Genomic DNA, 144,179 nt, shown 5'->3' with positions numbered 1-144,179 from the left:
AGAGCCAAGGTTGCCGTCCCGACGAGGTCGGACCCACCTAGCAAATGGCCTCTTGATAAACCCCTATAGAAGGGAAAGGTGTTTGGGGGAAGGTGTTGCTTTGGGGGTTATTTTTTATTTTGTGTTTTTAGTGGACTCGCCTAGTGAAAAAGGCCAAGGATCAATGCCAGGGCACTGGTGTTCGTTAGCTGCCTTTTGACCTCAGTCGAGTTACACACCTTCTCACAGAATCAATTGGTTAATGGAGAACATGGAAGGTAAAAGCATCAAGCAAATCAGAAAATCATAAATATTGGATCTTCCCCTCTCAGTTCCTTAAATGATGGCTTTTTCCATCTTGTCCCCTTCTCCTGGCCAGCCTCAAGGGGCTACAGTTTAATAGCTGTCTTCCGAGATGCTAATAGGAGAGTTAGAGAACACAAGCTCAGTTTATTGATATAAATTCAGTTTACTGTGGCATGTCTACCTTAAACATATCCCATGGGCCATTTTTTAAAAATGTCTTACTATAGCAGAAAAGGGAAAAAGTCAACTTTGTGATTGAAATAACCAAATTCTTTTACCTGATTTGAAAGAAAGCAATTTTCGTTATGTGCACTGCAGAGAGATCTGTAGAATGTGGTTCACTTTTCTGTATTCACTCTTCAGCCATTTTGTACCTGAATTTGAGAAATTTTTACTATTCTGTAAATTTTCCTGTTACAATAGTATTTTCCTAAACTTCACCCCAAACACATTAAAAAGAACCTTTTTATTTATCCCCAATACTATCTACTCTATTTATACTTGTATCAGAGCATCCAGTACTACTTGACTACCTCACCGCAGAGGAATTCAAGGAAGTCAGGGTTTTATGACATTAGGAGAGTCAATTAGAGTCTCCTCAGAAGATACTGAACTTTATTTCCCACACAAACGATGACTTGGTCCATTAAGGCTGCTACAAGAGAATGACGTATACTAGGTGTCCTATAGACAGATTTATTCCTGATAGTTCTGAAGCCTAGGAAGTCCAAAATGAAGGCACCGGTAGACTGTGTTTGGTGAGAGCCTGCTTGCTGCTTCAAACACCTGAGTCTTCCCATTGCATCCTCATCTGGTGGGAAAAGTGGTCTCTGAGGTCTTTTTTGAGTAAGGTCCTAGTCACCCCCACAAAGGTCTCACTCTTAGTACTGTCACTCTGGAATTAGAATTTCAACTTATGAATTTGAGGAGGACACGAACATTCAGTTTTATAGCAATAACCAAAACCAGTTTCTCTTTTGGGGTAAATTATGTGGGTTTTTTTGAAGGGTAATTATTCTTTTTTTCTATTCCATTAAAGTTTATTACAAGATATTGAATGTAGTTTCCTAGGCTATACAGTGAGTCCTTGTTGTTTATCTGTTTCATATATAGTAGTTTGTATCTGCTGATCCTAAACTCTTAATTTACCCCTCCCTCTTTCTCCCTTGATAACCATGTTTGTTCTTTATGTCTGTAAGCCTGTTTCTGTTTTGTAAATAAGTCCATTTGTATAATATTTTAGATTCCACATGTAAGTAATGTCATACCATTTGTCTTTCTTTGACTTCACTTAGTGTGATCATGTCTAGCTCCATCCATATTGCTGCAAATGACATTATTTCATTATTTCTTTGGCTGAGTAGTATTCCATTGCATACTATGTCTTCTTTATCCATTCATTCAGGTTGCTTCCATGTCTTTACTATTGTAAATAGTGCCGCTATGAATATTGAGGTGCGTGTATCTTTTCAAATTGGAGTTTTCTCCGTATATATGTCCAGGGGTAGGATTGCTGGATCATGTGGTGGTTCTAGCTTTACCTTTTTAAGGAACCTCCAAACTGCTCTCCATACTGGCTGCACCAGTTTGTATTACCACCAACAGTGTAGGAGGGGGTACCATTTCTCCACATCTTGAGCGTAATGATACTTAATGTAGTGAGATATAGCATTAATAATCTATCGCTTGTAACAGTCAAAGGACTGAAAATTGTAGATCATTTAGTTTTTAAATCCCTTAAAACTGCCTCACTAATATTGGTTCAGTCATGTTGCTGTCAAAATACAATAAAAGGCAAGGTCAGTTGTAGAGCTGAAAAATTAGAAAATTAATTTTTCCTGTAGTCATGTATGGATGTGACAGTTGGGCCATAAAGAAGGCTAAGCACCAAAGAACTAGTGCTTTCAAATTGTGGTGCTGGAGAAGCCTTTTTTGAGAGTCCTTTTGGACTGCAAGGAGATCAAAGAAGTCAATCCTAAAGGAAATCAACTCTGAATATTCGTTGGAAGGACTGATGTTGAACTGAAACTCCAATACTTTGGCCACCTGATGCGAAGAGCTGACACATCAGAAAAGATCCTGATGCTGGGAAAGATTGAAGGCAAAAAGAGAAAGGAATCGCAGAGGATGAGTTGGTTAGATAGCATCACTGACTCAATAGACATGAATTTGAGCAAACTCCAGGAGATAGTAAAGGACGAGGAAGCATGACATGCTGTAATCCATGGGGTCACAAAGAGTCAGACATGAGTTAGCAACTGAACAACAACAAACAGAAAAATATTGAGAAATTAGCCTTGTTTGTTGGTCTTAGAATGAAAGCTGCTCATTTTCTCCAGTCATTATCATCTTCTAAAGAATTCCTAACAGTCCTCAATTTGAAGTCTACTAGTAGAATAAAGCCCAGTGGGACTTCCTTGGTGGCCCAGTGGTTAAGAATCTGCCTTGCAATGCAGAGGACCTGGGTTTGATCCCTGGTGGGAGAACTAAGATCTGACATGCCATGGGGCAACTAATCCCATGCACAGCAACTAAAGAAGTCCCTGCAACCTACAACTAGAGAAATAAGCCCATGCACCACAACAAAGACTTAGCACAGCCAAAATTTAAACAATAATTTTGAAAAAGAGTATATTGGAGGACAGGAAACCAGTAATTATCTCACTAATTTTTTTCTCCATGAATGTGCATTTTTTATATCATTTTAATAATTTGGAGGTAGTAAAAATAAGCATACATACCACCCAGAGACATTTGTGTATTTTGTTAATCCATTGCTTTTCCTAAAAATAGGAGTAAACAAAAATTATGTTTAGTAACCAGTGGTTTTTCATTCTGCTTTTTACTTAGAAATTGTCCAGGCATCAAAAGATTAGTTATTAATTAATTTAATTCTGTGTCTCATGTCTTAAAGTTAGTTAAGGATCTGGAATTTATGATTTTTAGCTAACACATTAATTCCTCATTATTTGTAGCATTCTAAGAATTTATTGAAAAAGATATCTCTTATTACCATTTCATTTAGTTAAATACAATTAATTACATATATTTTATTTTTATATATGTATTTATATATGCACACATGTATGAATATAATTTTAACCATGGTGTAGAAACAATGATAATTCATTTAACTCATAAAACCAACTTTGTAAATTTAAGAAATTTAAATTTAGAGAAGTTTAACCCTAGTCCTGTATAAAACAAAATATTGTGTTGACATTATTTTTATATAGTAATTAAAATGTAAAATACGTACTATAATGTCTTCTTTTCTTTTGGAATTAAGTTAAGCTTTGTATTCTTATAAGTATATAACTAGGGCTATTCAGTATAAACACTTCTCAGGGTTCACAAACGCTAAGAGTTTTACAATTTTTTTTTAATATTTTGACTGTTTATCTGGACTAGATTTTCCTAACTATGCCAGTTAGAAAGCTAAGCATACAAGTTAATATTGTGGTGTGAAACATGAAGGAAGAAGGTTTGGGACATGGAAGTGGCAGTTTTCGATTGCAAGAAACCCACGAGAACTGCAGTGTTCCCCAAAGATATGCTTGTGCAACGCTGCATCTCTGGAAGTTGGCCAAAGGCTCAGCATCACCAAACACAAGTTGGACAAACCTCTTGCTCTGAAGCAGGTGGAATTATAATTTTAAAACAGAGACTTGAGGCAAAGTTGGTTCAGAAACACTGGTCCGAGGAGACTATGCTCATCAGCCCAGGACCAGCTCAAGCATAGATTTATGAGGTCTCTGCCTGTCCTCTTCCCATAGACTTTCCCTCTAATAGACAACAAAAGAAGCAGACAGGCTTCAGGAAAAAAAATGTTAGAAAGCTAGAAAACAGTTTTACTAAGGAGCAGTTCAGATAACAGATATCTGATAACAGATACTCTTCTGATCAGATAACAGAAGGATCCCCTGACACTTTATTCCGAAGAAAAGAAAGTTAAAACCCAAGACGAAGGCCCTCAACAAAATACTAGAGCTCAATTAAACATCAGTTTACCTCCCCATTGCAGGAATGAGGGCTTTAATCAGGAGACTATGGAAGAGATTTCAGCTGTCCAACCTAGAAAGTTGTGGGTCCTGTTTGTAGCCATAACGATCTGAACTCAGTCTTGGTGGAAATTTCACTTCTGTCAGTGATCTTCACAGAGTGACCACCGGGAGCCCACTGTAGGGGAGCGGCAGTCCACCAAGACCCCTGGGTGCCCCTGTGTGTTCTTTCTGAGGGTGCCAGACTGCAAGTCTCACCCATCTTCTGATTCTAAATAGTTTCTGTGTAAAGTAATAGAGGCAACTAAATGTCAAGGTAACTGCAACCTCACTTCTGTTCAGCCGGCAGGCAAAGAGACTGGTTTAATGGCATCTTGTTATAACCTTTGCTATTGCTCAAAAAGTGCTGGATGCTTAGCCCTGGGTTCTTTTCCTGTAAAGCAACACCCTGAATATACTGGTGTAATCTGGCCCTCCACATCTCCCTGTTAGAACCGAGGCTCAGGAAACCAGTGTAAACATGCTGACAGTCTAGCCACTGCTTCCAGAAATAAAGTCCTTCTCTGATCCAGGAATCTTGTGTCTTTTGTCATCATCTATGAAGCTGATGCAAATTAGCTTGGCAGCTTGTAAGTACAATAAAATCTCAGACCCTTCACAGTTCTTGACCAGGAGTTGGCAAATTTTTCTTGAAGGGTCAGATAAGAGATATTTTAGCATTTGTGAGACATATATAGTCTCTGTTACATATACTTCCTCATATGTTTGTTTAATTTGAAACAATCCTTTGATTTACAAAAAATCACTCATAGCTTTCAAGTCATAGGAAAACAGCCCACAGAGAGGATTTGGCTTGGGTTTGCTGGCTGTTGTTCTTGATACATTTATTAGTCAAAGGAAGTTGGGCATATTGACTGTTTGCTCTAAGAAAGACTACACATTATGTGTATCTGCACAGTATCTCTGTAACAGGATGTTAGGATTACTGTAGGCTTTGGGGCCTGACTTAGGTAATTGGGGGAAGTATTTATGGATGTGGAGCTTTCCTCAGCTATGACTAGATATCTTAATTTTCTCCAACACAAACTTTTTCTGTAAATGGCCAGATGGAAAAAACATTTTAGGCTTTGCAGGTTACCTGTGGTCTCTTTCACATATTATTCTCTGTTTTAATTTTTTTACCTTTAAAAAATGTTAAAACCCACCCTTCACTCAAAGGCTATATGGAAACAGTCAAGGTCCAGATCTGGTCTTATCTTGAAGGCGAGAGGAATGAAGTGAGACCTAAGCTGTAACTGGCAAAGGAGCCCCAATAGTGCTCATGTTTTGATGTGTGCTCAGATCTGATTCCTGAGTGATCTTGTTTTGTCTTGATCCATCGTGGTCACAGAGTGATCTCATTTGAAGTTGGTTCTCTGTAAAATTCTCTGTATTTAGCAGGAGAGCATCATGGCCTCGCTGTTGGTGCAGACCCAGACCCTAGATGGCAAGGACAACTTTTCTCTTTGTAAATGGACAGAGGGCCAGACTGACTTCTCTCACTGTTGGCCTAGCTGGGCCCACCTCAGGTGCCCACTAAGATTTACACTTTACAGCAAACAATTTAATGGGCCTTTTTTTCTGTGCTTGATCCTCATAGCATACTGGAATGTTGGTGAGATTTGACTTAGAGAAACCTGAGATCAAATTTCAATTCTGTCAGCAGTTAAGTATAGCCTTGGTCCTGTTACTTGCCCTTCCTGTTTTCATTACCGGTTAGAGATAGAAATATTTCATCATGGGGTTTGGTTTCAGACTACTTGGATTAAAAACCCAATCTATCAGCTGTGTAACTCTAGACAAGTTACTTAATCTCGTGGTGCTTTGGGTTCTTTATATGTAAAATGGAGATAAGAACAAACCTGTTTCATAGAGTGGCTAAGAATAGTCAATGAAAAAACATGTCAAATACACGTGATCCTTGAACAACAGATTTGGAATTAATGTGTCCACTCATACATGGATTTTTTTTCAACAGTAGATACTACAGTCCTGCACAATCTGAGGTAGGCTGGACTCCCAGATGCAGAACCTTAAATATAGAGAAATCGAGGATACAGAAGACCAACTAGGAATTACATGTGGGGATTTCTGACTGTGCAGTGCCCTTAACCCAAGTAAGCTGTTGTTTGCCATGTGAGTTTCTATACTGGAATCACTCAAATGCAGCATCTGACATATCATTAAGTGTGAGTTATTTTCCCCTCTCCATGGTGCTGATAACCTCCTTTTCATCTGAGCAAGGGTCTGGCATTTTGATCTTTGTTACCTAGTAGGAGGATGGGGTGAAGACACCAGTGCTCTTCTACAGGCTCCAGGTCCCTTCCTTCCAGCTCAGACCTGGAACATTGCTGAGAGGTTCTCTGTGTGCCTTGGACCTGCCCCTTTACCTTTTTTTTTTCTCCTTCCTTCACTTCAGCTGTCCAGACCACCTGGGCCTGCTTCATCCACAGCTTCACAATCAATCCCTTTGTCAGTCACTTCTAATCTGACTTCTGCTACCACCATGACTATTCATGAGAATTTGGTCCCTTGAAAGATAACAGTATCTTTCCTCTTACAAATCTAAGAATCTGTGTAAGTTCTCACTCCCTCACTCCCATCAATGTCCTTTTTTTTTTTTTTTTGCTACTATAGACTCGCCTCTCTTTTCGGAAAACTTTTTCCCTTCATAATTCTGCCTACATTGTCTTGTGTGGATTTCCAGAAAGGATAAAAGATAAAATTCAAGGAAAAAGAAACGGGTTACTAAAGTCCCTCTATGTCCCTTGCCGCTTTTTTTTATTATTACTATCATTTTAATATTTCCTTGGCTGTGCCATCCAGCATGTGGGATCTTAGTTCTCCAACCAGAGACAGATCTCACACCCCTTGCAGTGGAAGTGGAGTCTTAACCAGTGGATCACCAGGAAATTCCTCTCCGCACCTCCCCCACCCAGAACTGTGCCATCTCTTGTTTGTAGAAAAGCTGAAGTCTCCCAGGCTTCCCAAAGTCACAGAGAAGCATTCTCGAGCAGCTGATGATTAGGACAATAGAGTCAGAGACTCAGTGTCTGATGCACATCGCTGAGTTGTTTTACAGATGCTGTGACTGCCACCAGAGGACATGACATAGCGATTCCAACCTGAGCAGCACTGAGTCTGTAGCTGGTGCGATTCTGAGAACTGGCCTCAAGAGCATGGGATTAACATGATTGCTCACAGTAACCTATATCTTTATGGGCATCAAAATAATTGTGACCTGCTCTGCCCATTTATGTAAGGGGGCAAATAAAATTGTCACCAAAGAGATGCTACAGACCCGTGTTGATATCTTCCCCTCGGAGGAGATGGCGCCCTATGTCAGCATGAGAAAATTACAGAAGATAAACCTTGGCCCCCAGCCCCACAGAAACGAAATGATGTCTGACACTGGGGCATTGAAAGCAGCTCTTCTGACCAACCTAGACAGCATATTGAAAAGCAGAGACATTCCTTTGTCAACAAAGGTCTGTCTAGTCAAGGCTATGGTTTTTCCAGTGGTCATGTATGGATGTGAGAGTTGGACTATAAAGAAAGCTGAGCACCGAAGAGTTGATGCTTTTGAACTGTGGTGTTGGAGAAGACCCTTGAGAGTCCCTTGGACTGCAAGGAGATCCAACTAGTCCATTCTAAAGGAGATCAGTCCTGGGTGTTCATTGGTAGGACTGATGTTGAAGCTGAAACTCCAATACATTAGCCACCTGATGCAAAGAGCTGACTCATTTGAAAAGACCCTAATTCTGGGAAAGATTGAGGGCAGAAGGAGAAGGGGACGACAGAGGATGAGATGGTTGAATGGCATCACCGAGTTAATGGACATGGGTTTGGGTGGACTCTGGGAGTTGGTGATGGACAGGGAGGCCTGGCGTGCTGTGTGGTTCATGGGGTTGCAAAGAGTCGGACACAACTGAGCAACTGAACTGAACTTCTGCCCCTTTCCTGTTTACCCATTTCTGTCCCCTCTGACCTTCAAAGAACCTAAGAATAAGATCACTAGGCGATATAACCTAACTCCAGACTTATGCTGTCCTGAATGCACTCCATGCCTTGTCTAATCTGTCAGTTCTTTTCCTAGATAAAAAGTAAGAATTAAGAATTAAATAATTGAAGAATGATTAACTCTTCCTCCCCAAAGACCTCCTAAGGACCTGCAGGCAGATCCTGCAGGTAAGATAACATCTGAAGAAAGAATCAGCCAGTCTGCTGTCAGCTCATAAGGGACACTGATGCAGAACCCAATCACCTGCCTCCATGGTTCACTGAGATTCTTCCCTTCACCCCACTTTTCCCTTTAAAAATCATCGTGGTTGAGCAGGATCTTTGGGGTTGGTCTCTGGATATGAGTCCAGAGTGTCAACTTTTCTGGTTAAATCACCTTTCTTTTCTACTGGTACTTGCCCTCAGATTACTGGCTTTTGAGCAGCAAACAGCTGAACCTGAGTTCTGTAACAAGTCCAGCCTCCTCTTAAGAAAACAGATAGGACAGCACAAAGCAATATTGACCTCCATGGAGACAGAGAGAAGAGATAAAACTTTGAAATGCAAAGGTTGCTGCTGCTGCTGCTGCTGCTAAGTCGCTTCAGTCGTGTCTGACACTGTGCGACCCCCTGTCCACGGGATTCTCTAGGCAAGAACTACTGGAGTGGGTTTACATTTCCTTCTCCAATGCAAAGGTTAGGAAACATTTATCACAGATACTGTTTGTTCAACACCAGATGGCACTCTGGTTATTAATTTGTCTAGTGCAAAGCTTAAAGACTACCCAAGATCTTTTTTTAATGTGAGGTATGGCTGATTTATAATATTATAGAAGTTGCAGGTATGCAATATAGTGATTCACAACTTTTAAAGGTTGTACTCCATGTATAGTTATTATAAAATATTGGTTCTATTCTCTGTGCTGTATAACATACCGTTAAAGTGAAAGTGAAGTCGCTCAGTCATGTCTGACTCTGCAACCCCATGGACTGTAGCCTACCAGGGCCCTCTGTCCATGAAAATTTCCAGGCTGGAGTGGGTTGCCATTTCCTTCTCTCTGTAGCTTATCTATTTATGCACAGTAGTTTGTACCTCTTCATCCCTAACACCTGTCTTGCTCCTCCTCTCTTCCCTCTCCCACTGGTAAGCACTAGTTTGCTCTCTGCATCTGTGTGTTCACCCAAGATTTAAAAAAACAATTTGCTCACACTTCAAAACATAACATTTTCTGGTCTTGTCAGTCTATTGACCAAAGACTTAAGGACACACATATTAGGAATGTAGAAATGACACGAAGTTAAGAAGTTCTTGATAAAAAATAAAAGCTAAATAAATATTTTCATTAGAGCATGTGTGTGTGTGTGTGTGTGTGTGTTGCTCAGTTGTGTCTGACTCTTTATGACCTCATGGACTGTAGCCTGCCAGGCTCCTTTGTCCATGGAATTCTCCAGGCAAGAATCCTGGAATGGGTTGCCATGGCCTCCTCCAGGGGATCTTCCTGAACCAGGAATCAAACCTATGTCTCATGTCTCCTACACTGGTAGGTGGGTTCTTTACCACTAGCACCACCTAGGAAACTCTTCATTAGAGCCTACTGGATGCTAAATCTTCAGTGACTTAAAGTAGTAGAGCTACTTTTTTAAAAGTTCCCCTAATTCATGATTTATCTTTCATTTCCTTCTTAAGTATGTCCAGGGCATACTTGGTTGAGGAATTCCAAGTCTTCCATATAGGCATAAAATACTCCCTATCTGTTTTTCTGTCCCCTGTTCTCCAGGCTCAGAGCATTTAAATATCTCTCAGTTTGACACGTAAAGATTCTGAGTAACTTTTGACATAATCCTTTCCCTTCTTGCTATGCTGGCTGATATTCTAATCTACCTATCAAAGATATTTTCTTATTCATTTCATTCTTGAATTAGAACCTTAGCTATATGCCTTCTGAGTATAAGAACTTAAATAATGTTTGACATGCCCATTCATTATGGCTTACCCTGGGTTTCTACAAAAAGATCAGATAGGTCCTTGTGGTGTAATAAAAATATATATATTTGAGTTTTGCTTCTGGTTTGGTTCCCAGCACAGAGCTCCTAAAACTCTTGCAATTTCCTGAGTGATTGAAGTGTCTTGTTATCCATAACGAATCTCTTTCTCTCATACTGAGTTTATGTTAATGAAGTTATTATTATTTTTTTATTATTAATTTATTTTTGGCCGTGCTAGGTCTTCTTTGCTACTCGGGCTTTCTCTAGTTGCATGAGCAGGGGCCACTCTTCGTCACGACGCGCAGGCCATGGCTTTTCCTGTTGCCGAGCACGGGCTCTAAGACACATGAGCTTCAGCAGTTGCAGCTCATAGGCTCAGCAGTTGTGGCACATGGACTTAGTTGCCTTGCAGCAAGTGGGATCTTCCCAGACCGAAGATCTTCCCAGATCAAACCCGTGTCCCTTGCAGTGACAGGAGAATTCTTAAACCCTGAACCACCAGGGAAGTCCCTGTGAAATTATTCTTGATGGCCCCATATTTAGTTTTCAAGGGAAGTGCTGCTGCTGCTGCTGCTGCTAAGTCGCTTCAGTCATATCCAACTCTGTGCGACCCCATAGACAGCAGCCCACCAGGCTCCCCCATCCCTGGGATTCTCCAGGCAAGAACAACAGTGGGTTGCCATTTCCTTCTCCAATGTATGAACGTGGAAAGTGAAAATGAAGTCGCTCAGACGTGTCTGACTCTTAGCGACCCCATGGACTGTAGCCTACCAGGCTCCTCCATTCATGGGATTTTCCAGGCAAGAGTACTGGAGTGGGTTGCCATTGCCTTCTCTGAAGGGAAGCACTAACTCTGCTTAAAAGATGGACTTTTGATGCCTCTTGCCCCTTCCCCAAACACACATCTCAAAGGAAGGGACTATTTCAAGTACCACCAAGTCAGTGATCCAATCTGTGTCACCCACCCAATGGTACTTTAATACAACTCTGGAGTAACAAGGTTTCAGGGGGCTTCCAGGTTGGTGAACAGGGTGATTTGCTGGGAGGGTGCTGCTCCTGGAGAGGGTGCTGGACTTTGGAACCCAACCTCCTCCCAGCTGCACCCCAAGCATTGCTTCCATTTGCCTGTTCTTGTATTGTATCCTACATAATAAAACTGTAATTGTAAATACAGTTTTGTTTGTTTTGTCAATTATTGAACCTGAAGTGAGGTCATAGTAACTTGTAAGTTTATAGCTGGCTAGGCAGAAGTGTGGGCAGCCTGGACACCCCATTAGTGGCTCATGTTTGAAGTGGAGGCAGTGTTGTAGGACTGAGCCCTTGATCTTTGGGGTCTGTGTCAATTCTGGGTAGTTAGTGTCAGAATTAAATAGAATTGTAGAACACCCAGTTGATGTCAGAGCACTGGAAAACTGGATGCTGTTTGAAAAACCGGAGTCCTTATAAAGCTTTCCTATGAAATAATGTGTTGTAATTTTTGTACTTGTTGAATGAGAAACTCTGTAATCCCAAAAAGCTTGTAATGAATTTCAGGCATAGTTGTAAACTGCTGCTGCTGCTGCTAAGTTGCTTCAGTCGTGTCCGACTCTGTGCGACCCCGTAGACGGCAGCCCATCAGGCTCCCGTGTCCCTGGGATTCTTCAGGCAAGAACACTGGAGTGGATTGCCATTTCCTTTTCCAATGTATGAAAGTGAAAAGTGAAAGTGAAGTCGCACAGATGTGTCCAACTCTTCTCGACCCCATGGACTGCAGCCTACCAGGCTCCTCCACCCATGGGATTTTCCAGGCAAGAGTACTGGAGTAGGGTGCTATTGCCTTCTCCAAGTTTTAAACTAATGTGCTTTTAATGGGGTCACACAGAGTTGGACACGACTTAAGTGACTTAGCAGCAGCAGCAGCAGTTTTTAATTTAGAGTTGGAGTCTATTTGGGAGGAAAACACAAGGGGGAGACATTGTTCAGAATCAGACAGTGCATGGGCACACATAAGTTTGTTTTTACCTTTTCAGATGGGGGTGTTTTTAACAGCGACGTCAAAGTAAAAATATGACACTTCTTTGTAAACAATGAAGTTGACACTGAACTTTTTATTGAATGAAAATAAAAACAACAAAAAACAAATGGGATCTAATTAAACTTAAAAGTTTTTGTACAGCAAAGGAAAAGAAACCATGAATAAAACAAGCAGACAACTCTCAGAATGGAAGGAAATATTTGCAAATGAAGCAACCAACAAGGCATTAATTTCCAAAGTATACAAGTAGCTCATGCAGCTCAATGTAAAAAACAGACAACCCATCAAAACTAGGCAGAAGATCTAAATAGACATTACTCCAAAGAAGATGTACAAGTGGCCAAAAAGTACATGAAAACATCAACAGCACTAATTATTGGAGAAATGCTAATCAAAACTACAATGAGGTATTGTCTCACACTGGTCAGTACAACCACCATCAAAAACCTACAAACAATAAATGCTGGAGAGAGTATGAAGAAAAGGGAATGATCCTACACTATTAGTGGGAATTTAAATTGGCACAACCACTATGGAAAACAGTATGCTGGTTTTATTAAAAAAAAACTAAAAATAGAGCTACTATATGACTTAGCAACCCCACTCCGGGTATATACGTGAAGAAAACCAGAATTCAAAAAGATACATGCACCCCAGTGTTCTCTGCAGCACTTTACAATAGCCAGGACACAGAACCAACCTAAATGTCCATCAATGGAGGAATGGATAAAGAAGATATAGTACATGTATACAATGGAATGTTACTCAACCGTAAAAAAGAACAAAATAATACCATTCATAGCAACATGGATAAACCTAGAGACTGTCACATTGAGTGAAGTAAGTATGGTACAGAAAGACAAATATCATATCAATTATATGTGGAATCTAAAAATAAAAGGTACAAATGAGCTTATTTACCAACAGAAGTAGAGTTACAGATGTAGAAAACAAAATTATGGTTACCAGGGGATAAAGGAGGAGAGGGATAAACTGGGAGATTGGGATTGACATGTACACACTACCATACATAAAATATAATAGTGTATATATGTCAATTCCCTGGTGGCTCAGATAGTGAAGAATCAGCCTGCAATGCGGGGGACCTGGGTTCAATCCCTGCGTTGGGAAGATCCCCTGGAGAAGGGCATGGCAACCCACTCCAGTTTACTTGCCTGGAGAATCCTATGGACAGAAGAGCCTGGCAGGCTACACTCCACGGGGTGGCAAAGAGTAGTCAGATATGACAGCGGCTAACACTTTCACAGTACTCTGTAATGGCCTATATCAGAAAAGAATCTAAAAAAAAAGAATATATGTGTGTATGTATGTGTGTGTGTGCTTAGTTGCCCAGTTATGTGCAACTCTTTGCAACCCTTTGAACTGTAGCCTTTCCTCTGTCCATGGAATTTTTTGGCTAAGAATACTGAAACGGGTTGTCATTTCCTCCTCCATGGGATCTTCTCAGCCCAGGGATTGAACCCTGTGTCTCCTGCATTGCTAGCAGATTCTTTACCTGCTGAGTCATAGGGAAGCCCATATATATAAATACACACACACATACATACTACATACATACATAAAAGAGATTCACTTTGCTACACACCTGAAACTAACACAACATTGTAAATCAACCACACTCTAATAAAAATTAAATAAAAACTGTTGAAAAGATAGTGTTATTTCTTATTAGTTCCTCATTATGAGGGATACCTTTTTGTATTCTATGTCTAGAACAGAGGCTGACATAATAAAAGATGAAGTAATACAGTAAAACAAACCTAGAAAATGAATATAATGTGAAATCCACAGGATGTTAACAAAACACACAGGACTTCAATGAAATATCAGGATTTCTCTAGGCTGTGTTATGTGTGGTAGACTGCAAAATGGTCCTTCACTCACCACGTGGAGGTCAAACCCCTGAAACCTGGGAATGCTACCTTATGTAGAAAACTGAGTCTGCAGAGGCAATTTAGTGAAGGGCCTAGAGGCGAAACCATCCAGGATTATCCCGCTGAGCCCTCAGTCTATTCACAGTGTCCTTGTAAGAGACTAACAGATGAAAAGGGGATATGAAGACAGAGGCAGAGATTGAAGAGGTGTGGCTACAAGTCAAGGAACATTTGGAGCTACCAGAGGTGGAAAAGGAAGGAAATGAATTCTCTATAGCTGCCTCTAGAAGGAACACAGCCCTGCCATAATTTGGACTTTGGGTTTCCAGAACTGTGAAAGAATAGATTTCTGATCTTTTAAGTTTGTGGTAGTTTTTTTTTTTACAATAGCCCTAAGGAAACAACAGCAATACAATAGCTGATCCTTGAGGACTCATGATCACATTCTATTTAAAGGAAGAGTTTTGGAGGAAGAATTTTCAAATGTTCCTAGATGGCTAAGGTCCACAGGTTGGACCCACTCTAGAGAAACTCCCTTAAGGTTCTTTCAAGGCAATCTCTTTTACTGATCTGAGTGACTTTCAATGCTAGGAAGGGGAAAACACTGCTTTTAATGTAAACACAATGTGTGAGCTTTAATTGAAAATTAAAATATAAAAAACAAATTTGAAAAAACATTGAAAGATATGTTAATTCTTTTAATGAATAACACATTGAATCATGAAAAAAATTATAGAATGCCTAAAACTGTGTTTGGAGCTTCCCAGTTGGCTCAAGTGGTAAAGACCCCACCTGCCAATGCAGGAGACGTAAGAGATGTGGGTTCAATCCCTTGGTTGGGAAGATCCTCTGAAGGAGGGCATGGCAACTCACTCGAGTATTCTTGCCTAGAGAATCTCATGGGCAGAGGAATCTGACAGATCTATGATCCACATGGCTGCAAAGAGTCGGACACAACTGAAGCTACTTAGCAGGCATACTCACAGGTTGTAATTAACAATGTATCCTTGATCTACCTATACTGGCTATCCCGTCTTATAGCCACAGCTTTCATGTAAATAAACAGCTGGCATATTTCTTCTTGTGTCATTGTAGAATTCAAAATTTTGCCTCCAAAACACCATTTCTGTAGCTACTCAGAGTTCAACTCAGTTCAGTCACTCAGTCGTGTCCAACTCTTGTGACACCTTGGACTAGAGCACGACAAGCCTCCCTGTCCATCACCAACTCCCGGATCTTACTCAAATTCATGTCCATCGCATCAGTGATGCCATCTAACCATCTTATCCTCTGTCATCCCCGTCTCCTGCCGTCAATCTTTCTCAACATCAGGGTCTTTTCAAATGAGTCAATTTTTCGAATCAGGTGGCCAATGTATTCGAGCTTCACCTTCAGCATCAGTCCTTCCAATGAATATTCAGGACTGATTTCCTTTAGGATGGACTGGTTTTATCTCCATGAAGTCCAAGGGACTCTCAAGAGTCTTTTCTAACTCCACAGTTCAAAAGCATCAATTCTTTGGCACTCAGCTTGCTTTATAGTCCAACTTTCACATCCATACACGACTACTGGTAAAACCATAGCTTTGAGTAAATGCACCTTTGTTGGCAAAGTAATGTCTCTGCTTTTTAATATGACATCTAGGTTGGTAATACCTTTTCTCCCAAGGAGCAAGCATCTTTTAATTTTATGGCTGCAGTCACCATCTGCAGTGATTTTGGAACCCCCAAAATAAGGCCTCACATTGTTTCCATTGTTTCCCCATCTATTTGCCATGAAATGATGGGACTGGATGCCATAATCTCAGTTTTCTGAATGTTGAGTTTTAAGCCAGCTTTTTCACTTTCCTCTTCACTTTCATTAAGAAGCTCTTTGGTTCTTCTTCACTTTCTGCCATAACTGTGGTGTCATCTGTATATCTGAGGTTATTGATATTTCTCCGGGCAATCTTGATTCCAGCTTATGCTTCATCCAGCCCAGCATTTCTCATGATGTACTCTGCATATAAGTTAAATAAGCAGGGTGACAATATATAGCCTTGATGTACTCCTTTCCCAATTTGGAACCAGTTTGTTGTTCCATGTTCAGTTCTAATTGTTGCTTCTTGACCTGCATACAGATTGTCAGGAAGCAGGTCAGGTGGTCTTTCAGAATTTTCCAGTTTGTGGTAATCCACACAATCAAGGCTTTGGCATAGTCAACAAAGCAGAAGTAGATGTTTTCTGGAACTCTCTTGCTTTTTCAATCATCCAACCAATGTTGGCAATTTGATCTCTGGTTCCTCTGCCTTTTCTAAATCCATCTTGAACATCTGGAAGTTCACAGTTACGTACTGTTAAAACCTGGCTTGGAGAATTTTGAGCATTACTTTGCTAGCATGTGAGATGAGTGCAATTGTGTGGTAGTTTGAGCATTATTTGACATTGTCTTTCTTTGAGATTGGAATGAAAAGTGACCTTTTCCAGTCCTGTGGCCATTGGTGAGTTTTCCAAATTTGCTCACATATTGAGTGCAGCACTTTCACAGCATCATCTTATAGGATTTGAAATACTCACCTGGAATTCCATCACTTCCACTAGCTTTGTTCATACTGATGTTTCCTAAGGCTGACTTGACTTCGCATTCCAAGATGTCTGGCTCTAGGTGATCATACTATCATGATTATCTGGGTCATGAAGATCTTTTTTGTATAGTTCTGTGTATCCTTGCTACCTCTTCTTAATATCTTCTGCTTTTGTTACGTCTTTACCGTTTCTGTCCTTTATTGTGCCCATCTTTGCATGGAATGTTCTCTTGGTATCTCTAATTTTCTTGAAGAGATCTCTGGTCTTTTCCATTCTATTGTTTTCCTCTATTTTTTTGCATTGATCACTGAAGAAGGCTTTCTTATCTCTCCTTGCTATTCTTTGGAACTCTGCATTCAAATGGGTATAACTTTCCTTTTCTCCTTTGCCTTTTACTTCTTTTCACAGCTATTTGTAAGGCTTCCTCAGGCAACCATTTTGCCTTTTTGCATTTTTCTTGGGGATGGTCTTGATCACTGCCTCCTGTAAAATGTCATGAACCTCCATCCATAGTTCTTCAGGCACTCTGTCTATGAGATATAATCCCTTGAATCTATTTGTCACTTCCACTGCATAATTGTAAGGGATTTGATTCTGTCTAGTCAAGGCTATGGTTTTTCCTATGGTCAGGTAGGGATATGAGAGTTGGACTGTGAAGAAAGCTGAGCGCTGAAGAACTGATGCGTTTGAACTGTGGTGTTGGAGAAGACTCTTGAGAGTCCCTTGGACTGCAAGGAGATCCAACCAGTTCATTCTGAAGAGATCAGCCCTGGGATTTCTTTGGAAGGAATGATGCTAAAGCTGAAACTCCAATACTTTGGCCACCTCATGCGAAGAGTTGACTCATTGGAAAAGACTCCGATACTGGGAGGCATTGGGGGCAGGAGGAGAAGGGGACAACAGAGGATGAGATGGCTGGATGGTATCACTGACTCGATGGCCATGAGTCAGAGTGAACTCCGGGAGTTGGTGATGGACAGGGAGGCCTGGCATGCTGCGATTCATGGGGAAAGAGTCAGACACGACTGAGTGACTGAACTGAACTGATTTAGGTCATACCTGAATGGTCTAATGGTTTTCCCTGCTTTCTTCAATTTAAGTCTGAATTTGGCAATAAGGAGTTCATGATCTGAGCCACAGTCAGCTCCCAGTCTTGATTTTGCTGAATGTATAGAGCTTCTCCATCTTTGGCTGCAAAGAATATAATCAATCTGATTTGGGTATTGACCATCTGGTGATGTCCATGTGTTGAGCCTTCTCTTGTGTTGTTGGAAGAGGGTGTTTGCTATGACCAGTGTGTTCTCTTGGCAAAACTCTATTACCCTTTGCCCTGCTTCCTTCTGTACTCCAAGGCCAAATTTGCCTGTTACTCCAGGTGTCTCTTGACTTCCTACTTTTCCATTCCAGTCCCCTATAATGAAAAGGACATCTTTTTGGGTGTTAGTTCTAAAAGGTCTTTTAGTCTTCATTGAACCATTCAACTTCAGCTTCTTCAGCGTTACTGGTTGGGGCATAGACTTGGATTACTGTGATTTGAATGGTTTTCCTTGGAAACGAACAGAGATCATTCTGTCGTTTTTCAGATTGCACCCAAATACTGGATTTTGGACTCTCTTATTGACCATGATGGCTACTCCATTTCTTCTAAGGGATTCTTGCCCACAGTAGTAGATATAATGGTCATCTGAGTTAAATTCACCCATTCCAGTCTATTTTAGCTCGCTGATTCCTAAAATGTCAGTGTTCACTCTTGCCATCTGTTTAACCACTTCAAATTTATCTTGATTCATGGACCTAACATTCCAGGTTCCTACGCAATATTGCTCCTTACAGCATCAGACTTTACTTCCATCACCAGTCACATTCACAACTGTGTGCTGTTTTTGCTTTGGCTCCATCTCTTCATTCCTTCTGAAGTTATTTCTCCACTGATCTCCAGTAGCATATTGGGGTTCATCCTTCAGTGTCCTATCTTTTTGCCTTTTCATACTCTTCATGGGGTTCTCAAGGCAAGAATGCTGAAGTGTTTTGCCATTCCCTTCTCCAGTGGACCACATTTTGCCAGAACTCTCCAGCATGACCCATCCGTTTTGGGTGGCCCTACATGGCATGGTTCATAGTTTCATTGAGTTAGACAAGGCTGTAGTCCATGTGATTAGTTTGATTAGTTTTCTGTGATTATGGTTTTCAGTCTGTCTGCCCTCTGTTGGAGAAGGATAAGAGGCTTATCGCTTCAGGAAGCTTCCAAAAGCTTCCTGATGGAGAGACTGACTGAGGGGGAAACTAGGTCTTGTTCTGATGGGTGGGGCCATGCTCAGTAAATCTTTAATTTAATTTTGTTTTCTAACACCATACACAAAAATAAACTCAAAATGGATTAAAGATCTAAATGTAAGACCAGAAACTATAAAACTCCTAGAGGAAAACATAGGCAAAACACTCTCTGATATAAATCACAGTAAGATCCTCTATGACTCACCTCCCAGAGTAATTGAAATAAAAGGAAAAAATAAACAAATGGGACCTAATTAAACTTAAAAGCTTTTGCACAATGAAAGAAACTATAAGCAAGATGAAAAGACAGCCTTCAGAATGGGAGAAAATAATAGCAAATGAAGCAACTGGCAAAGAATTAATCTCCACAATATACAAGCAGTTCATGCAACTCAACACCAGCGAAATAAACGACTCAATAAAAAAATGGGCCAAAGAACTAAACAGACATTTCTCCAAAGAAGACGTATAGATGGCTAACAAACACATGAGAAGATGCTAAACATCACTCATTATCAGAGAAATGCAAATCAAAACCACAATGAGGAACCATCTCATGCCAGTCAGAATGGCTGCCATCAAAAAGTCCTACAAACAATAAATGCTGGAGAGGGTGTGAAGAAAAGGGAGCCCTCTTACACTGTTGGTGGGAGTGCAAACTAGTAGACCCACTATGGAGAACAGTGTGGAGATTCCTTAAAAAACTGGAAATGGAACTGCCACATGACCCAGCAATCTCACTGCTGGGCATACACATCGAGGAAACCAGAATTGAAAGAGACACATGTACCCAATGTTCATTACAGCACTGTTTACAATAGCCAGGACATGGAAGCAACCTAGATGTCCATCAGCTTATGAATGGATAAGAAAGTTGTGATACATATACACAATAGAATATTACTCAGCTATTAAAAGGAATGCATTTGAATCAGTTCTAATGAGGTGGATGAAAACAGAGCCTATTATACAGAGTGAAGTAAGTCAGAAAGAAAAATGCCAATACAGTATATTAACACATGTATATATGGAATTTAGAAAGACGGTAATGATGGCCCTATACAAGAGACACCAAAAGAGACACAGATATTAAGAACAGCCTTTTGGACTCTGTGGGAGAAGTAAGGGTGGGATGATTTGAGAGAATAGCATTGAAACAAGTATATTCAGTTCAGTTCAGTTCAGTCGCTCAGTCATGTCCCACTCTTTGCGACCCCATGAATCACAGCATGCTAGGCCTCCCTGTCCATCACCAACTCTTGGAGTTACTCAGACTCACGTCCATCAAGTCAGTGATGCCATCCAGCCATCACATCCTCTGTCGTCCCCTTCTCCTCCTGACCCCAATCCCTCCCAGCATCAGAGGCTTTTCCAATGAATCAACTCTTTGTATGAGGTGGCCAAAGAACTGGAGTTTCAGCTTCAGCATCATTCCCTCCAAAGAAATCCCAGGGCTGATCTCCTTCAGAATGGACTGGTTAGATCTCCTTGCAGTCCAAGGGACTCTCAAGAGTCTCCTCCAACACCACAGTTCAAACGCATCAGTTCTTTAGTACTCAGCCTTCTTCACAGTCCAACTCTCACATCCATAGACGTCTGGACCTTTGTTGGCAAAGTAATGTCTCTGCTTTTGAATATACTGTCTAGGTTGGTCATAACTTTTCTTCCAAGCAGTAAGGGTCTTTTAATTTCATGGCTGCAGTCACCATCTGCAGTGATTTTGGAGCCTAAAAAATAAAGTCTGACACTATTTCCACTGTTTCCCCGTCTATTTCCCATGAAGTGATGGGACCGGATGTCATGATCTTCGTTTTCTGAATGTTGAGCTTTAGGCCAACTTTTTCACTCTCCACTTTCACTTTCATTAAGAGGCTTTTTAGTTCTTCTTCACTTTCTGCCATAAGGGTGGTGTCATCTGCATATCTGAGGTTATTGATATTTCTCCTGGCAATCTTGATTCCAGCTTGTGTTTCATCCAGTCCAGCGTTTCTCATGATGTACTCTGCGAAATAGATGACCACTCCAAGCTTGATGCATGAAACAGGGCACTCAAAGCTGGTGCACCAGGACAACCCAGAGGGATGGGATGGGGAGGGAGGTGGGAGGGGTTTTCAGAATAGGGGACACATGTACACCTGTGGCTGATTCATGTCAATGTATGGCAAAACCCACTACAATATTGTAAAGTAATTAGCCTCCAATTAAAATAAATAAATTAATTAAAACTAAGATCATGGCATCTAGTCACTTCATGGGAAATAGATGGAGAAACAATGGAAACAGTGACAGATTTTATTTTTTCGGCTCCAAAATCACTGCAGATGGTCACTGTAGCCATGAAATTAAAAGACGCTTGCTCCTTCGAAGAAAAGCTATGACAAACTTAGAAAGCATATTAAAAAACAGAGACATTACTTTGCCAAGAATGTTCTGTCTCGTCAAAGCTATGTTTTTTTCAGTAGTCATGTGTGGATGTGAGATTTGGACTATAAGGAAGGCGAAGGGCTGAAGAATTGATGCTTTTGCACTGTGGTGTTGGAGAAGACTCTTGAGAGTCCCTTGGACTGCAAGGAGATCCAACCAGTCCATCCTAAAGGAAATCAGTCCTGAATATTCATTGGAAGGACTGATGCTGAAGCTGAAACTCCAATACTTTGGCCACTTGATGTGAAGAGCCGACTCATTAGAAAAGACCATGATGCTGGGAAAGATTGAAGGCAGCAGGAGAAGGGGATGACAGAGGACGAGATGGTTGTATGGCATCATCAACTCAATGGACTTGAGTTTTGGCAAACTCCGAGAGATAGTGAAGGACAGGGAAGGGGTGGGCTGCAGTCCATGGGGTTGCAAAGAGTAGACAAGAGTGAGGGACTGAACGGTAACAACTCTCATTTGGGACTCCCTTGAAAAAAATCTGTCCATAGTTTTGCCCTTAATCTAGGCCATCTATACTATATTAAAATCAAATTGTGACATAATTGTTTTAACCTCACAATACACAATTTGAGACAATAAGGTAAAATTCTACATCAAAACAAAAAAGTCATAGTAAATTTCCTGAATAGCTAGTTGTTTGATTAAACACACACACAGACAATATGCCAAGACATTGTAGATAACATATCTTTATTTTTAAAGTTAATTTTGGATTTATAAAGAAAGCTTTACACCTTTTGGGATATTTGATTTTGCAACAAATCTTCATCCTTTTATGAAGTAATGAAACATGGTAGGAAAAGAACTATTAGAAACAGAAGTTCTCATTCTGAAACTTGGTAGCATGAATCTTAAATTTAGCTAATTGAGAATGAACCATCAAAAAAAGGTCTGGTTTGTTCTAACAATTGCCTAGAATTTTAGACACACTATTTGACCTTTGACCTTAAATAGATCTCAATGGCAGTAAATAAAGGACGACACGCCTCTTTTTTACCTAGCTATGCATAAAGGGCTATTATTACCATAACTCAATGACACAGTCCTGTCATTAACAGCTCTCAAAGCCAGAGTGAACACTCGTGGGTTTCTTTAAGTTTTATTTTCTAATTTTATGTTTAAAATACAATTTTGTTTTCTTTGGAATGCACGTTCTACATTGGATCACTTTCTTCTAAAATCCAATATTCCTGATTTATGAGTTCTCGATCAATGGCCTAATTTTGAGATGACATCTTTAGGCTCTGATTTCATCAACACAAAGACCAGTCCGACAGGAAGTTGCGCTGACGCTACCATCCTATGTAAACATCCCAGGCATTTTGATTCCGTGTCTGACACTCACTGTTTTTTGTTTTCCGTTTCGTCAGAAGGTTGGCCACAGTGCCCAGGCAGTGCCTGCACGTGTCTGTAAGCCTTTATGAGCGTTCTCGATCCGAAAAAGCATAGGGGCGGGACCTGGAAGAACTCTGGACAAGGGCAGGTGAGGGCATCAGCTGGGACTCCGACAGCGGCCCCCTAGTAGGCGGGACTCGCCGAGACCCAGCGCCCGGGCTGCGTGAGGGACAACCGGCAGCCGCGTAGAATAGACCGGCGCCTCAAGGGCAGCCCGGAGGGGGCGTGACGGGTAGCGGAGGCCGGGCCGGCGGGCGGAGGCGGGCTCTTCGAGGGCAAGGCGGAGGTGGGGCCGGAAGACAAAGGCGGGGCTGGGAAGAAGAGGGCGGAACCGGGTGAGGAAGCGGGATCGGCGGGTGGAGGCGGGGCCGGCTGTAGAGAGAGGGCCGCGGGCGGGGCGGGGCTGGGAGGAAGGGGGCGGAACCAAGTGAAGAGACGAGATCCGAGGGTGGAGGCGGGGCCGGCTAAAGGGGCGGGGCCACCGGTGGAGGTGTGGCAGCCCGGTGGGGCGGGGCCACTGGCGTGGGCGGGGGCAGCCGGGTAGGGCAGAGCCGGCGGGCGGAGTTCGCATCTCCCGGGCCGCGGTTGCTGGTCCTTCTGCTCGCTGAGGCCCCGCACTAAGACCATGTACTGGCGCCGCGCAGCGCTGGTGGGGACTCGGCTCGTCCCGGTCAGGAGCAGCTCAGCGGGTCGGTTTGAAGGGCCAGCGGGAATTTCGGGCTCCGGGTAAGCGGCTCTGCGAGCTGCACGAGCTGGACGTGGCTGTGCGGCCTCGCTGGGGTCTGGACCTACCGGTGGGCAGAGGCTGCTTCTTCTCGGGCGCCCGGTACGCCCCGAGTCGATCGAACCGCTGAGGCGCCTCGGAGAGCGGGAGGCCGGGAAGGGACCGAGAGAGAAGGTGCCTTAAGCGCTCTTGGCGATTTCGGGACCACGTGATCTTCAGATTGCGCAAGCTTAAGTCTTGCTGACTTGAACCTCCCCTTCTCCTCGGTTACTAGATAAAATACAAGATGCCCTAATAAATTAGTATTTCAAATAAACAGCGAATAATGGTTTGGCTTCAGTATATTCCAGATATTGAACGGAACATACGTAGGCTAAACAGTTACTCGCTGTTTATCTGAAATTCTAATTTAACCGAGCGATCTGCATTCTCATTTGCTAAATCTGGCTCCTGCGGCAGGAAGTGGAAGTGGCGCTTTCTACCAAATGGCCAGGTCTTCGAGGTAGGACGGTGTCGCCTCTGGCTCGAGCGAGGTTGGTGAATACCCGCGGCCCCCAGGCCTGCGTTGCGAGACCGCTTCCTCTCTGCCCGCCTCACTCCCCTGCGGCCGGTCGGGGCTGTCCTACCAGCTCGCCTGTCTGTACATCCATCCCTCTGTCTGGGACGTTATTCCTAACTCCTCGATCTGTTAACTTCTGCCAGTTTTGCAAGACTCGAGGAGCCCCTTGATTAACCTTCTCTGCTAAACTAGAAACCCCCTCCAGAAGGTGCCAATCACATAGTGTAACTATTTGACAAGTCCTGGAGGTTCAGTGGTGTTTTTACAGTGATACTATCCCTTCGGCATTTCAGCCGTTTAGCACATAGTACGGAGAAGGCAATGGCACCCCACTCCAGTACTCTTGCCTGGAAAATCCCATGAATGGAGGAGCCTGGTAGGCTGCGGTCCATGGGGTCGCTAGGAGTCGGACACGACTGAGCGACTTCACTTTCACTTTTCACTTTCATGCATTGGAGAAGGAAATGGCAACCCACTCCAGTGTTCTCGCCTGGAGAATCCCAGGGATGGGGGAGCCTGGTGGGCTGCCGTCTATGGGGTCACACAGAGTCGGACACGACTGAAGTGACTTAGCAGCAGCAGCAGCACACAGTAGGTGTTCCATAAACGTGGCATGGCTAGTGGCTACTTCATTAATGGAGAAGAGAAACTTGTATTGAACAACTTACTTTCTTTTTCTTTTTTTTTTACAACTTACTTTCTTGACTGGAATTGGAGAAAAGTGCCTTCCAGCAGCTTTCTCTTTTCTTTGGCAGGGGTGACGTTTCAGAATACACCTTCCACTTCCTCTTAGTACGTAAGGAAATATGGTCTTAGAAGGTCTACTAGAATTCCTGCTTCTAGAGTAGATGCAAATAGTAGGTGCTTTGGGAATGCTAATTAAGTGTTGGAACTGAGATGAAAAGGATGTGTTCTCTTAGTTGATAAGACAAATAGATTGATGTGTTATTCCACCTAAGCTCCTACTTAGGTCCACACCTTCATCCTTTAACCTCCATCTTCTTTCCTGAAAGCTAGATAGTAAAGGATGCAGGCCTTTGTGATATTAATAAACAAATACTTTGACAATGCTATTTTGTACTGATAGCAAGTAAAACTTTTCTCTTTCATATGTTTGGCTATATATTTGCATATTGGGTTGCTCTGAATGGATCTCATCTGCTCTTTAAAATTCATTTTAGGATGGGGAACAGCACATCGTCATCTTTGGGAAACGCAGCAACTGCTCCTGTGAATCAGATCCAAGTGAGTGATGGGGGACATGTAGGAAAAAACTCCCCTTGTTGGAAATAGAATTGTCATACATATTTAATATGCTTATCCAAACTTGATATAGTCTAATAAATTAATTACTAAGTTAATATATTTTTAAATTTGCTATCAAAATCATGCATGATACAAAGAAATTCTGGATCGTTTTCTTAGTTTTTTTTTTTTTTTTCATAAATAAATTTATGAGATTTATTCTTTTTTCGGCTGTGCCAAATTGCCTGTGGGATTTTAGTTCCCCGACCTGGGATTGAACGTGTGCCGTCTGCAGTGGAAGCACAGAATCCTCACCACTGAACTTCCAGGGAAGTCCCTATGAGATTTATTCTTAAGGTGCCTTTGCTCCTCTAAGTTGGGTCTGTGAGGTTGACTGTTCTTTCCGTCTCCCCCACCTCAGGTTTCCTGTTGTTACCAGTCAGGGTGCCTTAGCCAGGCATACTGTTCGTTTCTGCCCTGAGAAGCTGTTTCTCTAAAACATAGAACCTAGTTTGCAGTAGTTACTCTGTGACTGATCCTCTCAAGGATACTGTGCACTGCTGTGTTCTCTTGTGTTTCTCTTGCTTGAACTGCAAAGCCCAGTTAAGTCTGCCTCAGGAAATTCCTCTTGTGTGTATGTTTTTCTACCCCTGTAGCCTACTGCTGCTGCTGCTAAGTCGCTTCAGTCATGTCCGACTCTGTGCGAACCCATAGACGGCGGCCTACAGGACATACGTATTTCTCTGTCCCTCACCACCAAACACCACTACACACAAACAATTTCTGCCTTTGGTTTATTTGACTACAAAAATATTCACTCACAGCTGCTGAATATAACAGTAATGTTGGAGACCTGTTGTGACGGATTGCTTCTTTTAAAATAAGAATAGGAAACCATGAGGAACTTCCCTGGCATTTCGGTGGTTAAGATTCCATGCTTCCACTGCAGGGGGCACAGGTTCAATCTCTGGTCACGGAACTAACACCTCGCAATTTGGCCAAAAACAAACAAACAAAAAGAATATGAAACCATGAAATATTTAGTAAGGACAGGGTTGAGAAAATGTGAGAAGGAAGGTTCAAGAAACTGTGACACTATCATCCTGAGTTTCTGCTCAGTTTGGAATCTCTCAGTTCAGTTCAGTCGCTCAGTTGTGTCTGACTCTTTGCAACCTCATGGATTGCAGCACGCCAGGCCTCCCTGTCCATAACCAACCCCCAGAGTTTGCTCAAACTCATGTCCATTGAGTCGGTGATGCCATCCAACCATCTCATCCTCTGTCATCCCCTTCTTCCTTTCCCAGCCTTCAATCTTTCCCAGCATCAGGGTCTTTTCAAATGAGTCAGTTCTTTGAATCAGCTGGCCAAAGTATTGGAATTTCAGCTTCAGCATCAGTCCTTCCAATGAATATTTAGGACTGATCTCCTTTAGGATGGACTGGTTGGATCTCCTTGCCGTCCAAGGGACTCTCAAGAGTCTTCTCCAACACCACAGTTCAAAAGCATCAATTCTTCGGTGCTCAGCTTTCTTTATAGTCCAACTCGCACATCCATATATGACTACTTGGAAAAATCATAGCATTGACTAGATGGACCTTTGTTGGCAAAGTAATGTCTGCTTTTTAATATACTATCTAGGTGGGTCATAACTTTTCTTCCAAGGAGTAAGCTTCTTTTAATTTCATGGCTGCAGTCACCATCTGCAGTGATTTTAGAGCCCCCCAAAATAAAGTCTATCACTGTTTCCATTGTTTCCCCATCTATTTGCCATAAAGTGATGGGACCAGATGCCATGATCTTAGTTTTCTGAATGTTGAGCTTTAAGCCAACTTTTTCACTGTCCTCTTTCACTTTCATCAAGAGGCTGTTTAGTTCTTTTTCACTTTCACCATAAGGGTGGTGTCATCTGCATATCTGAGGTTATTGATATTTCTCCCGGCAATCTTGATTCCAGCTTGTGCTTCATCCAGCCCAGTGTTTCTCATGATGTACTCTGCATATAAGTTAGATAAGCAGGGTGACAATATATAGCCTTGATGTACTCCTTTTCCTATTTGGAACCAGTCTGCTGTTTCATGTCCAGTTCTAAATGTTCCTTCTTGACCTGCATACAGATTTCTCAAGAGGCAGGTCAGGTGGTCTGATATTCCCATCTGTTTCAGAATTTTCCACAGTTTGTTGTGACCCACACAGTCAAAGGCTTTGGTGGAGTCAATAAAGCAGAAGTTGATGTTTTTCTGGAACTCTTTGCTTTTTCTATGATCCAACAGATGTTGGCAATTTGATATCTGGTTCCTCTGCCTTTTCTAAAACCAGCTTGAACATCTGGAAGTTCACGGTTCACATACTGTTGAAGCTTGGCTTGGAGAATTTTGAGCATTACTTTGCTAGCACGTGAGATGAGTGCAATTGTGTGGTAGTTTCCGCATTCTTTGGCATTGCCTTTCTTTGGGATTGGAATGAAAAGTGACCTTTTCCAGTCCTGTGGCCACTGGTGTTTTCCAAATTTGCTGGCATATTGAGTGCAGCATTTTCACAGCATCATCTTACAGGATTTGAAATAGCTCAACTGGAATTCCATCACCTCCACTAGCTTTGTTCATAGTGATGCTTCTTAAGGCCTACTTGACTTTGCATTCTAGGATATCTGGCTCTAGGTGAGTCATCACACCATCATGGTAATCTGGGTCACGAAGATCTTTTTTGTATAGTTCTGTGTATTCTTGCCACCTCTTCTTCATATCTTCTGCTTCTGTTAGGTCCATACCATTTCTGTGCTTTATCGAGCCCATCTTTGCATGAAATGTTCCTTTGGTATCTCTAATTTTCTTGAAGAGATCTCTAGTCCTTCCCATTCTGTTGTTTTCCCCTATTTCTTTGCACTGATCACCGAGGAATCTCTACATCACTATTTGTCAGGGCTTCCCTGGTGGCTCAGATGGTAAAGAATCTGCCTATGATGCAGCAGACCTAGGTTCAATTCCTGGGTCAGGAAGATCCTTTGGAGAAGGGAATGGCTACTCACTCCAGTATTCTTGCCTGGAGAATCCCATGGACAGTGGAGCCTGGTGGGTTACAGTCCATGGGGTCTCAAAGAGTCACATGCAACTGAACGACTTTCACTTTACTATGTTTCAGCCTCTCTCTCTAAATTTATGGTCTCGGGTGTGTCTAACCTGAGGCAGGGCAGTGAGGAAGGAGCACTGGCTTTGGTTTTGGAACAGGGTGGGTGGAATCCCACCCAGTGCTGTGAAGTCCTCAACCTCAGTTTTCTCATCTGTAAAATGGATTCAGTAGTATATCTCTGGCCTGTCTAGCTCTCCCTGAGATAGACTTCTGTAGTAGTAAATACTGAGAGTGAGCAGAGGAGAAGCATGGAAATAGACATGCATACACATAGACTCTTGAGAGTCCCTTGGACAGCTAGGAGATCCAACCAGTCAGTCCTAAAGGAAATCAACCCTGAATATTCATTGGAAGGGCTGATACTGAAGCCGAAGCTCAATACTTTGACCACCTGATGTGAGGAGCCAACTCATTAGAAAAGACCTTGATGCTGGGAAAGACTGAGGGCAGGAGAGAAGGGGATGACAGGATGACGTGGTTGGATGGCATCACCAACTCAGTGGATAAGAATTTGAGCCAACTCAGGGAAGCCTGGTGTCCATGGGGTCAAAAGAGTTGAACATGACTTAGTGACTGAACAACTGAACAGACACTGACTTGGAACCCTTCTGACCCCCGAGGGCATATGTAACTTCTGAACCACTTTGTCCTACTCTCTGATTTTTGACCTTCACCTTGAAGGTGCTGCTTATGACTCGCACTAGGACAACCTAGCAGATGCTAGATCTGTCCATTCAGAAATTCCCGAAGGACCTGGGCATTGACATGCACAGAGCTCAACAAACTTCACCCGTGAAGTTGTGACACAGATGCACAGAGAAGCCTCGGGGTCTTGGTGACGAAGGCAGGCAGGATAGCTTCCAAGGCTAATATAGCTTCCAGGCTGATGTTAGAATTGTCGGGAATGTTTTTCAGAAATAGTTTCTGACCTCTGCCTCAGACCCACTGAGTCAGCATGTCTGGAAGTAGCTTTTCCAGGAACAATGAACACTGGGGAATATCTTATCAAAACAGTGATGACAGTTTTTTTTTTTTTTTTTTTTACTATAAAGATATACAAGGAAGGAGTGGAAGTTGAAGGGAAAAACTATTGTGTATACCTGGATCCTTGAAAGCCTTAGATTTTGAAGAGAAATCATACATCACTGGGGCTTCAGGTGTCACTAGTGGTAAAGAACCTGCTTGCCAATGCAGGAAATGTAAGATACATGGGTTTGATCCCTGGGTCAGGAAGATCCCCTGGAGAAGGGCATGGCAACCCACTCTAGTATCCCACGGACAGAGCAGCCTGGCAGGTTACAGTCCAAAGGTTTGCAAAGACTCAGACATAGCTGAAGCGACTCAGCATGCATGTGTACGTCATTTTTCACCATTGAATGGTAAGGAAGTGGGTTGATCATTTTGTAAAATATAAAAATACCAAATCACCATGCTATACACCTGAAACTAATATAATAATGTAAGTCAGTTATATTTCTGGAGAAGAAACTGGCAACCCACTCCAGTGTTGTTGCCTGGAGAATCCCAGGGACGGGGGAGTCTATGGGGTCGCAGAGAGTCGGACACAACTGATGCGACTTAGCAGCAGCAGCAGTTATATTTCAATGTTAAAAAAAAAGCAAAGAAGGGAATTCTCCAGTGGTCCAGTGGTTAGGACTTCAGGCTTTCACTGCCAGGGACATGGGTTCATTCCTGGTTGGGGAGCTAAGACCCCATAAGCTGTGTGGTTCAGCCAAAAAAAAAAGCAAAGAATGGTTAAGATGGTAAAAAAAAAAAAAATTTTTTTAAGAGACAGTTAAGTAAGGAGTTAACTCCTGAACACCTGAATATTTGAGAAGTAGTATGACAAGACATTAAGTATCTGGGCTGTGGACTCAGACTTGTGCGGGTTCAAATCTCAGCTCACCCACTTATGAGCTGAGGACCAGGGGTAAGTTATTTACCCTCTTCTCTGCCTCAGTTTCCTCATGTATGAAGTGGAAGCGATGATAAAGACCTATCTCAGGATTGTAGTGAGGTTTAAGTGAACTAGTGAAGGTAAAGTGTTGAGGATCGTGTTGGCACACAGAAGAGTCTGTTGTCTATGAATTGGCGGTGATTACATGCGTTATTACTCTGTGCCAACACTTTCCACCCATCACATCCCTTTTCCCTAATAATGTTCCTTTGTCTTCAATCTACAGATGAGAATTAGATGACATAGGCTGAGTCTGAGCCCTGAATTGTGAGGCTCCAAAATCCATACCCTTCCTACTATATCATATATCTCCTGTATCATGATTCCTTTCTGAGAGGAAATGTCTAGAATTAAAATGATCTTTTTGTTTTTCTTCAGGAGACCATTTCTAATAATTGTGTGGTGATTTTCTCCAAAACATCCTGTTCTTACTGTACGATGGCAAAAAACCTTTTCCATGACATGAATGTTAACTATAAAGTGGTGGAATTGGACATGCTTGAATATGGAAGTCAGTTTCAAGACGCTCTTCACAAAATGACTGGTGAAAGAACTGTGAGTCCATTCCCTGTATTGCTTTGCCCCAAAGTGGGTGGTGAGCTAGGTCACCTTGGGCCTGTGTCCTTGTGTAGGGAAAAGTGAGCCAGACATACTTTGAGAATCTGAATTGATAAAGAAATGGTGGATCTTGGAACAGATTCATAGACCAGGAAACAACAGAGTTCTATTTTTAAAAAATTTTTACCGCATGTGTGTGTGTGTGTGTGTGTGTGTGAAATGGGTGGGGTAATGGTGTTGCCGTGAGTGGTGGTCTATAAATGGTTGACATCCTCCTGGGACTTTTTCAAGATGAAAGAATTCTTCTTTCCTCATTTGAACAGTGCAGATCAAGGGTGCTTCATTTTCTGTACTAATAAGAGTGCTTTCGGGCTCCATGTTTTTAGATTCTTGAAAATCTGAGGATTTTCCCATAATAATAGAGGAAATTCCATGGTTGTCCAGTAGTCAGGACTCTGAGCTTCCACTGTAGGGGACTGGATCCCTGGCCAGGCAGAATTAAGATCCTGCATGCTGCATGGTGTGGCAAAAAAAAAAAAAAAACCCAAAGGAACAAAAAAGAAAAATAATGGCAACATTGTTTTTCCTTCCTGTTTATATGTGCCATTTTCCTATTTATATGTGCTTGTTAAGCAGTTCATAATGTACTCTTCCCCTTTAGTAAACAGTGGTAAGAACCACTTAAACATTATTAATCATTAGAGATTGCTGATTGCTTTGCCTTTTATATGCCAAAGTGATGAGGAGAAAGGGATTGAGAGTCAGTTTGTCCTGGGTTTAAACCCCAGTTCTGTCACTTTGTGATCTTGGCCAAGTTCCTGTGCCTCCTTTGCCTCCAAAATAAGACTAAAAAATAGTACCCACCTGAAAGGTTGTTGTTTAGACGCTAAGTCTGACTTCTTTGTGAGCCCACGGGCTGCAGCCAGGATTTTCCAGGCAAGAATACTGGAGTGGGTTGCCATTTCCTTCTCCAGGGGATCTTCCCGACCCCGGAATTGAACCTGTCTCCTGCATCGGCAGATGGATTCTTTACCACTGAGCTAACCAGGGAAGCCCCACCTAAAGGGTTGAAAATTTTAAATAGGTAATTATCAAAGAGCTTTATATGGTGCTTTGTCCATAAAAGCACCCACAGAGTAGCATGTATTAGGATCCAGTGAATGGCTTTATACTTCTGACACCCAGGGTGACATCTAAACTTTTGTTTATCCAACAGGTACCACGAATATTTGTCAATGGAACTTTTATTGGAGGTGCAACTGACACTCATAGGCTTCACAAAGAAGGGAAATTGCTTCCACTAGTTCACCAGTGTCATTTAAAAAAAAGTAAGAGGGAAGAACTTTAGTAAGTGCATATAACTTTGCTAGTAATGTCACTACATATTTAAAATGATATTGCCTGATAATGTCTTTTAAATATTTGAAGGTGTTTTAAATGTATGAATTATCTTCATGAAAAGGTTGTAAAAATAATGAACAATAAATCACTGTGGAAACATCTTATTTGCCAATTTTCAGTAAAAAAGATATTTAAAACTGAAGGAGCAGATAATAGGTGACAACCTGGACAGACCAGCATCCAAAGTGAGTGCTGCAAGGGACAGTCCTGTGGGTCTAAGCAGCTGCCAGGTGACATGCCAGTCCCAGATGACCAAGAACCTTCGTCTGATTATGCAGGGACTTGTTACCAAGCGGAGGATTAACAGAAAGACTTTTGGGTGGGGGGACGTTAAGTTTTCAGTAAAAAAAAAAGCGTAATTGTTACTGGGAATGAGGCTTTCAACATAAATTTGGGGGAGACACATTCAGTCCATAACACCATAAATTATAGCTGGATAAAAGTCTTAATATAAATCTAAGGCAAAACTAGGTTTTGGCAGCTGTACTTTCTTTCCAGAATCATAGGTTAGAAAGAAAATGGTGATCTGTTTAAGAAAAAGTATGATCTTTTTTTTGGTGTCTTTGACTTTTAAGATCTGAAAGACTAACTGTTTAATATTTTTTAAAAAACAGGCAGTTTTCCCCTCCTCACTTTTACCACTAATCAACTTAGACATGAATTGCCAAAAAATTTAACTGGGAAGCTGAAAAGCTGCTGGGAAAAAAGGGATTTTTAAAATATATTTGAGTTTCACTGTTTACTAATACTAAAAAAAAAAATACTATTTGAACAATTTTTTTTTAAGGCAAGTTTCCTAATTAAGGTTTAAAATAAAGTTTAGTTTTGCTCATCTGTGAGGAAATATTTACAGTTGATTCCTGAACAAGGCAGGGACTGGGGCTCCGAATACCACCTTGAAAATCCAAGTGTAATTTAGAATCAGTCCTCCACACCCTCAGATTCATCCAGTTACAGACTGTCTAGTACTGCAGTATTTATTACTGAAAAAAATCCATGTCTGAGTGGACCCACACAGTTCAAACCCACGTTCCAAGGGTCAGCTATAGTTTGTGATCTTCCTTTCTCCATTCAGCTGTTCACTGCCATCTTTAAATGGAGAACTCTAATATCAAATGAATGTTTATAAAGTTTTGGTGGGTATATTCATATGTAGCTTCAATTCATATGTTCTCTTCAATTCCTATGGCTGAGATCTTAGAACTTTTATTTGTTTTTCTTAGAACTTTTAATATGAACGTTTGATGGGAATTCAGAGAAATCTCTGTAAATTGGCACTTAGAATATTTTTATTTGCGTAGTTGAGTTTTGGTGTTACCTTTTCCCAAAGGCAACTTTTATTTTCTATTTTTTAAAATTTTGTAGTTCATTGTTGCTTTCCAGTGTTTTGTTAGTTTCAGGTATAAAGCAACGTGATTCAGTTACAGATTATATACCTATTATACATGTGTGCATGTGTGTATATATACTTTTTCAGATTCTTTTCCCTTATAGGTTATTTCACAGTATTTAGTAGTTCCCTGTGCTATACAGTAGGTCTTCTTAGTTAACTACTTTATATATAGTAGTGTGTATATGTTAATCTCAAATTCCTAATTTATCCTTTCGTTCCTCCCAAAGGCAACTTTGAATAAATTTTTTTCCCACAAAAGAATCTTGTTTTAAACTCTTTAAAAAATGTATATTTTTATTAAATGTAGTTTTGATTCTATAATACCTATTGAAAAGAATCCTCAAGCACATATTTTAAATAAACATTGAGACATTTCAAGACCAGTATTAATGATCAAACCTTAATTTCATTTTATTCAACTATTATAAGATTGAGTATTCAAATACTGTAAGGTTATAAAATGTAAGGCCAAGAGCCTTACTTCCTGTAAGCCATGCATGCTAAGTCACTTCAGTCATGTCCCACTCTGTGGCCCTATGGACTGCAGCCTGCCAGGCTTCTCTGTCCATGGGATTCTCCAGGCAAGAATACTGGAGTGGGTTGCTGCGCCCTCCTCCAGGGGATCTTCCATTGAACCTGCGTCTCTTATGTCTAACCTGCACTGACAGGCGGGTTCTTTACCACTAGTGCCACCTGGAAGCTTCCTACAAGGCACATAATAACCTTAAAATTCTTCTTTCAAGAAATAAAAAGACAAATACTTGATGTGCATAGAGTTTATTTGGTACCTCTATCAAACTTACAATAATACAAGTGACCAGAAACAGTTCACACTGTGCCCGCCTGCACTCGATGTCTGAAATGATGTATCCAGTATGGGTTTTGCAGGGCTACACAGGAGAGTCCAGATTTCACAGTATTGGTAGAAACTATTTTGTCATGAAATAAATTTCGTACATTAGTGTTTCATCCATTTTTCTATCAGAAAACACCAGAATTACATTGTTAGATGTGTTATTTACAGTGATGACTTGGAAGACTCAACAGAGTATCAGTGAGTTTATCAACTGATCTAGGAAACCCCCGCCCCTCCTTTCAGGGTCCTTTTCCTTTGAAATGGAATGTGTTATAAATCAGACTTTATATACTTTAAAGCACCAGCTTGACAATTTAAAGTTTTCTCTCATTTTTATAAAATATTCCTGCTTTAAAAGGCAAAGTGAATGTAAAAATGTGAATGTAATTAAACATCACTGGCCTGGATACTTCTTATTACAACTGTTTACAATTGTATTCACTTCTTTGAATGAATTGCTGGTAGGCTTGAAAGAATATATTTGACTTTTGTCTTGAAAAATTCCCTTAAAAAATTAATCATTTTTGGAACTGTACAACTTTATTTTTCACTCAGAGTGTTTAAATATGCAGCTTGGTCCTTGGAGATCATGTTACATAGAGTCCAGCTTCTTGGATAATTTGTTATACAAAACAATAAAAAACCTTAAACTGTCACAAGGTATTACTGATGTTAACAGTCATGTATGTATAACACATCAGTGTCCTAGATTATCCTGTTAATGGGTGCTTAAACAACTAATGTACAATCAGATTTAAAACTTGTTAAATTTCCATTCTTTATGTAAAAGAGAAAGCTGTAAAAGAACCTCAAGTTCTATACTTTAGAAATACTGACACTGTTAAGGCATTACTTAATGAACAGACCCTAAGCAAAGTATGTATGCCTGTGTTAGAGAGCTAGTCATATTTTAAGGCAGTCAGAAGGTTCATTTTTTCACTTTAAGGCTCTTATATACTTCAGTTTTACTCTATGCAGGCATTAGTCTGTATAATTTAAATACTGAGTGGTCAAATACGGAAATCAAAGCCTTTATATAAAGAAAATGGAGATTTTATAACTAGATTATAACAGTTCTTCCCCAGCCAATTTTTTTAAAGCTGATTTCATATATCTCATCCCTTAGGAGAATTTCTTCATTATCAGAAGCTGACAATAAAAGGAGGAAAATATAATTCAGATGCATTACAAGTTATGTCTAGTCACATCATTCCAAATTACATGCAGTCCATCTTTAGCAGTGCAACAAAAATATTTTTTCTCGGTTACTATTCATTAATTATATAATATCTTTGATTTGGCTGTGTATGGATTCTAAACAGTTTAGCTTAATAAGCCATTTAAACAGAGGTTTCAATACAATGATTGTATTGATATAATGGTCCATCAATTATGTGGTAATGATACATAAAATAGCAAGGCTTTAACCCCATTTACTACCCTTAACAATCCAAGTGTTCATTAACTGAAACGTATCTAACTTACTATTTCTTTTGTTCATGTAGAGATTCTGATAGCTTCTAAAAGCAGAAAAATTTAAATATATTTGAAAATGAAATATTTTCACTTCTGTTCATAAAATTACTATAACATGGCGGGACTAAATTAAATAGAAGCAAACAGAAAAATTTTCTTAGGCTCAGAAATCTTTTATATGTTTTCATTGTATTTACAAAATTAATTCTCATTGAAAATAATCACATTAATTTCAGTCAGAATTCTGTAACATATCTCCTAAATTTATGTTTCTTTTTACCGATTTCCCATATAATTTGGTATTTTCAGAGTTTAGGAAAATGTGTCATTTATTATAATTTCTATTCAAACAGTTAAGTTTACCTACATTATTAGTTTTCTTTTTTTTAATTATTAGTTTTCTACATGAAAAATACTACCATAGGATTAATTTTTAAATAAACATCATAATAATTTTTCAAAAGTAAATAAAACACTTACCAAGTAAAAATATGTTCAATGTGAATACAAGTCTTATTTATAAGACCTTTTATACTACAAGCCATGTATATAGAAGCATCGTCAAGTACTTGGTAGACCAAAGAATTTGTGGGTAGTCTTTATAATTATGGAAATATGAGCACTGAGATGTGCTACTTTCTGAGAGTATCCAGTTATTTATTTTTCAAAGAGTGCTTTTTCTAAGAGCCAGGTACACTTATAATTGCAAACAAAGGCTGAATAACTAACCCTACTCAAAAGGCCACAAAATTTCTGCGTACAGCTTATATAAAAGTTATACAAGTTAACTTGATTGGGAAGAGAATTTATCAATTTGATTATTGTTCTAGGAGACATGCCTGTTATTAATTTGAAAAAAAATGTGACCTTAACTCAATGTGGAACAAAAAGCAATCTGCAAAAGATGTATCCCAAACCTAATACAGGTGACTTTCTTGTCATTCACGTTATTACTCAGGTAGAGCAGGAGTAGAAAACAACAGACCAAAATGTCAGAAGAAAGGAATTTTAAATGAAAAAAAAGGAAAAAGAAAAAAGGTATAGAAGTAATCTTTCAACAAATAAGGGGCTAGGGAGCAGGTATATGGATATACTAGATTAAATGCATACAGTAAGTACACCTAACTAGTTCGACTTACCGTTTTTTCCTAATTCTCCCTTGTGCATGCTCCCGTTGCAGCTATCTGACATTTCTCTAAAGGGGTTTATCGCCTTAACAAAATCACCCATGTCTGTGGTAGACAAGACTAGAATTTTTCATTTTTGATTACTTACTGTAAGGGCCTTATTGAGAAATGTGTAGGTACCTTTAAGTCAAATTAAAATAAGTCCAATAAGTGATCACAATTATTTTCCTTTATCGTTTAGATGTAGCTTTATTGTGCTTCTAAAGACGTTTCTCACTTAACTGTCAGATCCTCACAAGAAATCCTGAATAACTAAATTTCCCAAATAACTTTAAATTGCTTTGCAGAAAAAAAGCCTGATTAACTGATATTCTATCATTTATAGATTTACCTATTATTTAAAAGGTTATGCAAATGTTTCTAAGACCATCTTCTTATTTAGAGTATGAGTTTGTTTTTTAATGGGATCTTAGACTTGGAATATATTACTACTTTCTCTTATCAGAGAATGATGACATTTCCCATTCAGAACAGGAAGTGTTTAAAAAAATTACTCAGCTTAATGAGCTGTTTTTCTAAAACATCTTATCTTTCAAAACATATACCCTATTAAAAGTTTTAATTTTAAAGAAGTTCTAATTTGTATTGCAAGCCCTCTTCCCAATTTTGACTTTTATACAGATATAAATTGATTCTTCTATGATCCAAGGATCAGATATGGTACTTTTTAAGGATAGCAAAATTGAATCACACAGGTTAAACTGGTTGTCTCCAGTCACACAGTAAGTTAGAGTGAAAGAGGCTCCAGGGAGATGACAGTACATCCTGTTCACTGAGCATTTTCCTCACCAATATTCCCATAAGATGATCACTAAACTAAACAATACAAGACAGTGTTCCTAAGTGGAATTTCCTAGAAATTTCAACTAACAAGGAAAGGGTAGGATTATAAGATTAGTTTTTGTTTTTACTAATTAAAACTATATCCTGAAAATATTTACGTATTTTCTGGGACATAAAATTTATTTTTCTTAGGGTTGTTTTTTTAAAAGCAACATTTTCCTAATCAGCAGTAATGCTAAAAGTAATTCAGAAAATAAAACTTCTTTATTACTTGAGAATATTTTATTCATAATGAGGTAAAAGTTTTTATTTTTTCTATATGACTATGTTATATAGCAACAGGTTATTAAGATATTAATTGTGCTTGAGGGTCACTATGAACTACAAAAGTATACGTTTACAACTTCTCTGTTTTTCTACTCCTAAAGCAATCATGTATATACATTAATTATTTCCTAATACCTAAAAAGATAAAAGTCTTGAATAATCCTATTTTATGCCTTACTCTTGTAAGTATATGTCTTCCCATTCTGTGGGGAAATGAGCACTGGGATGAGAATGAGGAGGCCGTTTCTAGATCTAGGGCTCTAGTGTCACACTCTCTCGGACCTCGGGTTCCTAGCCTAAGTAAAAAAAATTACCTTTTACATTTCTAAGGTTATTTCCAGCTCTAAAGCTCCATATTTGAAATAAGCTACCTTGTGTGGTGGTCTTTAGTTTTCTTTCTCAAATCTTAACATTTAATAGACTTTTCTATGTGACTTCAAAAAGGTCACAGCTAATCTTACTTCTCTCACGGATTGATTAATATTAGTTCCTGAATATTCTGCCTAAAAACAATGTAGAAACAGTATTTAACCAAGGAAATAAGCGTTTATATTATATTCCACTTAATATTTCTATTAGGAATAAGAAGTTAGATCATGTTATAATTTTTAATTTAAGAAGACCTTGGGTTTATGTAATGAATTCAAGTATGATTACATAATTCTATTAGGTTAAGCTTTAAATTCAATCTAAGCATAATATTTTAATGTATCAAAGTAGCTATCATTTCAAATCTAATGCCTGACAGAAGGTAAAAAAACCAAAGATACCAGAAGCGATGTATTTTGTGGGTGTTGGGTAGTGATGCCACTAGCTTTGTTGACCAAAATCTCAGGTAAATCACAATGTTTACAAATTGCTACCAGTTGCCTTGAAGGAATGGCTACATATCAGATAAACCCAGTATAAATATGTCAAATAAGTTTGAAAGGGACATTTTCTTATCACTCCCAGAGCCCAAATTTCTCATGAAACAGAAGAAAATATACAAATTCTAACATTACTTAATCCTTCTGCCCCCTAACATAAAATCTCTAACCCCCAAGCACACAAGTCTGTGATTTACACTTATTGTTTGACTTTTCATAGTGAGAAGGCTTTAAAAATCCCCAGTAAATCTTTAAATACATTTAAAGAACAATACATAAAAACTAAAGTTTTATGTCCACATTATCTTAGACAACCATGATATAATTATGAACAAATATATTGGCATTTCAACAGCTTAAAGCTCCCCACACAGAAGGGATATTTGCTCAAGGAAATAATGCACTTTATAATGAATAGGAAGTTTAATATACACAAATAAGAAAAATTTAATTTCCTATAGACTGGTTAGTGGTAATATGCCACTCAAAAATTGCCTTTCAAACCTGAAAGACCTAGCTTGCTTTTTTTTTACACTATCAAAAAAGAATATTTTGCCACAAATGAATAGTAGACAAAGAGAAGAGGATGCCAACATGTTTACAATTAGAAATATCTAAAACCCATTTATAATTGGCTAAAGAAGTAATTAAAAATAATTAAAACAAAATTTTAAAGTAAGGTAAAATATTTTAAAGTAAGGTATAACCAGATTATGGTTATAGCTGAGATTTTGTCTGTCATATTTTTCAGATTATGAGTAGGGGAAGTTAAATGCTTGAAACATCTTATGTTTTCATTTGTGAATATGAAAAAATGTGTCCCTACACGTGGCTATGTTGGTAAAAGCCATAGGAAACCAACAAATCATGCCCCTCACAGCAATAAACAAACAAAAAAACCAAAATAGACTTCCTCAGCTGACACAAACTTCAGTATCTCTTCTCAAAGGTTTCCATTATGTTTCTGGTTAATGGTAAACAATCTTGTAAATGTAAATTAACCCTCAGAAACAGAGTATCTTTTTCACTGACGGAGAATGCTGCTATTTATGAGATGGTGAAAACTGTTAAAGCAATTTGTAAAACTCATTCATAAGCAAATGTCTTGGTGGTTGTTTTATCCCCTTGGTATAAAAATTTACAAGGAGTTTCATAATCAATCACAGTACATGGTCCAGTGCATTTCAGAGTATTTGGACGTTATCAAAGCTGTCCTTTACCAATGAAAACATTTAAGAAAACTTAAAGGCATTTCTCAAACAAATGACATGATATAGGACTACTTACACTTTTGGCTCTCACTTCTTTTAAGTACAAATGTGATCATTCACCAAAGCAGAACTGTTTGACTATTTTACAGTATCTCAACAAGAAGTTCTCTGTTAGGTAGAGGGGGCTACAGTGTACTCTGAAGCTATTTCCCAAAAGCTAGTTTAGTAGAAAGAATTTTGGGCTCATCTTATTGTTCCTTCTTTTTTTTGGTAAGGTAACCTTTCCATTACGCACATACTGTACCACTGTCTGACTTCTTTCAGTGGATTAAGATTAGCTGGGAAGTAGCTGTTGGTTTTTAGCGAGATCACTGATGGAAGTGGACCTCTTAGATTGTGCTGGTGCTTATGGTTAAATCATATCTAATGTGAAACTTCGAATCACATCCAGAGCTCCAGTATCAAAGCCACACATGTCCAGCATGCCTCTATCATCTGGGTCTGCAATGGTAAAGCCACTTGATGTCATTCCACAAACAATCAATTTAGCTGGAATATCCATATTCTGTAGGAAAAGATAAAAAATATTTAAAAAATAGTATCTTAATAAGCAAAAACAACCTCCAAAATCAAAACATTTTAAATTCTATCACAGCTTTTCATTACAAAGCCAATTTGTTTTTCCTCCAGAAAATCTGTCAATCTTCTGGGGCCAGAAGACTTCAGAAGAGAATGTGATCTTTAGAAGTATAGAAAATTAAACATGTGAACAACCTGCCTGAAATTCCTGCTTCTCTGCTGAATGTTATTACTCATTTTATGGACACAAAATACATTCCTGAGCAGCACAGGGACTCTGTACTCATGAAACCTGTCAGAATATTCAGAGACATCAGACATTATTACCAGCACATCATACACTGGGGCAGTATGTATGGGTACAAATAAGGAAAACAGTTCCCGGGGTTATCAATTTTTGTTCTATGACATTGCTATGTATGACATATATAAATGTCGTAACTATAATTTCAATGTAATGATTTGTTCTCTGCAGCTATGATTTAAGGCTACAATACTTGAGTTTTTGAGAAAGACTAACAATCACTGGGAGAAGGCAATGGCACCCCACTCCAGTACTCTTGCCTGGAAAATCCCATGGACGGAGGAGCCTGGTGGGCTGCAGTCCATGGGGTCGCTAAGAGTCGGACACGACTGAGCAACTTCACTTTCACTTTTCACTTTCATGCACTGGAGAAGGAAATGGCAACCCACTCCAGTGTTCTTGCCTGGAGAATCCCAGGGATGGGGGAGCCTGGTGGGCTGCCATCTATGGCGTCGCGATACGACTGAAGCGACTTAGCAGCAGCAACAATCATTGAGTGTGCACTATGTCAGATACCATGAGCTCTTTAGACGACTGATCTAATGTTAACTGTAAAACGAGGGCTTCTCTGGTGACTCTGTGGTAAAGAATCCATCTGCCAGTGCAGGCGACAAGGGTTTGATCCCTAGGTGAGGAAGATCCTCTGGAGAAGGAAATGGCAACCCACTCCAGTATTCTTGCCTGGAAATCCCACGGACAGAGGAGTCTGGAGGAGGACAGTCCAAGGAATCACAAAAGAGTCGGCCATGACTTAGCAACTAAAGAGTAACAATTGTTATAACAACCCTGGAAGGTAAGTAGTACTTTTAACCAACATGGGACATACCACAGCAGTGATACACTATTATGACATGTATCAGGTAAATACACTTGGGTCCACAGCTAGTATAAAGAGAAAGACCCAGGACTCAGAACCCAGGCTTCTTGACTCTGAGTTCCATTCTCACTTGTTCTTAAGCACACACGAGAATCCCCAGAAAGACTTGTTAACACACAGTCCCATCCCCAGAGGTCCTGACTCAGCAGGTCTCCCAGGGGCTCCAGGAACATGCATTTCTAACAAGGTCCCAGGGGATGCTAAGAAAAGGAAACCACACTTGGAGAGCCACTGCTCTTTATCAAGTTCTAGTTCTACTTCCAGTCACACCTGCCACACAATTCAAGAGCTCCACATTCTCACCTGACTAGCAGATTCCATACTGGATAGTGCAGATACAGAACAATTCCCTCGTTCCACAAAGTTCAACTGCAGAACACTGACTGGAACTCAGAAATACTCATAACACTTAAAGCACACATTATATTATAGATTTGCTTTACATTTATGTAGTTCTTAGCAAAACTCAGAAGTGATGTTGAATCATTAAAAAATTTATGGTTAAATTTCAAAAAATTTTGATTATTACTGAAAATACTGTTTGCAAAGGATATTAAAATGTGTACATCTGGAACTGGTTGAAATAAATTATATAAGTGTACTCAGTACTTCCTCATTTCAAGTACTGTTGAGTCCAGAACTAGAGTCGTATTCCTTTTACAAAGGTACACAACTACTTTCAGTATCATTAAAAAATATATATATATTGACTGTTTTAGAACTGAATCTTGTTTGGGGTGAGAAAGAATATTAGACTTTGCTTTACCTTTCGATATTCCCTCAGAGCGATAGCAGGATGGACACTTCCAGCAAAGGTCTCGTTATCAGTGAATACAATGAAGACATCGGCAGCTGTATTTGTCTTTTGAGCCCAGATCATTGGAAGAGAGCAATCAGTTCCACCTGCTGGGATCTAACTCAGAATAAAAACATGGTTAAGAATAAAAGAAAATGCTCCCATTTCCATACTGAGATGTCTGAAATAATTACTTAAAAATACTATTTTACACATTATCATCTTGTTTAGCGCCAATGTATATGCTTTCAGAAAGCGTATAAATATATTTTTGACTTTGTGCTCGTAAAAAAAATTGAGATGTAACACGATTTGTTCTCATATATTGATTAATATCAGTCATGACATCAATACAAAATTATTATAAAATACATGTTAAGTAGACTACATGAAATAGTTTCTTACCTGACTCATAGCCAGTAAAACTTGTTGTAAGGTCATATCTGTAGTCACTGGACATGGTACCATTTCATCTGAAAAAGCAACTATAGAAGAATCTGTCTCTGTTCGTGTGACAACCTGAAAAATTCAATAGTAGGAATTTTCAGTACATTCAGGGGAAACAAATACAGTCTCTTAAAGTTCATCTTTAAAAGAAAATATGATGATTTATTTCTGAACTTACTGCATTTGAAAACTATACAGTAACAGTAGTATAGCTTTCAAAGCACTTTCACAAACTCTTACAAAGAAACTGGTTTTAACAACAATCCTTTGAAGCAAATAGAGTATATATTATTCTTCTTATTTTATTAAATAGGCAATAAAGCCACAGAAGAGAAACTAAGAAGCTCGCTGATGATTACTCACTACTGAGTCCCACTAGAACCAGAAGTCTCCTGTCTGTTGTTATTAGTCCTTGATCTTTTAACATCTATATTTGTTAATAATTTCTCTAAGAATTATCTATTTCTTTAAAAATATCAGTAACATTTAATCTGTTATTGTAAAATTAAAAGTTCTACTCTGATTTTTCTTTAGACTTGCTTTTTCAATATACCTACAATATAGTATATACCTAAGTATTAAAGTATATGTAAGTATGTTTTTGTTGTTGTTCAGTTGCTAAGTTGTATCTGACTCTTTGCAGTCCTATGGACTGTAGCCTGCCAGGCTCCTTTGTCCATGGAATTTCTGAGGAAAGAAGACTGGAATATATAAGCATACTGAAGTATATATACAATACTTAAAGCTCTGCTTAAAACAAGTGAAAATATAATTTTTGGTCGTATCCAACTTTATAGTTTTGTGCTGGGTAAATATTTTCAGTATGGCAAAACCCTAAATTGCCTTAGGAGTTCTCACCATGCACATCGCGGCAGCTACTGTGCTTGCATTGAGTATACTACCCAAAACTCTTTGGTTCATAGAACCACTGACATCAATTGCCAGTAAGAAACGCTTTCCAGTTGGCTCAACTGTCTAAAGAGAAAACAAAACAATCATTAAAAGCAATCACAGAAACTGTAAATAAATTTCTAACATATTTAATTTTCACTCAAAAGACTAAGATAAAAGGCTTGATTTTTGATTTACAGATTGACAAATATTTAGAAATGCTTAGCTTTAACTAGTGGTAACAGTAAAACAATGAAAATAAGATGGCCTATTTAGTAACTTACAGAAGTTACATTCTTCCTTTTTTTTTTAATTTCCAACTTTTCCTCATGAAGTAAACTGGGAATTTCTAGCAAGGAATTTTTTTTGTAGTAAAATATAAACAACATAATAACATTTACTTTCTAATCATTTTTAAGTGTATAATTCAGTAGCATCAAATATTCACAACCACCATTACTATTTCCAGAACTTTTTCATCATCCCAACAGAAACTCTGTACCCACTGACAACAACTCCTCATTCTTATCCACCTCTAGCCCTAGGAATGGAGAAGGAAATGGCAACCTGCTCCAGTACTCTTGCCTGGCAAATACCATGGACAGAGGAGCCTGGTGGGCTGCAGTCCATGGGGTCACTAGGAGTCGGACACGACTGAGCAACTTCACTTTCACTTTTCACTTTTCTGCATTGGAGAAGGAAATGGCAACCCACTCATGTTCTTCCCTGGAGAATCCCAGGGACGGGGGAGCCTGGTGGGCTGCCATCTATGGGGTCGCACAGAGTTGGACATGACTGAAGCGACTTAGCAGCAGCAGCGCTAGGAAACTTCTGTTTTACTTTCTACATCCATGAATTTGTGTATTCTGGAAACCTCATGAGTGGAATCATAGGATACCTATCCTTTCCTGTCTGGCTTGTTTTCACCTAGCATAATGTTTTCAAGGTTCATCCCTGCTTTAGCATCTTTCAAGTTCTACTACTTTGTAAGGCTGAATACTCCATTATATGCATATATCGTATTTCATTTGTCCATTCATCTCCTGACAACAACTCAGGTTGTTCCCACCTTTTGGCTGCTGTGAATAATGCTTCTATCAACATCTGGGTATAAGTACCTGTATGAGTTCCAGGTATTCAATTCTTTTGGGTATATACATAGGAGGTGGTATTTTTGGATGGCCAGAGCCATCCAATTAGGTGTGAAGTGGCATCTCATTGTGGTTTTGATTTGCATTTGCCTGATGACTAATGTTGAGCATCTTTGCATGTGCTTAACTGGCCATTTATTTACCTTCCTTGGAGAAATGTCTGTTCAAGTACTCCGCCCATGTCTTGAATTGGGTTGTTTGTATTTTTACTGTTAAGTTGTAGGACTTTTATATATATATGCTGCTACTGCTGCTGCCAAGTCGCTTCAGTCGTGTCCGACTCTGTGTGACCCCATAGACGGCAGCCCACTAGGCTCCTCTGTCCCTGGGATTCTCCAGGCCAAGAATACTGGAGTGGGTTGCCATTTCCTTCTCTAATGCATGAAAGTGAAAAGTGAAAGTCAAGTCACTCAGTTGTGCCCGACTCTTAGTGACCCCATGGAGTTCAGCCTATCAGGCTCCTCCATCCATGGGATTTTCCAGGCAAAAGTACTGGAGTGGGGTGCCATTGCCTTCTCCAATATATATACACGCATATATATGTATATAAATATATATACATATATATTCTGTATATATATATATATATTCTGGATGTTAAACCCCTGTAAAATAGATGATCTGCCATATTTTCTCCTTCTCTGCAGATATCTTTTCACTCTCTTGACAGTGTCCTTTGATGCACAGAAGATCTGAGTTTTGATGAAGTCAAAATTTATCTACTTTTTTTTTCTTCTGTTGTCTGTTCTTTTGATATCACATCTAAGAATCTACTGCCAAACAGTAGAGCTTTTATAATATGGGTCATGAGCTTTTAAAAGGGTCATGAGGTTTTATAATAGGTCTTCTTCTAACAGCTGTGTAGTTTTAAGTCTTATCTACAGGTCACTTTGAGTTAATTTTTGTATGTGGTATAAAGTAACAGTCTAGCTTCTCTCTTTCACATGTGGATATCCAGTCTCCCTAGCACCATTTGTTAAAGACTTTCCATTGAATTGTCTTGACACTGTAGTCAAAAGTCAACTGACCATACACATGCGAGTTTAATTCTTGGCGCCCTGCTCTATTCTGTTGGTGTACATGTCGTATTTATGCCAATACTACACTGTTTTGATTACTGTAGCTTTGTAGTAACTCTTGAAATCCTAAATTTGGAAGTGTGGGTCTTCCGACTTTGTTTTTTTCAACATTGGGATTCCCGATTTGGGGTCCTTTGAGAGTCCATATAAATTTTAGGATGGGGATTTCTGTTTCTGCTAAACATGCCACAGGAATCACAATGAATCTGTAGATTGCTTTGGGTACACCGGCATCTTAACGTTATGAAGTCTTCCAAACTAGGAACACAGGATGTCTTCTCATTTATTTATTTCTTCTTAAATGTCTTTCAGTAGTGTTTTGCAGTTTTCAGTAAGTCAGTCTTACACCCCATAGTTAAATTTACTCCAAAGTTTCTCATTATTTTTGATGCTGTTGTAAATGGAATGTTAATCTTGTTTTTGGACTTTTCATTGCTAGTGTATAGAAATACTACTGATTTGTTCCTGCTGAATTTATATCCTGGAACTCTGCTGAATCCATTGGCTAGATCTAATATTATTTTGTGGAATTTTAAAAAAAATTCTTTTTGGTCATGCCACGTGGCATGTGTGATCTTAGTTCTACAACCAGGGATAGAACCTGTGCCCCCTGTAGTGGAAGGGTGGAGTCTTAACTACTAGACTCCAGGGAAATCGTATTTTGTGAATTCTTTACAGTTTTCTCCACGTAAGATCAAATCATCTGAGAACATGATAGTTTTTCTCCCTTTCCAGCCTGGACTGAGATGTTCCTGGTGGTTCAGTGGTTAAGACTGCAAATCTACTGCAGGGGGCGTGGGTTCCCGTCCCTAGTTGAGGAACTAAGATCCTGCATGCTGCAGGAGTGGACACAAGTTTTTTCAATAAAAAATTTTTAAATGAAAATGAAAACAACCTGGATACATTTTAATATTTCTTTTCCTTTTGTAACTGCTAGAACTTCCAGTAAATGTAAATCAACGTGGGAAAAGTGGGCATCCTGGTCTTGTTTCTGATCTTAAGGGAAAAGATGTCAATCTTTTACCCCTGAGTATGATGATGGCTGTAGGTTTTTTACACATGACCTTTATCACACTAAGGAAGCTCACTTCTATTCCTGGTTTACTTAGAGTTTTTTTTTTTTTTTTAATCAGAAAGGGTACAGGATTTTCTCAAATGCTTTTTCTACATCAATTGAGATACATGTGTTATCTTTTAACAATGATGTTATATTACATTGATTTTTCTTATATTGTATGATCCTTGTATGTTGAGGGTGACTCTCACTTGTATAATCTCTTTAATATGCTGCTGAATTTGGTTGCTAATACTTTGTTGAAGAGCAAGACTTTTTTTAAAACCAAAAACTTTAACTTATGGCTCTGATACAGAATTTCCATTTGTAAAAAAAGATTATTCCCTATCAAGACAGAGGAGATCTACTACTGATTAACAGGGAAAACAGAACAGAAGATCAAGTCCCAGGACTCCACAGGAATGCAAATTTTTAGTAATTTAAAACATCAAAATTTAATGGTTTGATGTCTGGTTGTTGTCCAAAGGTAGAGACAAATACTTTATTCATAAGCTTATGACTATAATCATAATTATATATTCATTTTCATATGAACAAATGAATACCTACTCAAAAATGGTTAAACTACTACTATCATCTTTAAAATTCTAAATCCTAAGTGTTTCTAAATCCTAAGTGGGTTTTTTGTTTTCAAACAAAAATCAAACCATTACCTTAAACGTTTTATAAAAAGCAGCATCCAAAGCTTGCAGAATTTCTTCATCAGGGCGCCACTTCAGTTTTCCTCTGAGCCCATGACCTGTCTTGTAAGTTTCTAAAGCAATTAAAACATGAAATGGATGTATACGAGCCTAGAACATGACAGAGACAGAAAGCAAATGTCAAATTCAAGTGAAAAACAGTAATCATGTCTCTTAGATTTTTGTTATTGTAGCTAATAAATCTATTCCATAAAGAGAAAGATGAGGACATATTAAAGTTAGATTTCAGAGTCAATGCAATGTGGTATGATAAAAGTCTCAAAACACCTAAAAAATTCACTGACTCCATCTCCAAAATTTAAAAGCCAGTTTTTTCAATTAGTAGTAGTTAACAAAGGTAACACTTACCTTTTTTAACAGTTTTTCATTACACAGCTTTTCACATACTAAAGACACTTCTGAGTTTCCTGGTTCAAGCACTGAATTAGCTGTCATCTTTCCCAGATTCCTTAGTAATGCTGTGAGAGGCATTTCTTGTAACAAAGCCTTCCATACCTATTGCAGTAAAACAGGTAGAAATAAAAGGAATTAAGGGGAAATGAATACATGTAACACAGACATATCAATTAATAATAGTCTTTAAGGCTTTCTTTTGGGGGTTTGGACCACTTTCTAAATAAAAATTTGTGTGGGTTGGTCAAAGACTCATGGGACAAAGTAACCTGCTCTTTATTAGAGTAATAAAGTTAAGTACATTATATTTTGTGAAGGAACTGTATATAAGAATTTTATTTATGTAATTAGCGAGGTTAACTAACCAATACATTTTCTGGAGTGGAACTAATACTTAAAAATTGCCAACTACAGCTGGGCATTGTGCCCAGGTGTTTTAAATAAATGTTAATTTTAAGATATATTTTAAGTTTTTAGGGAATTCCCTGGTGGTCCAGGGATTAGCACTTGGTGCTTTCACTGCCGGGAGCCTGGGTTCAATTCCTGGTCCCCTGGTCAAAGAACTAAGATCCTACAAACCATGCAGTATGGCAAAAAAAAAAAAAAAAATTTTTTTTTAAGTATTAATATATTTTAAAAGCATTAGCAAAATTTATCCTTGTACCACCCAGCCTAAGCTCCTCATGTTTCCTCGTATGCTAGGACGTATTCTCACTTTCTTACCTCTTTAGACTTTAAGTGGTTTGTTAGGAGGTGCTCCCTAACCAGCCTGTGCTCTTCTATCAGATGAATGACTTCCAGCTCATCTTTTGTGCGCTTCACTTTCTCTACAGCCTCGAGATACTTTAATAATTTTTCAGCCTCCACAGAAAGCGCTTTTTCTTTATACATTTCATGGACCTCCTTCCAGCCCTTTGTAATATATTTGGTGACAATAGCAAGTCCTTCAACAAAATAAAGAATTAAAAAGGCATGTAGGATTAGCACGTAAAAACTGGACATGTTACTGAGAACACCTTATGTGAATGGCACATCTAGATACACAGGAGTTTAAACCAGGATGCTATTTCCCATAATATGACAAACACACTTAAGCAAATGGAGTCAACTAATTTTTGCCTCTCCCATGAGCCTCTGAAGGTAAAACTCTAACCTAATGTGTTTTGAAGTCTAATGACTCCAAAGTCATTTTATTACAGAGCTTTATTTTTGGAAGCAGTAGCATCAGAACCTTTAGTACACAGTCACTATCTCAGGTCCACAATCTCAATTCACAAAAGTAGAGACCTACCTCAGTTAATCTCATATTCACTTGCCCCTTTACCTGCTAAAGAAAGATGCATTTGTAAATTACAGAGATAAGTGGACAAGTAGGTAGGTAACTTGTAATTTTTAATAGCTGAGAAAGTATTACAGGCCTAAATAATGTGTCCATTTCTCCTATAATTCCTTTCAATAGTTGAAAAAGCTTTGCATTGGGGGAGTGAGGAAATCTGGGTTCTAGCCTACATGCATGTGTGGCCATCTGAGGCCTTAGTTTCCACTTCTGTAAAACAATGGGGGGACATAATTACAAATTTCAAGGTCTATGGGGGGAAGGTAGGTAAAATAAATGAAAGAGGTCATTGATATAATAGTGGTCATGACTGTGGTGAATTAAACAGAATATACCTGACAGATTTTTTTTTTTTTTTCCTGACAGATATTTTAGTAAAATATTTGGAAAAAAAAATTTGGCTTGGTACTGCTAGAGGAATGTATTTTCAATATAAGGTACAACATGGATTTTTATGTAACACTGGCAAATAATTGATTTTTTCCCCCTAAAATATAGTTCAGGCCAACTAAAATACACCTCTAAGGCAGACTGAGCCGATGTGTTATTTCTGAACTCTAAATAATTTGACTAAAAGTTAATACTAACATGCAGGAACTTCTAAAGTATTGTGACTCTGCTGTCTTACACATCTTAATGTGAAATCTGGAATTCCCTGACAGTCCAGTCATTGGAACTACGTGCTTTTACTGCAGGGGTTATGGATTCAATTCCTCATGGGGGATCCAAGATCCCACAAGCTACACGGTACCCAAGTAAATAAATAAATATAACAAGGATGTAATTTCTAATAAAAAATCAAAATATACATGTGTTTGTACATATAAATATTTATAGTAATTTACTGCTTAAATTTCATTTGAAAAAGTTCATTTGTAGTTTTAGAAAAAAGTGGTAAAACAGAAACTACTGAGGAGATTCCATGTATGAAGACATCACCACACAAGATGTGTAGGAAGAAGGAGAAGCAACCAACACCACCCTTTACTTGTGTCAGAAACTGTGTGTGTAAGTATTCCGATACACATTATCACTGACGGTCACACTAATTTCAAGGGCTATTCCCTTTCTACCTTTTTTTAATAGATGAAGGTACAGAAAACCGGACAGGTTCAGTTACTTGGTATATGGACACACAGTAATTAAGTAGAACTGAAATCTGAACTCATCTGAGGGGCTGTCATTTCAAGTTTCACCTCTGCTGTAAGAAAAAATGTCAACTTTGGACATGTTCATGAATTAGTCAATCAATATCTTGAGACTGAAAGACTATTTCTAGAAAATATTACACAACTGTCTTACGGCAAATAAAAATTTGCCATTTACTGGATATCTGTACCTCACCTGTCGCCATGAAGATCTCACACTTACCTTCACTGGAAGGTTTAAGATGTGACAATCTTAACAGATCTTTGTGAGACCAGCCGTTTCTTTGTTTGTATTTTGTAACTGCCAGGGCGAGGGCCATGCCACCCTTTTCATTATACCAGTCTGCTACAGCCTTCCGGAGGGCACGACCCCACATGCCACACTTCATGCTTTCCTTCAGATCTTTCTTAAACTGGATAAAAGTAAAGAGGTGTGTAGGGATGCGACAAACTTCAGGAACAGCTTTGAAGGCGGCTTGTTTAGTGCTTATGTCGGAACACTGGGAACAAATGGCAAGGGCAAAGAGTGTGGGTTCCTGCTTTGCGGTTCTGCCTTCTTGACTAAAGGACTTTATTTCCTGTATCACTTCACATCCTCTGCCATCTTCAATCAATCTGATTAAAGCTTCGGCATTCTCAAGGCCTAGCTTCTGTTCTTTGATATAGTAAGTCCCACCTTCAGAACCAAAACACAAGAACCGGTGTAGCCGATTCATATCAGTGACTTGCCACACATATCCGCCTTCGGAATTAGCTATCTGCTTCTCATTCAGTGGCTGCATTTGGTTTACAGATTCCTCCATTTTTCTGTCTTTAGGAAGCCTATTGAAAAGCAAAATGTTACTACAAGAAAAAGATAGAATTCTGTATCACTGAAACTACCATTTAACAGAAAAACTTGTAATCACCTTTAAAAATCCAGATACAATAACAGAATTATCTTGGAATTTTCTGAAAAATACAAATGCCCAAAGTAAAAGTGAAAGTCGCTCAGTTGTTTCCGACTCTTTGAGACCCCATGGGCTATACAGTCCATGGAATTCTCCAGGCCAGAATACTGAGTGGGTAGTCTATCCCCTTCTCCAGGGGATCTTCCCAACTGAGCAACTGAAGCGGGGTCTCCTGCATTGCAGGTGGATTCTTTACCAATTGAGCTATGAGGGAAGCCCCACTATCACCATTTTCCCCAGAAAAAAAAAATTATTACAGGTAGATAAATGATAAATTATAAAAAGGAAAACCATTTATTAATCTAGGCTTATTGAAATCTGCTATGAAATATTTTAATTTAAAAATATTGTATAAGTAAGTTATGGTATGACGATCAGAAGTGACAGTCAAGAAGTCACATTTTTGATGTAGTTTGCTGCTCCAGAGTCTAGCCGGGAGAGGAAAAGGGGCGGGGGCGGGGCAGTAATGGTCTCTGACACAGTGACTGCAGACAAGCTCTGCTTGTGTGTCTAACATCTGTTCCTCCCTCCCCTTTTCTAACTATTCCCTGGTAGCTCAGAGGTTGAAGTGTCTGCCTGCAATGTGGGAGATCTGGGTTCGATCCCTGGGTCAGGAAGATCCCCTGGAGAAGGAAATGGCAACCCACTCCAGTATTCTTGCCTTGAGAATCCCATGGACGGAGAAGCCTGGTGGGCTACAGTTCAGGGGGTCACAAAGAGTTGGACACGACTGAGCGACTTCACTTAACTATCCTCTTTGTGGTAGAACATCCTTCAGGGGACATTCCCCAGGCCCAAGGGATGAATCTTGATTGCTCTAAGCCAGTGGTTCTCACAGTCTATGGGCATCAGAATTACTTGAAGTGCTAGTTTAAACATAAAATGATGGGTCCCACTCGCCCCGTCCCCCTCAAGTTTCTTTCACAATTCAGAATGTCTGGCTGAGACCTGAGTTTTGGTACCAGTTACGAGTCTCCAGGTGATGCTCTCACTCCTCTTGCCACGTGACTGGTACAGGTATTGAGCAAGTATCACAGCTCCTGCCAGTGAGACACGATAAATCTGCTGCTAATACTTTGGAGGTCTCCTTCCCTCTTAAAAAGGGGCCTGGACTCTTAAAAAAGCATGTTCTCTAAAAGAAACAAAAGAGCTATATATAGAAAACTATAAAACACTGATGAAAGAAATCAAAGATAACACAAATAGATGGAGAAATATACCATTTTCACGAATCAGAAGAATCAGTACAGTGAAAATGAGTACACTACCCAAAGCAATCTATAGATTCAATGCAATCCTTATCAAGCTACCAATGGTATTTTTCAGAGAACTAGAACAAATAATTTCACTATTTGTATGGAAATACAAAAAACCCTCAAATAGCCAAAGCAATCTTGAGAAAGAAGAATGGAACTGGAAGAATCAACATGCCTGACTTCAGACTATACTACAAAGCCACAGTCATCAAGATAGTATGGTACTGGCACAAAGACAGAAATAGATCAATGGAACAGAATAGAAAGCCCAGAGATGAATCCACACAGCTATGGACACCTTATCTTCGACAAAGGAGGCAAGAATATACAATGGAGAAAAGACAATCTCTTTAACAAGTGGTGCTGGGAAAAACCAGTCAACCACCTGTAACATGTTCTAACACCAAACACAAAAATTAACTCAAAATGGATTAAAGATCTAAATGTAAGACCAGAAACTATAAAACTCCTAGAGAAAAACATAGACAAAACACTCTCTGACATAAATCACAGCAAGGTCCTCTATGACCCACCTCCCAGAGTAATGGAAATAAAAGCAAAAATAAACAAATGGGACCTAACTAAACTTAAAAGCTTTTGTACAACAAAGGAAACTAGTAAGCAAGGAAACTATAAGTCAGCCTTCAGAATGGGAGAAAATAATAGCAAATGAAGCAACTGACAAAAAATTAATCTCAAATATATAAGCAGCTCAATACCAGGAAAATAAACAACCCAATCAAAAAATGGGCCAAAGAACTAAACAGACATTACTTTGCCAACAAAGGTCCATCTAGTCAAGGCTATGGTTTTTCCAGTGGTCATGTATGGATGTGAGAGTTGGACTGTGAAGAAAGCTGAGCGCCAAAGAATTGATGCTTTTGAACTGTGGTGTTGGAGAAGACTCTTGAGAGTCCCTTGGACTGCAAGGAGATCCAACCAGTCCATTCTAAAGGAGATCAGCCCTGGGATTTCTTTGGAGGGAATGATCCTGAAGCTGAAACTCCAGTACTTTGGCCACCTCATGTGAAGAGTTGATTCGCAGTCAGGGGCTGCGAGAAACAGCTTGATTCCAGTGTGGTGAAGAGGGCACACAGCAAGGAAGAGCCTTCATGGGTAAATGCTCTTTTATAGAAGGAAAGTTATAAAGGCAAGGGAAAAGTGAAGGTGGGAGATACAGGAAAAATTTTTTTACCTTTTCAGATGAGAGGACAGGAGGCTGAGGTTGGAAGTTTAACTTGGAGAGTTGAAGGCAGTGGAGGAAGGGAGTTTAGTGAGGCAATGAGATCCCTGAAAGCTGCTCAGAGCATCCACATGGAGACTGGCCTTGACAGCAAAAGAGCTATCCCCTTCCCAAAGGATGAAGGTGATGGGTAAGGGCCCCTCTGAGGGAGAAAGAGAAACAAGGAAATGATGGCGTTCCCAGTGGGGAAGTAAGTCTGGTGAGTAAGACTGGGTCTCAGAGCGGGGAACACACAGTGCTTGGGAGAAGGTAGGTAGGGAGTAAGTGGGAGAAAGCCTCACGTTCTGAATGCGACTGCGGGGAACAGAGATTTGGATTCTGTGAAAATAGCAGAATCAGTATTTCAGTACAGCTCTGATACAAACTAATGAAATGTCAGGGCAGGCCTTGGCCTCAGGCAGTGTCGGAGAGGCGGTGGTCATATTCTATCAGCCACTGGGGACTGATTTACAGAGACTGAGACAACACAGGCTGAAACTCCTGGTGTGGTGGATGGTGCTTTTTCTACGTATTCTTAACCTCTTTTCCACATGGCATGTACCTCTTCTTTTCAATCCAAAAAGACTAACTGCCTTCTTAAAGACTGATAACATTAATCGCTAATTCCAGTAGAAATTATTTTTGATTTTTATACTGCATTTGACGTTACTGGCCTCTCCTTTAGATTTTTCAAAAACATACTCTCTCTGGTGTTACTTCAGCCAGGCCATTCTTGCTTACGAGTTATGTTTGCTGGGTGAGTGTGACATGGCATTCAATTATCAGGTTATACTATTACCCCAGCTTTCCCGCACCAAGGTCCCGGTGGTGAGTTCAAGGTCCCAATATAAACCTCAAAACCCCCTCCTCTCCAAGTTTTCCCTTGTATTATATTCTTTGTTACACATCCAGCTAACATAATGGTTTCCTTGAGAGTGGGGACCAGGTCTTACTTGTGTATCACTCCCCGAGAATATCATTTTTAAATAATTACAAATTAAGAATAACTAAGCAGGGCTTCCCTGGTACTTCAGCCGGTAAAGAATTGCCTGCAATGCAGGACAACCCAATTTGATTCCTGGGTTGGGAAAGTCCCCTAGCGGAGGGCATGGTAAACCACTCTTATTCTTGCCTGGAGGATCCCTATGGATCTCCCCTGGTGGGCTACAGTCCATGGGGTCACAAAGAGTTGGACATGACTGAGCAACTAAGCACAGGACAGCACCAGTAACATTAAAGTTGATTTTTCTGAACCATTTATCTAAGTATTATGCATGACTTGCTTTTCTTTCCTGTAACATTTACTTTAAAAGTATGTCTCAATGCATGCAATTAAAAACATAATTCTTTAACATAAATTCTGTAATCAGATTAATAAACGTACTATATGCAGGTAACAGAAATAGTTAAGAAAAATAAAACATGAAAAAGTTACAAAGTAATGAGTTCTGAGTAAAAAAGTCATCTGAGGATAGTATTTCTCTGTAAATTCTTCTAATATGTTTAATATTAGGTATTCAAGTATCTTTTGTACAGCAAGCAACAAAATGAACTTTAATTCTAGGGAAGATGCCTGAAAAGGAAATGTAATTTTTATAATTCCTATTATAAGAAATGAAATTACTTATTCATAGCTGTACCAATGGAATCTTCCCTTGAGTCTTATATTAATGACAACTCTGACCACATATCTTTTCAATATTTCTGCAAGAGAAACTGTTCACCTTTTTCATCTGCTTCTGTGAAAGTACTTTCCAAGATGCAACATAAAACAGTGGACATAAAACATCATTAACAGCTATGGCACCTGTCCACTTGCTTGTGTACATATACCAGAGTCAGAATTTTTAGTTTAAAATAAAAAACAGAGTGGCAGCATATTCCAAGCTACTCTGTCACTGAACCTGCAATAGAAATTAACTTTAAAATTGGCTAGGTGGAGACCAGTCCTGGGTGTTCATTGGAAGGACTGATGCTGAGGCTGAAACTCCAATACTTTGGCCACCTCATGCAAAGAGTTGACTCATTGGAAAAGACCCTGACGCTGGGAGGGATTGGGGGCAGGAGGAGAAGTGGATGACAGAGGATGAGATGGCTGGATGTCATCACCGACTCGATGGACACGAGTTTGGGTGAACTCTGGGAGTTGGTGATGGACAGGGAGGCCTGGTGTGCTTCAATTCATGGGGTCGCAGAGTCGGACACAACTGGGCGACTGGACTGAACTGAATTGAGGTGATAAAACATAGTGGTATAATAAGAATATTTGGTTTTTGTGGGAGGTACAGACTACAGAGGTGGCTGGTGCTCAGAGGGTAAAGCATCTGCCTCCAATGCAGGAGACCAGGGTTCGATCCCTGGGTTGGGAAGATCCCCTGGAGAAGGAAATGGTAATCCACTCCAGTATTCTTGCCTAGAGAATCCCATGGATGGAGAAGCCTGGTAGGCTACAGTCCACGGGGTCGCAAAGAGTTGGATACGAATAAGCGACTTCACTTTCACAGACTACTGGAGGGAGGGGCTTCCGAGGTGGTGTTGGTGATAAAGAACAAGCCTACCACCAATGCAGAAGATATGAGACATGGGTTCAATCCCTGGAGAATCCCATGGACAGAGGAGCCTGGAGGGCTACAGTCCATAGAGTAGAAAAGAGTCAGACAAGACTGAAGCAACTCAGCACACACGCAGACTTCTCGGTATAACATAGGCTACAATGATGTGTTGTACAACACAGGGAATATAGCCAATATTTTGTAACAACTATAAATGGACTGTAACCTTTAAAAGTATTAGACTATCTGGTTTTTGTCCATGAGTTTCAAAAGGCTTCAAAAACCACTTGGGGTTTATATTAAAAAAACCCTCAAAAATATACATGCATCCAATGTTCACAGCAGCGTTATTTACAATTGCCAAGGTATGGAAGCAACCTAAGTGTCCATCAACAGATGAATGAATAAATAACATGTGGTATATGTATATACAATGGAATACAACTCAGTCATAAACCATAAAAAGGAATGAAATTTTGCCATTTTCAGCTACATGGGTGGACTTGGAGGGCATTATGCTACATGAAGTAAGACAAAGACAAATATTGTATGTTATCATTTATGTGGACTCTAAAAAGTGCAACAAACTAGTGAATGAAGAAACAGTAAACAGGTTCACAGATACGGAGAATAAACTAGTGGTTACCGGTGGGGGGGTCGGGGGGAGAAGGGGAGAGGCACAATACAGGTGTAGAGGATTTATAAAGAGAGTTATTGTGAGATTATATGAAATCATGTGTGTGAAACTTAAAAATTGTAAAGCGGCATAGAATTTAAAGAATCTTTTATTCAAAACACTGTTAACAAAAAAAAAAACCTTGCAATATCCTGATTGATGGGTGTCTTTGTTATGCTAATGAGAGGGCTCATTCTGGGCCTTTGGATTGCTTCCAGATGGGATCACCATAAAGGCCAATCGTCTGATTAGAAGGCTGGAACTCTGGACCAGATAGATCATCCTCCCAGGAGGGGAGGATGGGAGCACACTGGGCTCAACCATGTGGTCAATGAATTCATCAATCCTGCTTAATCATAAGACTCCATACACAAACTGCAGACCCCCAACTTCAGCACAGACTCCAAGTCAGTACTGGTGTGGTGCCGTGCCAGGACTGCACAAACAGCCTTCTGACCGGCCTGGGCGTGTCCTCCATTGGGCTGTCCCTGAACTGCGTCCTTTTAAATAAAACAGTAATCATAAGGCTGGTGCTTTTAGGGAGTTGAGTCATCCAGGTGAACTACTGACCCTGAGAGGGTTGCAGGACGCCCACCTGAGCAGGCAGAAGTGTGGGGAGACTGGGGCCCTCCCAGAAGCTGCTGTCTGAAGGAAGGGCAATCTGTTGCGGGTCCTGCCCTTTAACTTGGGAGATCTGATGGAACTGCACTCTGGAATGGAATTGAAATGAATTCTGACGTGAAATGAATGTAAGACACTGAGGTGACATCAGAGAACTGATCTCAAAACACAGACACCAAAGGCGTAAGGGACAAAAGGGAAAAAAACAAGGCTTTCGTCAAAATTTAAAACTGTGTTTCAAAAGATACCACAAAGAAAGCAAAGAGACATCCCAGAGAAAGGGAGAAAATACTTGCAAATCATACATATGATAACGAATTTGTGTCTATAATATAGAGAGCACACATAACTACATAATAAAATGGCAAATGCCCCAATTAAAAAACAGGCTAAGAGTCCATATAGGCCTTTCTTCAAAGAAGATATACAAATGGCCAACACACACAAAAAATGCTAAATATCACTGGTCATCAGCAAATAAAAACTGCAATGAGGTATCATTTCAGATGTACTAGAATGGCTATAATCAAAAGGACAATAATAAGCAGCACTGTGAGGATCCGGAGAAATTAGAACCTTCATACCCCGCTGGTGGAATGTAGAATGTTGGATCATATGATATCTCTATATTTAACCTTTTGTGGAATTGCTAGATTCCTCTCTAAAGTGTAAGGGGTTTCTTTTTAGGGATGATGAAAATGTTCTGAATTAGATAGTGGTAACCATTATACAACTGTGTGTGTGTGCGACAACTCTGAATATACTAAAACTCCTTGAATGGGATGTGTGAAGTCTATCTTAAAAATGTTATTTAAAAAAAAAAACTGACTAGGCAAAATTTGGGAAGTTATTTTAAAAGATAAACATTCAAATGATATTTAACCTTACTTTTTTTATATTTGTCTTTAGAAAGCAATTTGAGATACACATAGACATATATATGTGTGTGTGTGTTGTTGTTTAATCGCTAAGTCATGACTGACTCTTTTGTGATCCCATGGACTGTAGCATGCTAGGCTCCTCTGTCCATGCGATTTCCCAGGCAAGAATACTGGAATGGATTGCCATTTCCTTCTCCAGGGGATCTTCCTCACCCAGGGATTGAGCCCATGTCTCCTGCATTGGCAGGTGGGTTCTTTACCACTGAACCACTCTGGGAAGCCCATATGTTATGTGTGTGTGTGTATATATATATATGTAAAAATATATGTGTGTGTGTGTGTGTGTATGATGAGATGGTTGGATGGCATCATTGACTTGATGGACATGAGTTTGAGCAAGCTCTGGGAGTTGGTGATGGACAGGGAAGCCTGGAGAGCTGCAGTCCATGGGGCTGCAAACAAGTTGGACACGACTGAGCGACTGAACAGATATATATAAACACATACGTGTATGTTATATATATATATATAATACACATACATATATAGGACCTTAATTTCTTCCTTCCCCAACTGCTTTCATCCCCCTTCTCAAAGCTTAAGCTCCAGTGTCAGTGGTTTAGAAAGCAGTTGGGGAGTGAGTTAGGTCAGAGCCTGGTCATCAGTTAATCCAGTCCTGAACATCCAAGTGTTGTAAATCCAGATTAACAAAGATAGTTAATTCTTCTTTCAGTCGGACTGACATACCCAGTATTCTTAAAGCATACCCTTCCAAAGAAATTTAATACAGCTAAAGTTTTATTAAACTTCTATAAATTAAAATTTGGTGAAGCAATCAAACAAATCACAATGTTACTAAAAGCACAGCCACACTTTGAAATTGGTTGTGGCTCTCTTTTTCCTAATTTTAAATGCAAATCAGTGAATGCTAGTAATACACAGTATGTAATAGCATTTATTTCTGCTTCTCATTCACTGGAACTAGAACACCTACTGATGCTGAAGCTCCAACATTTTGGCTACCTGATTCGAAGAGCTGACTCACTGCAAAAGACCCTGATGCTGGGAAAGATCGAAGGCAGGAGAAAGGGACGACAGAGGATGAGATGGTTGACATCACTGACTCAATGGACATGAGCAAACTCCAAGAGACGGTGAAGGACAGGGAAGCCTGGTGTGCTGCAGTCCATGGGGTTGCAAAGAGTGAGACAAGAACAACTATAGCACCTTTTAACAATGCTAATACATGATTTCTAAGCATTCCTACGTTTTTCTTGAAAGTACACATCTAAGTGTCTTTCCAAAGTCTCTTGATCATTTGTTACGTGAAAAGGCTCCCTTTCATCCCAAGAGGTCAAACAAGTTTGTAGCTTCCTCCTTTTTAAATGAAGTCAAAACTTCCTTACACCTATGAGAGAGAGCAAGATAATTTGAAAAAAGAAGGAATACTGCAAAACTGGGGCCACACGTTCAGATAACTATCACTCAGACTGGTAATGGACATGAGTGGATCAAGTCAAGTGTGAAGTAATAAAAAGCAGTGAAGAACAGTAGAAGTAACAGCATGATATCCTGAAGGCATGCCCTTTCAGCCAACTGGTCAACATGTAGCAAGGGCCTTGTAATTCCAGATCCTCTTATTTTGCCCAAAGACCCAGGAATCTGGATTTTTATGTGAACTCTTAAATGTTAACAATATAAGGAAATTTGACCCCCATTCCTTTTCTGATTACTTATAGGTTCTGTCAAGGGCTAATTTTCAGTTTGGTCTCTCTACAACAGGCACCACGTTGACTGGAGTATCAAATGTTAGTTCTGCTGTATTTACTTAGCCTTGAAGTTCTAAGTTCTATTGCAAGTTCACAGCAATACTGCAGATTAAAAAGTACCACAAATTACTGCAAACAGCTCTAGGGTCTGATGACACTCATTCTAGATGTGGTTCATAAGGAAATAAGCCTAGACTCCTTGCCTCACAAACTTTCCCATTTAAGTATACTTAGCAGAACTCCCGGAGAAGACAATGGCACCCCACTCCAGTACTCTTGCCTGGAAAATCCCATGGACAGAGGAGCCTGGTAGGCTGCAGTCCATGGGGTCGCGAAGAGTCGGACACGACTGAGCGACTTCACTTTCACTTTTCACTTTCATGCATTGGAGAAGGACACGGCAACCCACTTCAGTATTCTTGCCTGGAGAATCCCAGGGACGGGGAAGCCTAGTGGGCTGCCGTCTACGGGGTCGCACAGAGTCGGACACGACTGAAGTGACTTAGCAGCAGTAGCAGCAGAACTCCACCCCCTCCACCCCCTACCCCCACCAGCTTTAGGACAGTCTCTCAGGTATAAACTCCCAAGAAAGTTTCCCAAAAAAACTTTTAAATCTAACACCTGACACAAACTCGGGCTTCTACTCCATAATACAACCATGTCTTAATATTAAAGCTGTCCAGTTGTTTCTCAATAAAATTTATCACGTTTACTTTGTGGCTTCACATAGCCCTGTAGGACAAGGTTCCCTTATTCTAGGTCCACCAAACTGAGAAGCAAAGAATCAGAGTTCTACCAAGTAAAGCTTTTTTTCCCCCTGAAAGTCAAGGGCCCCTCCTGGAACTCAGAGATTCAGGGAGTGATGCATAAGTAATACCACCCTTAAAGACTTTATCTTAACATCAGTATTCTGCAAGGGCTTGGGGAAGGGGGGCTGTTTCGTGGTTTAGTGAAGACAGCCATTTTTGGTTCAACGCATCCTTTAGTCTTAGGACCATTATACATGTTTTCAGATTTAACACACTACATTTTTCAACCTCCTGTGCCTTGGAGGCATCGCACAGCACTTGTCTATCACCTCCGATGGACGACAGGAAGGATTCTTCTCTCCCTCGTCATTCCCTCCAGCACAAACTCGTCCTGGGTCTTCTCACAAAGATCCTTCTCCTCAAAGGCTGCAGGCCGGGCAACGCCTCTCGGCGCAGCAGCGGCGGGAGGAGGAAGGAGGAGGAGGAAGAAAGCGGGTCCTCGGGACGTCGGTCGGCGGGAAGCTCCGCAAGCAGCAGCGGGAGGGGTCCGGTCTTCCGGAAGGGTCCGGCCCAGCGGGGAGGCTCACGGAGCGGCCGGTTCCGCTCCCCCCACACCCGAGACGGGCAGAGCCCCGAGGCGGGGCGGGAGGAGGTCTGCTTCGGCCGCGGAGATGCGGGGCGAGAGCCACGAAGGACCGGCCGGACCCTGCGCGTCCGCCCCCCCGCCCCCCGCGCCGCTCAGACCGCACAAAAGGCCGCGGCCACTCGGCCGCCCGCGGTTCCCTCACCTGTGCCCGGCGGCCAAGCCTCCGAAGCCGCCGCGCCACTGGGAGAAGCGCTACGCGGCAACGCGCCGCCGCCGTAAGACAACGATGCACGGCGGCCTGACGGGCGACGACTGCTCGGGGGAAGCCGCCTGGGCCTCCGGGCTCGGCTCCCGGGCGCGAGCCCCGCCCCCCGGCCGCGCCCCGCCCCTGCCCCAGACCGGCGAGGGGCCCGGATGTTCCCTCCTCAGGGGCTCCAGGCCCCGCCTTTTCTCGGATTTTGCCCAGACCGTCCGCCCCCCACCCCTTCCGAATCGGCTCCGGGTCCTCCGCGGCCCAGGGAGAGTCTCGCCCGCTCCCGGGCGGCTAGAGCGTCCGCCCGCGCTCTGTCGCGTTCCAGGTGACGGCGCCGCGGAGGCTGTCGGGAAGTAGGCGGGGTGACGTGAGGTGGACGAGCCCGCGGCGGGTTTGCCGAGCTCTGTGGCCGGCGCTGGCAGGAGCGAGGGCCGGGGCGCCCGGAGCCGGAGGTGGAGCGGGGCGGCGCGCGGCCGGGGCCATGACGGGCAATGCCGGGGAGTGGTGCCTCATGGAGAGCGACCCCGGGGTCTTCACCGAACTCATTAAAGGATTTGGTGAGAGCCAGGGGGGCAGTCCTGGGCCGGTGGCGGGTTACGGGAGGAGGCCGGAGCTGGGCACGAGCGCTTCTCTGCGGCTCCGGCCGCTTGGCGTCTGAAAGGAGGCGACTCCCGAACCCTGGAGTCGGGGAGAGGCGAGGAAAAGGCAGGGCTTCAGCCCCGGCAAGTCGCGTTTCCGTGGCGATCTGAGAGCCACATCTCGGGGACAAGAACGTGTACCCGGGATTCGACCCTCCAGGACTGGGTTCGCTGGCCCGAGCCCTCCGCCCCGGCCGCCACTTTTACGCCTTGGAAGCCTCCTCTTTCCACCCCTGGGCGCCCCCATCCTGGGCAGGTGTGTCCAGATGCGCGTCTCGGGGCATCGGTCCTGCAGAAAAAAAGTCAGGTGTGCCTTGTCGAGGGTGGGGGTCCAGGGCCTCAAGCTGCCCGGGAACCTGACATCCGAGTCATTCGAAGCAGAACCCGTCGAGTGTGTGTGATCGGCCCTGCGGCCGTCCGCGCGGGCTGGCTACACGGGACGCGCGGGCCACCTCGCTCGTTCAGCTCGTTGTCGCTTCCGGGAAAGTGTGCATTCTCCAGCGAGTGTTCTAGAGGCCACATGCTAGCCTCCTAATTGCTTTCTGACTCTATTCCTTGTCTCTGGTCCCAAGTAACCAACGTATTCGACTTGGTGGCCTTCTCTGCCCTTCTTGTTGCCTGTTCTCTACTTTGGCAGTAAGTTTATTTTTATCTGTTCCATTTTTTTAAAGTATTATTCATTTTAGCTACTATGTTATTAAGACTTGTATGAAGGTAGAAATTCAACATTAATATGTATACTGTTTGTCCTGCGTCCACGCTCAGTCGCTTCAGTTGTGTTTGACTCTTCGTGACCACATGGACTGTAGCCTGCCAGGCTCCTCTGTCCATGGAATTCTCCAGGCTGGGATACTGGAGTGGGTTGCCATGCCCTCCTCCAGGGGATCTTCCCGATCCAGGACTTGAACCCGTATCTCTTGCGTCTCCTGCATTGCAGGCAGATTCTTTTTCCACTGAGCCACCGGGAAGCCCACTGTTTGTTATACATAGCTATTTGAAATACCATTTATCACGCATATATTGTTTATCTACTGTATATCTCAGACATATTGGTAGCGTTTCGGTATTTTTAGTGTGAATAAAGCAGGGCTGCTGTTCTGAAGAACTGACTGACAATATATAATATGGCATATTAACTGCTGCCTTAGAGTATTTACACACAAGTCCTGGAAGAACACAGGCAGAAGGAAAGGCATAAACAGTAGTGATATTAAAGTATATGACTTAGGGAACAGCTGCTCAGTCCTGTCCATTAGCTCAGTTCTTTACCACTAGTGCCACCTGAGAAGCCCAGGGAAGGGGCTGGGGAAGTGACTAAAACAGTGTAACAGATTAGAGGAGTATTTGAATCCCAAACTGAAATGATAAACTGAGGCCCAATTGTGTGCCATGCTGTGTTGTGTGGATTGGCCTGTAATCCCCAGGGACTTAACTGTCAGCTATTTCAATGCTGAAATGATATTTTTATAATTGAAAAACATTTACTACATGTAGGGTGCAGTACACTAGAATGGAATGAAGTGAGAGACTAGAAAACTCTTAGAATCTGAAAAGATTAGCTCTATATGAAGTAGTGATTTGGAGAGGAGGTAGTCAATGATTTTGGCTTTATTTAAGTCCACAGGACAATTAACTGGTGGGATAAAGGGGGAAAGGTGATAATGACTTTAGTCTCTAGCTTCAGTTCAGTTCGGTCTCTCAGTTGTGCCCAACTCTTTGCGACCCTGTGAATTGCAGTACACCAGGCCTCCCTGTCCATCACCAACTCCCAGAGTCCACCCAAACCCATGTCCATTCAGTCGGTGATGCCATCCAACCATCTTATCCTATATCGTCCCCTTCTCCGCCTGCCCTCAATCTAGCTTAGGAGACTGGTGAAGTAAAAGAGAAGAGTAGGCTTGGTGGACAAGGAGATAGGTTCAACTTTGGATATACACTGAATTTGAAATGTGCACAGTTTAACCATGAACTTTTACCTTCAAAACCTTAACTATTATGACATATTAAAGTTAACCTTAAAAAATGTTGTATCAGGCAAATTTGCTTATTTTAAATTTAGTTCATTCTACTAACAGATGTTGCTTCACTTTCATATGTGCAGAAAGCTTGGAATTGAAAGTGATTTAAGTAAAGTCATGTATAAGAGACTGATACGGAACCGCACCTGCTGTACCCGCACGTGTGAAAAGTGAAGCGATATGATTGGCTCAATTAGCAGGAGACCTTTTCCAAAATTTAAATGATGGAAGTTGTACATCATTATCAGCTGCTTCAAAGAGACAAAAAGTTTATTTCTGTCTTTGTTTTCCCCTCATTCACATCATGGATTTAAAAAAGCTTTTGGAAGTTTATTATTTCAAAAGTGAAACATCTTACTGTTTTATAGGTGGTACTGTAGTTTTAAGTTTCTTCACTGAAGGGGAAATTGTGAGTTCAGTGATTATATAATTAAAAATTCTGGTGGAATATAACATCAGGGTAAAACAAAGTTCTTGTGTTAAGAAACTGATGGAGCAGAACTATATTTTTAATTGATAAGGTGCATACATGATTAATAGATTGAGTAAAACAAACTATGATAGTCTACCAATTAAAAACAGAAGCTGTAAATTTCTGCTTCTACCCAGGATAGAGTATCAGGGACTGGATTTAGTACAGCAAATCAATGACCCCAGCTTTCCCTTCAATAAACTAGAAAAAGAAGGGCAGATTAAACCTATAGTAAGCAGATAAAAGGAAATAATAGAGATCAGGGTTGAAGTTAGTAAAACAGAAGAGAAGAATGGTGGAAAAAGTCAATGAAACCAAAAGCTGTTGTCTCAAAGATCAGTAAAATGGATAAACCTCTAGTCAGACTGATGGGAAGAAAGGAGAGGAGAAAGATGATGAATATCCAGGAATAAGAGAGATGATATCATTACAGATTCTATAGATATTAAAAGGATAAGTGAATATTCTAATAAATATTTATGCAAATAAATTGACAACTTAGCTGATGTGTACAAATTTCTTTAGACACAAATTACCAAAGCTCACTCAAGAAGTAATTGATAAACAGTATAGCCTTATGTGTTTTTTAAAAATTTGAAATTGTAATTTAAAATTTTCCCACAAGGAAAACTCTATCCAAAATGTCATCACTAGTAAATTCTTGCAAATATTTAAGGAATAAGTAATACCATTTCTCCACAGGCTTCTCCAGAGACGTTGGAGAAGACGTACTCCTCATCTCATTTTATGATGGTCAGCATTAATTTTAACACACAAACCAGACAAAGACATTGTAAGAAAAGGAAACTGAAGACTCATATCTATTGTCAACATAGACACAAACATTCTAACCAAAATATCAGCAAATCAAATCCAATAATATATTAAATAGACAGTATGTCATGAGTGAGAGGGGTTTATCCCAGGAATTCAGGGTTGGTTTAACATTTGGGATTCAATGTAATTCACCGTATTAAATAAGAAAAACCATACGATTAGATTATCTCAATAATTGCAAAAGACACTGGACAAAAATCCAACATCTGTTAAGAATTACAGTGTTAGGTTTTAGCCTACTTGCCAGCCAGCAAATGAGCCTGCCACTATTTTATAGATGCTGGTAGACAGCTTCAACTATAGAGGTAAATAATAGTATTACTCATGGCACGGTAGTCAGCAGGAGATTCATGTTTGCATTGTTGTTCTTATCCTTGAGTCCATAGGAGTGAAGGTAACGCCACAGCACGAGTTTCTGTCAGAGCTGAGGAACCCCTGACCTTTGGGAGCCTCAGCTTTAGAGTCTGCTTGAAAACTTGCTCAACCTTTGACTCTAGGGAGATGATGATATAGACAGCAGATCTGTCTTCTCTCTGCCCCACACAGGGGGATACTATCCCTGATCTTCAAGTCTGTTTACTATTTTGACATTCTTGAAAAGACAGTTCTGAGCGAACCTCGCAATTTCTCTCAGAAGACAAACAGTAACAGTAGAAACTGATTGAGAATTGTCTCCCAATACAATCGATCCTTTTTTATTAGACCAAATATGCCATTCCTTCAGCTACTCTGATTAATCTGACTGGACCTGCAGGACTGGTATCAAATCTGTTTATCCCTTGGGATGTTTATGTTAGGAAGCCAGGTGACTTTCTCAAGTTTTTGTATTGGCCTTAAGGCTTAAGGCATTAAATCAGGCATAACAGTATGTATTAGTGATTGCACAGACCCTACCTTGGTCTGCAGGGAAGATGTCTAAAACAATTCCATCATCTACAACTCTGGCCCATGAGTTGAGGCATATCTGAGGTATTCAGGGCCAGTGTGGTGTCTCCTTTACATGGATGTCTATTTCAAACACTCATGAGGTACACGTCTGTTATTGTGGGGAGGGAGAGAGGTGAGTTAATGCCTGGCATTTACACAAGAACTAAAAGAACAGTTGAGTGTGCATGAGGTACACTTGAAGTGAGTGTTGATTCCAATCTTTGGGACCTCCAAAAAGGCACCTTCTTATGAGTGGAAGCTGCTCAGTTGTGTCCTACTCTTCACGACCCCATGGACCGTACAGTCTGCGGAATTCTCCAGGACACAGTACTGGAGTAGCAGCCTATCCCTTCTCCAGCAGATCTTCCTGACCCAGGAATCGAACCAGGGTCTCCTGCATTGCAGGTGGATTCTTTACCAGCTGAGCTACCAGGAGTATACGTTAATAGTGCCTCCAACTTAGGGCTCCTTGTTCATTTTTAATAACTGAGTTTAGTCCTTTTTGGAGAGATTGCCTAAGAGTTGACCATATAGTTTTTCCTATTTTGTCACATCACCAGTTGAATGGCATTTGTCTGTGCTGTGTAATAACTGAAAAAGATATTGGGGTTGGGAAAGATATCTGGGGCTGTTTTTTCTGGGAGGTGCATAAGCTGGCGCCATGCCTGCTGCTTCTGGTGGAGCTGTTTACGGTCATGGGGTTTGGCAATCAATGTGTCCAAGCTGTTTGTTGAAAGATACCATTCCTAGCAGTCAGTTAAATTTAAGTCACTGATAGTGGCTTAGTGTTAAAGAATCCACCTGCTAATTCAGGCAACACAAGAGATTCTGGTTCAATCCCTGGGTCGGGAAGAAGCCTTGAAGTAGGAAATGGCAACCCACTCCAGTATTCTTGCCTGAGAAATCCCTTGGACAGTGAAGCCTGGCAGGCTACAGTTCATGTGGTCACAAAGAGACACAACTGAGCACACACAACTGAGCACACACAACAGTTTGGGAGTGCTTACCCAGAGTATTTTTCTTGGGGAAAAAGACTCCAGGTGTGTTGTTAAGAAAATTATTTTTAGAATTAGTTTCTCAATAGAGCTCTTTTATGGAGCCACCAGCACTATAGTATAAATGTGTTTGTCAATATGTAAATATTTTTAAACAGTTTAATGAATTAATTTAGTTAAAAATTTATTTAATGTTTTATTAAGTAAAATCAATTCAATAAAAGTGGTATTCTGGTTTGAATGGCAAATTATTTGGTTATCCTATTTAAGGCCCAGGTTAGCTGTTCTTTAAAGTTTTTTTCTGACCTGCAGTAGTAGTCTGCTACCTCTTAACTTGCAGAACGCAGCCCATGTACCTTTCATATGCAAACTATGCAGCCTGCATAGTCTTTGAGTCATATATATTTGTTTCCTACTAGGTTGAAGTTCTTGTATGTGTCTGTGTATGCTCATTGTGTCCCACTCTTTGCCACCCCATGGACTGTACCCCACCAGGCTTCTCTGTCCGTGGGATTGTTCAGGCGGGACTACTGGAGTGGTTTGCCATTTCCTTCTCCAGGGGGTCTTCCCGACCTGGGGATCGAACCTGGGTCTCTTGCATCTCCTGCACTTGCAGGTGGATTCTTCACTGCTGAGCCAGTGGTTGGGAAAGCCCCAGGTTGAAGTTTTTAAATATTGTTAAAGTATTTTATTATTTTCTGGCCTTGTTAGGATCTAATACCATGCTTGGCATATATTTTCAACCTGTGTTTGGTTGAATCATGCATACAGAACCTATGGATACAGAGTGCTGAATGTATTTTTTAAATACCAGCAATTCATTAACTTTTTAAAGCTCAACTCCCACTCAACATTTTACTTAATAAATATTAGAGAAGTCAGCATGGTGATACTTTGTGCTTGATATTTGAGAATGTATACCTCACTAGAGAATTTTGTGGATTAGATGAAGCAGGTGGTATTCTCATTTTAAACTTGAGGAAAGTGAGGCTTAAAGACATTTTCTTAAAGGCATTGCTAGGATTACAACCCAGGCCTCTTGAATCATTGATTATTTTTATTTCCATTATAACCTGCATGATTTTAAATTGAATGTACATAAAGAGATTATTGGGCTTCCCTGGTGGCTCAGATGGTAAAGAATCTACCTGCAATGCAGGAGACCCAGGTTCTATCTCTGACTTGGGAAGATCCCTGGCGAAGGGAATGGAAACCCACTGCAGTATTCTTACCAGGAGAATTTAATGGACAGAGGAGCCTTTGGGCTACAGTCTATGGGGATTCAAAGAGTTGGACACGACTGAGCAACTAACACTTATACTTTTTCACAAGGCGATTATTCAGTTCAGTTCAGTCGCTCAGTCATGTCCGACTCATTGCGACCCCATGAACTGCAGCACGCCAGGCCTCCCTGTCCATCACCAACTCCCGGAGTTCACTCAGACTCACGTCCATCGAGTCGGTGATGCCATCCAGCCATCTCATCCTCTGTCGTCCCCTTCTCCTCCTGACCCCAATCCCTCCCAGCATCAGGGTCTTTTCCAGCGAGTCAACTCTTCGCGTGAGGTGGCCAATACTGGAGTTTGAGCTTTAGCATCACTCCTTCCAAAGAACACCTAGGACTGATCTCCTTCAGAATGGACTGGTTGGATCTCCTTGCAGACCAAAGGACTCTCAAGAGTCTTCTCCAACAACACAGTTCAAAAGCATCAAATCTTTGGTGCTCAGCCTTCTTCACAGTACAACTCTCACATCCATACATGACCACAGGAAAAACCATAGCCTTGACTAGACAGACATTTTTCGGCAAAGTAATGTCTGCTTTTGAATATGCTATCCAGGTTGGTCATAACTTTCCTTCCAAGGAATAAGCGTCTTTTAATTTCATGGCTGCAGTCACCATCTGCAGTGATTTTGGAGCCCCCCAAAATAAAGTCTGACACTGTTTCCACTGTTTCCCCATCTATTTCCCATGAAGTGATGGGACCAGATGCCATGATCTTCATTTTCTGAATGTTGAGCTTTAAGCCAACTTTTTCACTCTCCTCTTTCACTTTCATCAAGAGGCTTTTTAGTTCCTCTTCACTTTCTGCCATAAGGGTGGTGTCACCTGCATAACTGAGGTTATTGATATTTCTCCCGGCAATCTTGATTCCAGCTTGTGCTTCTTCCAGCCCAGCGTTTCTTATGATGTTCTGTGCATAGAACTTAAATAAGCAGGGTGACAATATGCAGCCTTGATGTACTCCTTTTCCTATTTGGAACCAGTGTGTTGTTCCATGTCCAGTTCTAACTGTTGCTTCCTGACCTGCATACAGGTTTCTCAAGAGGCAGGTCAGGTGGTCTGGTATTCCCATCTCTTTCAGAATTTTCCACAGTTTATTGTGATCCACACAGTCAAAGGCTTTGGCATAGTCAATAAAGCAGAAATAGATGTTTTTCTGGAACTCTATTGCTTTTTTCATGGTCCAGTGGATATTGGCAATATTAGATTAGAAACATCTATCTCTTTATACATCAAGTTGAGTACTGTGTTTTCGTTTTACAAAGATGTATATGTGTCAAACATAAGGTTATTTAAACAGTGCCACCACTTGAAATTATACCTTTACAAAAGATTTTGGGACTCTTAATTCAGTGACTTTGTCGTTGTGTTTTTGTGTGATATGTGCAATGTTTTAATGTTTGGTCTTTTTATGGTAGATTTACAATAGCATAACCAGTGTTAACAGTTGCATCAGTGCCCTTTTGTGCCTTTTCTTGTTACTCGTGTAATTATAGGTTCAGTTTCATAAGGTTTTTTTTCCCCCAGCTTAATTATGTGGACATCTAGAAACCTGTTATACACATGTGGGTTGTTTCTAGTTCTCCTCTACTACAAATAGCATAGGGCTACCTTGGTAGCTCAGCTGGTAAAGAGTCCACCTGCAATTCATGAGACCCCGGTTTGATTCTGGGGTCAGGAAGGTCCCCTGAGAAAGTATAGGCCACCCACTCCAATAATCTTGCCTGGAGAATCCCTGTGGACAGAGGAGCCTAGTGGGCTACAGTCCATGGGGTCACAAAGAGTTGGACACAATAGAGTGACTACAACGCACAAATAACATAGTAACTCTGCTCGTACCTGTAACTTTAATACCTGAGTGGGTGCTAATAGATATTTGCTGAGCAGAGCAAACTGTGGTAGTAAATGGTATAAATGCTCAAAGTCACAGAGTTGGTTGGTCTTTGGTCCAATTTTTTTTTTTTTTAAACCACTCATTTTTGCAGTTGGTCTAAAGGCTTCTCCATCTCTGACTGGAAAATAATCTGGAGTATTAGAAAAATGCCCAGACTTTGGAACCAGGCATGAATTAATTAATTTTTTGGCATATGTTAGTTGTAGTGAATTTAGAGAAGACACCTACTATCCCTAAGCCTCTTTCACATAATACTTGTTTTGTAGGAGTTAGAGAAAATCCATTTAAAGCACTTTACCCATTGAAGTTACTGGTAAATATGACTGTTTTTTTGGTTTTGTTTTTTTTCTCATGATAATACTACTACTTGACATTTAGTGAACCCTAAAAGTGTGTGAAAGTGTTAGTTACTCAGTCATGTCTGACTGTGACCCCATGGACTGTAAACCCACCAGGCTCCTCTGTCCACGGAATTCTCCAGGCAGGAATACTGGAGTGGGTTGCCATTTCCTTCTCCATAAAGTTTGTGAAGGCACTGTATTGAATGTATGTCATTCATAATAAATTATCTTACGAGATAATAAGTAATCTCCTTTATTCCTCACAACAGCTCTATGAGTATGGGGAGCGAAAAAATCACTGGTAGTCGAGGCAGGGTTCAGACCCTGGCAATTTGGAGGCCATGTTTTAACATTACCACGATATGAACTACTAGAGCTGGATTCTCCACCTTGGTTCTCTTGCCTTGTTGGGATTAGACACTTTGGGTTTGATAGTTCATTTTGTTTTGACACTTTGGGCCAGGTAATTATTTGTTTTTGGGTGCTATCCTGTGCATTGTAGGATGTTCAGTATCTCTGGCTTCTACCTACTAGTTGCTGCCCCCCCCAACAAGTGACAATAGTGGCAGTAAAAATGTCTTGAGATTTGAAACGTTCGTGAGGGAGAGGGGGATTATCTTGGTTGAGAACCACTGAGGGACTCTGATGTAGTTGACATTAAATTAAAATTTTAATTTGTATAGTATAAAATTTTAATTTAATTTGTATAGTAATTTATATTTTAAAATGTATATATTGGAATTTTGGAAAGGGATCAGGACTGAATACGTGATCTGAAAGTCGCTGTTAAGTGGTAGTTACTTATTACCACTTTATGGATCAAGTGGACAATAAGGAAGAAAGAGAGCCATGGGCAGAATTGTGGAACTTAGCAGCTGAGTGAAGAGGGTGGATGAAGAGGAGCCAGAGATAGAGAGAGACTTAGAAGGGACAGTCATGGGTGGTGCTTCAGTGAAAATAAATGGGGAAAGTTTTTAATATACTCCCTTTGTAAATAATTAGAAAATAGTAAAGAAAGGGTTAGGATTTGACTGTGAACTTGATCAGTTTTGCCATTTTAATTTGTCATGTCATATTGCCCCTAAATGTGCATTTCTTTCTGTTGGTATTTTATTTAATGGTGAAGGGGAAAATGCGTTGTTTTGTCTTCTGAAGAAATAATTTCTTATTTCAGGTTGCCGAGGCGCCCAAGTAGAAGAAATATGGAGTTTAGAGCCTGAGAATTTTGAAAAATTAAAGTAAGTATATTTTAAATTATGTTAAAAATATGTCTATACTTAAGCGAACTTAAGCCCCTTATCTCCTTTATTTTTTTCAACTGTGTAAGGGGCTTCCCTCATAACTCAGCTGGTAAAGACTCCGCCTGCCATGCAGGAGACCTCGGTTTGATTCCTGGGTCAGGAAGATCCCCTAGAGAAGGGATAGGCTACCCACTCCAGTATTCTTGGGCTTCCCTTGTGGCTCAGCTGGTAAAGAATCCTCCTGCAATGTGAGAGACCTGGGTTCAATTCCTGGGTTGGGAAGATCCCCTGGAGAAGGGAAAGGCTACCCACTCCAGTATTCTGGCCTGGGGAATTCCACGGACTGTGTAGTCCATGGGGTCGCAAAGAATCGGACATGACTGAGTGACTTTCAAAAACAAAAAAAGGTCGATATTCCCATTTATAACCAAGAATCCAATGCTTATAGGTAAGTAATTCACAAGGGATTCAAAACTAGGTCTGTGTAATTCCATATCAACAAAGTACTGATTGGTCAACTTTTTTTTTTTTTTTTAACAACATTCACTTTATAGATCAATAGTGTTAGAACGTGGAACACATTTTAACACAAACACAAAACACGTGAATAATAGGTCAGTCTACAAAACTGTATTTAATAGATAATGTATTTGGCTAACCCAATATATTGATAATAATTCAGAACTTTTTTCCCCTACATTATTACATTGCCTCCTGGGGAGGTTTCAGTTCAGATTCCAAATGTTGATTCCTGGAAGTACCTTCCTCTTACCCCATCCTTCTGACTGGAGTCACTTGTCTGAGTCTCTCCCTAACCCTGAAACCTCTGTGTCCACAAGCACCAACCCTGTATTACACATGGAAGGCTAGAAGAGTTTTCGATGTGGGAAGCATTCTTAGAGTCCTGGAATAGGGACTCTAGGGATATGCTTTTAATATCTTTAGTAAGGAAATAGTTTAACGACCCCTCCCCCCATTTTCTCCTTCCCCGCAAAAGGAACAGTCATTTTGGATGGAGTAAGAGGATGATCAGGGAAGATTAATTAAAAGTGTGTCATTTAACCTGTCTTTGCTGAATAGGAAAGAATTTGTTGTGTGGAAGGTAGTGGTGAAAGACTGGAGAGACTCCTCATGTGGTGATTTAATTGTTCAGTGGTAACAGCCATTGTAGGGAAGTGTGTGAGATGCAGCATCCATCCAGTAATTACATAGTTTGCAGTATATAAGCCATCAGCTGATTTATCTGTAAGCATCCTACGTGAACTTTGTTCCTGTATATTGGAATTCACTCTAGGGCTAACAACTTCTAGTTTTGCTGTGTTCGTTCTGTTTTTAAGTGAGGGTGATAAATGGTAGAACTGAATAATCCACAGGTTTAAGAATATACCTTTCATTATAATTCCATTTTAATTGATGTAATTTTAAGTTTTGTTAGCCTTATCTTGGGCAACATTCTAGTAACTATGAGTAGCAACGCTGCTGCTGCTAAGTCGCTTCAGTCGTGTCTGACTCTGTGCGACCCCATAGACGGCAGCCCACCAGGCTCCCTTGTCCCTGGGATTCTCCAGGCAAGAACACTGGAGTGGGTTGCCATTTCCTTCTCCAATGCATGAAAGTGAAAAGTGAAAGTGAAGTCGCTCAGTCATGTCTGACTCTTAGCAACCCCATGGACTGCAGCCTATCAGGCTCCTCCGTCCACGGGATTTTCCAGGCAAGAGTACTGGAGTGGGTTGCCATTCCCTTCTCTGATGAGTAGCAATAGAAATCGTAAAAAATTTTCTCACGTTTACTTCATTTGCACTGTTATTTCTTAAGTAAGTGACTAAAACTTAATATATTGACAACGTTTTATAGGAAGTAAAGAATCTTCCTGCAGTGCAGGAGACCTGGGTTTGATCCCTGGGTTGGGAAGATCCCCTGGAGGAGGGCATGGCAACCCACTCCAGGATTCTTGCCTGGAGAATCCCCATGGACAGAGGAACCTGGCAGGCTACAGTCTATGGGGTCACAAAGAATTGGACATGACTGAGTGACTAAGCATAGCACGTATAGGAAGCCGGGTTTGGTGTCACTAATTTGTATTTTATTTTGTAGGCCAGTTCATGGGTTGATTTTTCTTTTCAAGTGGCAACCAGGAGAAGAACCAGCAGGCTCTGTGGTTCAGGACTCCAGACTGGACACAATCTTTTTTGCCAAGCAGGTATGGTCCTTGGACACTGAAGTCTCAAGAGCAATGCTTTTTATAAACAGGATTCTTTTCCACCTGTGTGTCTCTAGTGTAACAGTTCTCAAGTTTCTTGGTCTTAGGATTCCTTAACATTCTTAAAATTATTGAGATTCCCCAAAGATCTTCTTTATTTGAATTTTATTATTATCATTTAGATATGATAACATTCTTTAAATAAAACATATGTATATTTACCAAAGCAAAAGAGTGGTGAAAAGACTGCATTGCTTTACATTTTTGTAAACCTCTTTAATGTCTGGGTTAATAGGACACAGCTGGCTTCTCCTATCAGCTTTATTCAGTCTGTTGCAATATTTTTGTTTTGTCTTGTTTTCATGTGAAATATATGAAGAAAATTTAGTCTCATACATGTATATAGTTGAGGAGGAAGGAGTATGTTCATTTCTTTTCCAGGAAATTATGGATATTCTTTGATATCAAAAGTCCAGAAATGTTCCTCTTCTAAAGATTGGTTGCAATGTGAAATCGGAACTCATATTAGTAAACTTTGTACTTCGTTTTATTAAAATTCTTAGGTTTATCTTGCTCTTCAAAAGGATCTTTTACTCATGCAGCATCTGATAACATTGTGTGTTGGTCATTTTGAAAATTTACCAACTGATTTTGATTTTGTAAATGTTTGTACATATGATTATACACATTATAACAAGTCACATTTATTAATATCATCATCTGTATCATCAGGAAAACTGTTAAGTATCATGAAACTTTTAAACTCACAGAGGTGGATCTAAGTCTTATAAAATTCTAATTTTCACTTGAAAGTTCAAATTTTATCAAGGATACCAAATATTATCAGGTGTTTTCCTTGAAGTGACAGACTCAATTCACACATTTCAAGAAATATCTGCCAGATACAGTCTGAACAACTGTATTTATCTGCCATATGTCCTTTCAAGTAAAAATTATGTTCCTGGAGAAAACTTAGCTGACAGTTCAAACAGTAGCAAGGGTGCCTTTCCTGGAATTGACTGGCATATTTTGGTTTATAGTAGAAGTGTTGTATTTGTATTTCCTGTTTCACTCAGCAAATATTAAAGAATTATACCCTGTGGTCAAAATGAAATTAAAATAATTTTTACTGCTTTATCAAAGACGTTCTTCAGTAAAAACTGGTTTTTGTTTTGCTAGTTTTTAGAACTATACCTATGTGTCAGTGAAAGAATTTAGTGCCACTGCCTAAGTATGTTAATAAAATAGCAGCAGTGTTACCCACGATTGCTTTTGTGCTGCAGTGCAAATATGAAAGCAGGGGAAAACCAAAGACTGTCCTGAACTTATTATGGAGACAATTTCGAGCTCACAGATCCCTTGCAAATGGTCTTAGGAGTTCCCAGGGGTCCAGGTATCCCATTTTGAGAACTGCAGTTCTAATGTATACAATAAACATTTAAGCAACATTATTAGATGCCTACGTATTTTAGAGTCCATTGTTTGGAAAAGCTGGAAAAGAGAATGCTGAAAGAGGCTTGATTAATATATAAAATCTAAGTTAAAGATGATTGCATTTGTTTGAAAATAGCACTGCTTTCTAAGACTCAAAAGATTAAGATAAACTGTTAAACCTTTAGAAAGGTGGAAACAATAAAACTGTTAATTCTCATTACTGCCCTTTTAACCAAACGTTTCCTATTCCACTTTGTAATTTGTTTTTCTTTTTCTTCTTCTTTTATTACTTCTTTGTTTTCCTCCCAACTTTTAAGAACAGAGTGTTTTTAGAGAAATTAGAATTTTCTTGGTTTACTTAAAGGATTAGAAAAACATTATTTTATCATTTTGTAGTTAAAGTACTTAAGTTACAGAAATGTCATGATGAGTGAATATACACCTGTGTCTACTAACCCCTCCCAACAGTTTGACTCATTCATTAATCATCAAATAGTTGTTGAGCACTTGCTTTGTGCTGGATTTATTTTAGATACTAGGGGTATAATGGTGGGTAAGACAGGCATGTCTCATTTATTACTGTCAGGATAACAGTACCAATGGAACCCAATATTTACCATTCCTGTTGTGTGCCAGATATTGTGCTTTAGACTATATTATTTATTTAATCCTTGCAGCAGCCCTGTGAGGTTGTTATCCTCATTTCACAGATGAAGAAATTGAGGCCTAGAAAAATTTACTTGGCTGAGGTCCCACAACTAGTACATGGTGGATCCAGAATTCAAACCCAGGTCTAAAGCCCAGGTTTGTGGTTTCACATGCTGTACTACCTCCCACATTTTCTATCCATCTGTTGACACATTCTTATTATCATTTTTTTAACTGAAGTTTGACTGTTGTGCAAAATATTTTGCTTCTTTTTTCACTTAAAATTTGATTTTGTTCCATTTCAGTGCACATAACAGTATTAGATAACATATGGAAGGTTTATTAGGTACTTACATATATCTTATTTTTTATTATTAATTTACTTGTAGTAACTGATCCTCACAACAACCCTATGTGGTTTTACAACTTCCTCATTATTTCACAGATGTGGAAACTGAGTCCCAGAGAGATTAAGAACCTTGCCCAAGTTATGTGGCTAGTCAGTGGCAGAGCTGGGTGCACGCCAAGGCACTGCTACGTTGAAGTCCATCCCATGCCACACCGCCACTTCTTTTAAAAGCACAGATCACTCAGTTCAGTTGCTCAGTCGTGTCCGACTCTTTGCCACCCCATGGACTGCAACACGCTAGGCTTCCCTGTCCATCACCAACTCCTGGAGTTTACCCAAACTCACGTCCATTGAGTCGGTGATGCCATCCAACCATCTCATCCTCTGTCGTCCTTCTTAGTATAAGTGTCCTGTAATTTTTAACTCACTTCTTAAGGGTGAACATTTTGAGATTCTTCTCATGTAATGCAAATAATCCATTTATGAGTTGTAATATTTTATATTTATATAAGTAACATTGTACTACAATAATTATAATAATATAATTATAATCATAGTGTGTCATATTCTAGATAGTACAGAAGAAGTAGGGAACAGACAGTTTCATCCTTCAGGTGATTTTTCTAATTTTTAAGAACATTTTTGTTATTTCCGTATGGAATCACATCAATTTAGAGAATGTTACTGCCTGTCTTACACTAATCTTATGCTGTAATTGGAAGTATGCAGGTGTGTGGGTCATTGATTAACAAAATATTGAGAAAAGAAATTGTCTTCTGATAATGATTATTTGTGTTTAAGGATCCAAGAATGATCTTTTTGGTAATGCTTCTCTGCAAAACATTGTTGTCTCACTGCTGTTTCACTGATGGAAAGCTGAGGTCTGTTTGATGTATTGTTAAGGTCATGCTGTGGTGGTATTGGGTGTGTGTGTGACTCCGCCTGTTCAGTCTTTCAGGAAAGATCGGTTGTGTGTCTGCAATGTGCCAGACACTGTGACAGGTGCTTGAGAGACAAGCAATGGTCAGGATCCCTGCCCTTGAAGGTGTTTAGAGTTTAGTGGAGGAGATTGGTTAAGCAGTGAAATGAAAAACTATAGTGGAAATAAATGCTGCATGGAGTGAACCACCTTGTGAAGTTTGAAAATAATCTATTAAGAGTACACTCACTTTGGACACTAACTGCAGGGTTTTGGGTCTTCAGTCCACCTTCCCTTCTGACACTTGTAAGTTTGGGGAGTCCCCAAACCCATCCTCAGGTTCTGTAGTTTGTTAGAGTCATAGACCTTCCCATAAGCTGTGTAATAAACTATGTTTTAGTCACATGATGACTTTATTACAGTGAGAGGACAGATTAAACTCAGCCATGTGAAGAGACACATGGGTCAGAGGCCAGGAGCGTTCTCTGTACACTGCTTCTGGTTGTCTTCTCCCAGGGGAGTCACAGACGGCACCAACTTCACTGGCGGTGATTGTGACAAAGTGCGCAGTATTCAGGCCATCTCAGCTGATTCCTGGGATCCAGTTTTTATTGGCCCTCAGTCTCCAGCCACATGAAGGCTGAGCGGTTGATCCAGAACCCACCCAAGTCACATTGTGAGACTGACTGTGTGGTGCCCAGCCCCCAGGTGAACACAGACGCTTTTACCAGGCATGGCTCTTCCTGAGCTTAGAGATTACCTCCCAGGAGCCAAGGGCCAAGGCCAGGCCTCTCTTAGGGCGAGGCTAAATTCTTCACTACTCACATGAAAATGGGACTGACCTTTCAGGGAGATCTGAGAAAGCGTCCCTGAGTAAGTGACAATTCAGCTGAAATCTAAAGGTTAAGTAGGTATTAAGTGGGGGAAGGAAGTTGAGGCTCATCCCAGATTACTACAGCTGTATGATAGAAAGGAGTAGGGCTGGTAGCGTGTACTGGAAGAAGGCCAGTGCAGCTGGACTAGAGAGAACATGGGCAGGGTGGCAAGAAATACAAGCAGCACATGAGTCAGGGTTTAGTCTGACCAACTGTAGAGAAACAACGGTTTATGAGAAAGACAGGTTTTTCTCTTTCCCATCCACTGTCAAAGCCAGCAGGGTGGCAGCCTCTTTTGCTTTGTTCCGTTGTACGTGCTTTCTATTCCAGAGTTACTTCTTGGTCCGAGAAGATAGTTGGAATTTCAGCTCTTTCTTCTCAATTCCACATCGTTGACGGTAGGAGAGGACAGCACCCTCCTTTTTGACGGATGTTTTCTACAATTTGCCTGTGCTGCCTGCTTTCTTCTCTTTGGCTAGAACTCAGTCATATGACTACTTAGTGGCAGAGGAGACTGGGGAGCTGTCTTCATTCCAGGTGAATGTGGACCCAGATGTATGTGAGTCCTTTGTTCTGGAAGAGGGAGAAAGTGGATATTAGAGACTGACTCCCCGCTTCCTGCCAAGGTGCCGACAGAGGCGGATCATGCTTGAGCCCTTTGTCTGTATCCTAAGAGCAGTAGAAGGTTACTGAGGTGTTTTAAGAAGGGTGATATGATTAGATTTTCATTTAGAAGAGATCACTTTGGCTCCAGTGTGGGGAATGTGTTTGAGGAAGGAGGGGTATAGGGTATGAGATGACATAGCAGTTAATAGACTTCTGTAGAAGTCCATGCCAGAGTAGGTAACACTCCTAGTAGGGATAGATGTGAACAGATTTGAGTATCACTCAAGAGATAAAGTAACTAGCACCTTTAATGTGTAACGATTGGGAGTGACTAAGTAAAGTTGTTCAGTTGTGTCTGACGCTTTGCGACCCCATGGACTGTAGCCTATCAGGCTCCTCCGTCCATGGGATTTTCCAGGCAAGAGTGCTGGAGTGGATTGCCATTTCCTTCTCCAGAGGATCTTCCTGACCCAGGGATTGAACCTGGGTCTCCCGCTTTGCAGGCAGGCACTTTACCATCTGAGCCACCAGGGAAGCCTTGTGGGGGGCAGTGACTAAGGAAGAGAGCATATCAGTCGATGATGCCTGTGCTTTGCTTTTCTCCTTTTTAAAAAATTGACCTTCCAGTACGCGAAATGGAATTACTATTATCCCTGATTGATGACATACATTCCTGCCCTCCTTTACTCATGTGGTTGCTTTATAACCAGTAAGCACCTTAGAACTCACCCTAGTAAACCTGCCCAAGTAAACCTACCATCTGTCATTCCCTGTGTCCCCCCACATGGCTTTCATCCTCCGTCCCTTCATCTGAGTAACCTGCATGTTGAATTCTGTATCTCATTTCCTTGCTTTCTACTTTCTGTAGTTTTTCTAATCCTGAAACGGCTGCGTATGTATACAATTTTAACTTTATAAAAAGTATCATGTTCTGTGTATTCATTAGTTACGGGGGACTGACTTTTTTAGATTAATTTTATATTAAGGTTTATCCCACTTATTTTGCATGGTGTACAATAGTGATTTCATGAACATGCATGAAGAATAAGCAGTTGTTTGCTGTTGTTTAGTCACTAAGTCCTGTCCGACTCTTTTGTGACCCCATGGACTGTGTAGCCCACGAGGCTCCTCTGTCCATGGGATTTCCCAGAGAAGAATACTGGAGTGGGTTTCCATTTCCTCCTCCAGGGGATCTTCCTGATCCAGGGATGGAACCAGTGGCTCCTGCATTGGCAGGGAGACTCTTACCACAGAGCCACCTAGGAAGCTTAAATAATTGTTTTCTTTTCATAAATTAGTGTTTTAGTTTTCATTTGCATCACTCTGGACTGTGCAGCTCTACTTACTTTTGTACATCTATTTTATCTCCTGATGTGTAACCAGAAGTACCATACTGCTTCATCTGACAGGTAAATGTATAACTTAAGGAGGAAATATCAAAGTGCTTTCTGAAGTAGAGGCTCCAGTTTATACCTGTACTAGCAATATCTGAGTTACTGTGTAGCCACGTACTCCAATATGCGGTTATTGTTAGACCTCTTTGATTTTTGCCAGCCAGCTCATTCTAAAATGGTACTTCTTCGTGGTCTGAGTTTACATCTCCCTGGTCACTAATCTTGTTGAAAGGGTCTTGATGCCTAGTGGCATATGTGTTTCTTCTGTGAAAGTCTTAAGTTACTTTTCTGTAGGATTAATGTACTTTTCTTTTTTATTTATAGGCATTGTTTATATATTCATGATACTGCTTCTCCAAATTGGTACTTTATTGTTTTACTTTTTATGGGTGTTTTTTGATCATGGAAATTTGTGTTTTAGAGCCTGTGCCTTTTGTATCTTGTTTAATAAATTGTTATCTATATGAAGTTATGAAAGATATTTACCTATGCATTTAAGTTTTAATTTTTGATATCTATGTCCATATTTCATCAGGAATTGGATTTTGGTATATCATGTGAGGTAGAGTTTCAATTTTACCTTTTTCCCACCTGGATCACCCTTGTTTTGAACGTCCATATTTCCTTACTTACCTGACATGCCACCCCTGTTGTATATGTGTTCCATACGTGTGTGTGTGTTTCCTGAGTTGTACTGATCACTTTGTCTCTGCCAATACCACCCTGACTTAATTCTTTTCACTTCTTTATAAGTTCTTATATCTAATAGGTCATGTTTCCCCTACCTGCTCTTTTTTGGAAATATCCTTCCTATTCTTGACCCTGTGCTCTTCATATAAATTTCAATCATCTTATCAAACTGTAAGAAAACTTCTATTGGAATTTTGACTCAAATAACATTGAATATATATATATCAACTTGGGGAGAATTTATATCTTCATGATATTAAGTCACAAACATAATATGTTTCTCTATTTATTTATTTATTTTTTTGTTTCTCTATTTAGACCTACTTTTATTTATTTACTTTTAGATGTGCTTTTAAGCTTTTATTATCTTTAATATGTTGCATAAAAGACCTTGATAAAGGTATTTTACATTTTTTGTTAGAGTTATTTTAATTCCTTAATATCTCTGTTATAAATCATCTTTTCTTCAATTGCATTTTCTAGATGTTTGCTGCTAGTATAAAATAATTAATTTTTATGTCTTAATATTTAGCCATCTTCCTCAACTCTGTTATCTTTGTTATTTGTTGGTTTGAGAGAAGTGTTTCTATCTAAATTACTACATCAAATAATACCAGTTTTATTTCGTTATTTTGAATCCCTGTGTCTCTAGTTTATTTTTCCCATCTTATTGCCTGGTTTAAACCTCCAATAAAATCATTGTGATTTTAGAGGGAATGCTTTTACCATTTCCCATTTCAGATTTTTTTTCCCTTAATATTCTTTTTCGGGTAAGGACATTCTTTTAATTTAGTAAGTGTCTTTATTATGGAAGGACTAAGTTTTTTCAAATGCTTTTCTGCATCTATTAACATGATCATTTTTATTTCCCTCTTAATAGGTTAATATGATTAGTTACGTTTATGCATTTTTCTAATTCTAAATCATTCTTTCATATCTAAGATAAACCCAGTTGGTCATGATACATTCTCTTTTTATGCACTGTTGAATTTGTTTAGAGGTTTTTTTTAACATCTATATTTTTTAATGAAATGGGCCTTAATTTTCCTTTCTTGTAATGACTTTGGCTAGTTTTAGTATTAGAGCTGTGCTTATTTCATGAATTGGGTTGAAATTTCTTCTTTTTTGTAATTGTCCTGAAGAATTTGCATAAAATTTAATGGTCTGTTTCTTCAAATTTTGATAGAATTGGCCTATGAAATCATCTGTGCCTGGTATTTTCTTTGTGAATGTATTTTTAACTACTGTAGCCATGTACTAGTTGAAAGACTTATTTGGGCTACTTATTTTTTCTTGACTTAGTTCTGGTAAGATTTTTTTTTTTTAATTTCTCCATTTTAGTTTAAGTTTACAAAATTGTTTTGTATGGTTGTTATTCGTATCCCCTTATTTTGTTTTAATCTTATTTTTAGTTGTATACCTGACACCTTGAGTTCTGACTTGCATATTTGGGTGATCCTGGTTTTGTTTGCTCCATTAACCTATTGCCCTTTATTATTTCATACTAGCATTAAGGTGGAGCTTCCCTGGTGTCTTAGTGGTATAAAATCTGTCTGCCAATGCCGGAGATATACGTTTGATCTCTGGGTCAGGAAGATTGCCTGGAGAAGAAAATGGCAACCCACTCCAGTGATTTTGCCTGGGAAATCCCATGGACAGAGGAGGTTGGCAGGCTACAGTCCATGGGGTTGCAAAAGAGTCAGAGATGGCTTAGTGACTAAACAACCACGAGCATTAGGGTTGGAGAAGGAAATGGCAGCTCACTCCAGTATTCTTGCATGGAGAACCTTGTGGACAGAGGAGCCTGGTGGGCTGCTGTCTGTGGTGTTGCACAGAGTCGGACACGACTGAAGCAACTTAGCAGCAGCACCAGCAGCATTAGGGTAGCAACCCAGTGGATCTTGTTTGTTTTTAGCCATTTTCAGTCCTTCCTGTAAATTATATTAAACCGAACCTTTCTGAATCACTGTTTTTACTGCTATTTCCTATTTAAAATATCTTACTCCTAGGGTAAGCTCCTAATTGCTTATCAATACTGATTTAGTAGATGACTAATGACCCCATACTCTTGTCTACAAGCATACTAATACAGGCAGACCAATATACTTATTGTATCAAAGATCTCGTCTTAATTTGTTCCTTTTTGTACCCTTTTCTCTTCCTAGAATGAATTCCCTTCTCTGTTCTCTAGGTTCTACTGTGCTTTCAGTGCTCTCTTAAAACTGGTGGTGGGAAAAACTGGCTCTTGCTCTGGTGGGCAGGGCCTTGCTCTCAGTAAGCTTTAATCCAAGTAGATTCCCTCCCTGGTAGTTTTTTTGGCCTGAGGCGACCCAGCCCTCTGGTCTGCAGGCTCTATGGTCTGGTTAATGGTGACCTCCAAGAGGGTTTATGCCAAAGGGGACCTTCCCAGATTGCTGCTGCCAGTACTCCCCTCCCTGTGGTGAGCCCTTGCCAACCCACACCTCCACAGGAGACCCTTCAACACTAGCAGGTAGTTTTGGTTCAGTATCCCGTGGAGTCACTGCTCCTTTCCTCTGAATCTTTGTGCACACAAGGTTTTGTTTGTGCCCTCCAAGACTGGAGTCTCTGTTTCCCCTAGCCTGTGAAAATCTTGTAATCAAATCCTACTGGCCTTCAAGGTCAGATTCTCTGGGGATTCCCAGTTCCTTTGTCAGATTCCTAGGCTGGAAAGCCTGACATGGGATTCAGAACCTTCACAACAGTGGGAGAACTTCTTTGGGATTATTTTGTGGGTCACCCACTTTTTCGAAATGGTATTTGATTTTATTATGATTGTGCCCCTCCTGCTGTCTCTCTGCAGCTTCTTCTTTGTCTTTGGATGTGGGGTGTCTCTTTGGTAGATCCCAGTGTCCTCCTGTCTATGGCTGTTCAACAGCTAGTTGTGATTTTGGTGCTCTTGCAGGAGATGAGTATGTGTTCTTCTACACCACCATCTTGAACTGGAAGTCCTGTCTCTGCTTTTTAATACACTGTCTAGGTTCGTCATAGCTTTTCTTCCAAGGAATAAGCGTCATTTAATTTCATGGCTGCAGTTACCATCAGTAATTTTGGAGCCCAAGAAAATAAAGTCTGTTAATAAATATTAAAACATTATTAATTTATCCTATAACTATGACTCAGTGAAGATTGACTGTGGTTTATAATGCAGTACTTCAAGCAGTTTTAGATGTATTTCTCTGGGCATCTGCCATGTTCTTTTCTGTACACCAGGATAAGAAGTTGTTCTCTAGCCTCTGTGTTGTGAAGTCAGGTAGCTGCAGGATCAGGTTGGCAGCATGAATGTGTGAATTGGATTTTGTGTAAGAGGTAGAGAGTGGAAGAGCTCAGATGAATTAGAGAATATATGGCCTCTTCAAGGAATTCAGATCAAATTCCTAAGGTTCTGGGGCAACCCTTCTTGTGACCTCCTGGTCTAGCCTTCCTTCTGTTGTTAAACTCTACTGCTTTATTTAAGTGTGTTACAAGTCAGAAAGCTTTTAGTAGAACACTGAGGACTAGTTAAAGATTTAAGCAGTTGGGGACTGTATACATAATTTATACTGCAGAAATTATTTTCTGAAATAAGTTTAAGTTCTTCCAAAAGGATGTATATAAGGTGATTTTTACATGTTTCATGAGGACAAGGACCGCATCTCTTACGTTCACTGTGTGTTCAGCATTTGTCACTGTGTCTGGCCCCCAGTGGATGTTTCAGTAAATATTTGAACAACTGAATGGCTGTGCACTTCTTAGGGTCTGAAAAAGAATTTTTTGCTACTTCTGTGCAGTATCCCCCCCCTTATCTGCTGTTTTACTTTCCATGGTTTCAGTCAGCTCTAGCTGAAAATATTAAATGGAAAATTTCAGAAGTAAACCGTGAGTTTTAAACTGTGTGCTGTTCTGACTAGTGTGACGAAATCTCATGCTGTCCTCCATCCCACATGGGGTGTGACGCATCCCTTTGCCCCTCGTGGATGCTACCAGCCCATTAGCATAGGAAAGAACATTTTATTTTTCGGGGTTGGTACTGTGCATGTTTGACACATCCCCTGAGGATCTTGGAAGATCTCCCCCAGGAGTAAGACTCATGTGCTGTTTATAGCCTTACCACTTGGTGGCACTAAACTCATTTAAAAACTTGAAGAGGTATATTTATACCCATGCACACACATAATGACTGTTCTTCACACAAACACAAAACAGGCTGGTAATAAATCATGGACACTGTTTAGTCCTTATTAACTCCAGAAGAGGAGTATCAGTAACCACATGATTTTCTTTCTGTCTCTTTTTGTTTAACCCAACTTTATTGAAATATAACTGATATACAAAAAGCTGCATATTTAGTGTATACAGTTTGATGATTTTGCATAGAGTTCTTTACTAATCCTTTAAAAAAATTTCTGAAGTGATAGATAACAGATTTGAAGTTCTTAGATCATAGGAGTGTTTGTTAGTATTTTCCGCCGTAGCCTCAGTGTCTAGTGTAGCATTAGGTATAGGGTATGTCTTTAATGAAGAATGTGTGAGTGAGTATAAATTTTAACTTCTGTTGACTTCACTCCTACCAACCCAACCCCAGATAATTTTGCCCCAAGATAAGAGAGCCCTAAGTCTTGTTTTAGTTAATGACCTTTATGATGTCTCCTTTAATCATTACAAATTTTCATCCAAATTTACTAAAGAAGTGTGATTCAGATCAGAATACATATGAAAAGAAGTCAGTGGCAATGTTAATTGGATTCTAGCTCTATTGTTACTTTTCTCTAATTGTCAACCATAAGATAGTTTTGAGTACAAAATACTGTAAGGGGAATTCCAAGAGTGTGGTGTTTGAGAGTTGGGAGTAAGAGGGTGTTCTCTTGGAAATGGAGAAATGGAAAAAGCAGGCTTATCAAGGAATTTCTTAAACATACTACAGTCAAAAGTGAAGTGTAAGAACCCATGGATATTTATAAGATTTCAAGTCTCTGACCACAAAAAAAGTGTAGGAGTGTAAGAGTTAATAAAGGAAGATGATTAAAGGATTTTATTTTGAAATCAGGCAAAATAGAAATAATTTATCAAATTGTCAGATCATAAATGAATTAACGTTTTGGAAAATGGTTTTTAATTACAGTGTTGTAATGAAATACAGCAGTAGGAATACATTGTATTTTTAAAAGTAATTTATCAAGTTTAACTTTACAGTGAATCTAGCTGGCATTTGCAATGATGGTCTGAGGCTCTTTCCAGCTCTGTAATCTCAACCCTGAGTAGGTGCTGTAGGGTGTGTGGCAGAAGCCCTTGTCCATAAGTGGGTTATAATCTGGTTGGAGAGACCACAAGTGTGTATGGAGCCAGCCTCCAGTGTTGGCTAAGTAGACTGATTTTTCACACCAGATCACCTACCTCTTAGCTCTGTGCCCTCGGGACAAGTTACTTAACCTTTTTGTTCCTCAGCTTCCACAAATGTAAAATGAGGATAATAATATTACTCCTTCTTCTTATGTTGTTGACTGACAGGATTAAAAGAAGCCTAGAAAAGTACTTGCACATAAGTGCTATCTAAATGTTTTCTTCTCTCAGTAGAATGTAAGGTCCTCACAATTTGTTAAACAAACAGTTAATAGCTAGAGGTTAGGGCTGTAAAGATTGCAGTGAAAAATATGTGGACAGTATACTGCCATATATGCTGTTGTTTTTAGGAATTCAAATGAGGGAAGAAACTAGTATAGATTGTTGCATAATTTCTCTAACAATTACACAGGTAAGTTAGAGTTTGCACTGGATTCTGAAATTTGGATTGAATATTTGAAGGTAGAAACAAGCTTATTAGGAAGTGAATAGGAGGGAAGCATAGGCTGTTTTGGTTTTATCAGGTATATTTTAGACCAGGAAAGATTGGTTTCGTTACTCTTAACTAGATTAGTTTTCACTGATACTATGAATTCATTTAATTTATTTGATTCAGCTCTAGAATTGCATAAAATTCCTGCAAATAGATTAAAAATAGAAATTAATCATGTTTATGATGTTTATGCTAATACTATGTTAAGTAAAATTTGGAAGCTATTATTTTTTTTCATATTTTAGGGGTCAGTGTCACCAGTTGAAAGCTGGGTTTTTTTAAAACACATTGATAATATTTTTCCTTTTATATTTTATAGGTAATTAATAATGCTTGTGCTACTCAAGCCATAGTAAGTGTGTTATTGAACTGTACTCATCAAGATGTCCATTTAGGAGAGACATTATCAGAGTTTAAAGAATTTTCACAAAGTTTTGATGCAGCTGTGAGTACAATCTTATTATTCCTAAAATATCCTGTTTGTGATGGTTCTTATTTTAATAGGCTACTTTTAAAACTTATTGCAGATGAAAGGTTTGGCGCTGAGTAATTCAGATGTCATCCGACAAGTGCACAACAGTTTTGCCAGGTAAAAAGACTTTATATTAAATAAATATAGTATTTGCTGGTTTATCTTTGCCTATTTGTTTCTCACTGTTTTTCTGTTCCCTGTAGACAGCAAATGTTTGAATTTGATGCTAAGACAGCAGCAAAAGAAGAAGATGCTTTTCACTTTGTCAGTTATGTTCCTGTTAATGGGAGACTGTATGAACTAGATGGATTAAGAGAAGGACCGATTGACTTAGGTAATGTAGTTCCTGTTCCTGGCATTTCAATTTTGATGAAGAAAAAAGGATTGGATGTTCACCTTTGTTTCAGTCCCAGTGCTGTGTAGGTTTTGAAACAGGAGGTGATGTCCTTAAGCTCTTCAGTCCTTTATGAAACTAAGTAACAGGCAGTGAGGACATGTTGACTACTGTAGTTTCATTGGGACTTTTAATTTTTTCCTATGAGAAAAGTGTTTTTAGTCCCTAGATTACATAATTTATTTTTGATTTTTCAGTTAACTTTTAAAAACAACTTCCTTCAGTGAACTTAACTTGTCATTGATAAGAAATACGATCCCATCCCTGTCATCTGTGTTAAAATATTTTCCCTTGGATTTAAATCTTTCAGAATCTCTGTAATTCAGTGTTCAACAGTCAATAGAAATGTTTTTCTTCAAAGCTTCTATTTAAATAGTGCAGTACCGTGCTGTCCTTTGTGCCAAAGGGTGGATTTGTCCTGATCCCACCCCAACTCCAGCCTTGAGCTCATGATAAATGGTTATTGAGTGAGGCTGAGGTGGTTCTGTTCTAGTAATGAACTAGCAGACCCACAAGTTTAACTCCATATTTTACCTCATTAAGTTTTCTTTTTCTCTTTTTAAAGTTCGATTTAAGTTCAGTGAACACCTGTTTTTATGAAATCTAATGTTATTTGCTGTTCGCAAAACTTTATATTTCCAGGTTAAAAAAAAAATTGCAGTTTTATTTTGCTTATTCTATTCTTACTGCCCACACCCATGCCTGGAACCAGTAGTTCATCTAATGCAGATTTACGTGTTTAAAAATATTTATTTTTCTATGTTTCTTAAAAAAAATTAATAGAATGTTCTTTTAATTATGTAGAAGTTGATTTTCTCTGGTTGGGGGTTGATCTGATCTCTGCATTTTTTCTCTTGGCATCTGTCTGGTCAGCCATTCTCTATTCATTGGATCCATCAGCTATAAAGGACGTAAACTATAAAACAGAACGGCCAGTTTTGCTACACAGCTGGTGGCTATGCTAAAATATAGGTAAAAAGGGAGGATTAAAACAACTGGGTAAAATCAGTTTTGCGTTGTGTGTGGATTTTAGTTTTGTTTTTGTTTTTCTATAGTTGTGATGGTGGGGAGTCAGATAAGGATTGAATCCTTATTTTGTCACTAACGTGAGCGGGCATTTCTTAGCCCTCAGTTTCATCATCTGTAAAATGAAAGGCAGTCATCCTTATCTCACAGAGACAAGAGTTCTAATGAAATAATTCCCTAATTCATTACTTTCTCAAACATTTGTCTAGCACCGCTAAGTGACACAATGTGACAATGCAAATTATGATAACTTATCATTTCCCTCTAATCATTCCTGAGAAAGTAAGGGTTGAAGCTTAACATAGTTATGCTAAAAAGTTTTTTACTATAATGAATTTGCCAAAATAATTAATAAAAAGATACTTTGAATAAACTTTTGAAATAATATTGATGTCAAATCTGATATAAATGCTTTTGCATTTCTTCCTAGGTGCATGCAATCAAGATGACTGGATCAGTGCAGTGAGGCCAGTCATAGAAAAAAGGATACAAAAGTAAATGCTCATCTTATCTCTTTGGCATAACGAATGTCCTCATTTTTAAACATTTCTTTAAGCCTTTTTTTTATTGTTGTTTTAGCAATACTTACCGAACTTTTTCTTTGGATTGGATTAATATGTTCAGGAAATCATACAGAAAAATATCTAAATTCCACATAATAATAAGTTATCTTTTCTTTATAGGAGCTAAACATGCACATCTCTGTTTAGGTAGATACTTTATGCAGTTATTTTGTGACGTTTATTGCTTTAGGACTGTCTTTTTTATGAAATTAATTTTTTTGTTGAGATCATTATAGATTCACATTAAGTTATACAAATAATTCAGAGAGATCCTGTGTACCCTCTACCCTTCGGGAGGAACATCTTGTAAAACTGTGGTACAGTGTCACAGCCAGATACTGACGCTGATATAGTCAAGATGCAGGATAATTCCATCACTGCAGTGGTTCTTCATGATGTCCTTTTATAGCTACAGCCACTACACCCCTGCTCTGCCACCCCCCCATCCTTAATCCCTAGTTCTATAATTTTTGTCACTTTAGGAGTGTTACATAAATGAAATCATAAAATATGTGACCTTTTTGAATTGACTTTTTTCACCCAGTGTAATTCTTTGGAGATTCATCCAAGATATTTAGTATTATCAATAGTACCTTCTTTTCTATAGATGAGTACTATCCATGGTATGGATAGTCTATTATTATTATTTTTTTTTTTTGCCCATTCACCTATTAAAGGACATCTGGATTATTTTCTGGTTTTTGCTATTATGAATAAAGCTGCAGTAAACATTTGTGTACATATTTTTATGTGAACATAAATTTTTGTTTCTCTGAGATAATACCTAGCTGTATGGTAAATGCATGTTTAATTTTTTTAAAGAAATTGACAAACTCTTCCAGAGTGGCTGTACTATTTTATTTTACATTTCCACCTATAAGGGGAACTGGGCTTCCCTGGTGGCTCAGAGGTTAAAGCGTCTGCCTCCAATGCGGGAGACCTGGGTTCGATCCCTGGGTCGGAAGATCCCCTGGAGAAGGAAATGGCAATCCACTCCAGTATTCTTGCCTGGAGAATCCCACGGACGGAGAAGTCTAGTAGGTTACAATCCCCGGGGTCGCAAAGAGTCGGACACGACTGAGCGACTTCACCTTCATAGTATAAGTGATCCAGTTTCTCCACAAGCTAGCTAGGATTTGGTTTTGTCAAAATTTTTTATCTTAGCCATTTTAATAGGTGGGTAGTGATATTTCATTGTGGTTTTAATCTGCGTTTCCCTGATAACTAATGTTGAAGATCACGCCTTTTGTTTATTTTGTAATTGAATTGTTTGTTTTCTGACTGTTGAGCCTTGAGGTTCTTTATATACTCTTGATATCACCAGTCCTTCCTCAGACACTTGGGTGAAAACAGACTCTCCTGGTCCCATCGACTCATCCTTCCACTGTGGTCTTTCACAGAGCAAAAGCTCTCCATTCCAGCCAAGTTCAGTTTGTCAATTTCTCCCACTATGAATTTGTATTTTTGTTGTCCAACCTAAGAAATCTTTGTCTAGACCTAGGTCCCAAAGATTTTCCCCTTTTTCTCCTTAAGGGTTTATAGGATAATATTTTACATACAAGTCTGTGATGTATTTTGAGTTAATTTTTGTGTGATGTCGTTAGGTCAAGGTTCATTTTTTTGCCTCATATTTTCAATTGGTTTAGCACCATTTGTTAAAAAAGGCTATCCTTTACTGAACTGCTCCTGCACCCTTGTAAAAAAAAAAAAATCCAGTTGGGCACATTTGTGTGGGTCTGTTTCTGGGTTCACTCTTCTGTTCTACTGATTTGTTTTTCTCCTCTCTGCAAGTACCTCACAGTCTTGATTGCTGTAGCTTTATTATAAGTCTTGAACTTTATTCTTTTTCTTTAAAGTTGTTTTAGCTGTTATAGTTATTTTGCCCTCCATGTAAATTATAGTGTCATTTTGTATCCACAAAAGTTCTTGTTGGGCTATTGATAGGAATCGTGTCAAACATCAATTTTAGGAGAATTGGTATTTTTTTTAACTCAGCTGATTCTTCCAATCCGTGAGCATGATATGATCTTCCATTTACTTGGATCTTCTTTAATTTCTTTCATCAGCATTTTGTGGTTTTTAGCATACTAATTCCATACATATTTTTCAGATTTATACCCCAAATAGATCATGTTCTTTTGACTGATAACGAATGATACTATATTTTAATTTTTAATTTCCATGTGATCATTGTTAGTGTATAGAAATAAAGTTTAATTTCTTTTCTTTCTTTGTCTTGTATCCTTCAACCTTGCTGAACTCACCCATCAGCTTTAGAAGCTTTTTATTAATTCCTTGGCATTTCCTACATAGATAATTAGGTCATTTGCAAATAGAGACAGTTTTGAATTTGCCTGTTTCTAATTTTGGTTTTATCAGTTTTTAAAGCTTTATATATTTTTGCAGGTCTGTTGTTTGGTGCATGAACACTTATGATCACTATTTCATTTTGGTGGATTGACATTTTTACTATTACACAGTGCTGTCCTGCTCTAGTAATTTTCTTTCCTCTGAAGTTTACTTTATCTCCAGTTCATAGTCTTTTTTTTCAGCATTTGAGAAATATTATGCCACTCCCTTCTGGTCTCCATGGTTTCTGCTGATAAATTCAGTTATTCAGTGTGTTTTCACCCTGTAGATATGGTTAACTATATTTGTTAACTTTATTCCTAGGTATTTTATTCTTTTTGAAGTAATTGTACATGGAATTGTTTTCTTGGTTTGTCTTTCTGATAGTTTGTTATTAGTGTATAGAAATGCAGTAGTTTTTACTAGCTGTTAAAACTACTGGGATTCCCTGGTGGCTCAGACAGCTCCAATAGTTTTCTGATAGAGTTCTTAGGACATTTTGTATTTAGTTTCATGTCATCGGCAAATAGTGAGTTTTGCTTCTTTCTTTCCAATTTGGATGCCTTTTATTTCTTTTTATTGTTTGGTTGCTGTGGCTAGGACTTCTAATACTGTATTGAATAAAAGTGGTGAGAGTAGGCATCCGTGTCTTGTTCCTGATCTTAGAGGAAAAGCTTTTTAGCTTTTCACCATTGAGTATGATGTTAGCAGTAGGCTTGGCCCTTACTGTGTTGAGGTATGTTCCATCTGTATCTTTGTTAAAGAGTTTTTAATCATGAGTGGATATTGAATTTTGTCAAATAGTTTTTCTGCCTCTATTGAGATGATCATGTGATTTCTCCCCTTTGTTTTGTTGATGCAGTTATCACACTGATTGATTTGTGTATGTTGAACCATCTTTACATCCCTAGAATAAATCCCACTTGATCTTTTTAATGTATTGTTGAATTCAGTTTACTAATATTTTATTGAGAGTTTTTCTATGTGTGTTCACCAGGGATATTGGCTTGTAATTTTCTTTATCTGAAGTGTCTCTGATTTTTGTATCAGGGTAATGCCATACTCAGAATGAGTTTGGAAGTATTCCATTCTCTTAATTTTTTTTAGAATAGTTTGATAAATATAAGTATTAATATTAGCTGCTCTTTATTTTTTTTTCCTTATTTATTTATTTATTTTTTTAAAATTTTACTTTACAATTCTGTATTGGTTTTGCCATACATTGACATGAATCCACCACGGGTGTACATGTGTTCCCAAACTGTTAGCTGTTCTTTAAATGTTGGGTAAAATTCCCCTGTGAAGTCATCTGGTCTTGGATTTTGTGTGTTGGGATTTTTGGGATTTTTTTTTTTTTTGGATTACTGATTCAACTATTGTTATTGTTTGTTGTTTAGTCTTTAAGTCATGTCTGACTCTGTTGCAGTCCCATGTAGCCTGCCAGGATCTTCTGTCCATGGGATTTTTTAAGCAAGAAAATTAGAGTGGGTTGTCATTTCCTTCTCCAGGGGATTTCCCAACCCAGGTATCAAACCCACGTCTCCTGTGTTGGCAGACATATTCTTTACCACTGAGCCACCAGGGAAACCCTACTCATTCAATTATATAACTAGTAATTGGTCTATTCAGATTTTCTGTTTCTTCCTGATTCAGGCTTAGAAGGTTGTTTCTAGGAATTTATCCATTTGTTGGCATATCATTTTTCATAGTATTCTCTTATGATTGTATTTTTGTAATATTGGTTGTAATGTCTCCTCTTTACGAAAGCTGTCTTAAAATATCAGTTTTTATGGTTAGCTGATTGGTAGATTTGTGTTTACCCGAGAATAAGGGAGTAATCAAAATAGATTATCTTAATTATAACAGTGTTACGTTTCTTTATTACATTATAAACTGTCATTTTTTCCTAGGTACAGTGAAGGTGAAATTCGATTTAACTTAATGGCTATTGTGTCTGACAGAAAAATGATATATGAACAGAAGATAGCAGAGTTACAAAGACAACTTGCTGAGGTTTGTAGCCATGTGTTTTATGTACAAAGTTCTAGTTATTCTCTCAGGGAAACTATTTTCTTTTCTTCTTTCCTTCCTTTCTTTTTCTAAAATATAGATTTAATCAAGTATCCTGAGTGGTGGTTAAGATAATGCACCCTGGAGTCAGGCTTCCTGTATTCAGCTCCTGCCTTTGCCACTTTTGTGAAAGTATGATTTTGAATGTATTTCTTCGTGCCTCAGTTTCTTCATGTAAAGTGAAAATAATAGTCTTTACCTTAAATGTTGTTGTGAAGAATAACTGAGATATATGTATATACACACATACAAACCACTTCAAAAAAGTGACGGACAAATAGTATGTACTAAATAAGTGTTGACAATTAACTATTTACTGTAATTTTATTATATAATTAAGCAAGTTAGAATATATTTGTTACAGAATTAATTGGGCACATTAGAGTCACATGTAATCTTTATTATTCCTTACAATGATTATCTTTCTAGTAAATACGATTGGCAAAGAGAATTAGTAATAGACAAAGACTTCTGTTTACATTTCTTTGATCACATTTTCCTGAGTATGTTTAAGCACATTTATTTTATAGCTAACAGAAGATTGTAACAATTCAGTACATTATACAATGGATGGTTTTTAGTTAAAAATTCATACATATTGTAGAACACAAAAATTTGAGGAAATACTATTTCTTCCTTATACTTACTTATCAGCCCTAAATAAGTGTTTCTTTCATCCTTTAATATTACAGTTATCAAGCTGATATTCCATCACCAATATTAAGATCAAAATTGCAAAATGAGGGGCGGTCCTAAGATGGCAGAGGAATAGGACGGGGAGACCACTTTCTCCCCCACAAGTTCATGAAAAGAACATTTAAACGCTGAGTAAATTCCACAAAACAACTTCTGAATGCCAGCAGAGGACGTCAGGAACCCAGAAAAGCAGCCCATTGTCTTCGAAAGGAGATGTTTTATCAACGGTGCTGTATAGAAGGAGAAGTCTTGAGACTACTGTAAAAATAAGACTGAAAACCAGAAGCAGGAGGCTTAAGTCCAAACCCTGAGAACACCAGAGAACTCCTGACTCTTGGGAACATTAATTGACAGGAGCTCATCAAATGCCTCCATACCTACACTGAAACCAAGCACCACCCAAGGGCCAACAAGTTCCAGAGCAAGACATACCATGCAAATTCTCCAGCAACACAAGAACACAGCCCTGAGCTCCAATATATAGGCTGCCCAAAGTTACTCCAAAACCATTGACATCTCATAACTCATTACTGGACACTTCATAACTCATTACTGGACACTTCATTGCACTCCAGAGAGAAGAAATCCAGCTCCACCCACCAGAACACCGACACAAGCTTCCCTAACCAAGAAACCTTGACAAGCCACCTGTACAACCCCAACCACAGCGAGGAAACTCCACAATAAAGAGAACTCCACAAACTGCCAGAATACAGAAAGGACACCCCAAACTCAGCAATATAAACAAGATGAAGAGACAGAGGAATACCCAACAGGTAAAGGAACAGGAGAAATGCCCACCAAACCAAACAGAAGAGGAAGAGCTAGGGAATCTACCTGATAAAGAATTCTGAATAATGATAGTGAAAATGATCCGAAATCTTGAAATCAAAATGGAATCACAGATAAATGGCCTGGAGACAGGAATTGAGAAGATGCAAGAAGGGTTTAACAAGGACCTAGAAGAAATAAAAAAGAGTCAATATATAATGAATAATGCAATAAATGAGATCAAAAACACTCTAGAGGCAATAAATAGTAGAATAAAAGGAGGCAGAAGATAGGATCAGTGAAGTAGAAGATAGAATGGTAGAAATAAATGAATCAGAGAGGAAAAAAGAAAAACTAATTAAAAGAAATGAGGACAATCTCAGAGACCTCCATGACAATGTTAAACACCCCAATATTCGAATCATAGGAGTCCCAGAAGAAGAAGACAAAAAGAAAGACCATGAAAAAATACTTGAGATGATAGTTGAAAACTTCCCTAAAATGGGGAAGGAAATAATCACCCAAGTCTAAGAAACCCAGAGAGTCCCAAACAGGATAAACCCAAGGTAAAACACCCCAAGACACATATTAATCAAATTAACAAAGATCAAACACAAAGAACAAATATTAAAAGCAGCAAGGGAAAAACAACAAGTAACACACAAGGGGATTCCCATAAGGATAACAGCTGATCAATAAAAACTCTTCAAGCCAGGAGGGAATGGCAAGACATACTTAAAGTGATGAAAGAAAATAACCTACAGCCCAGATTACTGTACCCAGCAAGGATCTCATTCATATATGAAGGAGAAATCAAAAGCCCTACAGACAAGCAAAAGCTGAGAGAATTCAGCACCACCAAACCAGCTCTCCAACAAATGCTAAAGGATATTCTCTAGACAGGAAACACAAAAAGAGTGTATAAACTTGAACCCAAAACAATAAAGTAAATGGCAACGGGATCATACTTAGCAATAATTACCTTGAACGTAAACGGGTTGAATGCCCAAACCAAAAGACAAAGACTGGCTGAATGGATACAAAAAGACCCCTATATATGTTGTCTACAAGAGACCCACCTTGAAATAGGGGACACATACAGACTGAAAGTGAAGGGCTGGAAAAAGATTTTCCATGCAAATAGAGACCAAAAGAAAGCAGGAGTAGCAATATTCATATCAGATAAAATAGACTTTAAAACAAAGGCTGTGAAAAGAGACAAAGAAGGACACTACATAATGATCAAAGGATCAATCCAAGAAGATATAACAATGATAAATATATATGCACCCAACATAGGAGCACCGCAATAGGTAAGACAAATGCTAACAAGTATGAAAGGGGAAATTAACAATAACACAATAATAGTGGGAGACTTTAATACCCCACTCACACCTATGGATAGATCAACTAAACAGAAAATTAACAAGGAAACACAAACTTTAAACGGCACAATAGACCGGTTAGACCTAATTGATATCTATCGGACATTTCACCCCAAAACAATGAATTTCACCTTTTTCTCAAGCGCACACGGAACCTTCTCCAGGATAGATCACATCCTGGGCCATAAATCTAGCCTTGGTAAGTTTAAAAAAATTGAAATCATTCCAAGCATCTTTTCTGACCATAATGTAATAAGATTAGATCTCAATTACAGGAGAAAAACTATTAAAAATTCCAACATATGGAGGCTGAACAACACGCTGCTGAATAACTAACAAATCACAGAAGAAATCAAAAAAGAAATCAAAATATGCATAGAAACAAATGAAAATGAAAACACAACAACCCAAAACCTGTGGGACACTGTAAAAGCAGTGCTAAGGGGATAGTTCATAGCAATACAGGCATACCTCAAGAAACAAGAAAAAAGTCAAATAAATAACCTAACTCCACACCTAAAGCAACTAGAAAAGGAAGAACTTAAGAACCCCAGGGTTAGTAGAAGGAAAGAAACCTTAAAAATTAGGGCACAAATAAATGCAAAAGAAACAGAAAACATAGCAAAAATCAACAAAGCCAAAAGCTGGTTCTTTGAAAGGATAAATAAAATTCACAAACCATTAGCTAGACTCATCAAGAAACAAAGGGAGAAAAATCAAATCAATAAAATTAGAAATGAAAATGGAGAATCACAACAGACAACACAGAAATACAAAGGATCATAAGAGACTACTATCAGCAATTATATGCCAAAAAATGGACAACATGGAAGAAATGGACAAATTATTCTTAGAAAAGTACAACTTTCCAAAACAACCAGGAAGAAATTGAAAATCTTAACAGACCCATCACAAGCACGGAAATTGAAATTGTAATCAGAAATCTTTCAGCAAACAAAAGCCCAGGTCCAGATGGCTTCACAGCGGAATTCTACCAAAAATTTAGAGAAGAGCTAACACCTATCCTACTCAAACTCTTCCAGAAAATTGCAGAGGAAGGTAAACTTCCAAACTCACCCTAATACCAAAACCTGACAAAGATGCCACAAGGAAAGAAAACTATAGGCCAATATCACTGATGAACATAGATGCAAAAATCCTTAACAAAATTCTAGCAGTCAGAATCCAGCAACACATTAAAAAGATCATACACCATGACCAAGTGGGCTTTATCCCAGGGATGCAAGGATTCTTCAATATCTGCAAATCAATCAATGTAATAACACCACATTAACAAATTGAAAAAAACCATATGATTATCTCAATAGATGCAGAGAAAGCCTTTGACAAAATTCAACATGCATTTATGGTAAAAACTCCAGAAAGCAGGAATAGAAGGAACATACCTCAACATAATAAAAGCTATATATGACAAACCCACAGCAAACATTATCCTCAATGGTGAAAAATTGAAAGCATTTCCCCTAAAGTCAGGAACAAGACAAGGGTGCCCACTCTCACCACTACTATTCAACATAGTTTTGGAAGTTTTGGCCACAGCAATCAGAGCAGAAAAAGAAAAGGAATTCAAATTGGAAAAGAAGAAGTAAAACTCTCACTGTTTGCCAATGACATGATCCTCTACATAGAAAACCTTAAAGATTCCACCAGAAAATTACTAGAGCTAATCAATGAATATAGTAAAGTTGCAGGATAAAAAGTCAACACACAGAAATCCCTTGCATTCCTATACACTAATAATGAGAAAATAGAGAAATTAAGAAAGCAATTCCATTCACCATTGCAACAAAAAGAATAAAATACTTAGGAATATATCTACCTAAAGAAACTAAAGACCTATATATAGAAAACTATAAAACACTGGTGAAAGAGATCAAAGAGGACAGTAATAGATGGAGAAATATACCATGTTCATGGATCGGAAGACTCAATATAGCGAAAATGAGTATACTACTAAAAGCAATTTATAGATTCAATGCAATCCCTATCAAGCTACTAATGGTATTTTTCACAGAGCTAGAACAAATAATTTCACAATTTGTATGGAAATACAAAAAACCTCAAATAGCCAAAGCAGTCTTGAGAAAGAAGAATAGAACTGAAGGAATCAACCTGCTTGACTTCAGGCTCTACTACACAGCCACAGTCATCAAGACAGTATGGTACTGGCACAAAGACAGAAATATAGATTAATGGAACAAAAGGGCCCAGAGATAAATCCACACACCTGTGGACACCTTATCTTTGACAAAGGAGGCAAGAATATACAATGGATTAAAGACAATCTCTTTGGTGCTGAGAAAACTGGTCAACCACTTGTAAAAGAATGAAACTAGAACACTTTCTAACACCATACACAAAAATAAACATAAGACCAGAAACTATAAAGCTCCTAGAGGAAAACATAGGCAAAACCCTCTCCGACATACATCACAGCAAGATCCTCTATGACCCACCTCCCAGAATATTGGAAATAAAAGCAAAAATAAACAAATGGGACCTAATTAAACTTAAAAGCTTCTGCACAACAAAGGAAACTATAAGCAAGGTGAAAAGACAGCCTTCAGAATGGGAGACAATAGTAGCAAATGAAGCAACTGACAAACAACTAATCTCAAAAATATACAAGCAACTCCTGCAGCTCAATTCCAGAAAAATAACCCAATCAAAAAATGGGCCAAAGAACTAAATTTGGACATTTCTCCAAAGAAGACATACAGATGGCTAACAAACACATGAAAAGATGTTCAACATCACTCATGATCAGAGAAATGCAAATCAAAACCACAATAAGGTACCATTTGACGCCAGTCAGAATGGCTGTGATCCAAAGTCTACAAGCAATAAATGCTGGAGAGGGTGTGGAGAAAAGGGAACCCTCTTATACTGTTGGTGGGAATGCAAACTAGTACAACCACTATGGAGAACAGTGTGGAGATTCCTTAAAAAACTGGAAATAGAACTGCCTTATGACCCAGCAATCCCATTGCTGGGCATACACACTGAGGAAACCAGAATTGAAAGAGACACGTGTACCCCAGTGTTCATCGCAGCACTGTTTATAATAGCCAGAACATGGAAGCAACCTAGATGTCCATTAGCAGATGAATGGATAAAAAGCTGTGGTACATATACACAATGGAGTCTTATTTAGTCATTCAAAAGAATACATTTGAATCAGTTCTAATGAGGTGGATGAAACTGGAGCCTATTATACAGAGTGAAGTAAGCCAGAAAGAAAAACACCAATACAGTATACTAACACATATATATGGTATTTAGAAAGATGGTAACGATAACCCTGTATGCGAGACAGCAGAAGAGACACAGATGTATAGAACAGTCTTTTGGACTCTGTGGGAGAGATAGAGGGTGGGATGATTTGGGAGAATGGCATTGAAACGTATATTATATATGAAACGAATCGCCAGTCCAGGTTCAATGCATGATACAGAATGCTTGGGGCTGGTGTACTGAGACGATCCAGAGGGATGGTACAGGGAGGGAGGAGGAAGAGGGGTTCAGGATGGGGAACACGTGTTTACCTGTGGTGGATTCATGTTGATGTATGGCAAAACCAATACAATATTGTAAAGTAATTAACCTCCATTTAAAATAAATAAATTTATATTTTAAAAAAATTACAACTCAAAAAAAATTGCAAAATGACTGTACTATGTTTATCATCTAAAAATGTTTTAGACTTAAGCCTCAGTTATTAGGGTGTGCTCTTCTTTTTCTTTTCCCCAAGGAGGAACCCATGGATACAGATCAGGGCAGTAATATGTTAAGTGCTATTCAGTCAGAGGTTGCCAAAAATCAGATGCTTATTGAAGAGGAAGTACAGAAATTAAAAAGATACAAGGTAGGTGTTTCTCTTTTGTTCTTTAATGTTATAATATAGAGTAGTGTATTTTGATGTGAAGGTATATCGCTGCTTGATTGCTCTTCTCCCCATCACTTACATGTTTTCAGAATGTGTTGATCTGCCTGGCACCGTACAGAGGTAACTAGTAAGGTTTCTTTCCTTTTAATTTTTTTTCAAGTATTGTGTGAACAGACATCTTTTGCTAATGTTCCGGAGAAGGCAATGGCACCCCACTCCAATACTCTTGCCTGGAAAATCCCATGGATGGAGGAGCCTGGTAGGCTGCAGTCCATGGTGTCGCTAAGAGTCAGACATGACTGAGTGACTTCCCTTTCACTTTTCACTTTCATGCATTGGAGAAGGAAATGGCAACCCACTCCAGTGTTCTTGCCTGGAGAATCCCAGGGACAGGGGAGCCTGGTAGCCTGCCGTCTATGGGGTCTCACAGGGTCGAACACAACTGAAGCGACTTAGCAGCAGCTGTTGCTAATGTTCACTGCAGTTATTTTTAATGCTCAAATTAACCCCATCTTTGACCATTAGGAGCCACATCAGACTGTCTCCCAAGTTCTTTGGATGTGACTATCTTCATGTCTGATCGCTTCCTTGCTTCCTAGCATGACAAGATGTTTTGGATTCTTATCTTGTACATTTCCTGCTTCAGACTTGAAATTGGCCATTTTTTCAAGAAGTCCTATGTGCTTTTGGTGAGAAATGGTGTTTAGAACCTATTAGCAACCGTTGGTTGCTCAGGATGCTTAGTGATATTGATTCTTCATTATTTCCAGGACTTTCCAGAGCTAAGAAATACATTTTTACTTGTTTCTTGTTTTATCTTTGAAGAGAAAATACAATTTGAATTCATATTAATACTCAAGCTAGGGATTAAAGGGCTTTATATTTCAAGTTAAGCATTTGTTGTCTTTTCAGTTGAAAATCTTGGTTTCTATCAGCATTAACATAACTACTTACTTGCTTTTGTTATCTGTATAAAAAGGTTCAGAATAGCAACGCCAGTAGTGTTAACAACTGAGAAGTGTTCTCGTAATTTTTTTTGCTTAGGATATATTTCATTTTCAATGTGCAATCAAACTAGCATATTTTAAAATTCACTTGAAAAAATTTTCTCTTGGTGTCATTCTGTTACCAGTTTAGTACATACCTGGGTTCATTTTTTTAATTTTCTTTCCAATTTTTGGGGGGTTTTAAAATTTTTATATAAATGTCAACCATTATATAACTCAGGGTCAAATACTAAGCAAGCCTATCTTCAATTATGTCATTTTTCTTCATTTGCATTCTGTCTGATAAACTTTTTTCAGAAACGGAGAAGAGTGAAGGAAACTTTTAATTTTGTGGGATGTTGGAAACAGTACTTAGGTGATCTGTTACGTTTGTCACAGTAGAAAAAGCAGCTTTTCATCTGAAGCTCAGTTGAGGGCAGGGATTGTTCTTTCTGTTGTTTACCATAGTCTGAGAATGCTGCTTTGTAATGTACTTAACAGCCAACAATGTGATTGTTAAAATACATGGACCCTGGGCAAGTAGGATTTCTTTAGGTGGAAGTGGTAGGAGCTGGCTCCAGAGTGTTCCAGACAGGAAAAAGAAGGGCCAAATTCATGGAGACAGGAAAGTAAGGGATGAAAGCTTGAATGTTATCTTCTCTTTTCAGTTCAATTCAGTTGCTCAGTTGTGCCCTACTCTTTGCAACCCCATGAATCACAGCACGTTAGGCCTCCCTGTCCATCACCAACCCCCATAGTTCACTCAGACTCAGGTCCATCGAGTCGGTGATGCCATCCAGCCATCTCATCCTCTGTCGTCCCCTTCTCCTCCTGCCTTCTCTTTTATGTGGTATTAAAAAACTGCCTACTATTTATGTATTCTGGTGTAGTGTTGTTACGTAATTAACTAATTTTTCATATTTGCCTTAAGTATAACACTGAGTTTTAGAATATTTGCTTTGTTTGAGAATGCTTTGTTCAAAAATTGGGCTAAAGAATTTAGCCAAAAAGAATTCTCAGACCAGATATAAAATGAACATGCTAAAATTTTATTTACTTCATTAATTGAGCAAACCTGAAAGATGTCACAGCTAGTTCAAAGGAGAAGTCAAAGAAGCTCAAATTTATATGAACTGTAGGAATGCTGAAATGAATTTGCAAAAGATGGTAACTTTTTTTTTTCCCTATGGAAAGGGAAGTAAATTGAACCTCTACCAGACAGTGACAGGCTGCAATCACGTAACTTGGGAGAGTGTAGACAATGCATAGTTTTCCACCGGAGCACAGATTTTTCCCTACAGCTTTTCCCTTTTTGGTAAAAAATAATCAAAGAAAGATTGTTCTTAATCACACAATAAAACTGGTCTTATTAAGTGTGGCCTTATTGTTTGTATAGGTGTAGTAGCAGGAGTGTTAATTTATCTTGTAGGCCTTCTTAGTTTGCTTTCATGAGTTATGTTTTCATAGATTATCTCAGATTAGACTTTTAAAAGCCTCTGTTGTTTGCTAAGCCAAGAGTAGGATGCTGTACCCCAGAGAACTCTGTCCACATATTTTATTTTAATTAATCTTTATTCTCAATGGCAATGGAAATCTCATTATTTCTAATGCTTTTTTTATGATAATGGAGGATTTTCTTTCATTTCTATTTTGAGCTGGATCCAAAAATTAAAATATCAGAAGCTTAGTGAAAATAGTGTGGTTTGGTATGTGTTTTATTTTCAGATTGAAAATATCAGAAGGAAGCACAATTATCTGCCATTCATTATGGAATTGTTAAAGACTTTAGCAGAACACCAGCAGTTAATACCACTAGTAGAAAAGGTAAGTTTTACTGGTGAGTACTTAAATTAGATTTAGAGTCTCCAAAAAACGTTACTTGACTTGAGTAGAGATAAAATTTGTTGAAGCTTTGCTTTTACTTACTTGTTTTTCAGCTTGAGAAATGCTGGGTCAGTGTCATATTGCAAAATAAAAATAAGGAATTGCTTTGTTGCTTTAGCTTTCCGGAATCCTTAATGTTACGAATTCAGATTGTGCTATATTAGAATGAAATTTAAAACATCTTTCTTTCTGTAGCTGAAAACAAATTATTAACTTTAATTATTGAAGTAATAACGTTTCTCATTTAATTTAGCAAAAATTTGAATTATCATAGAATTTAGAACTAAAATGAGCATTGAAAGGGGGAAGAAGCATAACCTAGCCTGAGAAATAGGTTTCCTTATTCCCAACCTATTACCCTTTGCACTAAGGGAAAACTACTATAGGTTAGTGAAAAATTCTGATTACTAGGATTTTTTTCTTCCATATAATGCACTTTTTTGAATAAATGAAATATAGTTGTTTTTTAAGTTTATACAGTGTTTCTGAAAGTGACCTCTGGATACTCTTTTATTTATTTATTTATTTATTTATTTTTGACTGGAGGATGATTGCTTTACAATGTTGTATTGGTTTCTGTGACACAGCATAGATCTCTTTACAACACTTGGTACCTGGCCCCTCCCCAGACAGTCTGGTTTAGGGAGGGAATCTGTAATAAGTTCTCCCCAGGGATTCTAATGAACTGGTCTATTTACCACATTTTGAGAAGACACTACTAGGGAAGTACAATTTTGGACCGTTAACTTAAAGACCAGAACACATTGTAGATGTTTTTTCTTATTTAAAGTTCATGAAGCACAGATACATTTCAACCCAACTGTTTGGTGCCATCATGAAATCTGAATAATTCGAGATGTGTGTTCAGGTTTTTGTGTATACTTTATTATATAGATCCTGAACATGCTATGTGCTCTGCTTAGTTGCTCAGGTGTGTCCAGTTCTTTGGGACTGTATGGACTGGAGCCCGCCAGACTCTGTCCATGGGGATTCTCTAGGCAAGAGTATTGGAGAGGGTTGCCCTCCTCCAGCGTATCTTCCCAACCCAGAGATCAAAGCCAGGTCTTCCATATTGCGAGTGGATTCTTTACTGTATGAGCCACCAGGGAAGCCCAAGGATACTGCAGTGGGTAGCCGTCCCTTTTCCAGGGGAACTTCCTGACCCAGGAATTGAACCACAGTCTCCTGCATTGGCAGGCGGAGTCTTTACCAGCTGAGCTACCAGGAAAGCTTGAATTACCAAGGAATTCTGAAGCACCTGAACATATGCTTCAGCTTTTAGCATTAAAAGTAAAATTGTTGCAGGAACACTGCTAAATCTCTTTATCCATATAGATTTTTTTTCTATTCATGTATCTCAAGGTAGTAAAAATCATAAAAGTCCAAGATGCGAAACTAATTTTTAAAGGCTTAGAAACAGTTAGGGTGCTGTAATCCTCAAGATTGCCTGATTAACTGAGTATCTAGATATTAATATTCTTTACATGAAACACTGTGAAATATTTCTCTGTCGAAAATACTAGAATATAGACTGCTGTGGCAAATTGTATGATATATCAGGTATTAAATATAGATAAATATTATCAGGGACCAGACAAATACTTTAGAGAAATTTTAAATGTAAGTATTTTGCTTTAAAATTGGTCCGTGAGTAAACTTCTTTGTGCAACTTAAGAATAGGACCATTTTTATTTGACTTTAATGACAGTATATTTCCATAATTTTTTTAAAGTACAGTTAAAACAGCCTTTCAGCTTTTGCATTAGAACCATAATTCCTTAGTTCACATTATTTTGGACACAGGGTGGCAGTATATGAATGCTTAGTGTTATTGGAATACCAACCCAGTCTGTTCTTCATTTGTATTTGTTTTACTGAAAGAATAGTTACTGACTTTCTTGTTCTTTGACTAATAATACTGCACAAGCAGTATTGAGATACATTTATTTCTTGTATATGTGCACCATCTGTTATGTGCATAGATTCTGAAGGGAATTCAGATTCATTATTTGATTAAAGTTTTTGAGATGTTTTGATTATCCAACATTTATCTAACTGAAACTGTATTTGAGGTGGTCTGTTAAAGTCAACAGATGTACGCATAATTAAGACACATCTCTGTCTTAAGCAACCTAGTTGGGGAGAGGGTAGGAATACATAATTATAGTACTGTGCTGTATAGTATTATTCTGATAAGTGCCAGAATAAAGTCATCCTAGAGATTCTGGGGGAAGCACAGTGTAGCTCCTAAGTATTAACTTTATGCCATTTAAAATTTCACAACCTCAAATTTTTAAATCTGTTGTTAGAATTAGATGCTTAATTTCTACCAGTGAATCAGCTTCTTTAGTACAAATATATTTTTGTTCATCTTATTTTGAAAAATCATATTGTATTGAAATATCAGTTTCTGCTGATAACTGCAAATGTTAAAAATTAAAAACAACAGATCAAGATTAAATTTTATAGTTATATCCAATATAAAGATTTCAGTAGTGAAAATTACTTAATAAATAAGTAACACTTCTAAGAAAAAATTACATGTAGAGTTCAGAAATGGATTGTTACATTGAAACTCACCCCTCTTCCCTGCAATGCCAAGTGAAAGAAAAATTAGGGACGAAGTATGGAAGGGGTAGAAGGAACTGAACAGGAAGGTGTGGCTACTCTTGGCGGTGTTGCTAAGAGATAAAGCTGTCCAGGATTAGATTTCTGAGAACAGCAGCATTTACTTACTGCCTGTGATGGCTTGGAAATATTTAAGCTGTGAAAATCTGTTCATTTTACAAAATAATAAAGAGTGCAGACTTTGATTCTCCCAAGGGCCTATGCCTTTAATGAATTAGGTTAAGATCTTGCCTTATAAGTGTTCTTGTTCTGTGAAGCTTCTGTTCTTATCTGATGAGTTCATTGAGTGTATGTTAGATAAAAACTGCTCAGGAGGTAATATAAAAATGTATAGTTATAAAATTTCTTGTGCATCAAATCTGTTCCTTAAACTATGAAATAAAATCAGCAGATTAACATTTCACTTGTGAAACTTTTACTTATTCAGATATACTTATAATTCTTTAAAAATTTTATCCCAACTTTTATATGTGTTTCTGAATCATTTTCTGTCTCAGGTTTTTAGCAACCACCAATACCTACCATAATTTAAAATCATAGATTTTGTTACTGTGGGGGAGTCAGAGCAACCTCACAGTATTGAATTTTGTCCAAATTTTACAAAGACATTATAATTCAATTGGTAATACATAACTGATATACAGAATTTACTTTTTCTAGCCCTTAATAGAAACAAGGTAGCACATAGTTCAGTTGTTTACAATAATATGTATGTTAATACCTATGATTACAGAATTATCTGACTTGAGTCAACAATTTTTAATATCTCAATAGCACATTAAATAGAAGGAACATATTTCTGAACTGTGAACATTTTTTTAATGCTATTTTGAAATTCAGTATTTTTTATTTTTCAATAAAGGCCAAAATACAAACTTTTGGTTTAAATCTCAGAAATGTTACTTATTAGCTGTTGCTTTTAGGCAAGTTATTTATTTTACTATAGAATCTTTTCCTCATGTATAATTTGGGAATCATACTTAGTTCACATTCTTGGGGATTAAATGAGATCTTATTGGTCAAGGTATATAATATTTTTAACTTATTTTATTTAACTTACCTTTAGTTTTATCTGAATTATATATTTTAATACATGAATGGATACTCTGCATGTCTTCGCTTATTTAATTATGTTGTAAAATTTGTTATTAACCAGTTAATTCATTCTTACTAATCCTAGTAAGGTACCTGTGTATTCAGACATCATTAAAAAAAAAAGTACACATTTTTATTTCCCAGTTACATCAAAAATGGAATTGTGTTTTTATTATTTGGAAACGGAAAACTTCTTTGAGAAATCATACGCATCAAATTACAAATTATTCTTTTTAATAAAAATGTTTACGTATACAATTTTAAAAACTATATGGTACATACAACATATTTACTCTTAATATATTGTAAGGCATAGCACTCAGTTTTATCATACAGTTGTATAATAATTTTATTACCTAATACAGTATAAAAAAAGATTATAGTTCTAATCAAGGAAGGTTTTTTCCTTAAATGGCACCCTACTCCAGTACTCTTGCCTGAAAAATCCCATGGATGGAGGATCCTGGCAGGCTACAGTCCATGGGGCTGCTAAGAGTTGGACACGACTGAGCGACTTCACTTTCACTTTTCACTTTCATGCATTGGAGAAGGCAGTGGCACCCCACTCCAGTACTCTTGCCTGGAGAATCCCAGGGACGGGGGAGCCTGGTGGGCTGCCGTCGATGGGGTCGCACAGAGTCGGACACAACTGAAGTGATACAGCAGCAGCAAGGGTTTAATTTACTTGTTCCTTTCTGATTCAAGTGCCATAGTGGAAAGAGCATTATATTCTAGTCTTGTAAAATCTTGCTTCTCAAAAGTGTCACCTGAGGGCCAGCAGAATTGGTATCACCTGAGAGTTTGTTAGAAATTTAGATCCTTGGGCATTTTACTAAGTCAGTCTGCATTTTTACATGGTTCCCAGGTTATTAGTTTGATAACACTTGTTAGCTCTGGCCTCCTCATCTGCTAAAAAGTGAAATAGAATTACTGTGTTCAAGCTTTATACTTGTTATGAGCTTCAAGTGAACAACTCCTGAAAATGTTTTTTGACTCATATTAGTGAGGTTTATCAACATTCCAGGTATGTGATCCTTTAGTTAACTTAAACTCATTTAAACTATTATGTTAAACTCATTTATTCAAATATGTAGAAATCAATATAGGATTTTTCTTATACTCAGTTTGTATGAGAAATGGACACATATGTAAATATATTGTTGTGAAATAGTTATGAATGAATATGACTTTATAGAATGAGTAATTTTTTATCTTAAAATTACCATTATAATAATACATTTTCAACTTCAGGTAAGACGTAACTGCAAACCAAATATGATCCTTTTTTTATTGAGGACAAAGAATCACTAATTGTCCAGGAGGAGTTTGTTGTGAGTCTCAAGTTATAAAAGATAATACTTTAGACATAAACAATGTATCTCAAGCCTTTTAGCTTAAGAGTGTCCTCTTAGACACATTTTAATATGAACTGAAACATACTCTTAAGATGTTATTGTATGCTATCTTTAATTTCTAGGCAAAAGAAAAGCAGAATGCAAAGAAAGCACAGGAAACCAAATGAAGAAGATGCTTTGGGATGTGCATACATTTCTGCTTCTGCACTTATCTTCATGGAAACCATTAAGTATAAAGAACCTTGAGCAACTTTCTCACTGACTCAGTGCACGTTTGGCAATAGTACCAGTCTGTCTTGTCTTTAATGCATGGATTCATAAACTCTCCCTACCTGCATCATATGCATGTGGTGCATACTAAATAAAAGCGGTGTTCAGAGCACTTGCCCAAATTCCATTATTTGACATTGGATCTGAGCACTCCTGTTGGTTCTTTGGGTAGATAACTGCCATAATGAACCTAGAAAATGGACAAACGCTATTCTCTACCTGTAATTGTTATAATTAATCTTTCATTCAATCTTCCAGCTCAGTTAAATACTTAACATTTATAAATGTCAGATCTTGATTAAACTGAATCTCTTTTCTTCTCATCATTAATGAAAAAAAATCAATATTTCTATCTTATAGTATCTTAAGTATTTTGAAGATTTAAAAATGATTTTATCTTCTATACCAATTATTTAAAAAAGCTTGATTTTTAAGCAGATCATTGAAAAGAACAAAAGTATAATTTCTAGTGATTTTCATTGCTACCAGTAGAAAAAGTAATAAACATCCCAATTTTATTTTAGCAAACATTTTTCAGTGTTTGGAATTATTTATGTATTGTAGAATTGTTTCAGGAAGGTGTATTAGGCATCAAAGCAAAATTTTAGGTTAAGAGCAAATTGTGAAATCTTCAAGATTTTGGGTGTTACTCAGTTTGGCAAAATTTTTTCAAGCTGTATCTTTATAAAAAATCAAAGGTTGATCAATTTTGGCTATTATTTGCTTTTTTATAAAAAAGGTGATGGTGGCGATGGAAGATCCTTGTTTGCCAATTTGAACAAAATTAGTACAGCCCAGTAGTTTATAAGAGCCATCTATAGTTTGCCCACAATGGAATTTGCTATTGCTTTGGAGAGTTGCTTTGTTCTTTATTTTATGAAATGATACTGTATTCTTGCTCTTAATCTTCTTTTTCGAGTTAAACTTTAAAGGAAATTTTATAAAACTTCTATTTATAAAGGAAATAATCTACTTTACTAGGTACATTTATAAAATTGATCCATGACTCTTTAGTATTTTATTATGGAAAAATTTAAATATAAGTAGAGAGACTGTATGCATCCTCTAATTTGAGACATGAATTTTTAAAGATTTTTTTTTGTTGCTGCAAAAAGCTAATAATTATTGTTTCCATTTGGTCCAAGGCTTGGAAGAGGGCCCCAGGGTGGTTAAAAAACTGCCTAGTGGCAGCAGAGAGGGGCTTTAGGCAGAAGTCCTGACACCAGTGGAGCTCCTCAAAGGCCTCTGAGCTCCAGAGTCTCCTAACTGTGCTCGAGGGTGAGCCTCTCAAAGAGATTCTCATCCAGTCCAGCCTGGGGCCCTCCAGCCTGGGGAGGTTAGCCACGCGGTGGCTTATCTTCTGGGTGTTTCACTGCTCGTCTAGGAAGCGGCTCTCCAGGAAGTCACAGAGGAGGGGGTCCACCTGGGCAGAACCCAGGGCAAGCAGACCCAAACGGGCCTGGTTCACAGCGTCCTGGGTTTTGCACCATTCATCTTGGGATGGCTTCTGCACCTCATGAAAGAGGGTGTGGCTACCCCAATTGTTTTGTGCTCTAGTCACTGGGGCCCTGGTGCTTCATCTTGGCCAGTTCACAGAAAAAGTGGCCCACACCCTCCAGAACCACATTGTGGTGGTGGGAGTAGAAGCCCAGAGAGGGTAAGTGTAAGAGACCTGGAGGTGCATGTTGACAGGTGGTGAACCATGGTCTCTCCATCAGTGAAATCGAATGAATCTGGGAGCCCAAGACTATTCCGGTAACAAGGAGTTCAGTTCAAAAAATAGAGTTGGCTTGTTCCGGCGACTGAGTGGCTGATTCTGAGAGTTGAATAAAAGCTTGGAGGGTGGTTGAAAGCTGGAGCTTGGGGGCGTCCCTAGGTCTGTTCTGTCCAAACGCTGTTGAAATAAGAGACATCCACAAGTAGCCAAGCGCACTGCTTAAGGATTGTTTTTATGCTTACTATATTGTGGTATTTTAGAAATAATGTGAGAAAACCTAGTGGAAAATTGAGTAGTAAAATTAATAAAATATTTTTCAAACATAATTTCAATTAAAGGTCATAAAGAAAATTTGTAGTTTTTTGTTTGTTCATGAGTAAATACATTTTGCTTTGGATACAGTAGTGATTATGGAGTGTTTTCAAAACCATGATACAGTTTAAAAATGATTTCATAAGCATTACTGTAGGTTCATCTTGATCTATACATTTATCTCAACTTTATATATTTTGTAAAGCAATGCAGAGAGTATCGTAGTAAGTAGTATCCAGTGACCAAAGACAGTGTGATACTGGTATTGTTGTCATTTAGTTGCTAAGTTGTCCCTGACTCTTTGCGACCTCATGGACTGGCCTGCCTGGCTCCTCTGTCCAGGGAATTCTCCAGGCAAGAGTACTGGAGTGGGTTGCCATTTCCTTCTCCAGGGGATCTTCCTGACCCAGGTTGAACCCACAGTCTCTTGCATTGGCAGGCAGGTCCTTTACCACTTAGCCACCAAATCTGTATTTATAAGGTCACTTGAGTTTTGACAGAGATGGAAAAGTAGTGCAACAGAGAAGGAAACTCTTTTCAACAAATGGCGCCAGAAGAGCTGAATATTCCCATGGAAAAGATGAACCATGATCTCCTACCTCACAAAAATGAATTTGAGGTGAATCCCAGACCTACATGGAATAGCTAAAATACAAAGCTTTTTATAACAAAACAACAGGTGACTATCTTAGGTCACAGAAAGCAGTGACCATAAAAGATTAAAATTAGTGTTCATGAAAATTAAAAACTTGTCATTGAAAGATTCTTTCAACAGAAGTAACTAATATCAAATGACATTTTAAAAAATGTGTCATAGTGAATTGTCAGAAAAAATATATTAATGCATTTATGTGGAATCTAGAAAAATGGTACATTTCTGTCGCTCAGTCATGTCCGACTCTGTGACCCCATGGACTACACCATGCCAGGCTTTGCTATCCACCAACTTCCAAAGCTTGCTCAAACTCATGCCTATAGAGTCGGTCATGCCATCCAACCATGTCATCCTCTGTTGTCCTCTTCTCCTCCTGCCTTCAGTCTTTCCCAGTATCAGGGTTTTTTTCCAGTGAGTCAGTTCTTTGCATCAGGTGGCCAAAATATTGGAGTTTCAGTTTCAGCATCAGTCCTTCCAATGAATATTCAGGACTGATTTCCTTTAGGATAGACTGGTTGGATCTCCTTGAAGTCCAAGGGACTCTCAAGAGTCTTCTCCAATACCACAGTTCAAAAGCATTGATTCAGCACTCAGTCTTCTTTATGGTCCAACTCTCATATCCATACATGACTACTGGAAAAACCATAGCTTAGACTAGACAGACTTTTGTTGATAATGTCTCTGCTTTTTAATATGCTTTCCAGGTTTGTCGCAGCTTTTCTTCTAAGGAGCAAGCGTCTTTTAATTTCATGGCTACAGTCACCATGTACAGTGATTTTTGGAGCCCAAGAAAATGAACTCTGTCACTGTTTTTGTTGCTTCCCCATCTATTTGCCATGAAGTAATGGGACCAGATGCCATGATCTTAGTTTTCTGAATGTTGAGTTTTAAGCCAGCTTCTCACTCTTCTCTTTCACTTTCATCAAGAAGCTCTTTAGTTCTTCACTTTCTGCCATAAGGGTGGTGTCATCTGCATATCTGAGGTTATTTTATTTCTCCCAGCATCTTGATTCCAGCTTGTGCTTCATTCAGCCCGACATTTCACATGATGTACTCTTCTTAGAGGTTAAATAAGCAGGGTGACAATATACAGCCTTGACGTACTCCTTTCCCTATTTGGAACCAGTCTGTTGTTCCATGTCCAGTTGTAACTGTTGCTTCTTGACCTGCATACAGATTTTTCAGGAGGCAGGTGGGGTGGCCTGATATTTCCATCTCTAAGAATTTTCCACAGTTTGTTGTGATTCACACAGTCAAAGGCTTTGGCATAGTCAATAAAGCAGAAATATGTTTTTCTGGAACTCTCTTGCTTTTTTGATGATCCAGCAGATGTTGGCAATTTGATCTCTGGTTCTTCTGCCTTTTCTGAAATCTAGTTTGAACATCTGGAATTTCATTGTTCACGTACTGCTGAAGCCTGGCTTGGATAATTTTGAGCATTACTTTACTAGCGTGTGAGATGAGTGCAATTGCGCAGTGGTTTGAACATTCTTTGGTATTGCCTTTCCTTGGGATTGGAATGAAAACGGACATTTTTCCATTCCTGTGGCCACTGCTGAGTTTTCCAAATTTGCTGGCATATTGAGTGCAGCACTTTCACAGCATCATCGTTTAGGATTTGAAATAGCTCAACTGAAATTCCATCATCTCCACTAGCTTTGTTCGTAGTGATGCTTCCTAAGGCCCACGTGACTTTGCATTCCAGGATGTCTGAGTGATCACACTACCGTGGTTATCTGGGTCATGACGATCTTTTTTGTATAGTTCTTCTGTTGTATTCTTGCCACCTCTTCTTAATAGCTTCTGCTGCTGTTAGATCTGTGCTATTTCTGTCCTTTATTGTGCCCATCTTTGCATGGTATAGATGAACCTATTTGTAGAGCAGGAATAGAGGCCCAGGTGTAGAGAACAGATGTGTGGACATGGACTGGGGAGAATGGGGCGTGGGATGAATTGGGAGATTTTGAGTGATACATCCGCACTACCATGTGTAAAATAGAGAGCTAATGGAAAGCTGCTGTATAGCACAGGGAGCTCAGCTCAGTGCTCTGTGATGACCTAGAGGAGCGGGGTGAAAAATCCAAGAGGGAAGGGATATATGTATACTTAGAGCTGATTCATGATGTTACATAGCAGAAACTAACATCGTAAAGTAACTATACCCCAGTTTAAAAAAAAACAAAGCTGTATAAGGCCACTGAATTAATAGCTATAAGTGTATTTTCTTATTAACCTAATTCTAATAAAATTCCTTGATGGGCCTGTCCATACCTTAAGAATGGTTTATTTTATCGGCTCCTTTGATGAATGCAAATGCATTGTAACCTTGCATGATAATTTCTGGCAGTGAATAAAGAAGTATGTTATCCTTTTCTGTGTCCTAAATGATGAAACTAGTTGAGAAAATGGAGGAATAAGGAGCAATTGCAACCCACTCCAGTGTTCTTGCCTGGAGAATCCCAGGGATGGAGGAGCCTGGTGGGCTGCTGTCTATGGGGTCGCACAGAATCAGACACGGATGAAGTGACTTAGCAGCAATAGTATATAAACATTGGTTATGTGGAAATTTTTTTTTGAAGTTTTTAAAAAGAAAGTCTTATTTGCTCATTTCACTTTTGCCCTTTCTTTTCTAAAATCTGGTTTAGTGATTGAGTAGATAAAGGCACTTCCATTCGGTTTTATTCCTTTTAATATAGCCAGTCGTAAGGGATATACTTCTACTGTTTTAAACAAAGAAAGCTTGCCAACAGCTGCGGTACTGGCTAGTCTCACTTCATATGTTTAGTTCCCAAGATAGCTGCCCTTTTTCTAGCAGAGAGCAGTCAGCTTGACTGTGTCACTGGAATAGACAAATATTTGTTCTGAGATCATGTGCTGTGGGGACTTGCTCCCCTATTTAGATCATGATGAATACTCCTGTGTGTCTTGTGGTATTACATGTAGATTAATACCATTTAGTTACTAATCCTAGTTGCCTCAAACATTTCAAGATATATTAAGAAATTGCTCTTTTCCTGTAAGATGATACTGTTGCTTATGTTTGAGGAGGGAAAAATGGCTTTTAAAAGTTTTCCCCTTAAAAAGATAAGCAAAGTAAAATTATTCTTAATTCTACCACCAGAGATGACTACATTAACATTTTAGAACCCTGAATATTGATTGGAAGGACTGATGCTGAAGCTGAAGCTTCAATAATTTGGCCACCTGATGAGAAGAGCTGACTCATTAGAAAAGATTTCAGTGTTGGGGAAGATTGAAGGCAAAGGAGAAGGGGGCAGCAGAAGATGGGAGGGTTGGATAGCATCACCGATTCAATGGACATGAGTTTGAGCAAACTCCTGGAGATAGTGGAGAACAGGGAAGCCAGGATGTATCCCAGGGGATCACAGAGAATTGGACATGACTTAGTGCCTGAACAACAACAAAAGTGATTCTTTTCCCTACATGTTTTTGTGTGTTAGTCTTACATGCCCTTTCTACATTCTGAAATAGATGGACGTAGTATACATTATTTTTAAAGTTAATGATACTTTTTTGAATCATTGATAACTTCCTTGCAGGAAATAAATGTCTGTAGCTAGTTTAAGAGGAATGGGAATTAATATTGGGGATTTTGAAACTACTTAGCTCTTGCTTGGAGAATCCCATGGACAGAGGAGCCTGGTAGGCTGCAGACCATGGGGTCGCAAGGAGTCGGAAACGACTAAGCGACTTCACTTTCACTTTTCACTTTCATGCATTGGAGAAAGAAACGGCAACCCACTCCAGTGTTCTTGCCTGGAGAATCCCAGGGACAGAGGAGCCTGGTGGGCTGCCATCTATGGGGTCGCACAGAGTCGGACACGACTGAAGTGACTTAGCAGCAGCAGCAGCAGCTCTTTACAAAGTCATCAGAAGGTATGGAGGTGTGAACTCAAGTTTGGGTCCCCAGAAATGACTTGTAGTAAAATTGCTGGCCAACCAGGGCAGCTGCTACTGCTGCAGTGTCAAGGGGTTCTCCACTGGGTTCCTGACATCAGAACAGGTTATAGTGGCTGTGTTCTGGGAGAGAACGTGCTGCACCGTCTGCAGGCAACGAGTGACCATACATGGGAAAGCAGAAAACCGCCACCTCTCCATGGCTGCATATGCCACAGAGATGGCTTCCACCTTACCTGTCTCCTCCAGATCTTAGGTTTTCTGCAAAGAGAGTCTGGGAAATCAAGTGTTTAGCCCTTCAGTCTGCAGAGTAGGAAGGCATCCCAAGGATGGATGAGGAGATGGATGTGGGTGCTGGGTGCAAATCCATTTCATCACACACTGTTATGTTCTCCACCAAAATAAACAACTCCTTTTTACATGAGTGGAACATGTTTATTTTAGAGAAATGAGAAAATACAGAGAAGGAAAAATGTATAAAAATCCAATTTAATCCCATTACCCAGAGATTAATAGTGTTCTGATACAGATTTCTCCTGGACTTCCCTGGTGGCTCAGACAATAAAGCGTCTTCCTACAGTGCAGGAGATCTAGGTTTGATCCCTGGGTCAAGAAGAGCCTCTGGAGAAGGAAATGGCAACCCACTCCAGTACACTTGACTGGAAAATCCCATGGATGGAGGAGCCTAGTAGGCTACAGTCCATGGGGTTGTAAAGAGTCAGACATGACTGAGCAACTTCACAGATTTCTCCAGAGACTGTGTGTTTACACTCACACATGTAATAGATTTCTTCTTTTTCTGAAAATGGGACTATGTTGTTGCATGTGTTTTCACCCCAAACGTCTTATTAGTAATTATGCTTATTCCACACCTTTGTTCGATGGTTGTTTAGAATTCCACTGTCTAAATATGCCTTAATGTATTTAACAAGCCCCCATGGAGGCTTATAAGGAATAAAACAGAAATAAAATGGGCAAACTGGATACCTCAATTTTTAGGGAGGAATTTCATTTTTAATTTTTATTTTTTAAACAATCCTTTTTTTTTTTTTTTAAGTCTGTTTTGAATTTGTTACAGTGTTACTTCTGTTTATGTTCTGGTTTTTTTTTCTGTGAAACATGTTGAGATCTTGGTTCCCCCACCGGGGATCAAGGGCCTTCCTGGTAGCTCAGTGATAAAGGATCTGCCTGTAGTGCAGGAGATGTGAGAGACTGGTTCAGTCCCTGGGGCGGGAAGATCCCCGGGAGAAGGAAGTGGCAGCCCACTTTAGTACACTTGCCTGGGAAATCCCATGGACAGAGAAGCCTGGTGGGCTGCAGTCCATGAGGTCGCCAGAGTCAGACATGACTTAGTGACTAAACCACCATTACCACCAGAAATCGAACCAGCACCACCAGCATTGGAAGGCAAAGTCTTAACAATGGACCACCAGGGAAGTTACTTATTTTTTAAAGTAAATTCAGTTCCTAGATCAGTCAATAACACATATCTTTCATTTGTTGTTTTCTTTATCGCATGGTTACTGGCAGTAAATCCAGTGACTGACCAACTAAAGATTCATCACTCTTACCTCACCTAGGACTTTTGATTTTGACTTGATATGTTAACATCTTGACATATCTTTCTAGATACATTAGTATCTTTGGTAATTTATTCTTTTTTTTTTTTTTTTTTGTCCTGTAAAATCATTTTATTTTCTGCAAGGTAAACATTTTTCTTAGGCATTGTTACCAGAACAACCTCTTTGTAGGGTTTTATAGTTTGGAATAACTATATATATATTTTAAAATTGTATTTATTTTATAGAGTTGTAATACAAAAAATGATTTATAGGCTATATTTTTTAGGAAGAAGTTACTAGACTATATTCTTATTGAATAAACTTTCCTATTTAAATCTATGATATGAAATGAAAAGATGATTAAAAAGTCTTCTGATCAAAAAGCTTGAGATCATCAAAGGAATGTTTAGTTTCCTCCACAGAGAGCCACCAGGATTTTTTCATAATCTCCTTTGGTTTCATCCAGGATGGCTTGACAGAGAGAGATGCCGTACAACTTCTGATAGCATGCTTTGATGTCATTCATGTCGATTTCAGAGCGGGAAACCATAATCCTGATCAGTGTCTTATGACAAGTTCCAACACCCTTCATAGCCTGATGGAGCTTCTCAGCAAAGAACACTGGCTTGTTTGTCGCACACTTCACAATAACTGTGAGGCATTTCTCGATGTCACCTTTCAACTCCAGGTCCAGAACTTTGTTCATGTCATGCTTACTATACTTGGAATATTTCTGAAACACTCTGCGAAGATGGGGATAGCTCCTGGTGGTAAGAATGGTAGAGAACACATTCACATCTGTCCCTTTTCTTCTTTCTCCTGCTTCATATAAAGCCCTGGCATCTGAATCAGCCAAGTCGTCATCTACAGCAAGCTCCTCAGATCGGTCACCCTTAGCAAGAGAAAGCAAAGCTGCCTCATAATCTCCAGATGTGTCTGAGGTGATGTCTTTAGCCAGATCTCTCTTCAGTTCTTCTCTATAGACTGTTAATTTCTCTGATTTCTCTGTTAGTTCTTGATGCCAGAATTTCAGAGTGTCTTCATCAGTCCCAAGGCCCTTCATGGCAGCACGGAGCTCTTCGGCATCAAACTGGGCTGGAGTTTTCAATAGAGCCAAAACAACTTCCTCAAGGTGACCAAGGAGGGCTTTCTTCAGAACTTCATCCAGGGGCTTTCCTTTCTCCTGCAGATAGGCTGCTTTGATCTGCTGACGCTGTGCATTGTTTCTCTTAGTCAGAATTTCAATGATGGTTGCTTCATCCACACCTTTAACTGTGATTGCTTTATGCAAGGCCTCAACATCCGGGGATGGATTGAAGGTAGGATAGGGGCACACTGCTGACCCAGGACCACCTTTGGATCCTTTCACAGTTTTAATGTATTCCTGTTCTTCATTTTCAGTAAACCAGGCCTGCTTGAGGAATTCAGATACCATTGCCATTTTTGAAGGATCTTTTTGTTTTTTTCACCTCCCTACAAAGCACTAAAGAGAGAGTCTCCTCTGAACGGTTTGTGGTGGTAATTTATTCTTATGGTCATTTATTCAGCATACCTGAGTTGTTCTAGATGCTGGAGATATACTGGTGAAAGAGATAAGGACCCATTATCATGGTAAGATGAGGAATAGACAAGCCTGTATAATACCATCTTTCAAGTAGTAGTGAAAACTATAAAAAGAAGCCAGGACAAAAGGATGGAGGGAGTTGAGGCTTAATAGGATGGCCATGGAAATATCTCTTTAAAGAGATGATATTTAAGCAGAGACCTGAATGAAGAGAATTGTCTTTCTGAAGTACTGACTCAGCAATGTGAAAGTGAATTGCATATGAGCAGAACAAACGTGAAAATTCAGAATATTAATTTGCAGTAATGTTTGATAGTTGATTTGGGGTGTCAAGGTGAAAATAATAGGTTGAATAAAAGTTACATTGAGAAAAGGCTAGGACCACTGGCCTGTGCTTTTTTAGGCTATCCAGATATTTTACATAATAAACTCCTTTAACTCTTTCCTGTAACAGTAATAATATAGTACTGACTAAACTGTAAATCCAGTGGTAAAAAGCCTCATGCAAATATATTTTAAAAAATAATTTGAGATATGATTAATGATGATTTAGATAATACAACTAAAATGAAATTACTAGGAAAATATGAGAGAATATTTTATTATTTGGGGGTCAGGAAAAACTTCTAAGCAAGAAATAAAACATCAAAAAACATAAAGAATCCAAAAATGAAATGCTTGATTCTATGAAAACTTCTGTACAATAATGTACACCATAAAACTTTAAAAAGACAGCAAGCCAATAAAATCTTACCGTAAAAAATGTAATATATATATTAGAAGTATAATATCTAATACACAGAGAGCTGTTACAAAAAGAGGAAAAAGGTAACTTAGGAGGAAAATTGGCAAGTGATATGAACAAACAATTTACAGAAGAAATTAAAATGGCTAGTGATATTTTAAAAGATAGCAAATCCCACTAGTGATTAAGAAAATGGAAGTTCAAATAATAAAGGGATGCCTTTTTCCTGATTATGAAGGCAGTTAAAGTGATTGCCAATGTCTCTTTCCCAGTGTGGACATAAGACAGGCTCCTGAAATAGTGGTAGAAGCTGTTTTGAAAAGCAGTTTGGCAATTCTCATGTTTAAGAAAATTCATCATCGTATTTGTGAGTGTGTGTGTGTCTGTGTGTGCTCAGTCATAGCTGACCCTTTGTGGCCCCATGAATATAGTCCACCAGGCTCCTTTGTTCATGGGATTTCTCAGGCAAGAATCCCAGAGTGGGTTGCCATTTCCTATTCCAGGGGATCATCCCAACCCAGAGATTGAACCTGAGTCTCTTGCATTTTCTATATTGGCAGATGGATTCTTTACCATTGAGCCACCTGTAATTGCAAGTAATTGGAGATACCCTAAACACATAGCAATAGGGAAGAATAAATGAGTTATAGTATGTTGGAATACTGTGCAGTCATTGAAAAGAAGGAGGTGAATTCTTATGTATTAACATGGAAGGGTGTTTGTGATATATTTTTGAAGACAGAGCAAGTTGCATTATAGTGATATAGTAAGAATTCATTTTCTGAAGAAAAATCTTAGATGGGTATATAAGAAAAAATGCTTTAAAGTATCATACCAAACTCTTCAAGGTTTTCAGTCTAGGAACTTAGAACTTTAAGGGTGAAGTGGGGAATTTTTTCCATTTTAAATTTATAGGTTTCTGAGATAATTGAGTTTTTCCTACCAGAATATATTACTTTTGTATTCTAAACAATAAGTAAATTATCAGTAAATTAGCTAATTATTGTCATAACAAAAGTATTGGCAGAATTTTTTTCAATAAGATGCTCCCTAAGTACAGTTAAATATGAACAAAACAAACAAATGTATCTATATGCATATATGTATATACACACACATATACAAATAACATATTTGAAATAGATATATTTATCGTGCAATCTAAGGCATACCTAGAATGCCTTTCGAGCAGTAATAATACAGCAGATTATGGAGTTCTCCCCTCTAGTGACCATTCCTCTCGCATTTTAAATATATTCTTTGATTTTACTTTCTTCTGCCTATTTTTTCCTTTGAAGCAAACCATCTGTATATAGCTTAGCTACTCACAGACCAGCAGCATCGGGCATCACCTGGGAACTTGTAAGGAATGCAGAATCTCCTTGCCCTAGACCAAGGAAATCAGAACCAGCATTTTAACAAGATGCCCAGTTGTTTCCTATGCACATGAAAATTTAACAAGCACAGCCTCACTTGTTACTGTTATGTTTATGGAAATGTTTTTATAATCAGTGGGCGTTGGGCTTTATTTGTTGCAGTTAAGAAACAAGTTTTAGGATTTTTACAGTTTGTGGCAAAAAACAAAAGTGCAGTTGACTAGAAAATTTATTAGAAATAAAATGCAAAACCATCCACAATGTGCCAGGCATTATCCTGTGTATTTTTACATAGTAGCTCTAACTCCCTACAAGATTCAAAGTAAATCCTGTTGTACCCATTTTTCAGACGAGGACACTAAAGCACTAAGATAGTTCCTTGCTCAAGTTCACACAGCTAGTAAAGAGTAGTCCTAGGATTCAAACTCAAGGTGAGACTGCTCAATTCATACTTCTTTCCTTCTCTCCCTTCCTCCTCCTTCCGTCTCTTCTTTTTTCCTCCCTTTCTCTCCTTCCTTCTATATCTCCCTCTTTCTTTTTTCCTTTTTTCTCCTGTCCCACTTTTCCTCCCAGCCACCTTTTCCTTCTCCTCTCCCTTCTACTCTCTTTCTTCCTCCCCACCTCCCATTCTTAGAAGTGACGTTGCTGTTGTTCAGTCACTGAATTATGTCCAACTCTTTGCAACCCCATGGACTTCAGCACACCAGGCTTCCCTGTCCTTCAGCATCTCCAGGAGTTTGCTCAAACACATGTCCATTGAGTCAGTGATACCATCCAACTATCTCATCCTCTGTCACCCCCTCATCCCGCCTTCAGTCTTTCCCAGCATCAGGGTCTTTTCCAGTGAGTCAGCTCTTCACATCAGGTGGCCAAAGTATTGGAGCTTCAGCATCAGTCCTTACAATGAATATTGAGGGTTGATTTCCTATAGGATTGACTGGTTTGATTTCCTTACTGTCCAAGGGACTCTTCTATAGCACCACAATTCAAAAGAGGTGAAGTTGCATTATCATAAAGCACAGAGTGGAAGTACTCCCAGGAGAAAATTATGTCTGGATTTATTAGAAGCTTTGCAGGAGATGCTGATGACCTTTGCTGGGTTATTAAGGAATGCACATAAGTGGTAACCATGAGCTCTGGGGCCTGGTTATTATAATGATTCTGATTAGAGACTAACAAACTCTCCAGGTTGGGCTGTGTCTCCTAGTGAGATTACCAAAGTCCAAGTTCTGCCCTTTAGGCATATGATGAAGGTGATAAGGACATTGAATAGTTGAGACAAGTTAATAAAACTTGCAGGAGGCTAATGTACACCTGAAAGACTGTTTATTAATTTACAATTAAAACTACCAAGAGAGCCAAATATTCCTGATTGCCTATCAATACATTCTCTCAGGTTACCGAGAAAACAGAATTGAGACCAGGAGATTGGTTAACTGTGGTGGTGTGGTTTAGTTGCTAAGTTGTATCCAACTGTTGTGATGACTGCCCTCTGCCCCTGGGCTTTAGCCCACCAGGCTCCTCTATCCATGGGATTTCCCAGGCAAGAGTGCTGGAGTAGGATGCCATTTTCTTATCCTGAGGATCTTCCTGACCCATTAGAAGTAATCCAAAAGGAGATTACTTGTTTTTTAGAGGTACTGGCTGTTGTAGCCTATGACATGTTTTGCCATACTTAATGGCAACCAAATCTGCCTGGTTCATACACACCTCCTTGGTCAAAGAGTTACTATATCTTTTCCCTACACATTGCTAGGACTCAAAGTTTTAAACTCCACAATTATCACTGGTTGATATTTTCCTACTCATATCACACATTTTCAAATATGTTGTAATTTAGGTTTATTTATTTCAATGTTATCCTAATCTGGTTTCTTCTAATGACACGTGGAGGGAGCTTTTATATTTTTTAAAATTTATTTTTTTAAACTGTCTCCAAATAAGGGCACTATTTCCTATAACCTGTGTAACATCTGGGTTCAGTCCCTGGGTTGGGAAGATCCTCTGGAGAAGAAAATGGCAACCCACTCCAGTATTATCTGGGAAATTCCATGGATAGAGGAGCCTGTCCATGTGGTTGCAAAAAGTCAGACACAACTGAGCACACAAACACGTTTAACACCTATGGACAAGGAATCAGTGTTTCTGTTTTATCATGGCCGGCATGACTTTTCTTAATATCACCTTCTGGGACGTGAGTTTGAGCGAACTCCGGGATTTGGTGATGGACAGGGAGGCCTGGCGTGCTGTGATTCATGGGGTCGCAAAGAGTCGGACATATCTGAGTGACTGAACTGAACTGAGACAATTTATATCTAATTTATGTATTTGGAATGCCATGCACACTTCTGTGGAAAGTTTTTCTCTTAGAGCACACAAGGTTGTTAATTGGAATAGTTGTTAATACTGTGAACGTTTGGTGACACAATTACGTTTTCAGATTTTTTGGCAAACTTTATTTGGATGAACATTTGCAATCACAAACACTGATGTGTCCACGTAAGTCACTTCTTTATATCTCCGTGAATCACTTGGTCACTGTAGCCTCTACTGTCATCCTAAGAACTGAGCATAGTTGCTAACTTGCTTAAAGCTGGTAAACACAGCTTCACAGTTAAAACATTGACCTTTCTGCGTAAAATTTTCTTCCCAGATTGTAACTTCCTGGTGCAAAATATTACCAGTTACTGTGCTTGGACTTGAGAGGCCTAGGATTCTAGTCTTCCCACACTACTAACTATTGTGTGACCGTAACCTATATTTTGTTTTCTGCTGAAACGTACTTTGTCCTTTGTTATACATTTCAAGTAGCCCTTATGGGCCAAACAGATGGCTTTCACATCCGTTTATACAACTAACCCTTAAAACAAATACTGCTTTATTAAAGCTTCATTGTTTTAGACACACGCTTCTGGCCCTCTCTTGCTCTCATGGTTGAGTCTAAACATAAGAAATCAAGCCTATGAGTATAAGCTGTATAAACTATGCATTCTGACGCAGCATCTCCAATCTGACCCCCAGTTGTTTGTATATACCATCTTTATAGCTTCTTTCCAAGTGTATTCATGAAAATGAAAATCAGCTGCTTTCTGGATGTGTCTTTAAATAAATGCAAACAATCCGGGGGCCTTGGGGTAGAACTACCATTTAAAAAAATTTGAGGGACTTGTCTGGTGGCTAATAGGCTGCACTCTCAGTGCAGGGGGGCCAGGTTCAGTCCCTGGTCAGGGAACTAGATCCTACATGCCACAGCTAAGAGTTTGCTTTCCACAACTAAAAAGATCCCACGTGCTGCAACTCAGACCTGGTGCAGCCAACCAAATAAATACTTAAAGAATTGAACTCTATATATTAGCATCAGTAAACGTCAAAACAGAAGCCCTGGTTTTATAAATGCCACATGATCGTATTCTAATAGCAGCAAGATTGAGAATAGACTTTACCCTCTGCTTGCCCATTCACTGGCTCATTCAGTCTGAGGTTCACTGCTTTGTTGGGAAAACATGGATGAAGAGACATGCTCTTGCTCTGTAGTCTTGGGCTGGATTTTAATCTTGAGAGACTATAATAGACACTGGTGATAACTTCCCCAGAGAGCAGGGACAACATGATGATAAGTAACTATTACCCATCCATTAGACAAAACAGTCTAAATGAAGTCTAGTTACTGCGCACATGCAGTAATAATATTTATGTAGTTCTAACAAATGTTTATGAGAATCAACTTCCACTTCAGATACCGACTTACTATTATATGTTGTGGTCATGGTGTAAATACTCCTGTCAACATTTTTCTTTTTTCAGATTCAGTAACAGCTTCTTGTCGGGGGCAAGAAATAAAAGGAGAAAAAAGAATAGAGGTGTTAGCTGGATTTCAGTTTAGGTTCTAAATAAATAATATGTAAAAATGGTGACTTCTAAGTTCTGTCAGCATTTGGGGGCTAGAGACGTGCTCCCCAGGAACTGGGGAATTAAGGAAATAAGATTGCATTCTGCAAGTTAAATTGTAAGGTCAACACCATAACAGAATATTGAAGTAGACAGTCCCCAGAATGAGGCAGACTATTTCTAGGCCATTTGGATCTGGTATAAATCAGAGGTCACAAACTTGGGTCTGCAGACCCAGGCAGGTCATATAAACGAGTAAGCTGATCAGGTTTAACATACTGAACACAAAGCGATAGTCTTCAGTTTTCACAAAAATATGTGCTTCCTTCTACTGTTCTTTGACATATATGCCCCTCTTTGTTCAATTTCCTTTTCTCTCTTATCTGTGAGATAAAACAGCACATATTTTATTTTTCTCTCAAGTTTGAGAGGGAGAAAGAACACAGATTAATGGCAGGTGACCCGTGGCTGGAGTGGCAGAAGTGTTAGTGAGCAGGAGAACTCACACCTTATCTGAGGGGCACAGCCATTCCTCAGACATAGCTAACTGTTCCAGGTGAAAACCAGGGCTGTTATTGCAGATCTTCTGGTTTTGAAAGAAGCCCCCAAACCAGGATTTACTAGAATTTCTCAATTTGGCAATGTTGATTTCAGTTTCCTTTCAAACACCATGCACCAAACAAAAACCATCTGTGGGCTGAATTTGACCCAGTCTCCACTTTAAAACCTCAGCTATAACGTAATTGAATGTAGTAATATTTTATGAACATAGTTCACCCAAAGGAGTTAGTCAAAAAAGAATGGCCAACTGTAGACTTGCAGTTGCAATAGAGTCATAGTATATATTGAAGTATGTCTGGAGGAAGAGTCTTACCCATTAAATGCCTGAGTGTCTCTGATCTCAACACTTAGATATCTCTAATGTTAAACCCATCTCGCATTTCTTGGATAAAACCTAATTTGTTTCTGCTATAGTAGGTGTTTTTATATATTACTGGATTCTGTTTGCTAATATTTTGCTTGGGATTTTTGTCTCTATATCTGTGAGTAATATTGGTCTTATTTTATTTTTCTCTTACTACTTTGCTTTGATTTTGATAATAAGGTTTTGCTGCTGCCACATAATGAGTCTGATCATTCCAAAATCTGGAGTCTTACTGGATCTTTTTTTGAGGTTTCTTTTAGTGCTTGCTTGAGTTGCCGTGTGTGTTCCTTATCCCATTGTTCTTGAAAAGTTATTTGTAGGAATATTTTGAGGCCTGGGCTGCAGTTTCCTCCAGAAAAGGTTTACATTGCTTATACCAGGTACCCAGGGCTTCCCTGGTGTCTCAGGTGGTAAAGACACTGCCTTCAATGTGGATTCAATCCCTGGATCAGGAAGATCCCCTGGAGAATGGAATGTCAACCCACTGCAGTATTCTTGCCTGAGGAACTCCATGGACAGAGGAGCCTGGTGGGATACAGATGGGCTTGCAAAGACTTGGACACGAGTAACACACGCACGTATACCAGATTCCCAAGGCTCAGCAAATTTGGAATAACCTTAATCTATGTTGAAGACCAGAGGTTTCTTGAGCTTCCTGAATGGTGCAGACCTGGGCTATTGGACTGCGCAAAGGCTGATTTAAGTACGTGTCATACTTTGGAGTCCAATTTTTTTTTTTGTGGGAAGAATTTACAATTGAATCCTTGTTGTACAGAAGACAGGGCTTTGATTTCTCTTCCTGTTGACCTGGGTGGCCATAACAATTAGTTTAAATTTTCAGAGTTTGACATATGTGTAAAGAGCAAAGGCATCTTTAATGGGTTCTTATCTCTCTTTTCTTTGGCCTGGTAATTTCTTATTACCTGTTGGTACTTTGATAATTTCATCTATTGTTTTTTGTTTAAAGTTGTTCTAAGCAGGAGATTTAGTCCACTACCAGAATAGCATTACTAGACAATGAAGTTCCTTTTCTGTTCATTTCTACATGTAAAGACTGTCAAGGTTTACTAGTAGAGTTCTTTTTGTTTTAATTTAAATGTAAGTGACATACAACAATATAGTAGTTTCAACTATCCAATAAAGTGATTTGACATATACTTTATGAGATGATTGCCATGATAAGACTAGTTATCATCTGTCACCATATAAAGTTATTTTGATATTATTGACTATATTACCTATATTACATCCCTGTGACTTAATTATTTTAGAGCTGGACGTTTGTGCCTCTTAATCCCCTTTACCTATTTCATTCACCCTCAGGCCCCTACCCTATGGTGACCACCAGTTTGTTCACTGTCTCTATGAATCTGTTTCTGTTTTGTCTTGCTTTTTAGATTCTAACTAGTAGTTCTTACTTATTTTTAAAATTTGAGAATAATTTCATTGAAAATATATGTAGTTCTTATCTCTGCAGTAGTGGTATACTTTGTATCTCCATTTTCTTTGATCACTAATGGAGTTCATCTTTTGTGTATTTGATGGCCATTTGTATTTCTTAGCTAGTGAAGTACCTACCTGTCATGTATTTAGTCCATTTTTTTCTATTGATGTGCTAATATTTTAAAAATTAATGTTAGAAATTTTAATAGCTTTTTAGATATTAAGAAATGTTCATTTTATAAGAAATGCTAAAATCTTATTTCTAGAGCTTCTAAACCATCAGGTTACTCCATCAATAAGTGAAAGTCACTCAGTCGTGTCCGACTCTTTGCAACCCTATGGACTATACACTTCATGGAATTCTCCATGAGAGAATACTAGAGTGGGTAGCCTTTCCCTTCTCCAGAGGATCTTCCCAACCCAGGGATCAAACCCAGGTCTCCTGCATTGCAGGCAGATTCTTTACCAACTGAGCTATCAGGAAAGCAATAAAGAGGAGGAATATTGGTATGGGTGGCTTAAGGCTAATGATATTTGTCTCATTATAGTGCTGGAGACAGTGTCCTCTAAATATTTACTCACCGTACTATGCATCAGGTACTTAATGAGGTTCTGGGCATATAATAGTAAAACCAAGTTATGACCTTCGTCTTCATTAAGTTTGCTCTTTAGTGAGGTTGACAGACCTGAAAAAGTCATATGTATAGATACACACACACACACACACGCACATAGATACACACACAGAAACACACATTTGTTATTGTTCAGTCGCTCAGTCATGTCTGACTCCTTTCGACCCCTCGGGCTGCAGCACATTAGGCCTCCCTTTCCTTCACCATCTCCCAGAGCTTGCTCAAACTCATGTTCATTGAGTCAGTGATGCTATCCAACCATTCTCATCCTCTGTCTCCCCCTTCTCCTCCTTCCTTCAATCTTTCCCTGTATCAGAGTCTTTTCTAATGAGTCAGCTCTTTACATCAGGTGGCCAAAGTATTGGAGCTTCAGTTTCACCATCAGTCCTTCCAGTGAACATTCAGGACTGATTTCCTTTAGGATGGACTGGTTGGATCTCCTTGCAGTCCAAGGGACTCTCAAGAGTCTTTTCCAATACCACAGTTCAAAAGCATCGATTCATCAGTGCTCAGCCTTCTTTATGGTCCAACTCTCACATCACGTGACTACTGGAAAAACCATAGCTTTAACTAGATGGATCTTTGTTGGTAACGTAATGTCTCTGCTTTTTAATATGCTGTCTAGGTTTGTCATAGCTTTCCTTTCAAGGAGCAAGGGTCTTTTACTTTCATGGTTGCAGTCATCATCTGCAGTGATTTTGGAGCCCAAGAAAATAACGTCTATCACTGTTTCCATTGTTTCCCCATGTATGTGCCATGAAGTGATGGTACCAGATGCCATGATCTTCATTTTTTGAATGTTGAATTTTAACCCAGCCTTTTCAGTTTCTCTTTCACTTTCATCAAGAGGCTTTTTAGTTCGTCTTCACTTTCTGCCATAAGGGTGGTGTCATCTGCATATCTGAGGTTATTGATATTTCTCCCAGCAATCATATGTATTTATAAAATTAATGTATTTCTCCTGGCAATTATATATATATAATTATGAACCAATGTAAGTGCTATGTGAGTAAAGATCTCTGTGAGATTATAATAGATCATAGGAGACCTGACCTGGAGGCTTTTCTGATGGCTAATTGGGTAAAGAATACACCTGCAATGCAGGAGACAGAGGAGTCATGAGGGTTGTATCCCTGGGTTGGGAAGATCCCCTGAAGGAGGAAATGGCAACACATTCCAGTATTCTTGCCTGGATAATCCCATCGACAGAGGAGCCTGGCGGGCCACAGTCCATGGGATCACAAAGAATCAGACACAACTGAGTGACAGTACATATACATGATTTGACCTCTCTGGGGGGAACTTTGAGCTGAAATCTGAAGGAGAAGAGGGAGTTTAGTAGACAAACCTGGGGGTTGTATGTGGAGGGAAGTGTCCCAGTCAGAAGGAAGAAAACTGTAGATAGAATAGAGCTAAGGAGGTTTAGAAATGCTAAAGTATGCCTGGGGTGTACAGAGTGAACGGATGTGTTGAGTCTGGAGAGCTAGCTGTAGTGATTGTGCAGATTTTTGTGAGTTACACCAAGGAGTCTGGTCCTCAAACTAACATGAATAGAAACCCTTCAAGGGGCTGAAGCAGGAGAATGATGTGGTCATCATGGTGGGTTCTTCTTCAACTGGAGGTGACTCTGGTCTACTTAAGTCTCCATCTGTGTCTTTTTGGTGATACCTCCCTGCCACGGATGAGTTATGACTTAAGTGTCTTCTGACTCATGGCTTTTAGCTTCCTTGTTCTTCCTACACTTATCACATTCTGCCCCCACACAAGGGTGGGCCCTCCTCAGAAACAGGTTACTCTATTTCTTGTGAAGTCTGGGAGCACACTTCCTGTCAGCCACAGGAGACTGTGATGACATCCAGGGAGAATTCAGGTTCCTGCATGAGCCATTGGGCAAATGATGGATGCAGTTGTCTGCTACCCTTGCACTCTGCCACTGCCCAGCTCCCACTCACACATGCTCACTTCATCAGCATCTACATCCACTTCCCTTCCACAAACATAATAAAGGGTAGGAAGGCTTTTCATTTTGTTAGGATGAGATTAGAAAAAAGATTCTACGACTTTTAAGAAAAATAACATTGCTTCTCCTCTCAGTTCAATTCAGTTCATTCGCTCAGTCGGGTCCAACTCTTTGCAACTCCATGGACTGCAGCACACCAGGCTTCCCTGTCCATCACCAACTCCTGGGGCTTACTCAAACTCCTGTCCGTTGAGGCAGTGATGCCATCCAACCATCTCATCCTCTGTCATCCCCTTTTCCTCCCACCTTCAATCTTTCCCAGCATCAGGGTCTTTTCTAGTGAGTCAATTCTTCACATCAGGTGGCCAAAGTATTGGAGTTTCAGCTTCAGCATCAGTCCTCCCAATGAATATTCAGGACTAATTTCCTTTAGGATAGACTGGTTGGATCTCCTTGCAGTCCAAAGGACTCTCAAGAGTCTTCTCCAACACCACAGTTCAAAAGCATCCATTCTTCAGCTCTCAGTTTTCTCTATAGTCCAACTCTCACATTCATACATGACTACTGGAAAAACTATAGCTTTGACTAGACGGACCTTTGTTGGCAAAGTAATGTCTGCTTTTTAATATGCTGTCTAGGTTGATCATAGCTTTCCTTCCAAGGAGCAAGTGTCTTTTACTTTCATGGCTGTAGTCACCATCTGCAGTTATTATGGAACCCCAAAAAATAAAGGCTGTCACTGTTTCCATTGTTTCCCTATCTTTTTGCCATGAAGTGATGGGACCAGATGCCGTGATCTTACTTTTCTGAATGTTGAGTTTTAAGCCAACTTTTTCACTCTTCTCTTTCACTTTCATCAAGAGGCTCTTTAGTTCTACTTCAAAGACTTTCTGCCATAAGGGTGGTGTCATCTGCATATCCGAGGTTATTGATATTTCTCCCGGCAATCTTGATTCCAGCTTGTGCTTCATCCAGCCCATCATTTTGCATGATGTACTCTGCATATAAGTTAAATAAACAGGGTGACAATATACAGCCTTGATGTACTCCTTTCCCTATTTGGAACCTGTCTGTTGTTCTGTGTCCGATTCTAACGGTTGCTTCTTGACCTGCATACAGATTTCTCAGGAGGCAGGTCAGGTGGTCTTGTGTTCCCATCTCTTTAATAATTTTCCACAGTTTGTTGTGATCCACACAAAGGTTTTGGTGTAGTCAATAAAGCAGAAATAGATGTTTTTCTGGGACTCTCTTGAGTTTTTGATCATCCAACCAATGTTGGCAATTTGATCTCTGGTTCCTTTGCCTTTCTTGAACATCTGGAAGTTCACAGTTCACATACTGTTGAAGCCTGGCTTGGAGAATTTTGAGCATTACTTTGCTAGCATGTGAGATGAGTGCAATTTTGCAGTAGTTTGCACATTCTTTGACATTGCCTTTCTTTGGGATTAGAATGAAAACTGACCTTTCCCAGTCCTGTGGCTACTGCTGAGTTTCCCAAATTTTCTGGCATATTGAGTGCAGCACTTTCACAGCATCATCTTTTAGGATTTGAAATAGCTCAACTGGAATTCCATCACTTCCACTAGCTTTGTTTGTAGTGATGTTTCCTAAGGCCCACGTGACTTCACATTCCAGGATTTCTGGCTCTAGGTGAGTGATCACACCATCGTGGTTATCTGGGTCATGAAGATTTTTTTTGTATAGTTCTTCTGTGTATTCTTGCCACCTCTTCTTAATATCTTCTGCTTCTGTTAGGTCCCTACAATTTCTGTCCTTTATTGTGCCCATCTGTGCATGAAATGTTCCCTTGGTATCTCTGATTTTCTTGAAGAGATCTCTAGTCTTTCCCATTCTATTGTTTTCCTCTATTTCTTTGCACTGATCACTGAGGAAGGCTTTCTTATCTCTCCTCGCTATTCTCTTCTCACACTGTTCTATTTTCTTTGTTAGGCTCCTCCATTCTTACAGGTTCAACACAGAGTTCTAGATGACTTCCAAGGGTTCCTCTCCCAAGTGCTGTCCAACTACTGTTGAACTTCTCTTTCTAGATAGTCTTCTGTAATCTCAAAACCATTGTGGCTGAAAATATATTCACATCTTACTTTCTGCCTTATCTGTTCCCTTACTGGTAACTAGACACCCAAAATGAAAAGTCATAGTCATGTTTGAGTTCCTTTTACCTTCTCGTCCTACTCATTGTGGAGGTCTTGAGGAGATAGTGCACCTCTGTAATGGCTCATCATCACTAGCTTGCATTTCCTATGCCACCACCCTGACACTGGCAGGGCTGTCTTTAAAGCTTTAAGGTTCCTTCCTTCCTTGAACCATACTCAAATGTACAGCTATGCCAAGGACTTCTCTGGCAGTCCAGTGGTTAAGACTTTTCCTTCCAGTGCAGGGGCTATGGGTTCAATCCCTAGTGCGAAGCTAAGATCCCACATGCCTTGTGGTCAAAGAGTGAAAATATAAAACAGAAGCAATATTATGACAAATTCAATAAAAGACTTTTTATATGGCTTACATTAAAAAAAAAAAACCCTTAAAAAATAAAGCTATATTCAACTGTAACATAGGAAGCTTAACTTGCACATTGAAATTTTAGAAATAATTTACTAGAATTTATGAAAGCAAAATTCTGTATATATTCACTGACAGTGAACTTTTTGTTTTCTTGCTATCTCAGCTTTATTGTTGCCTTAAGTTAATGGACAGAGTTCAGCCTTACCCAGACTAATACAGATATTTTGCTTTTTAATTCTATAACTGCATATATTTCCCTTTGATTTATTCTCTTCTTTAAATTAATCTTCCCCAATCAGAACTCTTTTCTTCTCAGGAAAATGGAAATGCTCTCTCACTTGCCAAATACATAAACTAACCAGACGGCTAAGACTTCGCGCTTCCACTGCAGGGCTCATGGGTTTGATGCCTGGTTGGGGAACTAAGGTCCTGCATGCCACACAGCGGGGCTAAAAAGAAAAAAAAAAAGTGAGTGGTTTATAGGCTGCTCATGTTATATTTCTGAGCTGCTTTCCAGAAGTTCACCAAGACTCAGAACCAAAGGTGTCCCAGATATTTGTTGGACTGCAAATGAAGCTGAGTGCCAGCTTTCTCTAAACTTGAACTCTGGCTTGGGGTTTCAATTTCTTCCCACCTGTTTTAAGTAAGTTCTGCTTACCAGATTCTTCTCTTCCCACATGCTGTTGAATTTCCGACTAAGTGTCTGCTGCTTCCACATTTATAAAAATATTGAATTGCTCCCTCAGGAAAGTCTTGCTTGGACCTAGCAGATTTAGGTCAAGTGAGTGAGATTAATTTCCATTTTAATAAGCAGCCCAGACCCCATCATCGGGTGCTCCTTTTCACTTTCCTTTTAATCTTTTTTATTTTTTAAATCAAAAGTAAGTAGAGAGTATTTTTTTCTTCTGTCCTATAACACACTTTTCTCCTCTTTTCTGTGTCTTTTTAACACTGAAAACTCTTTGCCAACAGCTACAGAGCTGCCCGACTCTCAAACCAAACACTCACCCCAGGACTGGGTGAGAATCTGTGAGACTGGAACAAGTCTGGGGTAGAAAGACTTACAGAACCCATCTGTTTTAGGGAGAATGAGAGTTCCTTCCTTGCTGGAGAGAAGAAAGTGGATTTGAGGAAGAATGGGGAGTATTTCTGTCACAAACCAGCTGCTAAGTGTTGACTGGAGTCTTCGGGTAATTAGGCACATTGTTTATAGCATATACATGATATAGATGTATTCTTCCCATTTCTGAGGAATTCAGTAGGTTTCTGAAAATCATCTCATCTTTATTTTTAAAATAATTTTTAAGTCTATGTTTGCCTTTTGAGATGGGAGAATAACCATTTTTCCAACACACTTTACCACTGAAGAAAACAGAGAAAGGCATATTTACATCAATTTCCCAAGGTTATGCAGAGACATGTAGAGCAGAGTCCCTTCTATATATTTCTTAAGTATTTTTGGATTTTAGGCTATGTCAGTGGACTCAATAACTTCCACTTGCTCTGTTGTTCAGTTGCTAAGTCATTCCCAACTCTTTGCAAGTCCATGTATTGCAACACACCTGGCTTCCCTGTCTTTCACCATCTCCCAGAGTTTGCTCAAACTCATGTCCATCGAGTTGGTGATGCCATCCAACCATCTTGTCCTCTGTTGTCCCCTTCTTTCTTGCCCTCAATCTTTCTCAGCGTCAGGGTCTTTTCTAATAAGTCAGCTCTTTGCATCAGGTGGCCAAAGTATTGGAGCTTCAGCTTCAGCATCAGTCCTTCCAGTGAATATTCAGGTTTGATTTTCTTTAAGATTGACTCATTTGCTAGCATTTATACTTGCTACTGCAGAAAATAAAACAGTTAGCACTTCCCCTCTCAACTCATCAGAATCAAAGGAAACTTTAATACGTTTTGTGTAACACCATTGTGGTCATTTAAAAAAATTAAATTGCAGGCGTAAATTATAACATCATAGCAAAAAGTAAAGTGTAGCTTCTCCCATATTACAAATGTTAGTAATGCAATTGCCTGCTCCTGAGAAGAACTAAGTAACATGGAAGGCAGTATTTTTGTCAGTCAGTAAACCAGTATTTATTGAACACAAACTACATTACTGGCCCAAGGCAGGGACCCAGCCTGACAAGCCTGTGGCGTGTAGCATGCACACCAGCTAGTGCACACAGCCCAGGAAGATGGGGCATTCTTGGCTGTAAATTCCTTGTTGAACTTCAACATCCTTTCTGACAGTGTTCCAGCAACCCCTGCTGGGGAAGTGGCTAGGGAGGTAACGGATTTTCCTTCTCTATCTGAAGTAATCACTATTAATCACTGAATTAATCACTATATGAAAATAAAAGTGAATGGTGTAGTACTGAGATCATAGACTTTGAAGAGAGATAAAGCTGGGTTCGGAGATTATAGACTTTGAAGAGAGAGACAGCTGGGTTCGAGTCATGACTTTTTGATTGTTGTGTATCCGTAAGCAAGTCAGTTAATCTCCCTGAGCCTCAGTTTCCCCATCAGCAAATCAGATAAAAATAACCTCCCAGGACAGGCCCTGTGAGCACTAGTGGTAGTGGCATGTAGAAAGTGCTCAGTGTATGTATGAAATGGAAACTTCCTCTTTCAGAAACACTTGAATGATAAAATGGGTTGATTAGTTTTCATCTGTGTTTGGCATCATATAGGTATCATTACTTTGCCAATAAAGGTCCATCTAGTCAAACCTATGATTTTTCCAGTAGTCATGTATGGGTGTGAGAGCTGGACTACAAAGAAAGCTGAGTGCCGAAGAATTGATGCTTTTGAACTGTGGTGTTGGAGAAGACTCTTGAGAGTCCCTTGGCCTGCAAGGAGATCCAACCAGACCAACCTAAGGGAAATTAGTCCTGAATATTCATTGGAAGGACTGATGTTGTAAATGAAACTCCAATCCATTGGCCACCTCATGAGAAGAACTGACTCATTTGAAAAGACCCTGATGCTGGGAAAAATTGAAGGTGAGAGGAGAGGGGATGACAGAGGATGAGATGGTTGGATGGCATCACTGCCTCAATGTACATGAGTCTGAGTAGGCTCTGGGACTGGGGATGGACCGGGAAGCCTGGCCTGCTACAGTCCATGGGTTCGCAAAGAGCTGGACACGACTGAGTGACTGAACTGACTGAGGTAGAGCCCCTACGGCTCACCTGGTAAAGAATCCACCTACAATGTGGGAGACCTGGGTTCAGTCCCTGGGTGGGAAGATCCTCTGGAGAAGGGAATGGCTACCCACTCCAGTATTCTGGCCTGGGAAATCCCATGGACAGAGGAGCCTGGCAGGCTACGGTCCATGGGGTCGCAAAGAGTTGGACACAACTGAGAGACTAACACTGAATTTAACTGAAAGGTATAGCCCAAACAAAGTCTTCTAGCTGTTTTCTGATAGGAAGTTAGAAGTTTTCATTATAAGAGTTGTGTAGGAGGAACTTACATTTATTGAGGAGCTCTGTTCCAGTCACTATTTCGAAATTTTATAGATCTGTCAGTGGCTCAGATGGTAAAGTGTCTGCCTACAATGTGGGAGACCCAGGTTCAATCCCTAGGTTGGGAAGATCCTCTGAAGAAGGAAATGGAAACCCACTCCTATATTCTTGCCTGGGAAATCCCATGGACAGAGGAGCCAGGTAGGCTACAGTCCATGGGTTGCAAAGAGACAGACACAACTGAGCGACATCACTTTCACTTTTCATTCCTTCCAACAGTGTATAAGGTCGCTATTATAATTTTCATTTCACATGTGAGGACATGAAGCTAAATTTGGTTAAGGGGGTTATCCTAAATCGTATGGCTAAAAAGTGGTAAAATCTAGCTCCAAAACTTCTATCATTTTAAGTACTTGTGTAGGATCAATGAATTGTTTATATCTAAGACATGAGTTTCTGAAACTCCATAATCATATGCCTGAGTATTCAGGCAGTGAGGTATTGATTGCTTATGTCCACTGAAAGCTTTTGTCCCAACAAAGAGGCTTTCAAATTTGACAAAGGATCCTAATGGTCAAGTAAACCTTGATGATATAAACTGAAAAATAAAATATCCAGGCCAGCACCAACTATTTTAGTTTTTTTACAGTTTTTCAAAAAGTGTAAATTTGGAATCATTAATACTTTGGGAAAATAATCAATGATGTTAAAGTGCATCCTTGGAATGGGGAAAATTTTCTAACTATAGAATCACTACTATGGATATAAATAGAGATTTCTCCTGATTGTAAAAGTGATATTTGCCTATTAGAAAATGTTTAGAAATAAAATTTTTAAGTGCTTTTCCATTGCCCCAGCTCCTAAAGACTACTGTAATTATTTTGGTTATTCTGTATACTTAAGAATTAAGAAATTTTTGAAAAAGTTAACTGGATAATTTTTAAGATTAGAAAACTAAAGGTTGAGAAAGCTTACATGCCTTACCTAAGGATTTGTTGTTGTTGTTTAGTCACTAAGTTGTGTCCTACTCTTTGCTACCCCATGGACTGTAGTAGCCCACCAGGCTCCTCTGCCCATCAGATTTTCCAGGCAAGAATACTGGAGTGGGTTGCCATTTCCTTTTCCAGGGGATCTTCCCAACCCAGGGATTGAACCCGCATCTCCTGCACTGGCAGCCGGGTTCTTTACCACTGAGCCACCAGGGAAGCCCTAGCTACAGATACTAATACTAAAAACAAGTATTCATTTTGATCAAAAGTAAATAATCATGTGCTAATTTACATGACTTCATTGCAAAGATTGGAATACTATTAATAAATGTATTGCCCTGTTTTAATACTCAGATGAGGTATGGAACTTATGGCAATCACTCCCAAGTCTTTCTTTTTTTCAGTTAATGGAAGCAGATAACATTTACGGCCTTCCAGGAATACTCACCAATGAGAAATTCCAAGTGAAATATGAAGTAACAGAAACAATAACATTAGGGGCTATTTTAATGGCCCATGTGGTTGTCCCCTACTCCTACCCTCAATGTTCAAAAACGTACTTTTGTTCTAGAATGAAAATAAGAAGCAATGTACTAGATGAAATAGGATCTTTTTGCACCTTGACTCAGAGAAACAAACTGCTCTAAGAAACTCTTCTGGGAATTACACAATTCTGTTCTCATAAATTTGCAAAATAATTTATTCCTAAAAGTTTGGTAACCTCAGGTTTTAAAAAAGGCCTTATTGAATCTAGGGTGAGTCAGAACACTTTTTATCTTGATGGAGCCAGTTACTTTTATTTGTTCAAAAGCAATCTTTGTTCTAGTTAATTTGTCTTCTGTTCCTTTTCTATTTTTGTTTTGTGGAAATAAAACATGATAAAGAGACGCATGTTCAGTTCCTGGGTCGGGAAGATCTCCTGAGTAGGAAACAACAACCCATTCCAGTATTCTTGCCTAGAAAATTACATGGACAGAGGAGCCTGGTGAGCTACAGTCCGTGGGTCACAAAGTGCTGGACACGACTGAATGACTGAGCATGTACACATGCACACAATTAGTGGGTGGAGTAGGACTTTGTTAATGAAAACGAATTCACATCTCATTTTATTTACACATTGGGTGATGCCAAGTCACTCACTTTCTCTTTAGGTCTCAGTTTCTTAATTTTAAAAAATTTTATTAGTTTTATTATTGACATATACTTACTTGCTTTACAATGTTGTGTTGGTTTCTGCTGCACAACGAAGTGAATCAACTATATGTATACCTATATCCCCTCCCTCTTGAATGTGCCTCCCACCCACCCCCCATTCAACTTCTTGAAACTCATGGTGATGTTGTCTACCTTGTAGAGTTATGGTGAAGATTTTAATCTCTGTTTAAATGATAAATGTAAGCTCTTAACAAGTGTTTTGTCCTGTTTCCCTTCTGAATGAATATAATAGCATCAGTTTTGTTGTGTTGTATGTCTTGGTCATGGGAAGCAAGGCTAAATTAGCATTTTGCCTTTGTTTCTATTCATTTCCATACAGAGGACTATCCTATCACTATATATACACAATTATGATTACTTGAGGCTGAAAGTAGCCACACATGAAGAGTAATGGCTTAAAAAGGACAGCAACTGCAGAGGAAGGTAGGCCTGAGCAGTATGGTGTTTCCATGGAATCAGAAATAGAGGTTCTTTCTAGTTTGTTGCTCAGTCGAACGTGGCTCCACCTCCCAAGGTCACCTTTTTGGGAGCTCTACAACCGGAAGGGGGACCCCTTTCAGGGCCCAAGACTGGGGTCTTGTCTAACACTCGGAAATGAATTGTCCAAGGAGATACACATGCTGACGAAGCAAGAGACTTTATTGGGAAGGGGCTCCTGGGCAGAGAGAAGCATAAGGGAACCCAGGAGAACTGCTCTGCCACATGGCTCACAGTCTCAGGTTTTATAGTAATTGGGTTAGTTTCCAAGTTGTCTTTGACTACCTATGGTCCTTCCTCGTGGCACATACATCACTCAGCCTAGAGGGATTCCAGTGGAAGATTCTGGAAGATTGGTAGGAAATACGGACTGGAGTCTCCTTTCTCCATTTGACCTTTCCGGAATTCTTCTGGATGGTGGTAGCTTGTTAGTTTCACACTCTTTACCAGGACCTCCTGTTTAAGATAACTCGTGCAAGCAGTTACTATTGGGCGTGGCCAGCATGGACGGTGTCAGTCAGTGGTTCCCCTAGCAGTTCCACCTGGATTTTGGAGCCCAACTCATAACAACCATGATCCCGGAAGGAGGAAAGGGAGTGTTAGAAGATAGTTCTCCCTCCCTTTTAAGTAAAGTCCTTCCCAGGAAATACCCCACAATGTTTATTTTGATTGTTCCAATTAATCTACTTAATAAAAAGAGGTCAACATACTGTGGCAAGTAGGTAGGACTCTCCTCCACGAAGTAATCCAAGGGACTCAGGCTAGTGAGGTGGCCCTGCCACCATCAACACGAGGGTTAAAAGGCTGCCACAGATGTTGCCTGTGGCTATTTCTTAGCCAACAAGGAGAAAGGTAGTTGTAGTGAGACCAGGGCAATCATTCTGGGAGGCTGACACATCACTCCAGTCTTACTGTGATGGTCAAACAGTGTAATGTCTGAGGCTGGGTGTCTGTGACTACAATTTAACTTGGTGAGAAGTTTGTATTACCCACAGGAAAAAGAGAATGGTTACTGGGGTACGGTCAGCAGTCTTCATTCCACGTGTCAGTGGCCAGAACTTAGTCATCAGTCCCTTCCACCTGCAATGGAGGCTGGGGAGTGTAGTCTTTGGGTTGGGTGGCAAAATATATCTGAAGAATGGGGGTACTTTCATTATAAAAGGAAGGCAGAATGAATAGGGAGAGGAAATTGACAATCTCCATCACAGTATGTGATTAAACTGCTGGATTACTTTCATTACTAGAATCTCAAAAAGTTAAGGGCTGGGTTTTTCAAACAGTGAATCAGTATTCTCAGGTATTTAGACTGAAAATAAAATGACTCATGTGATACAGTAAAACCTGTGAGTCTTTAAGATACACACAGTTTATCTATGACCACTGAAAATACGTTGATTTCCATGTTGATTTTGATACAGACTAAAACTATTCTTACTAAGTTCATTGACTTTTAAATTGCCATGTCCATAATTACCTGTCATTTCTTGTGTGACTTTACCTTGCTAGTGAACTTGGTATTGATTATTTCCTCCTCAGGAAACATCCTAGCCCTTTTGTTTCTGAATCACTGACTTTCTCTTTGCTCTTCTGAAACTTCTGAGATTGCTCCTTTTAAAGGCTACCTATTTTTTAAATGTTTGTGCTCCCTAGACCTCTGTCTGGAGAGCTCACTTCATTCCATGTGTTCTCTGTACAGTCTCACGCTCATGGCTCTGCTGCTGCCTTCAGAGCATGGCTCCAGTGTTGGCTTCTCCAGCCCAGGCTTCTCCTCTGAAAACCTCATCTGGACGTTAAATACCTAAGGGACCATTGCCGGTCTTTTAAAATGTTTTTTTTTTTTTTTAATTAAAGAATGCAAAATATAATATGCCAGAAAAGTGCACAAATCATAAATGTGTAGTGTACCACATCTTCTTTATCCATTCATCTGTTGATGGACCTTTAGGTTGCTTCCATGTCCTAGCTTTTGTAAATAGTCCTGCAAGAAGATATGGTACATATACACAATGAAACATTACTCAGCCATAAAAAGGAACGAAATTGGGTCGTTTGTAGAGCTGTGGATGGACCTAGAGTCTTGTACAGTGTGAAGTAAGTCAGACAGAAAAATATTATATACTAATGCATATGTGTGAAATCTATAAAAATGGTACCGGTGAACCTATATGTAGGGCAGGAACAGAGATGAGGTGTAGAAAATGGATGTGTGGACCCAGTGAAGGGAGGGATGAACTGGGAAATTAGGGTTGACATATACGCTAGCCTGTGTAAAACAGATAGCTAGTGGGAACCTGCAGTATAGCACAGAGACCTCAGCTTGATGTTTGGTGATGATGACCTAGATGGGTGGATTGGGCGGGGTGGGTCCAAGGGAGAGGGAATATATGTATATACATATAGCTGATTCAATTCATTGTTCAGCTTAAACTACACAGTGTTGTAAAGCAATTATGAAAAGTGAAATTGTTAGTTGCTCAGTTGTGTCCAACTCTTTGTGACCCCATGGACTGTAGCCCACCAGGCTCCTCTGTCCAAGGGATTTCCTAGGCAAGAACACTGGAATGGGTAGCCATTCCCTTCTCCAGGAGATGTTCCTGTCCCAGGGAACCTGGGTCTTCTGCATTGCAGGCAGATCTTTACTGACTGAACCACCAAGTCTAAAGCAATTATACTCCAATAAAAAAGAAAATAGCAATAGATGAAAAATAAACATGCAGGGTAGTGAACAGTTGAAACATAGATACCTCTGGAAACATACTGTTCAAAAGATAGAACTTTTTCACCCCTGCTGAAGGCTCTTGGATATTCCTTACTAACCATATGACCCTTCCTCTCTCCTGGAAGTGTTATTGTGGTGTTTGTGATAAAGTCTTTCTTGCTTGTTCAATATAGTCTTACAAACTATGTATGTACCTCTAAAAAATAAAATGCAATGTTGCCCATTTTAACTCTTGTAAATACAATAATACTGTATTCATTCTTTTGAAGCATGTTATTAAGCACATATAAATTTAGAATTGTTAATCCTCAGAGTATTAAATCTTTTATCATAATGAAGAAAACCTCTTATTTTCAGTAATGTATTTATCTTGCTTTTGATATAATTACTACAACATTATTGTAGTTAATATTTGAATTTTTCCCACTTTTAAATTTTCAATTCTCTGTACAATTATGTTTTGGACGTCATACATAGCAAAAGTTAAATCTAGGGTCTCAATATTTGACTTCTACTTGGAGCATGTAGTACATTTAATATAATTGCTGATATGAGGAATTTTAAATCTGCCACTTTAGTTTCATTTTCTACTTGTCTCATCCAATTGATATTTCTTTAAAAATGTCTTTTTTCTTGCCTTCTTTTGATTTAAGTTGGGTTTTTTATTTGTTAAATCATTCTATTTTTTCTCCCCCTGTTGGTATTTGAAGTTATAAATTCCCTCCTTTATTTGCTTGGTAAACACCTTCTGATGGTTCAAAGCACAGCTTAAGTCTATCTTTGGAGAACATCTTTCTTGAATCCTGGCCCTTCCCCACCATGAACTAAACAGAGATGATTGTAGTTCCATGGTTCCACACTGTACATAAGTCACATGTATAGTACTTATCAGCCTTCCCTGGTGGCTCAAATGGTAAAAAATCTGCCTGCAAAGCAGGAGGCCTGGGTTTGATCCCTGTGTCAGGAAGATCTCCTGGAGAAGGAAATGGCAACCCACTCTGGTATTCTTGCCTGGAAAATCCCATGGACAGAGGAGGCTGGCCGGACAGCCATGGACAAATCCCATGAAAATCCCATGGACAAAGAGCTGAACATGACTGAGTGACTAACATAGCATAGCACTTATCACCCTGCAAGTCAACTGTCACTTATATGTCTTTCTCTCCTAATAGGCAGTGATATATTTAATGACAGAGAAAACACCTAATATATCCTTGTCAGTCTTTTAACACAGTCCTTTTGGGACCAGATATTATATAAGTGGAAATCGTGCCTCTATTCAAGTAGCTCAGTGGTAAAGACTTCGCCTGCCAATACAGGAGACATAGGTTCAATCCCGGGTCAGGAAGATCCCCTGAAGGAAGAAACGGCACCCACTCCAGTGTTCTTGCCTGGGAAATCCCATGGACAGAGGAGCCTGGCGGGCTACAGTCCATGGAGTTGCAAAGAGTCTGACGTGACTGAACGACTGAACACACACGCATGCACACACACACACACACCCTATAAATAAATTCCAGTTGAGACCAGCAACTCAACTTATATCAGAGTACTTATAATCAAAAGTACTTATGTTAAAACTTTGAAGTACTTAAAACTTTAGTCCTAAGTAAAATGTACTTTGTGTGTGTGTGTATATATATATGCATATATGTATATTTGGGCTTCCCTTGTGGCTCAGCTGGTAAAATATCTGCCTGCAAAGCAGGAGACCTGGGTTCAATCCCTAGGGTGGGAAGATCCCCTGGAGAAAGGGAAGCCTACCCACTCCAATATTCTGGCCTAGAGAATTCCACGGAGAAGTCCATGGGG

General features: G+C 39.2%; 3 protein-coding genes and 1 pseudogene across 6 annotated transcripts; 2 read left to right on the top strand and 2 right to left on the bottom strand.

Moving 5' to 3' along the window:
• The first annotated feature begins 23,416 nt into the window (after positions 1-23,416).
• GLRX2 (glutaredoxin 2) lies at positions 23,417-43,499 on the top strand. 3 transcript variants are annotated; one of them, XM_040262897.1, is made up of 5 exons: positions 23,417-23,613; positions 25,352-25,415; positions 30,877-31,053; positions 32,273-32,384; positions 43,104-43,499. In XM_040262897.1, the coding sequence occupies exons 1-5, from the start codon at positions 23,513-23,515 to the stop codon at positions 43,109-43,111; spliced, it is 462 nt and encodes a 153-aa protein (XP_040118831.1). In that variant the 5' UTR covers positions 23,417-23,512; the 3' UTR covers positions 43,112-43,499. The 3 variants fall into 3 exon arrangements, with proteins under 3 accessions (XP_040118831.1, XP_040118830.1, XP_040118829.1); XM_040262896.1 differs by having other exon boundaries at positions 32,273-32,407; XM_040262895.1 differs by lacking the exon at positions 43,104-43,499 and having other exon boundaries at positions 32,273-38,781.
• RO60 (Ro60, Y RNA binding protein) lies at positions 34,612-62,967 on the bottom strand. The gene is made up of 9 exons (XM_040262892.1): positions 62,801-62,967; positions 51,560-52,158; positions 49,576-49,796; positions 48,808-48,954; positions 48,412-48,549; positions 44,421-44,537; positions 43,521-43,634; positions 43,086-43,232; positions 34,612-41,124 (listed from the first exon to the last, which is right to left on the bottom strand). Exons 2-9 carry the CDS (start codon positions 52,137-52,139, stop codon positions 40,972-40,974), a joined length of 1,617 nt encoding a protein of 538 aa, XP_040118826.1. The 5' UTR covers positions 52,140-52,158; positions 62,801-62,967; the 3' UTR covers positions 34,612-40,971.
• A 152-nt stretch (positions 62,968-63,119) lies between these two features.
• On the top strand, positions 63,120-110,825 carry UCHL5 (ubiquitin C-terminal hydrolase L5). 2 transcript variants are annotated; one of them, XM_040262894.1, is made up of 11 exons: positions 63,120-63,408; positions 73,433-73,496; positions 75,594-75,699; positions 88,764-88,889; positions 88,972-89,033; positions 89,120-89,250; positions 90,767-90,830; positions 95,159-95,261; positions 101,946-102,056; positions 104,789-104,887; positions 110,148-110,825. In XM_040262894.1, exons 1-11 carry the CDS (start codon positions 63,333-63,335, stop codon positions 110,190-110,192), a joined length of 987 nt encoding a protein of 328 aa, XP_040118828.1. In that variant the 5' UTR covers positions 63,120-63,332; the 3' UTR covers positions 110,193-110,825. The 2 variants fall into 2 exon arrangements, with proteins under 2 accessions (XP_040118828.1, XP_040118827.1); XM_040262893.1 differs by having other exon boundaries at positions 63,121-63,408; positions 101,943-102,056.
• A 7,963-nt stretch (positions 110,826-118,788) lies between these two features.
• Positions 118,789-119,968, bottom strand: LOC120879904 (annotated as a pseudogene).
• Positions 119,969-144,179: the final 24,211 nt, after the last annotated feature.

The sequence above is a fragment of the Oryx dammah genome, unplaced genomic scaffold, assembly GCF_014754425.2.
Source record: "Oryx dammah isolate SB20612 unplaced genomic scaffold, SCBI_Odam_1.1 HiC_scaffold_21, whole genome shotgun sequence".
In the NCBI taxonomy this organism is placed as follows: Eukaryota; Metazoa; Chordata; class Mammalia; order Artiodactyla; family Bovidae; genus Oryx; species Oryx dammah.
Note: the sequence above shows the minus strand (reverse complement) of the source record. Positions and strands in the feature narration are given on the sequence as shown.

Coding starts and splice junctions, on each gene's coding strand:
- GLRX2 (XM_040262896.1), top strand. CDS start 23,513: ATGTACTGGCGCCGCGCAGCGCTGGTGGGGACTCGGCTCGTCCCGGTC. Junction 23,614..25,351: donor GCGGGAATTTCGGGCTCCGG/GTAAGCGGCTCT, acceptor AATTCATTTTAG/GATGGGGAACAGCACATCGT. Junction 25,416..30,876: donor CTCCTGTGAATCAGATCCAA/GTGAGTGATGGG, acceptor GTTTTTCTTCAG/GAGACCATTTCTAATAATTG.
- UCHL5 (XM_040262893.1), top strand. CDS start 63,333: ATGACGGGCAATGCCGGGGAGTGGTGCCTCATGGAGAGCGACCCCGGG. Junction 75,700..88,763: donor CAATCTTTTTTGCCAAGCAG/GTATGGTCCTTG, acceptor TATATTTTATAG/GTAATTAATAATGCTTGTGC. Junction 89,034..89,119: donor GTGCACAACAGTTTTGCCAG/GTAAAAAGACTT, acceptor TGTTCCCTGTAG/ACAGCAAATGTTTGAATTTG.
- RO60 (XM_040262892.1), bottom strand. CDS start 52,139: ATGGAGGAATCTGTAAACCAAATGCAGCCACTGAATGAGAAGCAGATA. Junction 49,797..51,559: donor TCTTAAACCTTCCAGTGAAG/GTAAGTGTGAGA, acceptor ATTTTGTTGAAG/GACTTGCTATTGTCACCAAA. Junction 48,955..49,575: donor ACCACTTAAAGTCTAAAGAG/GTAAGAAAGTGA, acceptor TTACTGCAATAG/GTATGGAAGGCTTTGTTACA.